At 49.4% G+C, this 101,284-nt stretch overlaps 3 protein-coding genes across 4 annotated transcripts; 2 read left to right on the top strand and 1 right to left on the bottom strand.

Moving 5' to 3' along the window:
* Positions 1–7,759: 7,759 nt before the first annotated feature.
* On the top strand, positions 7,760–72,905 carry ERN1 (endoplasmic reticulum to nucleus signaling 1; the record flags this gene model as incomplete). Its single annotated transcript, XM_081108951.1, has 22 exons — positions 7,760–7,822; positions 31,774–31,894; positions 43,464–43,497; positions 44,539–44,611; positions 48,348–48,420; positions 50,692–50,814; positions 53,782–53,883; positions 54,694–54,955; positions 55,796–55,874; positions 56,849–57,014; positions 61,038–61,156; positions 61,802–61,993; positions 63,035–63,302; positions 63,992–64,082; positions 64,364–64,553; positions 65,310–65,409; positions 65,671–65,870; positions 68,907–69,054; positions 70,052–70,179; positions 71,370–71,493; positions 71,878–71,945; positions 72,654–72,905. 22 exons carry the CDS (start codon positions 7,760–7,762, stop codon positions 72,903–72,905), a joined length of 2,976 nt encoding a protein of 991 aa, XP_080965077.1.
* Positions 72,906–83,190: 10,285 nt separating this feature from the next.
* ICAM2 (intercellular adhesion molecule 2) lies at positions 83,191–93,748 on the top strand. Of its 2 annotated transcripts, none has more exons than XM_081110254.1 (5): positions 83,191–83,579; positions 88,133–88,229; positions 89,934–90,200; positions 91,228–91,548; positions 92,553–93,748. In XM_081110254.1, the coding sequence occupies exons 2-5, from the start codon at positions 88,157–88,159 to the stop codon at positions 92,729–92,731; spliced, it is 840 nt and encodes a 279-aa protein (XP_080966380.1). In that variant the 5' UTR covers positions 83,191–83,579; positions 88,133–88,156; the 3' UTR covers positions 92,732–93,748. The 2 variants fall into 2 exon arrangements, with proteins under 2 accessions (XP_080966380.1, XP_080966379.1); XM_081110253.1 differs by lacking the exon at positions 83,191–83,579 and adding an exon at positions 85,892–87,356.
* Positions 93,749–93,867: 119 nt separating this feature from the next.
* On the bottom strand, positions 93,868–96,121 carry PRR29 (proline rich 29; the record flags this gene model as incomplete). The annotated part of the gene is made up of 5 exons (XM_081110255.1): positions 96,050–96,121; positions 95,668–95,743; positions 95,335–95,441; positions 94,148–94,371; positions 93,868–94,015 (listed from the first exon to the last, which is right to left on the bottom strand). Exons 1-5 carry the CDS (start codon positions 96,107–96,109, stop codon positions 93,868–93,870), a joined length of 615 nt encoding a protein of 204 aa, XP_080966381.1. The 5' UTR covers positions 96,110–96,121.
* Positions 96,122–101,284: the final 5,163 nt, after the last annotated feature.

The raw sequence follows: 101,284 nt of genomic DNA, 5'->3' as shown, positions 1-101,284 counted from the left end.
TGAATTTTGAGTTTGTCTTGTTTTGCTTTTCTTTTTAGTTTTTCTTCATATTTTGTATATTATTTAGTCTTGCTTGATTTTGAGCTTTATAGAACATATATAGAATATACGGTATAAATTCTTCTGTGGCTTGCTCTTTTTATTGCTTAATATTGGTGATGTTCATGTTAATGCATGTAAAGCAACCAGTAATTGTAGTAATACAACCAAGGTAGCATTTCAGTACACAGCTATTCTGCATTTTACACATCTATTCTCTTTATATTAGATGTTTAAAATAGCTTCCAGTTTTTACTATTATAAGCTATTACAAAGCTACTTCGAATATTCTTGTGTGTGCATAAGTTCCTCTAGGGTGTGTACATAGAAGCACAATTGCTGTCTGGTAGGGTAGGCACATTTCCAACTTTCTAGATAATAACAAGTTATTTTCCAAAAATAATGCACTCCCACATTGGCTACACCCTCACAATTCTCGATACTGTCAGACTTTATATAGTTTGCCATATGGTCAGTGTAAAATGGTATTATAATCAGCCATAGGCCAGGTGTAGTCATATACATCGTTGATTTGGTGCTCTTAGGAATGCTGAGCCAGCATTTCAATCAGGGTTCATTGATTTAAGTTGCCCAACTCAAGCTAGCTGGGGTAAAAAGGGGGAGGTTTTGTTAAATGGGAGGAGAGCTGGGCAGCCTGATCTCGAGCCAACTAGAATCAAACTCAAGCTTGTCCAGGGCTCCCTGACTGCATCCATGCTTCTCCCTATCTGCCATCTTGCTTTTGAATTGGCTTTCTTTGCAGGATGGAGGAGGCTCCTGGGCCTCACACCTGCTGGCTTTGCCACTAGAAAGGAAACAAGGCTCTTTTCATGGTTCTAACCAGAGTCAGATTGGGTACAAGCCTACTCATGGGTCATGTAAAGGTGGCCAGATGAGTAGCTGTTTTGGTTATCTATTACAGCACAATTAACCACTCTGTAACTCGGTGATTTAAAACAACAGCCATTTTATTGTCGCTCACAGAATGACCTGAGTTAACTGGACTCAGCTGGGAGATTCTTGTGCTCCATGTATCAGCTGAGGTCACCTAGGGGCTTGCCTGGGCTGGAACATTCAAGATAGCTCAACCAGGTGTCTGGCAGCTGGACCTAGCTGGAGCTGTTGATTAGAGCAACCTTTCTCCACGTGGCCTGAGTCTGGATAGCTTGGGTTTCTAAGCTAGCTTCCAAGAGGGAGCATCCAAGAGTTAGTATTCTAAGAGGAAGGAAATGAAGCTGCCAGGCCTCTTAAACCTGTGATGAGAGGTCCCTGAATATCACTTGTGCCCACAACGAGTCACAGGCCCAGTCCAGAGTGAAAGCCAGGGAGCCCTAGCTGGTTTGGCTCAGTAGATAGAGCATTGGCCTGCAGACTAAAGGGTCTTGGGTCAAGGGCACATGCTTGGTTTGTGGGCTCGATTCCCAGTGGGGGGCGTGCAGGAGGCAGCCCATCAATGATTCTCATCATTGATGTTTCTATCTCTCCCTCTGCCTTCTCTGAAATCAATAAAAATATATTTTTTTTAAAAGGGGGATGGGGGCCCTGGGCACGTACGATTCCGGTCAAGGGCATGTACCTTTGTTGCAGGCTCCTCCCTGGCCCGGACCCTGGTCAGGTGTGCAAGAGGCTACCAATCGATGTGTTTCTCACACATCAATGTTTCTATCTGTCTCTCCCTCTCTCTTCTACTCTCTTAAAAAAAAAAAAAAATCAGCCGAAACCGGTTTGGCTCAGTGGATAGAGCGTTGGCCAGCGGACTGAAGGGTCCCAGGTTCGATTCTGGTCAAGGGCATGTACCTGGGTTGCGGGCATATCCCCAGTGGAAGATGTGCAGGAGGCAGCTGATCGATGTTTCTCTCTCATCAATGTTTCTAACTCTCTATCTCTCTCTCCCTTCCTCTCTGTAAAAAATCAATAAAATATATTTTTAAAAAAATCAATGGGAAAATATCCTCAGGTGAGGATTAACCACAAAAAAAAAAATAAGTGAAAGAGAGGAAAATAAGCTCTCCCTGTTGATGGGCAGAGCAGCATGTGCATAGAGGCAGAGAAGGATTATTTGGGGCCATCATTGAGTGGCTTCCACATAGAGTAATATGATTGGGCCAGCCTGCGTAGATGCCCGCTAGGGGGCAGACAATAAGTCTGTCCACACCACTTGGCATATCTGCTCTTGCAGAGCTGGCCCCAATTCCTGTTTACTTGCGCCCTCTGCGGTCCCAGCAATGAGAACAGCCCCTTGAATGAGGTAAAGGTCAGAGGAACTATTGTTGAATTCCTTCTCCTCAGTCTTCTTGTCTGTGTAACTGCACCAGTCAGATGCTTGCCATTCTGCCTTGGCAAGCGTTGTACCTGTCCTCTCCCCTCTTCCTCTAGAGAGGAACAGCCTCCTAACGGTCTCTCAAACGCCTGCCTCTTCCCCTAACCCTCCCCTTGAAATACAACTTCAGTCCTCTCTCACTCTGCGGCCTATTAGAGAAAGCCCAGCCTGACTGTAGGGGCCCCACCTACTGACCCATCCTGCCGCCTTCCCAGCCCCATCTCCCACTGCGCCTTTGTGCAGATGCCAAGCACAGGCCCAGTGATGAGTCAGCTGGGGCTCCCATGAAGCCACACAGTGCTTTCCTTTCCCCAGCCCCCAGTTCAGGTCCTCCACGCCCCCCGGGACAGCGGTCGGCAAGCTCATCAGTCAACAGAGCCAAATATCAACAGTACTTCTTCAAAATAGACTCGCCCAGGCCGAAAACCGACTTCTGCGCATGAGCCACAAAGTTTCAATCGCGCTGTACGTGTGCGCCCGCACGTGGTATTTGTGGAAGGGCCACACTCAAGGGGCCAAAGAACCGCATGTGGCTCGCGAGCCGCAGTTTGCCAACCACGGCCTAGGATATCCGTTTCTCTGTCAAATCTGACTGAAGGCCCAGCACAGGCACCACTTCTTCCATGAAGCCCTCTCTGCTTTACCCTTCTCACCCCCTTCCTTCCACCAGACTCTGTCTTGAACACCATAGTTCTATTTCTGAGTTTATTCCTGCCTTCACACACTTTTCACAGCCAGCCTATATATTGGTTATTTCTGTGCATGTCCTATCACCTTTACCAACTTGCAGACTCTTGTGATGTTCCCTCGTGGGACCAATCCATGTACTCAGAAGCCCTTAGTGATGTTCATTCAAAGAATGAATGAATGGCCTGATCAGTGTGGCTCAGTAGTTGAATGTCGACCTATGAACCAGGGGGTCAAGGTTCAATTCCCAGTTAGGGCACATGCCCAGGTTGCGGGCTCGATCCCCAGTGGAGGGCATGCAGGAGGCAGCTGATCAGTGATTCTCATTATCGATGTTTCTATCTCTCTCTCCCTCTCCCTTCCTCTCTGAAATCAACAAAAATATTTTTTAAAAAATGAATGAATGGTAATCCATGTAGTCATCTCCAAAATGAAGCTGATGAAATTATAGCTAAAGTTCCTTTCTGCTCTAAAATTTGATTACATCTATGAATGAGCTCTCCTAAGGAAAAGGGGATAGGCTGAGTAAGGTATACATATTAAGCCCTGAGAAACACAGTCTGGACGGCGGAAAAAGAGACAGAAAATGGTAATATTCAAAGTGGAAAAGCTCAAGGAAAGGGAACTATTAACATACCCGAACTGAAGAGAGGCCTACGGAAATAAGATCAAGCATGGCCACCGGGATTGTATAAGAGGAAGGACGTTTATGAGCTGCTTAAGAGATGTTTCCAGAAAGTTCTGAGGAAATATGCCAGACTCCAGGGGGTTAGGAGGGACTGGCCAGTGAGGAAGTGGCACTCTGAGGACACTGTTTCTGTATTGGTGCTGCATTGGGCCTTTGAGAATAGTAATATATTGGTAACACTATGGACACCATGGTGACAAATACACTTGGCACAGATGGGTGTGAAACAGAACAGCTCTGAGGCAAGTGAACAAATACTCAGGATTGGACTGAACTACCCACAGGGCAGAAACTCCGGATGTCTGCTGTATTTCTTACATTCTTTTGCACAACCCTCAGGTAAGATCAGGAGACTTACATGTCATTTGAGGCAATGCTCTTTGTCCCCACACATATGTATAAACTTGTGGTTGTCGTTCCAGGGACACGCACCAATCTGGGCTACTGCCTAGCTACATTTACAGGTCACACAGTGTTACCCTGTCATAATGCTGTGCGGGGGGTGAGAGTAATAACCAGCTAGTGGTGGAACACGTTCTAGCATCTGGGCCGCCTAGACAAGCTCTGAAGTCGTATGGGTAGCTGGATTCTAATCCGGGTTGTGCCTCTCCCTGGCTGTGTGCTACCCTCTCAGTTAGTAACCTTTTCAAATTTCAACGTGGCATCTGGAAAAATGGGGCCAGTAACACCCACCTCAGAACTGCTGTCCAGATAACGTGGGATGATCCCGTAAAGCATGTGTTTCTGCACATTTCCAAACAATCGAGAACACCCCATAAATATTAACTGCGATAATAAGAAACACTCCCTTTTGTGATACAAGAAAGGATGTAGTAGGTTCGGTTCTACGGCAAAGAGGAGTGGTTCGGAATGAGTGCCACAGCTTTTCAGACCCAATCATCCGAGAACAGGAAGAGTTCTATTTGCTTAAGAACCAGGCTGCTCACAGTGGCAGTGGCTTTTCTTCAATTTCCCTTAAACATGAGGACACGAAGGAGATAGAAAGTTAGCCTGCTACCAGGCACTCTCGTTCCATCGTTCCATTTCTCCCACAACTGCCCCACGTGTGCTCTAAGTTCAAGTCTGGGAGCCGCGGCAACAGCACTGGGATCACTAAAAATAAGCCAGAGTCCGTTCATTCTCACAAAGATTGTTCCTTTGAGACGTTACTGAACTTTCAACCATGACCTCCCTTTTGGATTTTACCAGCTTTTTCTTTCAAAGGGAGCTACCCTCTCACTAAATAGCTATCTGCAAACCAACATCATAATCATTTTTAATGAAATTTTGCAGGGTTTTAAACAGAAAAGAGGCATAAACTCTTTTAAAGCTAGGTCATAATCTGTTCCACCAGAGGGCGACATTTGCTAAAATAAATTAAAGAGACTCCTCATAGGGATGAACACGGGACATGGAGAGTAAACTGGATCTCAGGGTCTTGGCACCCTTAGTCACCTGCGGAAACTGGAAAACACACAGACTTTGGGCTCCACCCTGGAGATTCTGAATCAGTAGGGGAAGAGGGCATGAGAAGGTGTTGGAAATCTGTTTTTGTAAAGCTCTCCAAATTTGGGAACAGTTGTTTCAGAGAGAAATGAAAATAAGATTTTAACTACATTTTTCCCACCATTCACCATCCAGATATACTATTCAGGTCCTGCTGGGGTGTGTGTGTGTGTGTGTGTGTGTGTGTGTGTATGTATGTATAATTTTTTTTGGTGCAAGAAGAAGATTTATCTTTACAATAAGACCATGACCTTTGCCTGGTTTAGAGGTTGCTATTTAATGAAACTTCCAGAAAGGTATTCTATATGGGCAGATCTACTCCAAAGGCACCCTACAAAATATTTCCACTTCTGATGGTATTTATCAGTAATGCCAGTTTTTGCTTTATCAGAAGTAAAAAGCTGTCTAAACCGATGCCTGGCTGTGGAGCAAGATTATGGACAATGCTGCCATAAGTAAAACCAAAGCTTATCAGTATGAGTTGCCAGTCAAGTGAACTGCATAAAACATATCCAGTGATTAAATGTTAGAACAACCTAATTGGTCCATAAGAAATTCTGAGAGCATATGACAGTGCAGTTAAGACCTGGGGGTGTTAGGTCCAGCTGAGTTCAAGATATATATATATATATATATCCACCTGACCGGGCTCCTTGAAATGAATTTTTTCCCTTCTTTATTGGATCTTTACAAGTGATTTATGAGTCAAATTGAGGTTAAGCATTCCCCTTTGTGTTTCGTCCACTGGTGCTTACAAGGTCACAGTGACATTTTGAATTGTCAAAGGCTGCCAGAGTTTCAGTACAGAAAGTTCCCCCATCTAGACTTCCTCTGTTTGAGAAAAGGCACCAGAGGAGAAGGCATGGGAAAGGGGTGTTTTTTCAGTCAAACTTCTTTCCTAACTCAAGCATGTGGTCTTACAGATCCTGTTGTCAGCTTGCAAGCCGGGCAGGTAAGCATTAAAGGGCTCCTCCCTGGGCACCTGGCCACACGGCTCGGGAGTGAAGCAGCCTCTGTTTTAACCCAGCTCCCCGCCAATCCCAAACCTCTCTGTTTGCATTTAGACGTGCAGATAACACTTTTCAAAACGTGTCTACCACTTTCACAGTGGCCAAGACTCAAACAGCTCTGGACTCTCGGCATTGGTTGATTAGTCCCTTGACTGGCCTCGGAGTAGGGGTTGGGAATGGGTAACTGTTTACAGGATGCTGCTTACTTCAGACATGCCTGTGTTACGGTCAGGGCGGGTCGGTCCACAGTGCACACGGACCAGGTCCCGGGCCAGTCCCCCACTGCTTTGCTGTTTTCTCTTTCATTGCTTCCTCCTTTCCCCAAACCCTGAAAAATCTTAGGTTTTATTATGAGCTGGTTGGGAAAAATTAGAGAAGTGACTTACCCCTTTTCTCCTGAGATCTATTCGTGTCTTGCTCCGACTCTTGGTTGACTCATGACAAACAACATCTCCTCTGTCTCCTCTTCCAAGTGGAGGGCAGCATGGGACCCAGTGACCACACAGCTGCTGGGCCCTTTAATTTAGGCTAATAGCCCACAACCCGAAAACAGAACTCGTTTGGGACCTCAACACACCCACTCGCTCCGATGAGTTGTGACACGTGTCATCCCAAGCTTCAGGAGGTCACAGATGCAAATGCCACGTGAACACCATGCCACCCGCAGCCGAAGTGAGTTCCTTTTTTGGAACTGATAATTTTTGGCAAGTGATTTGGCCACGGTTTATTCCGAAAGGAACTGATGCCTGTTGGACATGATTGGAGGGGGGAATTCCCGAGGGGGAAAAAAGAAAAAGGAAGAAAGGCCTTCCGACTAGCTGAGTGGCAGCTGGAGGACCCCAGGGCTGTGGAGTCGGCGACACGGGCGCAGGCAGAAGCGCTGGATTTGCTGGCCCCCCGTCAGCTGCTGCCCTCGCTTCGGAGGGCGCCGGCGGGAAGACCAAGCGGGGGCTCTGGGCAGCCGGCACCGCCTGTCTCCTGGCCTTTCCCCTGATCAAGTCTGACTCAAGGGGTCTCTCGGAGGGACGAGCGGTACCTCCTACCTCCTGGGGGAAGGGGTGCGCCCGCGTGGCGAGGCTGCCGGCCTTCCCCCCGCACCCGGATATGCTCCCAGCCTCGACAGCCCGGCGCCCCTAGATGCGGACGCCTGGGCTGGTGCTGTCCAGCCACGCCAGCCGCGGGACCTGGGCCGGCCAGCAGCCTGTGCTGACCTCGGCCCCGCCCACCGCGCCAGCCCCGCCCACACTCGAGCCTGGCCCTGCCCCCGCGGTGGCCCCGCCCAGTCTCGGGCCCGCCCCCAGCCCGGACCCGCCCCGACCGGAAGAAGCGCCGGCCCGGCGCTTAAAGGGTCGGGAATGGGGGTGCCGCCGCCGCCTAGTCAGCTCTTCCTTCGCTGAAGACCAGCCGCCGCCGCGCTGTCCTCGCGGCGCCCCCGCCCCGTCCTCCGCCCTCCCGCACCGCCCCCCAGAGCCGGCTGGCTGGGCCGGCAGCCGGGACGGAGCTCTCGCCATGCCCGCCCGGCGGCGGCTGCTGCTGCTGCTGCTGTTGGCGCTGCTGCTGCCCGGCTCCAGGGTGAGTGACCGGGAATCGTGGGATGGGGGGACATCTCGGGGCCCCGCCGGGCTCTGAGCTGGGAGCGCAGCGGCGGCGGCTCGAGGCCCCGTGCGCCCCGGCGGAGGCTCCAGACGCGCGTAGGAGGCAGCGCCGGGCGGGGAGCGAACGCCTCCTGGCTGGTCCGAGTGGCGGCCGCGGCCAGCCACGCCGAGGCGCACGCCACCCGGAGGGCCTCGCGGCCAGCGCGGTGTCCCGGGCAGCGCTTCTCGGTGCGGCCTTGCGCGCAACTTTGTGTCGCCCGGGTGGCACCCCTGGTCTCCAGAAGGCCACCTGCCGGACCCTCCCCACAAGTGGGCGCGGGCTCCGCCTGCGGGGGCCGCTGGGGACGGACCGAAAGGGCCCTGTAGCCGAGGGGAAAGGAATGCCTTGCGTTTATAATCCTGGTTGGAACTTTCAATACGCGAGAACTCCGGGAGACGAGTGCAGTTGCGAGAGAGTGAGCTTTTCCACCCAAGAGCTCGATCGCTGGACCCTGCTCACCTGTCTTGCAGGTTCCTTGGTCTGGTGAGGCAGGAGGCTGCCTTTTGTGCACCAAGACTTCGTGAAGCAAGTTCAGCTGTGGGAATTGGGCTCGTTTTTAAGACCCCATATGGGACAGCGGCGAAACCGCTTCCGAACTTTGAGTCAAAGACTGTCTCCTTCTGTGAGAACACTGGGGGGCTGTCCGAGACGTCTTCTCATCTTTTTGGGGGGAGAAGCGCCTGGTTTACATTTATTTAACTATTTAAGACCTTTTACTCTGGCTGTGGATTTGGGCACCACGGCTGGGAGGACATTTTGTGGACACACTTGTTTTTTTCCCTCTTCTGGTTGGAAGAACCTAGCGAGTGGTTTTTAAAAAAACATACTGTTCAGGATGTGGGTATGGTACATCGGTGCAGGATCTGTTTAATGATCTCCACTGTGTACTCTTTAATGTGGATATCATGTGCCAGGTGTCCAGGTGGAAAACTGACATGTGTGTACCTGAGTGCCACAGCGGGAACTCGTTGGAGATTATGCATTTTAGGTAAATAATGCTCCATGCTCTTGGAGTAACAAGGATTTGGAAACAGCTGTAATAATATGTAAGGTTACCTTTTTCACACTCGGGTTTTGTTTTTTAAAGGAAAGTTTGTGCACACTTCACGTTAGAACCCGTGTATTTAAGTTTTTCTTCTAATTTCAGAAAAAAAATCCACTTTCACAACTAGGTTCAGGTTTTGAACTTCAACGCTATATGGTGGATTGGCTATATGCTGCTTGGCATATGTTCACAGATAAGAGAATGACCATATGTATGGCAGGGAAACTGGTCATTTCGAATAATGAAGGCCAAAGTGTATTGGTTTTCTTTGCCACACATTTCCATGCTGTTCTTTCATTGGAGTCTAGTGTTTTAGTTATTGAATAACATAGGCTTAAACAGCCCCAAATAACTATTTAGCTTTAGTTGGGAATATAGTTTCATTTCATGTAAATATTTGCAAATTGTATTTAGAAATCCAAACGTCTCAGAGTTCCTGGTAAAATATTCCAGACCCATACTGAAAGGTTATGTTTTAGTGTCACTACATTTTTAGGTAAAAGGTCAGAATTTCACTCCCAGAATTATCTAACAGTAAAAATTTCTATCCCCAAATGTAGTGAGAATTTTTACATAAAAACTCTAAACGAAACCCATTGCAAAGTGTGCAGTAAAAAACAGGCAGCAGTGATGTTGTGTAGAATGCATTGACTGTAAAATTAGACAAACCTGAGTTCTAGTTGTGTCCTCAGGCAAGTTATTTTACTTCTTAGAGACTCTGTTTTCTGTAAGTACAATGGGGACAGCTAAAATGCTTACATGCCTGAAGGCACCTTGCACTTCATAGATGATAAATGTACTCTCCTTACCCCTCGAATCCCCCAACACAGGTGCTTTTTACTCTCTCTCATTTTTTTTTTTTATATCATACGTCTGCAAGGAGCATATTTGGATGCTGTTTCTTTTTGATTGATGATATAACTAGAGCAGCCATGGGCAAACTACGGCCCACGGGCCTGAAATGAATAAAACTAAAAAAAAAAAAAAAAAAGACCGTACCCTTTTATGTAATGATGTTTACTTTGAATTTATATTAGTTCCCACAAACACTCCATCCATGCTTTTGTTCCGGCCCTCCGGTCCAGTTTAAGAACCCATTGTGGCCCTCGAGTCAAAAAGTTTGCCCACCCCTGAACTAGAGCATTGGAGGCAATACTGTGATTTTTCTTTCAGTTTGTGATTGATTGAGCCAGACCTTGACTCATCATGGGCTGCAACTCCAGGCTTTCAGATCAAAATGCAATAACACCAGTGTTAGTAAGGATTTGAGACTGTTAATCCAGGGAGTTTTCCCCTCCATCCTAGACCTGGATCTTGTACCTCACGTTGGTTTGTGTTACATCACTGCTGTCACATCATCGCTGTCATGTAGTCCTCATTTTCCCGTGTTGAGGTGCCCCTTCTCTCGAGTACCAAAGAGGTCTGTAGCATGTGTGGCAAAATACTTTCTTCCGTTATAATATACTATAGGCCCAGTGCACGAAATTCGTGTACTGGTAGGGTCCCTAGCGGCTGTGGACTGCCAGCCGGGGCCTCCCTCCCTTCCCTGGCCTGCCCGGCCCCCTGGTCAAACTCCCAGACAACCTCCTGGTAGAGGGGACAATTTGCATACTATGCTTTTATTATGTAGGATATCATTTTTTAATTCAGTGTTTTGGTTTTATTTTTAAATAAAATTCTTTTCCAATTACAGTGATGTACAATATTATATTAGTTTCAGGTGTACAACATAATGATTAAAACCAGTGTTTTGGTTATAGAGCAGAATAAAAAACGTCCCCACGAACTGAGGACCATGTAAATACAGAAACACACTGAGAACATCATCTGAGACACGAGTGTTAACTCGGAATGTCCTCGCTTACCATGTATCCTGATAGTTATCACCTGCATGAATTATCCTAATAGGAGATAGCAAGTATTTATTCTGGGGCCAGGAGGAGAATGTTTCATTAAGCTCATGTTATCAGGGCTGCTAATCATGAGATGAGACTGTAGTTGTGCACATGTGTTTGTGTGTCATTTCATTAACTTGCCTGACCACCGGGCTTTCCACAGTAGCATAGCTTCTCAGAGCAAGGAGAAAAAGTGTATGGGAAGTCTTCTTGAGAGAGTTCAACGGCAGACCATATCCCAGCGTATAGGACAGTGGGCTACGTAAAGGTTTCTTCATGTCTGGACGGAGTAGCACCACCTGCGTCGGCCTGGGGGATAGTTATTTGCCTGTCTCAGATTCTGACTCCATTTTTCAGGTCGAAGAATCATTGGAAACCTCTTTGGTTTGGGGATCCAAAGTAATCTTTTGGTTCAGTATTGTGTGTGTTTTATAATGATCAAATGTTCTCCCTAAAGAGATGATATAGGGGAGAAAAACCTAATGTATCAAATGGATTCCATTTTTATTATGCACAAATAACTTGGGACCTGTAACCTAGCAATATGATTAGAGTGTGATGCTGGCTTAAACAGTGGTGAATCACAGTCCATGAATAAGAAACATGCGGGTTGAATATATTTCCCAGGGGCTGGCAATTTTTTTTCCCCTTGTCTTTATCTTTGCTATATTCCATGTTTGGTAACCTGCCACAGAGCAACACATTCTCAGAGATATTTACAGGAGACTAGATATGGATTGGGAAAGTAGAACTTTAAAAGGTAATCATAAGCTCCTAGCTTGCATTCCTTTTTAAAAATTTAAGTTACATCTAGACATGTGCAAACACCCAGCAAATACAACAGTGTAAAAATATGTGTTTATATTTTTGTTTCGTTTCCCTCCCTCGCTCCCACAGAATGTTTCCCATAACCTGTTAGGAAATGTTCTGAGTGCATTTGTCACTTTTAGTAGCACTTTAGTAAACCATCACTCATGACAAAACATTTGAGCTTTCTGTGCTCAGCCCTGGCTTGGGGACCAGGGTTGACATGGTACTAAGCCTTGCTTTGCCTAGTGGTCACCCTGCTGAGGTCATATGGATTGTTTGCAGTTTCCACTATTATAAGGAAAGGTCTATTTCCCTTTTTTCGAATCTTTTATGTGTTTAGTGCTTCCTGAATGATAACATGGGAAAATTTCTATATGATATGCGAAGATTTTTTTAATCCCTTAAAATAGTCATATTCATTGTAGAAAAGTTAGAAAGCATACATAAGTCTAAATGAAAAAAAAACTTTCTATAATCCTACTATCCAAATATTACCTCTATTAATACTTTAACAGCTTTATTGAGATATAATTCACATATCATATAACTCACCCGTTTAAAGTGTACAGTTCAATGGTGTACAGTTCACAGAATTGTGCAACCATCGCCACAATCAATTTTATAATGTTCTCATCATCCCCAAAGAAACTTCATACACATTAGCTGTCACTCCCCATCTCTCACAGCCTCTGAGACAGGCAAATAAATAATTTTGTAAATGGAATCATTCCATGTGGTCTTTTGTGACTGGCTTCTTTCATTTAGCATAATGTTTTCAAGGTTCATCCAGGTTGTAGTATGTATCAGTGCTTCGTTTGTTTTTATTGCTGTTAACACTGCATTATATGGTCACACCGCATTTTGTTAATCCATTCTTTAGTTGATGGAACATTTGGGTTGTTTCTCTTTTTTGACTATTATAAATAATGCTACTATGAACACTTGAATACACATTTTTGAATGGCCATATATTTTCATTTTGGGGGGGTATATACCTAGGAGTGGGATTTCTGGGTCATATATATAGTAACTGTATGTTTAACTTTTTGAGAAACTGTTTTCTAAAGCAGCTGCACTATTTTAATTCCCACCTGCAATGTAGGAGGGTTCCAATATCTCCACATTCTCACCAACACTTGCTATTATCTGCCTTTTTGATTATAGTCATCTTAGTGGGTATGAAGTGGTAACTCATTATGGTTTTGATTTGCATTTCCCTGGTGGCTAATTTACTAACACCTTGATATATATACTTCCAGATGCTTTTTTCTGCGCACATATTTGCATAGGTAATATTTTTCTTCCCCAAACTGGAACATATCACAGATCTTTCTTTCATTGTTAATAAATTTAATTCTGCAACGTCATTCTCGTAACACTTCTCTGCGTAATACTTCTCTGAATGGATATACCATAATTTGACTATTCAACCAGGTAGAATATTGAGGCTGTTTTTAATGTTCATTATTATAAACAATGCAATAAACCATTTTTTCTTTTTTAAAAATATGTTTTTAGTGAGAGAGGAAGGGAGAGGGAGAGAGAGATAGAAACATCAGTAAGAGAGAAACATCAACATCCTTAGGCTGCCTCCTGCCCTGACCAGCAATCAGATGAGCTACCTATCTCTTGGTGCATGGGATGACACTCAACCAATTGAGCCACCTGGCCAGGGCTTGAACGCATCTTAACTGCTTAATTATTCCTTGGGATAAATTCCTAGAATTGGAATTTGCTGATCAAATGTAATCTTTTACAGCTCCTTCCCCCAGCCCCCAAACTATTTTGAATGTTTTAAAAAGCACAAAACTTGCCTTAAATTGGGTTTATAATAGCCATTTTAAAGTAAGCTGTTTTAGCAGCATGGATTTTAAGTCAAATGAAAAATATTTAGATTGTATTTTGCTTATATTTTGGTCTATTGATGACTCTTTATGTACCAAGAGCTACTGAGAAAATGTTTTGTTCTGATTTGTTCAGTAAATTGTTTGTAGGGCCCTTGGGTCTGCAGCAGTTTCAGATCAGCTTTGTAGCAGCTGTGGCTCCCGTGAGCACCCTCAGATACCTTGGGGTCATCTGCAGGTTTGGTTTTGGGTAGCCTGCCTCCTGGAGACAAGATTCTTTCTATAGTTGGTTGTGAGGCCATTTACAGTTTTGCTTCAAGACTATTGGTAAGTCGATAATTGATGCATTGGTTGTGCCTTTTGGAGGCTGCTATTCTTAAAACATACAGCTTGTCCATACAGCTATATTTCCTGGGCAGATTAAAGTGCCACTTGACAATACCATCGTGCCTTTGGTGTTTTTTTGTTTTGTTTTGTTTTCCCACAAACATACCTAAACTTACTCATCCAAAGGAATGTTGTCTCTTTCAAAATACGTAATCACCCCTTCAGAGTCAGTGTTGACGTCCTATAAGTTAGTCTTTTTAAAATTGTTTTACTTTTCAGTACTTCATTTAATGATGTAGTCAATCAGTTTAATAATTCAACCTAAAACACAAAGGGAGCCCTAAAAGAGCAAATATTTACTCTTGAGCCAATTATCCTTACACAACTTAAAACATTTCCCAATTCCTTCCGATCTGTGCTTGAATATAACTTTCATGTGCTTCACACTGAAGTTTTGGTGAAAACTATTAGTCAGCTTGATTGCACAAGTTACTGAGGACACTTGGATAGGATTTTTGGTTGTTTTTAAAAACCAACTAAAGACTTTCCACCATGTAGGGGACTCACAGGTATATTCTTTGAAGGGAATTTCCAGAAAACTCCAGAAATATTTGTGAGCAACAGGAGCACAGCTGCATAAAGGTATAAATGCTTCCCAAGATAACTAGAATCAGAGTATATTAGACAGTTGGCAGGGATCTCACTGGTCTAATGCAGTGAGCTTCAGTGTTTCCCCCCACTCCATCCCCACATAAGGAACAGGATGCATGTCAGTAACAGTGGGAGCACATCAGAACCTTCGGGGGTGGTGTTTGCGGCATATACCGCCCTCTCTCAGGCATCATCTTCCCTCCCTAAGTTGAAAGATCACTGCCCAGAGCAGACAGATGAGAAAGCTGAGGCCAGAGAGGGTCATGCGACCTTGAGGTCATGTGTCATTGACAGAACTGAGCCTTGAACCTAATCCTCCTGCTTCCCTTTGAAGAGCACTCCCTGCAGTGCTTATGTTCTGGTGTGTTTGTTAGAACAAATCAGTCCAGCTACACCAGTCACACCCTGAGGAGGTGACCCAGCCATGTTGCAGTGACAGACAGGATCTAGAGAAGGACCAAGGACCAGCAAGAGAAGACCGATTTGTAAGCTTCAGGAAAATGCTCAGATAAGGGCTCTTGTTCCTCCCACAAGAGTTGTAGCCTCCTGCCCTTTGTTTCAGTAGGAAAGATGCAACTAGAGTCGGAAACACTGCCTTCACCTGAGACTCTCCAGCAAAACTTCTGAAGTCTGGAGCCAAATCTAGCGGCCATCATGGAGAGATTAAACCCGATTCACAGTTTAAGCTCATTTCTTTGCGTGAAGTCTAATAATATCTACGCAGGTGCACGTTGATCAGTAAGATCTCACCCAGAAATGTTTCTGAAACAGCAAAACTGAAAGTTCATGTCTGAGAAGCCTTGAACCAAAGTCAGTCCTCCATAGTGCAGTCACCTTCCTCAGGGAATCCTGAAGAGACAGAACTCTCATCATCAAGCTGGGCCTGGGTGTTTGCCTTTGCAGAGGCCCCTACCTCCCAGGCAGTTCTGGCACCAGGGAGTAGGTCTGCGATGATGGGAGAGGGAGTGACACAGCGGACCTTGGACCACAATGGAGGGACTCAGGTTAGCTTAGGTGGGTCGCAGGAGAGGGTAATGAGGGAAGAGAGGAAGGACCAAGAAGGTGCCCTGGGATAGGGGCTGTCACACTTCTCTTGCTGGTCTGTCCTAGAAGGCAGGGACCCTGCCTTGTTATCTTCGCATCTAGCATTTGGCATGGTGAGTCGGCCATACTCACTGTAGTGGGCACTCAGCAAGTACTGATGGAATGCCTCTTGGAGTCTTGTGAAGACCAATAAAACAAGGAGCTGTTTATCATCGGGCAAGTGGGTTGTGGGTTATTTGGGGGGGGGAGGAAGATGTTGCTTTAGCTGTAATCTATCTTCTTTAATGGGATTTCATCGGTAGTGTTCCTTTCTACAGAATGACAGGGGCTTCCAGGATGTTTGCTTGGATGGACACGACCCGTAGTGTGTGGTGCCCTCTCGCTGGGCTCCTCATATCAGTAATAAGATTAATTTTAACATTGCCAAGCCCCAGGAGATAAATGGGTGGTGATTATTCCAAGTCACTTTCATTTTTCACTCAGCATGATGTTTCACTATTAAAGAATGAACCCTGATCCAGGGTTGTCGTCTTAGGTATTAAACATGATTTCCGTAGTTAGTAGACTAATTTATAATTATAATTCAAAACCAACCCTTTCTCCGGTGGATTATTGCCCCTCCCCCCTCTGTTTCCAGTGGGGAAATAATTGTTTGTCTAGGCTGCAGGAGCGTTTGTCATGGAAACTGAATTTTTTCATACATTTTCTGAACAAACAGTGCCATCAGATCTTTAGAGAACCTGATGTTGCCATTGATCTACAGTTATCAGAGGAGTTTGTTGCCCAAACTAAATCAGACATCTTTTCTCTTAAAGCCAATGGCCCATGACTCCTGAGGGGCCTCTAGGAACGAGAGAAACACCTGCAAGAAGGGGCCCAGCTGCAGCCAGGAATGTGTGACTCGAGGCAGTGCCTCTCAGCCCTGGCTGAGTCCGTCACCTGGGGAGCTTTGTAAAAACCCTGTGCGGAGGCCCCACCCCAGGTGACTGAAATCAACATCTTTAGGCATGGAGGCTGGCATCCTTTCTTTAAAAAACATTTTTGTAAGCCCGAGGTGACTAATGTGCAGCCAGATTGAGGCCGTTAAGTAATTCCTGTACCTTAATCCTAGACAGAGCAGATGTGTCTACCTGTGCCCTGTAATATCACAGAGCCCTGGCCTGGCCTAGAGGCAGCTTTGGGCTTATCTTTTAGAGAATTGGGATCGCTACATCCTGCTGGTTAGCAGCAGAACTAGGAATAGAGAATCTAGCATTGTATTTGTTTCTAATATAGTCCAATATTGCCCAACTCTTAAAAGAGCAAGTCATTCCAGACTGGTGAGTATTCCAGTTGCTTAAAAAAAAAAAATCAGCTTTGCCCTTGCCGGGTGGCTCAGTTGCTTGGAGTGTCATCCCGTAAACCAAAACGTTGGGGCTTCAATTTCCAGTCAGGGCGCATATGGGAGGCAACCGATCAATGTTTCTTTCTCACATTGATGTTGCTCTCTCTCTCTCTGCCCCTTCCTCTCTCTTAAAAAACAAAACAAAAAAACACATCAATAAGAACATATCCAAGGGGGAGGATTTAAAAAAAAAAACAACTTTAACTAATAATTGGCCTTACATTCAAATACATTTATTGAATTACACAATGTTTAGAATTATTTAAAGTGACACTTAGCTTACTTATTGCTGCCTTCTCCATATATCAAAATGCCTAAGGAATAAAAACAGTATTACTTTCCAGGTCCCATTGCAGCACCCTTGCAGGTGAAATTAATCTCTGAGTTTTAAGAGAGCCTTCTGTAGCCAGAGTGAAGTAGCCAGGGTGGTGTGGGTGTGGAAGAAATGTGTGGGAGGAGTAAGTCCGATAGTTAAGGTACAAGAATGAAGCATATAAACAAAAAAGAACTTTCTTATCAGGGTGAGAATGTGTGTGTTGGAAGCAGATTGTAGGAGGGGACAGTTTGTGAGACTCACCTTCCCCTTTTCTGTGAGAACTGGATAGCTGTTTCTCAGCCTCGCAGCCCGAAGGCCTTTGCAGCAGGTGCGGGCTGAAAGGCCTGGCGGTACAGCAAGGTGCGGGACATGGCCAGCCAGTTATCTCAGCGACCTCAGTTGTTACTCAAAGAACATTAAGTAGTTTCTTCCATGGGGGAAGGATTTATAAGATCTCCGGGCACATTCAAATACTGCATGAAAGATGTAAAGCCAGTTTCGGGGAATCGCTGACCTCTGAACAATCTAGTGGCCTTATCCTCTAGTTCTGTTAGGGTTCATTTTCCGCTTGCAGTGGTCTTGTTTTACCAAGAAGAAAACGGTTTCCTTTACACATAAGAGATTAAGAACAAGATTATCTGTAGTTTTGCTCTTCAACTGACTGGGAGCCAAACCACAGTTGCTTCTAAAACCAACCCTAAGACATCTTGATCTGAAGGTTCAGTATTTGGAAATCTCTGGGGCTTTTGGAACTGGAGTAAAGTTCAATCACTTATCTGATTTGTGGTTTGGAGAAGAATAGAGATCTCCCTTTCAGTTTAGGAGATGGTTGGTTTTATAGCCCACAGCATGTGTCCTTGGGAGTAACCTACCTCCTCCCACATATTATTGGTTGATTTCTATGGTATTTCTTTTCCCCACCCTGAACCTTAAAGTGAATCAGATTATTACTAATTGCCAATGTTGCAATAATTTGAGATACATAGAGACGCCAAGATGTTGAAAGACCAGGATTGGGGCTGACTGTGTTCAGAGGCATCAGGACTTCTAAACTCTCTCAAATTCTCAGGTGGGTTTTGGCATGTTTTGATCAGTTAGGGGGAGAAGAATCTACAGCAAAGCCTGAGGAGAGATGAGGGCCTGGTAAATCATAGCTCATCACACTTCTGAGCTTCCAACTCGGTGTTCCTCCTTCATAGAATCATATACTGATGGCAGGAGAAATTTGATGACTTGCCCAGAGCCTGAGCCAGAACATATATCCCTGTTCCCAGTCTCATCTTGCAGCTTTATTCACCCAAAATCACCTGTCGAGCATGTGCCAGGCTTGTGGGGATACCTGAGGAACTTTGGTTTTTTAACTTGGAATTATGTGAACACAGGATAGGCCAAGGATTGACAAGCAGGCCTGAGCAGGGGAGTATGGGCTCACAATCGTAGGGAATCGCCCTGGACAGGGCCTGGGCACACTGCCAGGCCAGCCTTCAGGAGGCGGGTTATGGAACCTGCCATATTTCCCCTTGTGTTGTACAGTTTCTCTGCTAGATGGTTAACTCCTTGAAGGCAGGAGTGTTATAAGCCTTGGGGTTCCAGGACCTTATACGTAACAGGGCCCTTCTTTCTGTGCATCTGTAGGTTAAAAGAGAGTCCAGTCCTGGGAGTGGGGTTGAAGTAAGTGATTTAGCAAGTAAGTTGGACATAGACGAGTCAGCCAACAGGAAGAAGTGTGAAACAGGGAGTGCCTAGAGGAGATTGATAACTTGTCAGCCTGCATGAGTAATGCGAGACCGTGATCCAACAACTCAGCCTTACTGTATGGTTACTCTTACTGTGGCAACAGGAGCCTGGAATTGACTGCAGGTACTGGGGAGATGGAGCACCCGGTGGAAAAAGAACAGGAGGAGGCATGTTCCACTCTTTGGGCCTCCAAATCTGTGCCTGGAGGCTGGTCAGAGAAGTCCCTCAGAGGAGGGTCTCATAAAAGGTTTTGTGTTGGAGTTTGCTTTATAGGCCATACTTCATACAGCAGTCTAACTACTCAACTTGCCCATGAAGTTTTGGTGTGTGATACTCAGCTGTAAACCAGCGTCAGTCCAGCATTGGTATAAAATAAAACACCAGGGAAGACTCACCTAGGTGTGAACACAGATTGTGTCTTGTGTTCTTCACCTTAGGGCAGAGATGGCGAACCTATGACACGCGTGTCAGAGGTGACACGCGAACTCATTTTTTTGGTTGATTTTTCTTTGTTAAATGGCATTTAAATATATAAAATAAATATCAAAAATATAAGTCTTTGTTTTACTATGGTTGCAAATATCAAAAAATTTCTATATGTGATACGGCACCAGAGTTAAGTTAGGGTTTTTCAAAATGCTGACACGCCGAGCTCAAAAGGTTCACCATCACTGCCTTAGGGGAACATTTGTTTCTTCCATATTTGCTTTGCACGGATGTGTACAGCACCTCTTCCTTCTCTTTCTGTGAGCTGCATAGGTAACAAGACACGCAGGGAAGATTCTGATTTTTGTGGCCTCGCTGGATGAGCACACACTTGGCTTTGGCCAGCTTTCCCAGCCCCACCTTGTCCCATTGCCCTTTCTGCTTTGTCTTCCCAGTAGCACTGGCCCACTAGGTCCTCAAACACAGTAAATTATCTTCAATCTCAGGGCCTTTGCACAGGCTGTTCCCTCTGCCCAGGAAATTCTTCCCTTCCTCCCCCTCTTCCTTTAGATCAGTGATTCTCAACCTTGGCTGCACATTAGAATCACCTGGGAATCTTTTTAAAATCCTGATTTCTGGGCCACATCCTCTGGAAATTCTGGTTGTTACTAATGTTGTGGCCCCACCCCATAACAAAGAAACAGAATTTCCGGAGGGTGAGGCCCAGAAATCAGGATTTTTAAAAAGATTCCCAGGTGATTCTAATGTGCAGCCAAGGTTGAGAACCACTGCTTTAGATCTTAAATCAGAGGTCACTCCTTGAGGAAAACCTTTGACACTGATCTCACAACCCCAACTTGGCTTCTCCTGTTATGCTCTCATGGGTCCCTGTATATCTCTTTCATAGCACTTACTGCAATTTGTCATTTTGTTTGTCTGGCTCTTTGACTCCTATGGTCCCTTATTAGATCATAAACTCCACAAAGGCAGGAATCAGATCTCTTGTTGTGATTGGATCCTAGTGTCTTGCACAGTTCTTGATTAATCATCATAATAATTGACACTTATATGGCACTCACTGTGTACTAGGTATTGTTCTTAGAGCTTTATGTATATTAACTCATTTAACTCTCCCAACAATCCTGTCAAGAAGTATTATTATTGCCGAAGCTGGTTTGGCTCAGTGGATAGAGCGTCGGCCTGCAGACTGGAGGATCCCGGGTTCGATTCCGGTCAAGGGCATGTACCTGGGTTGCAGGCGCGTCCCCGGTGGGGGATGTGCAGGAGGCAGATGATCGATGTTTCTCTCTCATCGATGTTTCTAGCTCTCTATCTCTCTCCCTTCCTCTCTGTAAAAAATCAATAAAATATATTTTTTTTAAAAAAGAAGTATTATTATTCCCTTTTTACAGGTGAGAAAATCAAGGTGACTCCCCAGGGTGGTCTGGCCCCAGAGTCTGCCCTTCTAACAATCACATTATACTTCATTGAAGCTTAACAAACGTTAGAGTGTTTTCAGATAATCACATACAATCCAGAATGTAAAATGTAGTACCGTTTGGTAAAAATCTTTTCAGCAGTTATTTTTTTTTCCTTCTTTTTTAAAAAAATCCTTCCTTTTTAAACATCATAAACCATTTTAATCTTTTCTTAATTGTTCCATATACCATCGCTGTCTGCCCCTGAGGGGAGGAGATGAGTAGCAACTGAGGTTTGAGTCAGAGTGGATAGTCAGGTTTTTGACTTTGTTTACTTTCCGATGGTATCTTTGGCTCCCCCACCAATTTCTTCAATAAGATGTCTTCCCTGGTACTTACATAATTCTTGTCTTTGGAAATCTCAATATTTATTTTACTGTCTTAGCAGTTAAAGAGATGTTGTTCAAAAGGAGAAACAGATTGGGAAGCTTAGCCAGCCTCCCCCACAATTCAGATGCCCATGTAAGCTGCTTTTCTAACCTGGAGAAATTGGCAGTAAGATTGGATGACCTCCAGACGAGGCAGAAGCCTGACCAGGATGGTAACTTTAGGAAGAGCGATCTCTGGGAAAATGGAGCCTGTTGGCTACAGAGTGTGTGTCCTGTAAAAGCGCGTCCCTCCCCCATCCCTGTCCTGGACAGCCATTTCTCCTTTCTCAGGAGGGAGTTCCTCTCTCCTTGGTCCCTGGAAGGGCTTCTTCCTTGAACCCAGAGGCTTGCTATCTCCTTCTTGGGCATTCTTTTCTGCTTCTGTTTCCTGCCTGCGTCTTGATAAGCTGGAGGAAGCGGCGTAGCTTGGTCCCAGCCAGTCCTCTTGCCCTGCTCTTGTTCTCAGCCGTCACTTGTCCCTCTCCAGATTGAGTTGTGCCAACACAGTCTTCCAAGCATTTTCTTATCATTTCCTATCTCTGCCCAAATGTGTGAGAATTGCATAGAGATGTTTACATGGGCTTCTCAGAGGATCCTAGAAAATAGAAACCTATGCTAAAATTATGGAAACCTGGTGGCATAAGATTTTTTCTCACATGAAAAAATTAATATTCAGACCCCTGTTTCCTTTTTTTGTGAGCATATATCCTGCTAAATGAAGCAGTCCTGACTTAGTGCTTGAGGCTCATCAGCATATGTTTGGTCATTAAAATGGTCTTTGCTGTTCGAAGGACTTGTCCTGTGCTAATCAGTAATGTGTGTTTCCTTGGCATTGGTCTTGGAAGAATGACTTTCTTCATCAAAGGAATTGGCAGAGGCTACTATATCATCATCATCATCATCAAAGAGCATTTTTAAGAAAACCATTAGTACTGGGCTGGATAAATGTATCACAAGGATTTCTTTTATGGTGGCTAAGGCCTTTGACTTTCTGTGGTGGTATTCCCACCCACTTAGATCTACAGTGGGATCTCAGGAATTTTTACCCAGAACACTTTTTTAAAAACCCCACCCTGTATAATTTGCAGTGCCTTTTGGTATATTGGGTGTCTGTGTAGAATCCACAGTTTACCTTTTGGCCTCTTCCAAAAGATCCTATCCCCCCCTTCCCTCAGGGCAGCGTGCTGTTCTTCATCCTCTCCGGCAGGATTCAGAGGGGAGCTCCAGGCCCGAAATAATTTAAGCTTACGGTTCTCAGAGAACCATGATTTAAAGTATTGGAATTATAGTGTGGTGCAGTGGGCAAGGGACCAGACAGAAAGGCGGAGACCTTGGTTCCAGTCCTCTGTCTACAGTTAACTGTCTGTGGTACCTTGGGCAAGTCACTTCACCTCTCTGGGCCTTGACTTCTGTGAAATGAGAGGGTTGGGTAAGGTGATCTCTTCAGCCCTTTTCATCTCTAAAATTATATATTCCAGAAGTTGTAAACAGTTCTACAGTTTGATCTGTGTTGTATGGAGCCATATGGACTTAATGACCATCTAGCTCATTTGCAACAGGAAGGCAGTATGGTGGACTGGGCCAATAGGGAAGTAGGTAATCCTCAAATGGACTTCAAACAGTGGGGATTTTGACAAGGGAAGTCCAAGTATCTTCTCTTATGAAGCTTGGCAACATCTGGCAAGCATGGATGGCAATTATGTCATAAATGCAGTTGTTTGTAGATAACTTTTATTTGACTAGAGCCGTAGTCGGCAAACTGTGGCTCGCGAGCCACATGCGGCTCTTTGGCCCCTTGAGTGTGGCTCTTCCTAAGCCTTAGGAGTACCCTAATTAAATTAATAACAATGTACCTACCTATATAGTTTAAGTTTAAAAAATTTGGCTCTCAAAAGAAATTTCAATCGCTGTACTGTTGATATTTGGCTCTGTTGACTAATGAGTTTGCCGACCACTGGACTAGAGCATTTACCCACTTTCTACTTGACCCCTTCCACTCTCCTTCCCCCAAAAGAAATCCCCAGCTAAGGGTAAAGAACAAAATTGACAGATTCTGATTAGTTGCTATTATCAGGACTAAAAAATTTGGTATCTAATCGAGCCTTTTCCCCCATAGGGTTTTTGTTTGAGGACTTCCTAACAGTAGGTTTAACTGCAGGATCAAATTTGTCTTCTTGTAGGAATTACTAGTCTAAGTCTGACCTTTATTAGTTTAGTTTGTTTATGATGCTGCTGTCCCATTAAGGTAAATGAGCCTACTAGATTTCTCAGTTTTTACAAGATCTGAACTGCTACTGTTGCCTTTTAGTGAAGACAACAGCATAGTAGTGGCAATACTCGCATTCTAAATCTCAACCACCAAATGATCGAGAAAGCTTGAGTTTTAGTTTTCATAAATAATAAAATGCTTAGGAACCTTAGGGATTTGATACCACATTAAGCACAGGGCTTGTTTCCTTGACCACAGAGCACCTTTCATGCCCAAATGTATTTCCTCCTCCCATGGTGTCAGTATAAGTTGATGACAGAGGGACCATGAAGACAAACAGAACAGCTGGCTATTTGGACTTAGACACAGCCTGGGGCTCCCAAACCAGTGGGTGAAATATATTTACCTGTTGTGAAACTAGTATACCTTTGTGCTCAGGAATAAAGTGAATTTATGAGGAACCTTTTATCAGACCCGTTAAAGGAATAGCCTAAACCAAAGAATTGTAACTGTCTTGGATGGTGGTTAATTACACCACACAAGAATGGCCACCAATACTAGTTTTACTCCCTCAGTTGCTTAGTTTGGAAACCACACAGAGCTGTTCAGTTAGGCCTTGCCCTTTACTGCATCCCAAGCAGACACTTGACTCCCATCCAAAGCAAATGTCATGGTTACCTTTATTGACCTAATGTCCGGAAACTTAACAGCTGATAGGCTGGTTAGAAGGAACTAGTATTTGGTTGATGGATTATTGCTGACTTACACTCAAGTAAATGAAGTATAACAGAACTTGGACTAGTTCTTAGTAATAGACTGAAATCATTAAAACATAGGCAAAATTAAACAAGAAAAGTCTGTTAGTATCATCAATGTTTTAATTCTTTTTTTCTCTAGCTTCTTTTTACCAGGCTTTCTAAATTTTTTAAATCATTTTTATTTTTCAATTACAGTTGACTTGACATACAATATTATATTAGTTTCAGTGATTAGACATTATATAACTTAATAAGTGATCATCCCAATAAATCTTGTACCCATCTGACACCATACGTACGTAGTTATTATGTTATTGACTATATTCCCTATGCTGTACTTTACATCCCCATGACTATTCTCTAACAACCAATTTGTGCTTCTTAATCCCTTCACCTTTTTCACCCATTCCCCCAACTATGAGTCTGTTTCTGTTCTGCTTGTTCACTTGTTTTTTAGATTCAATTGTTCATAGATATGTAATTATTTCCATTTTATTGCTCATAGTTTTTGTCTTTTTTTTCCTTCTTCTTAAAGAAGACTCTAACATTTCATGTAATACTGGTTTGGTGGTGATGAACTCCTTTAGCTTTTTCTTGTCTGGGAAGCTCTTTATATGTCCTCTAATCTCTATCCCAATTCAGTAGACAGGAAACTAGACAATGAGTTTTCTGTGTCACTGTGTCAGATGGCTATATAGACATCTCCATAATTGGAAGGGAGGATTTTACTGTTGGGTCAGGTGTGTAAATGAGTTCGGGGTTGGAGAGCAGGGTGTGATTAGAATAAAAATCTTCGATATGTCTGTCTAACAGGCCTTTACATAAGAAACCTTCAAAAGTAGTCTTTGTTTAGCCCACTCTCCTGATCAGTCTGAGGCTTATACTTATGTGGGCTCTATTTTCCAACAAGAGATCTTTATGTAATGGGCGTGTACTGGCATTTACTGGCACTGATTTTAGTCGTAGCTGCTTTGGTGAATTCTAGACAGCTTTTTGGCCATCATTGGGCACAGTCTTCTATGTGATCAGATGGCATTAGAATGACAGTACTCTGCTGGGTATTTGTTGTAAAGCCACCAGAATCACAAATAGCCAGGCTTTGTTGAAGTTTATAATCTGAAGTAGTTACTATTGCTACAAATAGAAGAATTGTAGACACATATGTCCTTTTTTGAATATCATTTACTGCCTGCCAAGGACTATATTACAGAATAATATTTTTGGGTACTTCCTGCTGAATTAACATATTACTGCACAAATTGTGTCTCTGTCTCTGTCTCTCTCTCTCTCTCTCTCTCTCTCTCTCTCTCCTTGGTAGCCAAAAAGTGTTTTACTGATATCTCTTAAAATCAGCTCATCCATCCTGTGGCTTTCACTAATTAAAGTCAGGAGAACAATGCCCTTCTCACCTCCGAGCATTATTGCTGTTAATAATTATAAGCTCTTGATTCCTTAGCACATTCTAATCCATTTTAAATCTATTATTCCACATTGGGTGACATGCAGCTTTAAATCTTCTCAAGAATGCTTGTGTTCTAAGTATAAAACAAAATTTCTTGGAAATCTTTCTTACGCAATCCTTCCCTCACTTGCATACCTGTTTTAAGTACAGTATTACCTGTAATACCATAATGTGTAGTATTCATTTACCAAAATGAACTTGAGGTCACTTTAACTTTGCTTTACCTCTGAGGCCAGCTGTCCAGTGAATTTGAGCCTTGGCCAGGAGCCCCTGCACTGTAGAAGGCACACTGGGTGTTGATGGCAGATTGTAGGTTCCAGGAATTTAGGTACACATTACATTGTGTATTGACATTCTATGGAAACATGCCAATATCCTTGTTAGATTTCTAGTTTGGTTTGGAAAAATGGTTTTCTTAGCCTTAAATAAATAAAACTAAAGTTAGATTATGCACTATAACAGTAATCCAATGAAAGTAGAGGAAAAATTATTTGGGGGGAAAAACAACACACACAAAAAAATCCCTGAACAAATCCCGGTCAGTGCAGTTCTCCCAAAAGGGGGGAAAACCATTTTCTCAGCCAGATGATTGATTCTGATGTTGTTTTAGAAACTGTGGTCTGTTGGAGTGGAGGTAGGAAGGGGAGAAGATTCACAGAAGAGATTTTTATTTTAACTATTTTTACTTATTCTACTAAACTAGCACTACAGTGTTGTCATGTAAATTTAACTTTCTTGGGTTTGATTCAGTCAATCTGTATGCCATCTGAGAAGTGCATGGCTCTCCTGTTCCCAGTGGAGAGGCCTCTGTAGGTGTATGTACCCCCATTGCCTGGGGTAGGATGCACCAGGTTTGTAAATAGATTCATCAGGTCTCGATCCCTCTGGAAAGCTGGGTATGCGACACGTGTGCATGGCACCACTTCTTCCCACTGACTGCTAGATGAGAGTTCTGTGCTATTTTTATTAACCTTATTTCTGTCCTTTGTTATTAGGTGGTCAGTTAGCTTATGGACCGATTCTTTCTTGAAATGTGAGTCTGAACATTAAGACTTGCATTTCTTTGGAAAATGCAGCATTTCTGAAAATCCTGAGTTGCACTGGCCTTTCCTGTGCCCTGGATCTTAGAGCGGCTGGCAGTGGGCTCCCTGCCATTCTTCCTTGAGGGGCGGAGGGTGGATGGAGATGAGCAGTCACTTCAGTGACAGGCAGGGCAGCAAACCAAGCCCTGGGGCTCTGGTGGTGGTTTCCTCCTGCCATGGGTAAGTCGCCGCCTGGCCTGACCAGCCCCAAGTACTCGTTAGAAATGGGTGGGTTTTTGCTAGAGGCTGTTTCATTTGTTTTTGTGCTGCTTAAACACATCACGCCCCTTGTGTCCATAATTCTCTTTATCAAAGACTTTTTCCTAAACAAAGTTATTTCAGAACTCGTTTTAGAAAAGGTTTCTTTGGGTTTTTTTTAACCTGAAATATAAGGAGTTAATACAAGAGCAGCTAACAATTCGCTAAGTTTAGAATATTAGAGAATGAAACTGTCGGCAACCCACCTTTTAATCATCTATGTGAGTTACTTGGGAGCTGCTTCCAGGTCTTTGCAGTGAAGGTAAAGTGGATGGTGCATCTTAAGAACTGGTGTAGCTGCTTTATAATCAGAACATAGAACGTGAGGCTGCAGCCCGGCAGCGGCATTGGTTTTCACGGGAGGGAGACTCGTTAAGTCCTGATGGAGCAGGCCGTCCTGATGGAGCAGGCCGGCAGTGAGGACTGCTTTACCACTCACCCAGCCCAAGTGAAATAAGCCGTCTGACCAGCAGCCATTTCCCCAGCATCTTCTGCCCTGAATTGCCAACCCTCTAGTCATCAGTCTGGGTGTTTCCTAGAATTATCTTGGGGTCGCCTTGTGTGAGATAATGTGTGTCAGACTTCCATGAGGACCGACCAGCTAATGGGCGTGTAGTTTTAGGTTAGACCAGATTACCCACCACTGTCGTTCTTACCTTCTGCAGTGTTACTGTGCCTACTTCTTAGAAGTCACCATGGAAACCAGGAATATATATTTCACTAGTTTGAAAAATGAGTCAGATTCCAGGTAGTCAGCCTGCCGCAGGTCTGCAGCATCAGCATTGTCTTTCCATTGTCAGGCTCCGGAAACTAGTGTGACCGCAGGGTCCATTGCCATTTCGTCCGTCGTAGGGAAACGGGAGCACTGGCGACTGACATGCCTGGGTGCAGGGAATGCAAGTTCATTACTGGGAAGCATGTGTGTAGATGTTCAGATACACGTAGCTCGCAGCTCTGCGTAGTATTGCAAAGGCATATAGAAGCTTAATTCATGTTAGTTTTAGCAACTGTATTGAAAGCAGGTGTACGCATGCTTCAAAAAAATGCCAGGGGTGAAGAGCCAGACATTTTGTCATATTCATTTGCCTTCTGAGAGAATGACACTGGTCACAGGGGCTCCCGGACATTCTAATTTGAAACAGCCGAGAGCCTTCAAAGAAGAGAAAAACCTGCCGGTTGTGAGGGGTTTGTGATGTCACTGTGGACGTTGTGATTAACAGTCAGCAGTCTCAGTTGCCAAATCCAACGTCTAGCCCACGCTGGTATTTTTGAGATGTTTAAAAGACGGTGTTAGTTAGGTGATTAGTGTTTTATTTCAGTTCACCAACCAACCATAGACAATTGCTCTTCCTGTGGTTTCCAGGCAGCTCAGACAGGCAGCTGGCTATTGTTTCCACGCTAGCCGCGAAGCAGCACTATTAATATTTTATTTAATATTAGCCCTTTCAATATGTGATAAATGTACTTGGGGGCATTTAGTTCATTGTAATTGTACTGTAGGCTTTGAAACAACAACAAACTCTTCTATTCTGGAAGCACACTGTCTTGCCAGGAGAGCTCTGTGCTTCTTAGCTTTGGTTCCTTGTTTGGTGGATATTAATGATCCAAGGTGGTCGAGTTGCCTCATGTCCTGAGATGGAAAGCGCTTCACCTGGGATTTAGGAGCTTGCCGAGGCTCCTTTAAATTCTAGCCTCTCTTCCACCTGCTAACTTGTCCATCTCCTGTCTTATGAAAAATTCATTGCTGATTATGTGATCCTATTATAGAAAATTTAGAAAATAGAGGAGAAAAGGCTATGGCAAAAATCTTGCAATATTTTCTTCATCTTTTTTTCTCTGTATATTTTCATTTGCTCTGTGTATATGCGTGTGTGTGTGTGTGTGTGTGTGTGTGTGTGTTAGGACTGTATGGGCTGTGAGTGACAGAAACCTAGTTCCAACAAGCTTGAGCAAAGGGGAATTAGTTGTAAGGATTGGGTGTCTCTGAGCCCAAAGACAGGGACTTGGCGAGGCCTGAGGATTGGTGGACGTGGGCCGCACCCTCCCAGGCTTTCCGCTTTCTTCTTCTCCGGCTTCTTTCTCTGTTTCTGCCTTTGTCTTTCTCTCATCCAGTTGTTTTTCACGTGGAGGAAAACATATTCAATGAAATCTCCCAAGTTTAATTTCTCACCATTTCATCTATCCAGAGAGTTCAACCCAATTCTTGTGTGATCACAAGACCTAGCATGCAAAAGGGCAGTTCCTGGGGTAACTGTTTGATAGGTGGAGGGGGCTCAGCAGGGATTTCTATCTCTTGGCCCCCAGGCATGCTTGGGTCTTTTCATTTATTCAGTTCCCCAACTGCCCCTACCAACATAATCCTGCCATCCCACATCAAGCTGCAAACCCATCCCCTTTCCAATGGGAGGCAGCCCTCCGTCTTGTTCAGCTGCAGCCTCGGTGGTCTTTGTAGGGCCACTGTTCTCCAGGCCAGATGCTCCGGGCAACGTGCACGCTTCTGCTTCAGGTGTGAGCAGGTCTAGGTGAAGCTTGTCCTCATCTATCCCCTGTGGCCTAAAATAATTTTAACTACACCAAACAGCTGGTGTGCGTAGCCTCTTGATTCCAGCTGGGGCAGGCATCACCCCTGAGGCTTGTTTTGCTAGCCCAGTGGTCGGTAAACTGCGGCTCGCAAGCCACGTGCGGCTCTTTGGCCCCTTGAGTGTGGCCACGAAGTTGCAATCGCACTGTACGTGCGCGCCCGCACGTGGTATTTTGTGGAAGAGCCACACTCAAGGGGCCGCAGTTTGCCGACCACTGTTCTAGCCAACCTAACTAAAACTGATTTCCGAGTTCCAAAGGTGGAATTAGAAGCAGACCCTTCCTCCTCGGGTTTAAGGCTTTACCCGGAGAATAGGCTCAGCAGGAGCGATAAGGCTGGCTGTGGTTTCTCCCATCCAGGTGAGTGGGCCTTGGCTCTGGACAAAATAAAGGGGGAACTTCTCCCCCTCCAGGCCAGGCACAAAGGAGGTGAGATGAGTTCTAGGTCCTGGCAGCTGTGTCGCCCCCTCGAAAAGGAATGCAGGGGCTGGAGTGTTTGTCCTGCCACCTCAGACTGTCCCGGAGAGAGCCACTGGGCTTTCCCTTTTAAGGGATTAACTGGGCATCATCCTGGCTCTTACCAAGAATGACCAGGTATTTGAGGGTCAGACTCCTATGCACAGGGGAGTAATCCCCCGAGCTTTTAGAGTTCATGCTAAAAGCCAGCCATATTTTTTAAAATAACATTTGTGCCAAAATTCAAACTGTTTCAGTATGAACAAGTTGGCCTGTTTTTAATTCAACAGCTACAGGAACCAGTTAATGTGCAGGACAATATAGAGACAAAAGAAGAGACAAGCTCATTACAAGATGGCATTGCTGAATGGGCCCATATCGCAAAAGCATGTTCCTAGGAAACCTTCCAGCTATCACCTGCACATCACACACACACACACACACACACACACACAAACACACACACACGGCTGCTCCCATGGAATCTGTGTGGATGAGGGTACGTATAATTTCTAGCAAAGCTAGAGGACAGGCAGACAAAAAGAATCTGTCCAGTATAATTATAACCACAGTTACATTAACTTTTGGATTCAGCCCAGCCAGTGTGGCTCAGTGGTTGAGCATCAACCCATTTCCGGTCAGGGCTTGCAGGTTTGATACCCGGTAGGTATTCTCATTATTGATGATTTTCTCTCTTCCTCTCCCTTTATCTGAAATCAATAAAAATGTATTTTTAAAACATTTTTAGATTCTTTATTTTTCATGTGACAATGAATATAAGCGTTTTTCTGTATTGTTGTAGCTTTTCCACATGCTGTTTTAATGATTACATAATGCTTCATTGTGGGTCATAATTTATTTCAGCCATTTAGATATTATTGGAAATTCAGACCTTTCTAGGTTGGGTTTTTTGTTGTTGTTTTTTTTGTATTTATAAAATGGGATATAATGAGTATCATTGTGCACAGAGCTTTTTCCGTATCTGGAATTATTTCTTAAGGATATAGACATGGAATTACAGGACCAAAAATATGAGCACGTTTATACTTTCCAGGAAGACTGCACTAACCATTTTTAACACCACCACCAAGTGAATTTCACTACCTTTGGCTAGTTTCTTTAAAAAAATTTTTTTTTTAATTCATTGAGCATAAAATGTGCATTTTAATTTAAATTGTATTTTGAGTGTAAGTGAGGAGTAATTTGGGTTATGTTTTTTATGCATTTTTGATAACATGTCTCTTGAAATCTTGGTGCTTTATTACTACACAAACTCATTATAGAATGGGAGCTGTTTTCCTTATTTTGCTTTAAACATTTCCCCCTAATTCTTTGCCCTTTAAAATTTCATAAGTGTGTATGGGTGTGTGTGGGTGTGTTGGCATTCTTCTTTATCAGTCTTGCAAGATGGCCAAGTTTTAGAAAGTGAAATATAACTAAGAGAAGGAAGTCAGTTAAAAAGGTGAGCGTACTTTCTACCTCAGGGATTATTTCAAAATCCCTGTCCTTGTCATGTTGGGTCCTAAGCCAGTCCCTCTGCAGGAAGGACTGTCACTGAGAATAGGTGGCCTGGGTCCTAGTCCTGACGCAGCTGTTGTCCAGACAGGCGCCCTTGATGGGAGCCTCGGCCTCCATCCTCAGTTTCCTCATCTCTAAGCTGGTGGGTTTGAGAAACTTGCAGGGCGGAGGTCTCTGGTGGTACAGGCCCCAGGTGAAGAATCATGTTGACCAGGAAGGTTCTTCTCCATCTCTTGGCAGATTTTTGGAAGTTCCAGCACAGTGACGCTTCCTGAAACCTTGCTGTTTGTGTCAACCCTGGATGGAAGTTTGCACGCTGTCAGCAAGAGGACAGGCTCGATCAAATGGACTTTGAAAGAAGGTAATTTGGATTTGGTCTTTGGGTGACATGTTCAATGTGCTCTGCTGCTTCCAGGAAACATATTCCAGAAAAAGAGAAAAACAGTTATATGTTATTTACTAAAATAAAAAGGGATAATGGAGTCAAGGAGAGGATAGGGCTCAAAGGTATGTTTACAGCTTAGGTTGTGATTGTCTGCTGAGTACATCAGTTGAAGAGGCACTGGTGGGCTGTGTGTTTTTTGTTTTGTTTGCTTCTGTCCAGATTTCATGTTTAAAGAGCTCTAGGCTTTTCTATTAATAGTTCTGGCTTGGTCTTTACAAAACACATGCCGCGTTAAATTTTTTAAGTTCTAATAATTAAAATCTTGTAATCATAATTACAAGAAGATATCTTCTCTAACCGCAAATGACTCATTTGCTTTTATAGAGGCTGGGATAATTGAGGGCTGTAAGATTTGACATTCATCCAAGTTGGCCACTTGATTGGTTCTCTACATGGAGGGAAGTAAAAGACCGGACCTGTTTCTCCTTTCGTAATCTCCCACAGTTTATGGTCTTGTCTTCCTGGTGATAGTGGAGTCCTACAGCTGGGAAACTGTATTCGATTTCCCATGCAGTCTTCCCAGGTAAAGCCATGCAAATCCCGGGATTTGGGGCTTTCCGTGTCATCTCTGTTATTCTGTCCAGTAATGATCCTCACTTGGCCCGAGATGAGGGCCTGACCAGCGTGTTCTCTTCCGTCACTAATCCGTGACTCATTATTGTCATGAGCACAGCAAGTGTTTTTCCTTCCTTAATAAAATGTCCCCAAATAGTATTTTAGATGGGAAAACAGGGGCCTGTGTCAGAGGCCACACGTCATCTTGTCAGTGCCGCAGCAAACCTAATTACCATCCATAGAGGATGGCAGCTGAGGCACTACAGACTGCCCTGCCGCACCTGGCGGGGTCCTGCTTGGATCAGCAGGGGCTTTAAGCAACAGAAAGGACCAGCTCTCGGAAGTCGGTGGCCACAAGAAGATGGTAGAACTGGGTTTGGGCATTGCATTACAGGATGTTATCTGTACCGTCTCTCATTCCTGTGTAAGTCTTTTACTGCTTAAAAAAAAAATCAGAGTTGTTGAAATTTCACAATTTCAGATTTTGTCCAAAGATGGAAATCAACAAGGTGCAGAAGGATTTCGATAAGATTTTTACTCTTGTGTTAAGGCTGATCCCTTAGTGGCAGTATTCCTAGGCAGGACATTTTTGCCTCAAGAACACTTCATTCTTCTGCTTTGCTTTTTCCTGTATTATTTTAAATTGATCTTCTCCAAGTCTTACTTTCTAGAAGTAGCCTCCGCTGTATTGGGCACAACGGTGTCCTGCCTTGTTTGTTACTTAGCCAAACATAAGAATTAGTCTGTTCTCTCCTGTAGTTTAGAGCTTAAAGACTTTGCCCTTTTTTACTTAATTTAACATGTGTTTACAGAACCTGGTCTGTGAAAGATACTCAATGGGCCCAAAGAAGAAAAAGATAGCACTGGCCCTCAGGGAGCCCACAGCCTGGCAGGGAGAACTTCCGCAACGAGCATGTTGTGACCGCTTCACAGAGGTCCTAGGAACTGCCGGAGGGAGGGGGCCAGGAAAGGCGTCATGAAGCTGGGATGTTGGAGCTGAACCTTGGTGGGTAGATTAGATTCAGTCCGGAGAAGCGAGGCCTGGGGAGAAGGAAAGGAGGTAGCACGTCTAGGCAGAGTAGGGAGGAGGTAAAAGGCACTTAAAGGAAGAAGTAGAGAAATCTGATTAAGGTCTAATAATCTCAATATTAGACCCTCAATATTTGGTCCCTGCAAGTTAAACAGGGACAGCCCCACTGAGTAAGAGCTCAAGGAAGGAAGGACCAAAGGTCCTCGAGCTCAAGGAACCCAACCATGCCAACACCGGGTCTTCGACTTCTAGCCTGAAGAACTGTGAGAAATAAACACCAGGCTACAGTATTTTGTTGCGGCGGCCCCAGCTGACTCAAACACCCAGCCTCCGCTGTACGGGATCAGCAGGTGCTGTGTTGAGACTGAACTGACGGGGCCAAGAGGAAGCAGGAGACCAGGTGGAGGCCACTGCCCCAGTCCAGGCAAGGAAGGCCGTGGGCTTGGGCCTGCACAGTCGTGGGTAAAGTCAAATGGAAAAACCTTGCTGATGCAAACAGACACCTTTAACTCATCCAACTGGGGTTCTGCAGAATATCTACCTGTTACTCCATTTCATGGTTTCCTAACTGTTTACTTGTTTCAGGGGCCAACAAGCTGGGAGTGTTGTTGTTTTTTCTTTCCACAGAGTGGTTTTGGCAGGTGCTTTTGTTCCTCACCCAAACACGTGTTGCTGTTCCCAGAAGTGGAGATTTCTTACACCACCGTGGCAGACTGCACCTAGTGCAGAAAAAGAGTTTTATTTGTTTTCCAACACTGAGTTGAGTTCTGACTCTGTACATTAGCTGTGATCTGTCTAAGCTGTGATTTTTGTAGTGGTAGTACCTGCTGCTGTCTGTTTCTGAAATATCACCAGTGCAGATGGTTGAGGATGTTTTATTTCTGCACTTTCTGCCCAAATGCAAACAGAGAATATTGTCCTCATGCTTTCTGTTGGATTAGTTTTACAAAGCTCGCTTCGGCCTGCTGGGGTCCAAAGGACTTTCTCTGGTATTGCCAGCTCTGGTTTACGGCTTCTTGCACTCAATTTGAAATACTAGTTAACCGATTTTTGACACTCAGATCTTCATCAAATTGCACTTAACTCTTTAGCAACCCTACTCCCATGCCCTCCATAGCACGGAGGACTGGATCTAATTTAGAACCACCCTTTACTAATTATAAAAATATGCTAACTGTGCAACATGGCTGCTTTCCCAACCAGATGGGCCCGGACTCCTGAGATGTCCCTTGAATGGTTAATATTGGGGATTCTTATGAGGGAGGGATCAGAACTAAATTGGTTATTTGAAATTTGAAGAAAACCTTCCCACAGGAGTTTCCCTTTCTTACCGTGTGCCTCTTGCTATGGTTTCTCCCGGTGCTGACAGCACGGCCCACCCAGTCTGGGAAATAGAGTGATGCTCTGCTACTCGGTCACCGAGTCCTGTCACGCAGGCTGAAGAAGTGTCTCCCAAATCTGACTCCCCCTCCCCATCCCCCTTGCTGGTGCCTTAGCCAGGCTCTCTATTCATTTCCCAGATGAATGCGGCAGCTTCCTGACTGTGGTCCCTGCACCTGTCTTATCTTCCCATTCACCCATCACACTGCTGTCAGACGTGCCCCCTGAAAAGACTAATTGACCACACCACACCCCTGCTGAAATACTGCTAGCAGTGCTGCTCCAGGTGTGGTCTGCCCTCCTGCGTTACCTGTCCATGAGGAAAGAAGTACAGCGGGCGATAAGCATCACCCATGGTGTGATCCTTCACTGATTAGTTTGTGGAGCACTGGCCCACAGACAGTCAAGACCGAGCTCTTCACTATGCATGCAAGGCCCTTCCGAATCTGCTCTTGCCCACCTCTCCAGCCTCAACTCCCTTTTTCCCCCCAGGGGTGCGCCTTGTTGCAGCCACAGCTCCTCTCCAGGCCTCGGAGACATTGGGCCTTGGCTTCTGCTCCCTCCCCTCCAGCAGCCTGCACTGCTGGGCAGGCTCCTGTTCATCCCAGGTTACTTGCTTGTTTCCTCAAGCAGGGTGAGCCCTTTCCTCCATTGGGTGTTGGAGGCACTTCCTGCTGGTGGTGCGAATTTTTGTTTACATTTGTCTTCCTGCTGAATTTCTAACTCCTTGAAGGTGGGGTCTCTAAACAGCCAGGGATGCTCAGGAAATGTCAGAGGCACCTGAGGCCCACTGGATTTCCAGAACCCTTCTGACTAGACGTCCTTCAGGAGCCCTGAAAAGCAGATGAGACTTGACTTGGCCTCCTCAGGATACTCGCCTGCCACTCGTGCCATCGTCGCATTAGTTTCCAGTTCCAGTTTTTGATCTGAGTTTCACACAGCTTTTGTGGCTTCTGCAGGAGGCTTTCTGTCCTCCTTTAGGCTGTGTGCCTCTGGAAGTGTCCGACTTCTGCCTGCAGAGGCGTGATGGAAACGTGAGAAGGGAAGTTGTGGGAAGGGTTAATAGCCCTAATCTCTTTTCTCCTAAGAACCTTTCTAGGCTTCAGATACGCATCACCACCTTTCTACTTTATCGGCTAAGCACAAGAAAAGTGTTTCTTTGTTCTCCATTGTCTTGGAGGACTGAAAATTAAGTTTCACAAGAAGGGCCATGAGAGGGCCTGTTTCTGCTTTTGAGCATCTTGGAAACGTGTTTCCTGTATTTTACTCTGTCATGGAAGATTCTAAACATAAACAGACATAGAGATGATTATATAATGAACGCTCGTGTATCTGTCACTCAGCTTCAGCCGTCACCAGCTGGTGTCCAGTCTCATCTGTACCCGCTCACAGCCTCCCTCACGCTCGGGACTGGCTTCGGAGCAGCACATCTCCCGTTGTAGAGATACCTCTCAGCCCGCAGCCACCACACGTAGCATAGATTTCAACTCCAGGGGGTAGTCTTTGCTGCATTACTTGGTATGTATCAGAGCACAGTTGTAATGTTGAAGTGCATGAGTAAAATTCCCTTTTTTATTGGCTGTGACTACTTACTTATCCTTTTGTTCATCTTGGGATGCCGTGCGAGGTTTGCTGGCACTCCCATCACTCAAGAATGAATTCTGTGAATTAGGACATGCTGAGAGGCATTTGGTCGTAAGTCATAGTATTGAATTGCCTTATCCTCCCCCTTAAATTTCCTTCACAAGTGATTGTACCATTCAGTGTGCGTTTTTAGGTCTGACTGACTCCTGCCAAGGTGAAGGTGAATGAGAGCCTAGTAGAAGTCAGCTGCCTTCACGATGGGCGGGTTTTTAGGTTACTTTGGTATCTCCCCACGATCACCTTCATCACACATGACATTGCATGACTTGCAGAGGTTACCTGTAAGAAAACCTGTTACATCCTTTCTCAGTTCTGATGAGATTTGGATTTTGAGACGCTTTTGATTAGGTGTCTATTTTAAAATGTTCTCATGCGAGCTGAATTTTGAGAAATGTTTTAAGACTTTCTTCCCCACAGTTTGGATCTAACAACTGAATACGAGTGAAGAGTGTAGAGTCCGGAAGTACTTTCCTCTGGAGGGAGCAATGAGCTGCCACTGGGGAGAAGTAGTCCCTAATCGCCTCACCTGAGCACGAGAAACATATTTGGGAGACTTGAGTTTTGAGTTAAGGGAGGGTGAATGACCTTGTTTCTACCAATAATTTTTATAAGGAAACAGTGTTAGAACCTCAAGCATTTTTCATCAGGAAATGGCATTTGTCTACTGCAGTCAGACTAGCCGATCTAGTTTGATCTCGTTTCACCGTTGGCTAGGATCAAAATCGTGTGCCCTCTAACTCATTCCTTTCTTTCACTTCACTTTTCTGATCAGGACTAAGTTTTGTTGGCCTTTCCCCCCTCCTTTTTGGTTCCTGACCATCCCTCCTTTTCCCCCACCCGGGCCCACCCTGGCCATCTTACTGGGGTTATTAAGTCGCCTTCCTCAGTACCCTTTCTGATTCCTTCTTTTTCTCACTTGCTTAGTGCCCTGGCTGACCTTTTTTCAGAGGGCTGCATCACATCTCTCTTCTTCTCAGACGCCTACAATCAGTTCCTAGCCAGTGCCCGCCACGCCACATCACGGAGTTCTCTCGGCTTCCTCCTCCACGGTCTCACTGCCTGCTGTCCGACCTGATTCTCATTCAGAAGGAACACTTCACACTTGCCAAGCCTGTGTCCTCATTCCCACAAAGCGGTGATAGTTCTTCACTCTTGTAGTCTTGTCCTCCCCACCCGCCAGGGCAGCCTACTTTATGGCACCATTCTCCCTGAGTGCACCAGCCCTCCCCGAGTTCTCACCTGGGTGATCTGTGATACCTATGGCGTATACCACGTGTTTCAGCCCTTTATTTTATACTTGGTTTCGTGCGTACAAGCTTTCCAAGCTCCTTTTCCTGCATGGCATGAACCAGGGAACCAAGCTGATGGTAGATGTCTGATGTGTTTATGAGATGTGTGTGCTAAGTCTCAGCAGTAATTACTAATAGCTGGGATGGGAGGGAAAGACGAGGCTCTTGAATATTTGGCCTGGGGAAGGTTTATAGGGAGCACAAAGCAGATAGGAACTTCATTTGTGGCCTTCGGTGCTTCATAAGGGCTCAGAACATCTCAAATCCCCGCTAGAAGTGCACTTAGAAGGGGCTGGTTTGGACACTTTCTAACTGGTCCTGACATCTTAGTTGTACCTGGAGAAGCCTTGCAGTCAGAGAAGCTGGCTTTAAGCAGCGGGTGTGTAGGGGTCAGTAGGTGGTTGTGCTTTAGAGAGAAGACTGAAGCGGACCGGTGCTCATCTAGATTCCGCCAGAGAAGAGGGTGTTCCGGAAATAACAGCTCATCTGGGGAAGAGGAGGTAATGATCTTGGAAGGTTCCTTAAGCTCCAGTCAAATGGGCAGCCTGTTCTTGTGGCTTCTATAATCAAAGGATATTATTCCTTCCTACCTGGGAGAAAGTCTGCCTGGAGCTACCTCCAGAGAGAGGCCGGCAGTCCCTATTGCTCCGGTTTGAAACAATTATTTAAATTTTGGTTGACTTCATCAGAGACATTTTTCTGTTTTGCCGACTTACCACCCCCATGTTTCCCCATCATTGATGTTTCTCTTCCTTCCTCTCTCTCTCTTTCTCTCTCTCTCTCTCTCTCTCTCTCTCTCTCTCTCTCTCTCCCCCCCCCCCCTCCCCCCCTCCCTCTCTCCCTCCCTCCCTCCCTCTCCCTTCCTCTCTGGAATCAATAAAAACATATTTAAAAAACACACACATGAGAAATACCCAAATGTCTACCAGCAGGTAAAGCAAATTGTGAGTACTCCTTCCACTATAAAAAAAAGAACAAAGTATGAGGCACGCACCAATAAGAATGAATTGCAAAAATGTGATGCAGCCGAAACCGGTTTGGCTCAGTGGATAGAGCATCAGCCTGCGGACTGAAGGGTCCCAGGTTCGATTCCGGTCAAGGGCATGTACCTGGGTTGCGGGCACATCCCCAGTGGGGGATGTGCAGGAGTCGGCTGATCGATGTTTCTCTCTCATCGGTGTTTCTGGCTCTCTATCTCTCTCCCTTCCTCTCTGTGAAAAATCAGTGAAATATATTTTAAAAAAAATGTGATGCAGACACAAAAAAAGACCCTACTACATGAATTCCATTTGTGAACTTTTAGAACAAACACGCGAATCTCTCAGTGGTTAGATGGGGTGGGAGTCAGGGATGGATATTGCATCTAAAAGGATGTGAGAAATGTTTGGGGGGATGGAAATGATCTATATCTTGATTGTGAGGGTGGTTACATGCATGTGTGTGTTTTTCAAGACTCATCGAACTGTACATGTAAAGTGGATGCATTAGGAGAGAAAGGAGAGCACATGCAAAAGAGAGAATAAGCCCAGTTTGTGTGTCTGTAGTCAGGGGAGGCGGTAGCCAGTCAGGAGGACTGGACGATCCTTGGCGATAGGATGCTGCTTGAAGGCCTAGATAGATGAGTGTGAAATGTCTGTGAATGTGAAGGTGAAACCTTTGTCCTTCAATGAGATGCGAAGGGAAGGGTGGTAGAGTTGGACACACTTGAAGGGTGAAGGGTAGGGAGTTTCAGAGAGCCACAGGAGGCCCAGGTGTGTGGAGAGAAGGGGGCCTTGAGTCCAGGAGTAAAGGTTTGAGGCACCAGCTGTGAGGAACAGGCAGCAGAGGCCAACCTGGAAGTAGATAGACTTATCTCCTTTGACATGGGGCCCTGCTGGCCACAGATGTATAATGGTATCTCCAAGAGTGCGGAGGTTTCTTCAGCAGTGCTCAGAGCCTGGTGTGTGTGTGTGTGGGGGGGGGGGGGGGTGACGGGGGAGGGGGAGGGGGCTGCTTGGTAGCTTCTGGGTTGAAGGCTGAGAGAACATAGCTGCTGCATCATTAGAAGTGATCAACAGTGGATTTCCAGGCTGGGCAGGAATAGCAATTGGAAGGAAACTAATAAATATATTGAGCCCCTCCTGTGTGCAGGCACTATGGTAGATTTTTGGGATATAGCAGATAATAAAAGATGAATCCTAGCCCTCACAAAGTTTATAGTAGTTAGACATTAAATAAAATATACAGCTATACTTCAGAGGTGGTGTCATGGAGAAGAACTAAACAGGGAAGAGGGCGGGGCATCCTGGGGGGTAGGAGATAGTCATGGAAGACCTCTCTGAGATGGTGACATTTGATCAAAGACCTAGGCAGAGGAAGCAGCAAATGCAAAGGCCCTGAGGGAAGTGCACGCTTGGTGGTATTCGAGGAATACAGGGAGGCCAGCACTTCTTTTGGAAATAAAAATATTTAAATATTTACCTTTCCGAACTTGGACAAAGGGAAGATGTGAACATCTACTTTGAGTCATTTCTGTCTCAAGTTAAAAAGGAGGATTAGACTAGCACAAACAGGAGCAATGAGTGTTCCGTAATCTCACCCAGGTTTCTCTAAGTATAAAGGTTGTGCCTTTTCCGGCCTGACCCACCAGGGGGATCAAGTCGAGTCCAGTGGCTGCCCCCAAGGCAGCACCGAGCAGGTTCGTTTTTCTGTTTCTTCCTGTGTTAATCCAAGAGACAAATCACCACTTTCAGGTTTTTAGCCATTGTTTTTCCTCTTCTGATATTTTTACCTTTATCTGATACCCTTACCTTCCCCTGGAATAATACCCACTTTTACACTTGTGAGCTAACCTGCCCCCCCCCCTTTTTTTCCTTCTGAAAGTAAAACAGCTTTTATCCTTATCAGTCTCCATATAGATAGAGTGGCTTATTTGGTAGCAGTATTTGTTTATACTTGGATAGTTAGGCCAGGTTTCTTTTCTCATGGCTCTTTTTAAAAAAACAAAACAAAAAACAAGAATCTTGCCTGATACCAGTTCTCATTATTAAATAAAAACAACCACCTTTTCGTGTTGGGCTTTCGTTGCATGTTTTCACATGGTGCTTTTTGCTTTTATTTTGCTGGCTTTCCTACTATTTTTATCTACCTTTTACATTATGGAAAATTTCAAGCATATGTAGAGAGAAGGGCAACATGACTGCCCTGTGTTGTCATTTTCATCTTTAAACAGTTATTGACAAGCTGCCATTTTTTTATCTGTCCCCCATACAATTTTTTTCTGTAGTATTTTAAAACAGATCTCAAATTCAAATTTTTTTTAAGAAAAAGAAAGCAGCCGTGTGCTTGCTTCTGTGAGAGCTTGTTAATAGTTGTGCCAATCTGTGGCCCTAAGCTCTGCAGGTGTTTATTCTGGGAACCTATTTTTCTGTGTGGATGGGAAAGCTGAGGTGGCCAGAAGCTTCCCCTACTGGAGTGCGTGCATCTCCTCCTAAGCCTAGAAAAACAGCATGGTTCTCAAACAATGGCATCGTTGTCCCACCGATCCTTTCCTGGTTCCTGCCAGTGACGGCCTGTGTCGCTACTGGTGCCTTTGTGGTGCAGGACATGGGACCTGAGGCCTCAGTGTCAGGTGGCCAGTGGATACGCTCTGGGAAGCCAGGGAAATCTTCCCCTGAAGATGAGTCCCTGTGAGCAGATGCTGGACAACAAAGATAGGCTCATGAATCAGAATCACAAACCCCTTGGCCTCCAAAGTCTTGTTTCTGGTGACTTGTTAGAATTCGGCATTGTCTTCCTGTGAAATGAACCAACGAGATGCCCTCTGGCCCCGCCGCGGTGTGGCTCAGTGTTTCCCTTTGGCTGCAGCATTCCGGCTTTCCCCCCCTGGCCTGGCTGCAGGGCTGTTGCAGTAACCGGGCTGTCCACTGCACCGTGAGTGGTTCAGTGCAAGAGTGCTGTGGGTCCTGATTTCCTGCCTCTTGCATCAGTCTGTTTGTGAGCCTGTACTGAGAGGTGATTAGTAGGAACAGCAGACATGTGCTTACTGACTGGAAGTTTCTCCAGTTTCCTATAATGTGTTTGGTTTAATGAATTGTTTGCTGCCCACAGACCACATGTGGTCTGTGTGCCTCTGTTGTTGTGAACACCGTATGCCTTCATGTGGGAGCTGGGCTCGTAAGGCAAAGTCAACATTTGATAAGGCTTGACAGAGCTTTCTTTGACCATCCCAACCGACTGGGAGAAACAGACAGCTGCCTGTCACCATAGGCAGAGCCAGGGGAGCCTGGAACTCTGTGTCCACAGTCACATCACAGTATTAGCCGTCCTCGCCCCCAGCTTTGAAGTTGTGGATGGCATGGCTGTACCGCCCGTGGGGTTTTTTATGCTGGAGATACCTCATCACTGTGCCATCTCATGCCTGTGGATTTTAGCTCTGTTGCAACACCACTGTGTCAGCGTCCTCTCACCCCACCACCATCCCGCCCAGGAATCCGGAGAGTCCTCTGGATTTGTGCCAGGAGAATCTAGGGAAGGAGAAATTCCACCGTTTGGACAACTACAGATATAACACTGACGTGGAGAGAAAACTTTTTTCCCAATTCAAAAAGTAATGCCTACCTTTGTACAAATTTGAGGAAATAAAGAAAAGGTGGGGAAGTCACTTTATATTTTCAACAGAGATAACTCACAATTAGCATTCTTTGCCTCTGTATCTAGTTTTATCGATGTGCATGGGAGATGTTGTGAGCTGTGTTAATACTCTATATACAGTGTCATCTGCTCTCCTAAACAGAGGAGTGTAACAATTTGTACACATTTTAAATTTTTATAAGCCCTTTTTGGAGCCCTAATTTTCTTAGAGGTGGGCATTTCATAAATTAACCATGTTCTTGAATAGTTGAGTAACTTGTAATGCTACCGTGAGCATCTTTGTACAGAAAGCATTTTCTATATTCTGTGTTATTTTTATCCTACACTTTATAGAAGTGGGATTAACACGTTAAGCGCCCAGTCACCGGTGACTGACACTATACTTTTCATCCGGAAGACAAAACAGGCTGGGCGCTTACTGTGTTTCTGGGCCAAAGAGAATCACGAGAATGAACACTTGCAGGCCCTCAGATTGCCATACTGCTGCTCCAAAAGGGGGGACCCATTTCCCATCCAGTCAGATTCTCATCAACAGCAGAACTGATGCTTAAGCCACAGTTTTGCTTTTCTCAATGGGAATATCTGTTACTGCTCCAAGCATTTGGCAAGGTGATGATTTTGGTTTTAAAAGTCCTTGATGTGTCAGACAGTGACACTGACCCACTGTCCACTGAGGGCTGTGACGGTTCTCCCTTCGCTGTCCGTCCCCCAAGTTATCTGCACGTTTCTTGAGAGCAGTTACATTCTGCTGTCAGCTCTCTCCAATCTCAGTGGCAATCATAAGAGTTTACATTTTGTCTCTGTGTGTGTGTTTTCTAAAGTGCCTTTTTGCACGTTATCTCGTGTAAATAGACCTAAGGTGTCGGTACAGCTTGTGAATTGGCCCTGGGAACTCTCCGGGAGTCTTGACATCTCGGAGTCTGTCTGATGGTGCCTTTGTTCTTCTTTCACACAGATCCAGTTCTGCAGGTTCCAACGCACGTTGAGGAGTAAGTTTTCCGATTTGCTTCAGTTCTTTCCTTTAATGCATTTTCTGTATTATTCAATATTTATGAAGCCAATTGCTGGGAGTACATATGCACAAGTTTAAGGTATAAGAAAATGTTAGAGACATAGAAAGTCTTACAGGTGCCACGTCAGAAGCCTTTGTTGGGGAGAGGGTAGTCAATTCCTTTGGGAGTGAGTGGCATTTGGGGGGAGGAGGGCAATGTTGTTTAAAAAGGCTTATTTGAGATGGAACTTAAGTTGAGGTTTGAACTTGAGCTTCCAAAGTCCTCAGGAAGCCTCAGGGTTTAGATCTCTCCTCTCACTGTGTTAACCACGGAGGGAAACATGAGGGTGACCTGCTGCTAGAGGTGTGTGTTAGAATAAAGGCGGGATGGCGCCTGTAAGAGCCTCAGGTGACCCTCCGGGGTTTCTGTGTGAGCAGGATAGTCCTTCAGCAGGTTCACTTGACCAAAGACCACCTCGCAGCTGCTTCATGGGAAGCTGCCGGCCGAGAGACCTTTATCCATGTCCTTGGCAGGTTCTTTCTGATGTCAAGCTTTCAAAGTCTGCTTTTATTGCCTCTGGTTTAAAAATAAATGTTTGTTGAACACTAAAGGCAGATTTGTTCTACCTGTTTATCTGCCATGCTGCACTATTAAGTACTAGCTGTCGAAGTTATTGACTTGAAAGCTGAAAAGCAGGCTCACTGGGTCCTTTTCACTTATTTTGCCTTCATCCAGAGGCTTTGACCCAATGATGATTTACTCTCCTGTGATGATTTATAATTTTCCCTTTGCAAGCGGCTTTTTTTCCTACTCAAGCACAGCACACACCACCATAGTGATATTTTGTTTGTGGCTAAAGCGGACAAGCTGCGGGTAGAATTAGCTTTCACACACGCACGCACGCGCGTGCGCGCGCGCACACACACACACACACACACACCACTTTCCCCCTCCCCCAGTCATGGCTTTCATGGCTTTGGTAGTTTGTTTTGCGCCCTGAGCTGTAATCTGTCATTGATACTATTGCTTCATTTCTAGGCCTGCCTTCCTCCCGGATCCCAACGACGGCAGTCTGTATACACTGGGGGGCAAGCACAGTGAAGGCCTAACGGTGAGTGTATTGAGCTTCTTAGCACTCCAGAGGTTCTGGACCAGCGATCTTCCACTCTTGCGCATTGAGATCACCTGAGAGCTTAAAGACATTTGGAGCATTCTGATTCAGGTGGTCTGGAGCGGGGCCTGGGCTTCGATATGTTTTTACAGCTTTTAAATGGCAGCCAGAGTTCAGAAACATTAATCTAGACAAGCAGGTTCTGATGGCCCAGCCAACACCCTGGAAAGGTATAATACTCCCTTCAGTAATAGGGTTCACTCTAGCTAGTGATTCTCAAATTGGTGTGGAGAGCAGGGTAGTTTGAAACACTGCCCATCCCCCTGCAGACGTCTGCATGGGGGGGGGGGGGGGGGGGTGCGCACATGGTATCCCCATCTCCATTTGAGAATCTAGATGGCGTGCTCTACCTTAGCTACACGTTGTAAAAACCTAGAGAACCCTAAAGAAGTGCTGAACCTAGATCCCAGTTTCAAGTATCCATTTAATCAGTGTAGGCATCAGGATAACAGAACTTAGAAACAGGCCCACACATATGAGCACCTGATTTATGACAAAGACAACACTACAGTGCAGTGGGGAAGGTTCATCTTTTCAATAAATGCTTTGGGTCAATTGGGATATCCACGTGGAAAAAACAAATCTCAACTCCCACCTCACACCAGACACACAAAACTCTGTTCCAGATAGATTGCATGTGTAAATGGGAAATGTGAAGTGAACTTTAAGACAAAAAGTAGCAGAACATCTTCATGGCCTTAGAGTAGGTGAAAGTTTCATAAATAGGATACAAACAAAACAAAACAAAAACATCTCACACTAACAAAAGGGAAAAAAATCAATATATTGAATTATCGAAATAAATTCAGAATTTTCTTCTTTAAGAGACACTGTTAAGAGAGGCAGGCTGCAATGTAGTCACAATACCCATATCCAACCAAGTCCTTGTATTCAAAATATATACGGTGGGGCAAACGTAGGTTTACAGTTGTTTGTATGGAAAACAATACAGTAATTAAAGAAGAAACTGTTTTGCATACTCACAACTGTAAATGTACTTTTGCCCCACCGTGTATAAAGAACTATGTAAATAAAAATCACAGCCGGTATGGCTCAGTGGTTGAGAGTCAGCCTATGAACCAGGAGGTCACAGTTCGATTCCTGGTCAGGGCACATGCCCAGGTTGTGGGCTGCATCCCCAGGGTTGGGGCGTGCAGGAGGCAGCCGATCAATGATTCGCTCTCATCATTGATGTTTCTATCTCTTTCTCCCTCCCTTTCTCTCTGAAATCAATAAAAATGTATATTTTTTTCTTTTAAAAATCACAGTGTCATACTACCACCCATTCATTAGAATGGCTAAAACGAGAGAAAAATGGGAAAAAAATGGGAAGGGGGGAATCAAAGCAACTGAACTCCCGTATGCTGCTGGTGGAAGTACAGGCCAGAACTGTGCAGCAGTATCTGTGACCAGTAATCCCCTCCTGGGTTAGATGTCAACAGAAATGCATGTATGTGTAATCCAAAGACAGGCGCCCGGATATACTGTGGCACTATGTATAGTAACCAAGAGGTGAAAACTACCCAAATAGCACCAACAGTCGACGGGATAAATAAATTATGGCATTGTATACAGTTTCATAGTCTACACCAGGGGTCCTCAAACTTTTTAAACAGGGGGCCAGTTCACTGTCCCTCAGACCGTTGGAGGGCCGGACTATAGTTTAAAAAAAAACTATGAACAAATTCCTATGCACACTGCACATATCTTATTTTGAAGTAAAAAAACAAAACGGGAAACAAATACAATATTTGTATTTGCATGTGGCCCACGGGCTGTAGTTTGAGAACCCCTGGTCTACACCAATGAGAATAGTCTGTGACATAGACGAATCTCGCCAGCATAAGGTGGGACAGAAGATGGCAAACAAGAAAGTCTCCACAGTGAATGATGCATTTCTCTGAAGCTCAAAGACGGGAAAAACGAGTCTGTGGTGTTCTGAAGTTAGGATAGTGATTGCCTAGGGAGTCATGGTTAGAAAAGGGCCAGAAGGGGTTCTCAGAGTGCTGTGAAGGTTCTGTGCCCTCCTGCGTGCTGGTTACATGGGCATGTTCACGTTGCAAATGTAACTGAGCCGTACGTGTCCCCGAGCTTTCTGAGCTTTCTGATTGTAAGTTCTGCTTCAGTGGAAAGTTTAAAAAGCCTCTAATGTGCAGCCAAGATTGAGAACCACTGGTCTAGACTGTAGGTGGCTTGTGAGCCTTAATTTGGGAAGTTTAAAATTATTTGATGACTTCTGAAACAGGTGGGAGAAGGGCAGGCCTTGTGTAGATAGAGGTCTGTGTGTTTCACCTTCAACGTTTCTCTCCACATCACTAGAAGCCTCCATTACTGAAGCGCTTTGCTGGCCAGAAACTGGGTCCAGTGACTTGTACACGTTGTCTCATCTGAACCTCTAAGCAACCCTCTGGGATGACAGTGTTGTCCCCATATGAGAGGAGTGGAAACTATGCCTGGAGGCAAGGGGGGGTGAAGGAACACGCCAAGTCCAAAGCTTCACGTTGGACTTGAGATTGAAGAGCTCTCTAACTTCCAGAGGATGCTCTGACCTCCGCCCCACATGATGCCTTCCTGTGTTGTGGGTTAGCAGCTCCAGGAGCAACATGTTGCCAGTTCAGGCCCTGAATCGGGAGGCTTGGCAGAGAACACAGGACTCAGAAGCCTTGCAGTGACTTTCTGTTTCTCAGAAACATCTGGCAGAAGCCCAGTCATTACAGCTGCTCTGTGGCATTTTTCCTTTTCTAAGGCATAGCTTAAACCTTGGGATGATGGGAAAGTCCAAATGATTACTTATTTAAAGTTCTGTTTATTGAAGCAAGAGAGAAATCTTTCGTGGAGAAAAAGGTGGCAGCGTAGTAGAGGCAGTTATCTATAGAACGGTTTCAGAAACACAGAATGTTCCAAAAATAAAGCACACTGAAACAAGCCTTCACCAAAAGGACTCATCAGATGTCAGCTGGAGGCTCAGAAGAATCGGTTTTATGATGAAATGCAGCTGAAACAATGTGGATTCCTCTGAGTTTCTTTTCCTGGCACTTACCGTGACTTCCTTTAACACCAAAAGGTCCGATTTGTCTTCTGTTTTTCAGTAGAGAATTATTTACTGAAGAAAACATCAACACTTCTCTTCCACTTCAGGCTCCTATGTTGCCCACATAATGATGACTTCTTTTTCTCGGAGCTCCCGCTGGGCACGGAGATTGCTGCTCCTCAGAATGAATCTCATGGCTCTCTCTCTCACTCTGAGAAGCATTGACATTCTCTTCAGTCTTAGCTGGTTCCGGGCCAATTTTCCAAGACGGGCAAATTCTTCCTGCCCCCTTAGAATTTCAAAGATTGTGTAACTCTCCATAATTGTGTAAGTCTTTTCAGAAAAAGGTCTGTGTTGCCCCCAGGAGTGCTCCGGAAAAGAGACTTTGGGGGGCCCATGGAGTAAAGGAGTTAGTGTTTATAGTGCCAGGGACCTGGGAGCCGAGGGCTTGTCCAAAATGGATCTGGAAGCCCAGGGCACCCCTCTCCTGGGCCTCCAATTAGGAAAACGCCCATCTGCCATCAATAGTGCTTCTCTCTTTTTAGCAGAATTGGGTAACAGAAGCAGAGTATACTCTGAAAATTGTAATAATTGTGTAAGACTTGGTTAACTTATTTTTCCCTTTGCCTTTTTTTTTCTTTTAAGAAACTTCCCTTTACCATCCCAGAGCTGGTACAGGCATCGCCATGCCGAAGTTCAGATGGGATTCTCTACATGGGTAAGAGTTCCTGTGTTCCGCGCTGAAACTTTGAGCTCTTTGGAAATGAGCCCAGGAGCTGGGCAAGTGGTGTCTCTGAGAGAGAGGTGTGCGGTCCCCTCGCCAGCCCTTCTGGGAAAGGTCTTTCTTGCCTGAAGGTCTTTCTTGCCTGGGTTAGGCTTGTTCCAGCCTGGATCAGCTGAACAATTAAGAAAGGGCTCCCCCCACTTGGGAACAGACTCGACACCATTAATATGGTTACTCATTTAACAAGCTTTTAGCTGCAGTGTTGACCTACCCCTGCGATTTAAAGATTGCAACATACCCAGAAGCATTGGACGAAATTTTAAGTGAATACAATGGTGTGAGCCAAGAAAGGGAAGCCAGGCTCCTGCCTATCTATTATAGGGCTGTCTTAGTATTTCCTGCATCAGAGTATTGGGTGAAAACTGCACTTAACACCCACAGGGGCCACATCTTCCAAAGCATTGGATCACCTGCTTTCCCTTTACCACGTCGCTGCCAGAATGTCAATAAAAATGCATTTGTCACACAAAGGAGAGCTGTATTTATCTTGAAATCGTAGTCGTAATAATATCCTGTATTTATACACCAGTTTCTGGAGGAACTGAAAGTGCTCAGTGCCTATTCATGCCTGGGGGTAGGGGAGCCTGTATGTGTATTTCTGAGCCTCTAGTGCAGGCTGAATAGTAAGTTTTTGCTAGGCACTCGGGCTCTGGATTCCTCCCACACCTTCAGAGTGAGGACCTCCCCCACCCCCAGCCGAGGGAATTGGAGGAAGTGAACAGCCCAGGCTTTCTCTCCTCTGCACCACGCCCCAGGCCCCTCTGCGCGCCTTCTGACCATCGGTATCGCTGGTTTCTATTTGGCCTTCCAGCGATTCGTCACTTAGGCTGCATTTAGGATATTGTGGTTCCATCACCTTTGTGTGGTGCCTCTTAAGTGAGTTCATTACACACATTTAAAAGGGTGGCAGTTGTCCAGTCCATCCATGTAAGTGGTGCTGGGTTATGGAGACTGCAGTGGTCCTCGAAGGAACCAGAGAGGCGCCGTGCCAGATGGGAAGGGACCGCGGTCACAGCTGTTTGGTGATGTTTTCACTCTGTCTTCAGATCTTTTTCATGTTAAGATTTGTTGCTGAGAACAAAGTTAGGACCCGTGGACACGTGTCACACATGTGGACTTGGTGTGTATGCCACATCTGTTAGAGCTAAGCGCAGCCTTAGCAAATTCGAATACCCGGGGCTCTCCCTGGCATCTCAGCACTGCTTCTGAAAGTCCCTTGAAATAGGAAACTTGGCCAGTAAGTTAGGAAGGGGCCACACCTTACAAAACAGAGATGCACACACATCATAGTGAATGTGTTGACCTTCAGATGGGAGGCCCATGCTACAGACTCACCACTCCCATGATGCTCTGGTGTGTGTACTGTAGATGCACATCTCTGAGTTTCCCTAAGTGTTGTTTGGCTATGCCGTCCACCTGATCACACCTTTTAATCAGCTGACTGAGGTGAGAGGTGTAGCCCGTGGCTGGGAATAACTTCCTGGGTAGAACAGGGGCTGAGATAACTTTGATCTCATTAGCACCAGGTTGCAACCAGCCCCACTGCCCAGTGACAGGTACCAGCTCATTAGAGTCAGAAATAGTCACTCTAGATCAGGGGTCCTCAAACTACGGCCCGTGGGCCACATGCCAATACAAATATTGTATTTGTTCCCGTTTTGTTTTTTTACTTCAAAATAAGATATGTACAGTGTGTATAGGAATTTGTCCATAGTTTTTTTTTAAAACTATAGTCCGGCCCTCCAACGATCTGAGGGACAGTGAACTGGCCCCCTGTTTAAAAAGTTTGAGGACCCCTGCTGTAGATCCTCTTCCACGTGAGCTCATCAGTAGGGAGGTTGTGATATAGGGGTGATGGTTAGCAGCGCGCTGAACCCCTGGGTGCACTTGTGAATTTATATAGATCCTAGTGTGGAAAGGGTTGCCCTTTCCAGGCCAGACTTGTAGTATTTAAGGGCACTAATAAAAGCAGGACAATACGAGTTACTAGGTTTGGAGAAATTTTTGCACATGATTAGGTTTTTCAGTTATTATGAGACCCTGTGGCCCAAGTGTTTTATTATCTCCACATTACCATTACCAACTTGGAGCAGGGTGACAAGACAATGGCCTGTCTCTCGGACAGAGGATGTGGGCTGCTGGTTCGGCAGTGGTATTTGTCCACATAGGACGAGTGTAAACCAGTGTGTCCTTGTGACGTTTCAGGTAAAAAGCAGGACATTTGGTATGTCATTGACCTTCTCACCGGGGAGAAACAGCAGACTTTGTCATCGGCCTTTGCAGATAGCCTCTGCCCTTCGACCTCTCTTCTGTACCTTGGGCGCACAGGTAAGAAAAGGAGCCTTTTGTCGTGTGCAAACCTGCCTGTTTCTAGAGAGGACCTGAAGTAGCCTCCCCACGGGTGTCTGCCTCCGGGCTTCCTTATCGAGAAGGCGGCCGGAGCCGTCTTCTCCAGCACAGATTTTACCGCATGGTTCCCCTTTCTAGACTCACTGTGGCTCCTCAGTGCCTGAGGGTTACAGTCCGATCCGTACGCAGCCCACAAAGCCTGCAGCTGCTGCCTCTTTCCCCTTCTCCATTTTCCAGTGAAGATGAACTACCCACAGCTCCCAGAATAAGCAGTGCTATTTTAAAACACTTGGAATTGTGGGTCCCTCTCTAACAGGTATGCACGTTTTGGCCTGTCTGGCCAACATCCTGTCTCTTTTCACATTGCTGCTCAAAAGGTACCCTCTCTGTGAGGCCTCATCCTCACCTCAGCTCCCCGTCCCTGCCCAGGACAGCAGCTCTTCCATCCTCGGGGCGCTATGTGGGCCCGTGGGCCCTGTTAAAACCACCAACTCACTGCCGATCGCTGGCCCTTTAACCCTTTTCGGTCCAACCTCGAGGCTGACTCGACAGACCAGACGCTAGGAGCAGGTCCAATGTCGAGCAATAAGAGCATTAAAAAGTTCAACATTCAATCCCGTCAATTAATTTGGACCAGACTGTTCGAATTCCAAAAATAACATTGGACCGCAAAGGGTTAAGGCATCAGCAGCACCCTCCTCACCTCTTTTTTCAGCCTTGTCTTCTTTTTAATACTTGTCACTACATGTTTCTAAATCATATTTGCCTACTTTTCTGCCTCCTGCACTACACCATCAGCTTCCCAAGGACAGGACTTGGCTTCGCTCACCTGCCGTATCTCCACACTGGGCACCTGTCCGACATGTAGCAGGTGCTCAGACGTTGGAGCGAGTCAGTGGGTGGGTGCTGAGCCCTTTCACTGCAGGGATCTGCCTTATTCATCGTGTGTGTGCGGCACCCGACATCTTCCAACACTCCATACACTTAGAAGGAAAAATTTGTACCCAAAACTTAGAAATCATTACAGCTCTGGCGGGGTGGCTCAGTTGGAGCGTCATCCATACACCAAAAGGTTATGGGTTCGATCCCCAATCAGGGCGCAAATGGGAGGCAACCAATCGATGTTTTTCTCTCACATTGATGTTGCGCGCGCTCTCACTCTCTCTCTCTCTCTCTCTCTTTTCCTCTCCCCACCCCCTTTCCCTCTCTTTGTCTCTGCCCCTCTCTCCCCTCTTCTCTCTATAAAATCAATGAACATATCCTCAGGTGAGGATTTAAAAAAAAAGAAATTACGGTTGAGCGCTAAGTTTGTCTAAACATTCAGGTAGCCAAGGCTTTAAAAAAGAGATGGAACCTTCCTCCAGGTGCTATGCAAACAGTGCTTTTCTAAGAGTGAGTGAGGCCAGTCCGGGGCTCTGTACGTGAGCAGGAAGGTCTCTATTGTTTGTTTATTGCTGCTTAACAAACCACCCTAACTTAGTGGCTTTAAACACCAACACTTAATTGCTCAGGATTCCGTGCGTCAGAAATTCAGGGAGGGCTCAATAGGGATCAGTGGTCTCCACATGCTGTTGGCTGGGTTCACTCAGGTGCCTGGGGACTTGGCTCAGCTCCACACAGAGAGCCTGGACTTCCTTCCATGATGGCTGGATCCTCTGCTTGAGTAAAAGTGGGCGTTACAATGCCTCTAAGGTCTGGGCTCAGAAGTCCCGGAACCTCCCTTCCACCGCAGTGTGCTGGTCAAAGCAAGTCAGGAAGCCAGCCCAGAACCGGGGGCTGGGGAAATAGATTTAGCATGTGTCAAATTACAGTCCATTCTATAAGATTAAGCCACACCCACACATCTCTCTACTTTGTGCTATGGACCACACTCTCACGGCTCTTAGGACCCTCTGATCTAGCAGAAGGTCTGTGAAATTATACCTTAATAGCAGGAGGTCTGTGAAATACTACCTTAAATCTCTCTGAGGTCTCAAAGAAGGGTCTTAATGCCTCACTTTATTTTTTTTATTGATTTTTAGAGAGAGAAACACCGATTTGTTGTTCCACATATTCATGCATTCATTGGTTGCTTCTTGTACTAGCATGTGCCCTGACCGGGGATTGAACCTGGAACCTATTGAGACAACATTTTAACCAACTGAGCTACTTGACAAGGGCTATCTGATTTGATCTGGACCCCGAGGCCATTTTTTGCTGGTAGCACCCTGGACTTCGTCTTTGCCCTAAAGCCTTTTATTTTACATCGAGAATCTTTCAGCTGGAATGTCAGTCCTGAACCCTCTATATTTCCTCTCTATTCAGTTCAAAAACCAAATTGTTTCTTCTTTAGTTTATCTGTCTTGCAATGTATCACATGCAGTTGAGAGAAGCCATTCGGCACTTTCTGCATTCTGCGTGGAAATCTCTTTAGCCAGATCCACAAGTTCATTGGGTAATTGTGTCACCACCCCATAACCTGGGTTACCCCTTTTCGGCTTCCAGTCGCAGTTTTCTTCCTGCTCTTTCAGTCTCCACATCGACCTTTCGGCCTCCATTTGGGACCTGGTCCCAGTCAATGACACATGTTTTAGGTTTGGGTTATAGCACCTTCCCAGTTTATTAGGTACCAATTTCTAACATCATCTGTCTATTGCTATATAATAAACCACCCCAGAACTTCAGTGGCTTAGAACAACACTGTGATCTAAGTGTTGGTCATGATCCTGCGAGTCCTGCGTTCAAGGGCACCACGGGGGTGGCTCGTCTCTGCTCCACGTGCTGTTGACTGGGTTCACTCATGGGTCTGAGACTTCAGTTCTCCACACGGCCTTTTCTCTTTCCACATGGATGGCCTGGCCTTTTCTGCGGGCAGTTTAGGGAGGACTTGTCTGTTGTCATTTAGATAAGGTCAGCACGTCGGTGGGTGCGTGGCCCCTCTGGTAACGGGCTGGTGTGTGTCCTCAGAATACACCATCACCATGTACGACACCAAAACCCGAGAGCTGCGGTGGAACGCCACCTACTTCGACTACGCAGCCTCGTTGCCCGAGGACGACGTGGACTACAGTAAGTCCTCGGGGGGGGGGGGGGGGGCGCTGTGCCAGGCGGGTGGTCCTTGTGATCCAGGAGAAAAGCTCGATCTTTGCGACAGTCTTGGTCAGCAGGTTCTGGACTCCCCATGGAATTAGAGTAAATACTTCAACAGGCAGCGCTGAAGGCAGGTCCTGGTGAGAAGTGAGGAGGGGAAGCCAAGTAAAACGGTGCAAGGTAGCCTGAGAAGAGGGAAGGTGCACTCTGCCCAGTCCCTCTTGTCTCAGAAGGAACTTGCTAGAAGCCCAGTGGGAAGCAGGAAAAAGCATCACCTGTGACAGTAACAACTCGCTGCCTACATGTGGCTCACCCTCCAGTTATTTCTCTAGTAAACATTCCCCCAACTCAAATGAAAACTAAAAACCACTTCTGCCAACTTAATACCGGGGTCAGTAAGTCTGATAGAAACCAGCTCTGTGGTCAGATGTGTTCAGCCCTGACTTTGAGCCTGATCAGTAGGTTTGAAACGATTGCTATCAAATGCATCCCCGTTGGCTCCTATTTGCTCTCACTAAGCGAATGGAACGCTGACGAACGTCACTAAGTAACTCACCTTCCAGAGGGTGATCCTGTCTTAGGCTTACAAACCAGGCAGCTCCTAGTGTGTTGCTGTGGTAGAGCCTGAGCGAGCTCATTGGGAACGAGTGAAACTGTTCGGGGGAGATCGGAGAATACTCCAGAAACCTTGTTTCCTCTAGCTGAGTGGCCACAACCTGCCGGGACCTGAGGATGTGGTTGCAAAACAGGGCGAGACTCGATGTGGCTTTGTTTGTCTGATCTGTGCAGAGATGTCCCATTTTGTGTCCAATGGCGATGGGCTGGTGGTGACTGTGGACAGTGAGTCTGGCGACGTCCTGTGGATCCAGAACTATGCCTCCCCTGTGGTGGCCTTTTACGTCTGGCAGCGGGAGGGGCTGCGGAAGGTGATGCACATCAACGTCGCTGTGGAGACCCTGCGCTACCTGACCTTCATGTCCGGGGAGGTGGGGCGCATCACCAAGTGGAAGTACCCCTTCCCCAAGGAGACGGAGGCCAAGAGCAAGCTGATGTGAGTCGGGGGGCTCAGGCAGAAAGGGCCTCTGTGACCCTGACACTCTGGGCCGGCCGCAGCGTGCCACACCACACACGGGGCCAGGGCTCGGGCAGCTGACTCTGAAGCCATGAGGAAAACAGAGAGCCAAAACTGGCTCATTCAGAAACCCCAGAATATAAGAACCCGGGGGCGTCCCCTGGCGCTTCAGAATTCTTAAGTATTAAATGAATTAAAATGATGGGTGGGGATAGGAAAGAGACAGTTAGTATTCATAGTACAATTTGGATATATCTCAGGTAGTGGGACTATAAGAGATGTACTCATTTTCCCATTTCATGTATTTTTTAAGTTTTTACTGTAAGTTATATCCACTTAAAAATCAGGCCTACACTGTTAGGGTGCATGTGTCTAAGATTCAGCAGGCGTGTGCTCTCCGTCCCCACCTCGGCCTCAGTTTCCCACTTGAGAGAGCTTTTGGAGAAGAGCAAATGAGATAATATGCAGGAATGTTTTCTCTAAACTATACACCACCGTCTCAGGGGCTTTGCCGTGGCCGCAAGCATCAGTCTCTCGCGGGTGATCCCTGCACGCAGTCCTTTCTGCAGGCGCTGTGGGGATGGTTGAGCATAGCCCTGCCCGTGGCAGATGAGGACACCAGGCAGTGAGTGGCAGCCGGGGCCTGCAGTCCAGTTCTCCTGCTGCCAGGGCAGGAGTCTCGCCTCCACACCCCAGAGTGCTTAAGAGTTCATCTGGCTATTCTTCTGGGTGGTATTTGGGGCTGGGGCTGTGATTCTTCTCTCCAAAAAGCCCAGAATTTAAAGGACTATGGAATGCATATGTCTGTTTTTCTCCTAGGCCCACCCTGTACGTTGGGAAATACTCTACTAGCCTCTACGCCTCCCCCTCAATGGTCCACGAGGGGGTTGCTGTTGTGGTAAGTTCCCTTGCGAGAGGATGAGGGGGGAGGCTCACAGATACAGCCTCCTAACTGCTCCTGTTCCATTTTTGCAAAAAGTGACTTTGAATCATATATACACATCTGTTGGTTAAGATCTTAGATCCTCAAAAACATTTCCTGCACATGCCACCTTCTCCTTTCGAGGAGAGCTGCATGACAAAACAGCTTGCTAGGCCCAGGAAGCCCTGGTCATCCCCTTGGTCTGGGTGTTGAAGTCTAAACCCCCGGCCGAAGGTCACAGCTCTCCTCAGCCCAGGCCCACAGTGCCCGTCCTCCCCACTGCTGGGGTCCAACCCGTGCGCTGATCTCAGAAGTTCCTTGTCCATCTCTCTCAGCCTGAGTTCAGGCTGCACCTCACACTCCGGCTCTCCCCTTCCTCCTCTTCGCTACTCACATCCTTTTCATCCTTTCCTGACCTGGTCAGTGCACCGTCTCTGGGCGTCTGAAACCCCATGGTCCTGGCGGCTCACTTGGTGTCTGAGGTGTTTGGTTGGCATCCCTTGTCTTCCCAGTGAGGCGGGTTGGCAGCGGCTCCCGTGAGCAGGGCAGCCTCACTTGAGGTCCAGCAGTGCCCGAGCCGGCAGCCGGCTCGTTGGGGAAGCTGACTCCACCCTGGTCTGGTGCCTCGACCGTGGATTGCTCAGTGCCCTGGCATTCTCCTTCACTTCCACTGCTGCTCACAGGAGCCGCTGGGAACTCCACACACACCCTTCCCGTCCCCAGTTCCTAGACTAAAGAATTTGAAAGGTGTCCTTGTTAAAGACCTCAGCACAGCCTTTCACGCCCTGAGGGGGGAGCCTCCCCTGCCGCCCTACGGCCTTTGTGTCTGGCTCTGACTGTCCTGGACCAGCCCCAACCGGAGGTAGGACCGTGCCTTAGGACAGTCACAGGGAGGGAAGGCCTGCTCACCTGCAAGGGCTGCCCAGGCCTCACTTCAGCTCTGTCCACAGCCCCGAGGCAGCACCCTTCCTTTGCTGGAAGGCCCCCAGACTGACGGCGTCACCATTGGGGACAAAGGGGAGTGTGTGATCACACCCAGCACGGACCTGAAGCTTAACCCTGGGCTCAAAGGGAAGAACAAGCTCAACTACTTGAGGAACTACTGGCTTCTGATCGGTGAGTGTTCCCTGCCACGTGCTGCCTCCTGGTGGGCAGAGCCGACCTTGCTAGTTACAGTCAACTGCTCTGTGCTGAGTCGGGGTCCTGGTCTTCCAGACCTGGAACTGTTCCCCCCAAGGGAAATGAACAGGGCAGCTGTGTTGCCAAGTCAGTTCCCAAAAATTGTTTAACGACTATTCCAAAACTCAAGTACTAAGTACAGTCATGTCGGGGATACGGTCTGAAAGATGCGTCGTTGGGCGATTTTGTAATTTTGCAAACATCCCAGAGTGTTGTTACACAAACCTAGAAGGTGCAGCCTGCTACACACCTGGGCCATACGGCACAGCATACTGCTCCTCGGCGACAAGCCTCCACAGCATGTTCCTGCACACAGCAGCACGAGATTAAATCAAGCCCACGAGAAATGATGCCATCCAGAGACACAGCAAGCACAAGATGTGTGGGGCTGCTACTGGCATAACGTGGAACACTGTTTGACAGCAAACTTTATAAGTAGAAAGAGGACACTTCAAAATAACAAAAAGGATAGTATAGTAAATACATAAACCAGTAACATAGATGTTTATTGTCAATATTTGTACTGTACATAATTGTCTGTGTTACACTTTTATATGACTTGGCAGTGCAGGAGGTTTCTTTACTCCAGCATCACCGCAGACTCGTGAGTAATGGGTTGTGCTGTGACATCATGATGGCGACGTTGCTAGGCAATAGAAAATTTTCAGCTCTATTATAATTTTTGGGGGCCGTTTTCATATATGCAATCGGGCAATGACCAAAATGTCATTAGGCAGCACATGACTGTAATGTAAACTTTGCGCAGCCATCTCATGCACTGAATGTCTGCAATGTGCCAGGCATTGGCACTAAGCACTTTAGAATACATTTCCTATTTTTCACAGGTAGGCAGCCTTGTTACTTCCATTGATAGTTAAGGAAACTGGAGTGATTTCTATGGAAGAACCCACTTGGAGTTGGCGTGGGTGTGGGGGCGGCGGGGGGAGGAGAGGGTTGAAGACCAGCAGGGACTGAGGGAGGTGAAGAGTTAGAGGCTGGATCCGGGTCAAGGAGCCACGGCAAAAATCCTGGGTGTGTGTGGGGAGTCCCTTCTCCTTCTCTTCCGCTGTTGCTGCCATCACTCTTCTGCTGTCCGCCAGCCAGATAAGAATCGAGATGACACCCAGAGGCAGTGAGTGTGACAGATGAAGGCAGAGGTGAGAGAGCTGTGTCTCTGGCAAGTGTCCCAGGTTGTTACAGCAGGACCGAGTCTTCTTGAATCTGATTTGCCCATTCTGTGTCCCAGTTCTGCTGCCTCCTAGCCCCAGAGGTGGTGAGAGGCGGGGATGCAGCCGCAGGGGGTGGGGTGGGCAGGAGGGAACTGGGGGTGCCCTCGTAAGGGCACAGGGGCTCGTGAGGTTTCTCCTCACCATTTTCCCTCTTGATCTCTGCTGACTGGTGCCTGGGCAGAGAGAGGGCAGAGCCGGGGTACTGGGTAGGGAATGTGGAGGGGCTTGGGGAGTGCGGGGCCTAGGAGGCTGGCCTGGGAGCAGTGTGACTGGTGGTGCAGAGAGGAACCTGGGTGTGTTCAAGCCCTGACCATTCCCTTTGTAGCTGCTCAGGTCTTGTTCTTCTCATTCATCCTGACTCCTTGCAGCCATTTTTCTTTTAGTCATTATCTTTACCAAAAAATGGGCAAAGGAGATGGCAAAATAATTCTGTATTTTTTTTTTAAACAGAAGTAGTTTGGAAAACTTGTGTGAAGGGGCTCACAGTAAGGGAAAAAATAGCTAATGAGCAGCGGCCACTAAAGTGATAAGGCAACTCTGTTTTATGTACCAGTTAAGGGGACACAGACTGCCTACTAATGGTTAAGAAGTGAGAAAAGTATTGGAAATTAAGGAAAGGTGTATGTAAGACTATTACAAAAACACAGAAAAAATCTTCATGGCTTTATCACTGCAAAATGATATCCCTTTAAAAAGGAGAATTTGCTCAAGTAAGAAAACTGAAAAACCCACGAAATATGAAGAAGTAGTTAGGGAAGCATCCTCAGTTCTGAAGGCCCTTCTGAGGAACTCCCACGCGTCCCCATTCTAAATAGTCTTTGTGTAAACTGGGGCCAAGGCCAAAGGACACGCTCTTCATGTTGAACTATTTTGTTCTTCTATTTGGTTTTTGTGGAAGAAACTAGGGACATCCCCACATCACATTCATCTTGAAAATAAAGTGAGTCCTCTTAGCTTGAGGGACTTGGTCTGGGGTTGCCCAGAGCAGCGGTGCTAACCTGGGGTGCTCTCAGCTTCCCCTGGGGGCTTTGTCACTTAGGCACTCAAGCCCCCGAGACCCTGAATCGGCAGACCCAGGGCAGGGCCTCTGCTTTTGCTCTGGAGTCCGGACATAACTGCTGATGGTAGATAATCACTAAACGCAGGTACCGTTTACGTGAAAGTGTTTCCGGGTCTCGTGAGTACGTTTGGAGCATACTTGGTTCAGCATGTGAAGCGTGCTATTACCGAGCTGGGGGAGAAGCCTGTGCGTAGGAACTACAGGAGGAAGACGAATGAATTGGGGCTCATCACCTCCATGGCAGTGGGTTGCGAGGTGCCCTACAGGAGGGGCAGGACTTGGAGCACTAAGAGCGGGCGTCAGGGGTGGGGCGGGCAGGGCACTGCTGCCCATGGTGGCTCGTGGAAGGCACAGCTTGATTTCTTAGAGTGAAGGTCTTCTGTTAGCCTTAGAGGGACCGGGAGATACGTTCAGGTCCCTGGGCCCACCAGCAAATCTGAGTCCGAGGTCTGCAGACCTCGCGTGAGGAAGTACGACTCCCCAGCAAAGCCTGTCTCCGAGGTCTTCGGCCAACAAGGAGCAACTAGGGGCGGATCAGACCAAAGTGAGGCTTCCCGTGAAGAGCAGTGTTGTGTTGTTGGTAGAGAACTGACCTAAAGGGAGGGATTTAGGGTTTTTCTAGGTCAAAAGATGTTTGTAGCTTGGACTAGCTGCTGTTTGTATCTTAGCAATACATCGTAAAACCTTGGATAGAATAGCAGAAAGATCACAGTGGGACCCGATCTCAATGAGAGAACAAACAGGAAAGTGTCCGGGGCCAGGGTGCCAGCAGCCCAGGGAGAGGTGAACTGGCACACCTGGCGGTGTGGGGGGTCATTTGCGCACAATAGATGCTCAATAAATGTGTGATGAATACTAGGTAGTCACGAAGTAGTCGTGTGGAGAGCAACGAGTGAACGCTGAGAGCACCTGACCCTGTCCTCCTAGCAGATATGTCCTGTTGCTCTCGCGAATAGCTCACCACTCCCCAGATGGAAGCTCACGTTGCGGTAAAAGAAATAGAGCTCCCCCGGGGCAACTGAAAACCAAGGTGGGAAGTTGACACTCTTAGCGGAGTGATGTTACAAGGGGAAGCATTGAAGGGCGAACTCCATGGACGTCGAACAAAGCCTCCTAACGCTTCAGCCGCAGACAGCCTGTTAGGAACAGGCACACAAGTCTTGCTCTGAAACGTATCCCCAGCACCCTAATTCCTCTCCTGACAAGGAGACTTCTCGCCCCTCATTATGAGATTGAGAAGACTGGATACATGCCATGAAGTAACAACATGTCTGTCTTTAAAAAAAAAATAAAGTTTTTACTGATTTTAGACAGAGAGAAGAAGGGAAGGGAGAGAGAGAGAAACATTGATAAGAGAGAAACATCACTTGGCTGCATGCCCCCTAATGGGGATTGAGCCCACAACGCTGCATGTGCCCTGGCCCGGAATCGAACTGGTGACCTCCTGATTTATGAGTGGATGCTCAACCACTGAGCCACACCCGCTGGGCAAAACTTCTGTCTTGATGAGACATTCCTGGCAGCTGCCTCTCGTGTTCGTTCTCTCCCTTTACAAACGTGAGTGTTTGCACTGCGGACCTCTCTGTGGATAGCGACTGCTGCCTCAGCTGGGCCGCGAGGGCTGCCCCCACCTGGACGCTATTCTCATGAAAGTGTCCTTTCCTCTCCCAGGACACCATGAAACGCCGCTGTCTGCGTCTACCAAGATGCTGGAGAGATTCCCCAACAATCTGCCCAAACACCGGGAAAATGTGATTCCTGCCGACTCTGAGAAAAAGAGCTTTGAGGACGTGAGTGGGGCAGGGAGCAGTGACGGCTCTTCGGGTCGGGTGGTGGGAATAAGGCATTCCTCTTGCCTTTAGAGCTTGCAGTCGACTCCGCTGGGGACTCCACGGCAAATGACAGCTGGTAGGGACGGAGGGGAGGAAGGAGATGGCCATTAGCAAAAGCTGCAGGAAAGGCAGTGGGACCGAAGGCTGGGACAGCAGCAGAGGCCGCTGGAGGGAGGAGAGCAGCAGAGCTTAGGCCTGGAGGTGAGGCTGACCTGTGTGTCCAGCTGTGGGGCTGAGGAGACAGGCCTGACCGAATCTGAGGCTACCAGGTGGGGACCGGTGGGAAAGGGGATCACTCGGCTACAGAAGAACTGTGTTACCAAACCTGGACAACCCTGGCAGCAGAGGGAAAGACGGAGAGAGGAAGTGGGGAGACCGGAGTCCAGTGGCTGCTCAGACTGAGTAACGATAACATCACAGCAGTAATTTTTAAGGCAGTCGCTTTGGGACAGGCAGCGGTTGCAGGCCCTGTGCTCTCTGAGAGGGCTTAAAAAAATCCAGCACATCTCACATATTCCTTGTGAACAGTCAGTGCTTCTCTTGATTGGCTCGTTCGTCTTGCTGGAAATGTTGCAGAGATGTAACCACCCTCTCCCACACAAGGTTATCCACCTGGTTGACCGGACTTCAGAGAATGCGCCCAGCACCGTTTCTCAGGGTGTGGAGGAGAAGTTTGCTCACGCCCCCGCCAAGCCCGAGGCCCCCGTGGACTCCGTGCTCAAGGACATTGCCACCATCGTCCTGAGCACCTTCCTACTCATCGGCTGGGTGGCCTTCATCATCACCTACCCCCTGGTGAGGCCCGGCCCCTCCCCCTGGTCCACCCGCATGTGTCCAAGCTTCTGTGCCTGTCACCTGATGACAGTGAGGCCCGGCCCCTCCCCCTGGCCCACCCGCATGTGTCCAAGCTTCTGTGCCTGTCACCTGATGACAGTGAGGCCCGGCCCCTCCCCCTGGCCCACCCGCATGTGTCCAAGCTTCTGTGCCTGTCACCTGATGACAGTGAGGCCCGGCCCCTCCCCCTGGCCCACCCACATGTTTCCAAGCTTCTGTGCCTGTCACCTGATGACAGTGAGGCCTGGGCAAACACAGCAAACAAGCATATACGTTTCTTTTCACATGTAAAAGTCAATATTTGCTAATCTTTAAAAGCATTGTAATTAGAGAGACACTGGCTTCTCAAAAAAATGAGAAGATCTTATGGTTTGACTGTACAAACTGATTTGTAAACCTTGCTTACAGTTCCTTTTGAATAGTTAAATACATTTTCCTTTTTAAAGAATAGCCATAATAGGTGAAAATCCCTTTAACTTTCTTCCCTTAAAAACTGGCTATTAGAGATATCAGCGAGAGTGAGAAAGGTGGCCTGGTCATCCCTCCCACTTTCTAGTTGGAAATAAGTGAGCTAAAGTCACAGTCTTGTAGGCTGTTCGTTGGATACCATGTACCAGAGGAATATTCCTTCATCAGGTTGCTCCGAGCCCTGAAATGTTATCACCTTAGCTCACAGTGCCCGGGAAGCGCATGCCCATATAGGAATGGGCATATAAACCCTTTACTTTGGGGGTGCTTTCCACTTGTTTAAGCGGGTCCACCTCTGCTGCCCCTGCCTGGTGGCCGTCAGCCTCCAGTGGGAAGAATGGGCTGTCCTGGGAAGTCTAACTGCCAGGGAGACAACCAGCCGGTGAACAGACCCGGCCTCCTGTGCTTCCCACCGTCTCCTCCACCCTGTGGGGTCACATAAGGTGCACCTGCTTCTCTGGCACAGGCAGCCCTGCCTCTCCCGGGGCCCAGGGGACACGCCGCACTTGTCTGGACGTGTGTTTCTCTTCCCAGAGCATGCATCAGCAGCAGCAGCTCCAGCACCGGCAGTTCCAGAAGGAACTGGAGAAAATCCAGCTCCTGCAGCAGCAGCAGCTGCCCTTCCACGCACCTGGGGACGTGGCTCAGGACGCCGAGCTCCTGGACTCGTCCGGCCTGTACTCGGAGAGCTCGGGCACCAGCAGCCCCAGCACGTCCCCCCGAGCCTCCAACCACTCGCTGCACTCCAGCAGCTCTGCCTCCAGGGCCGGCACCAGCCCCTGCCTGGAGCAGGACGACGAGGGTAAAGCCATTTGCCACTTGGTGTCATTTTCTCTTTCGTTTGAGTGTCACCTGAGAGACACAGCACGTGGCCCTCCTGGGAGTGTCCATGGGGTTACGAAGTTCCCAAGCGTTCAATGTGTTCTCACCTGACTCCCTCCCGCTCTCAGGCCGGGGCTCTGCCCACCTGTGGCCTCTCCTCTCAGAGGGCCTTCTGGGAGCCCCCGGGGTCCCCTTTCATCTTGCCCCACAAGGGCTGGCAGTCACTGCTGACCAGAGGTGCACTGGCCCCTGGCTTGAGAGCATTCCCGAGGCCAGCCAGGGGCCAGGGAAGAAAGTGCAGCTGTTGGTCCACTTTCCCTTGGAGGGTGGCTCAGGCTGGTGTCAGGACAGGAGGCCTCAGAGTCCTCAGTCTCACGCTGGAGACTGCAGCTCGTCTCCCCATGTCACATGGGTGTTTCAGGAGCAAATCCTTGAGGTGGGTCTGTAGCGAGCCCGTCTTCGGGAAGGTGTAAGACGTTCATTCTCACAGCAGTGCAGAGGCAGGACCGGGGCAGGGGACAGGCAGAGAGCGTCTCTCACCAGGGGACAGGCATAGAGAGTCTGGGATGCATGTCTCAGTCTGAGCTCAGGAAGCTGTAGCCACTCTCACCTCCAGGTTTAGGTTGGGTTTGTTTAACACAGTCCCTCCTTTTTCCTGTTTTGTCCCAGATGAGGAAACCAGCATGGTGATGGTTGGGAAAATTTCCTTCTGTCCCAAGGACGTCCTGGGCCACGGAGCGGAGGGCACAATTGTGTACCGGTGAGTGGGTTGGAGAGCCCTGTGCCTTCACCACGACAGACAGGAGTGCCTGTCGCTTGCCAGGCTCCAGAGTACAGCAGGGTCAAAGCCGTGACTCAGACGGAAGAGTGCCGCCTCCAGGGAGAGAAGGGGTGACCATGGGTGGTTGGTTGGAACCTCCAGGGCTCTGAGGCAGATGAGTGGCCGCTGTGTCAAAGGAGAAGGAACACTGGGTCCACGGGCCTCCTGTCCTCTCCACAGCCCCCTGCACCTCCCAACCCAACCCACTCCTCGTCCTGCAGGGGCATGTTCGACAGCCGCGACGTGGCGGTCAAGAGGATCCTCCCCGAGTGCTTCAGCTTCGCCGACCGCGAGGTCCAGCTGCTGCGAGAGTCTGACGAGCACCCGAACGTGATCCGTTACTTCTGCACCGAGAAGGACCGGCAGTTCCAGTACATCGCCATCGAGCTGTGCGCGGCCACGCTGCAGGAGGTGGGTGCCCGCGCCCACGCAGCCTCCCTCCTCCCGGCACCTGGGGCACGGTTTCAGGATGGCCGGAGTTGCCTTTTTATTTCCTTTTATTAACTTTATTGAAGTTATATAATATGTACTCGTTTAAGACAGACAGTTTTATGCATTTGCAAAGTTGTATACCCATTTAAACAAAGTCAAAATGTGGAGCAGTTTTATCACCCCACCTTAAACTGGGGTGTCCCTCAGCCTGCCTCGGGCAACCTGTGGTTAGCGTTCATCTCCCTCTTGGCCTCTGGAACACCTGGCCGGTCCCGATCCCAGGGCTGGTGTGGGCTGGGAGGACGCTTCCTGATGGCCCGAGGCGTTAGGATCATAATTCCTTCTGCTCAGTTTCCAGCTCGCCGTGACACTGGCTCACTCATTCACTCGTAGGTTTACCTGTATGAGGCAGTGAACTTGAGTGTTTTACCCTCTTATCTTTCCCGCTGTGAACTAGTAAGTTGGAGCTTAGTTGTTTGTTTAAATTAGCCTATTCGTTGAGGAGAAAGTCTTTGGAAAAATAAGGATTTGGACAGAATATTGTCAGTAAAACTTCCATTTCTTAAAATATGATAAAAGAAAATGAGCTGACTCAATACCAAATGTTAAAGCAGAAAGCTGGAGGCAGGACTTTTCTAAATAAAACTGAATCACTTTAAAAAGAGACAGAGGAGCATGCACTGAGGGGCCGAGTTCTGGGGCTGAGCTGCGACCGGGCCTTCGTGTCTCTTGCAGTACGTGGAGCAGAAGGACTTTGCCCACCTCGGCCTGGAGCCCATCACCTTGCTGCAGCAGACCACCTCCGGCCTGGCCCACCTGCACTCCCTCAACATCGGTGAGAGGCTTCCCCCACGGGGCGCGGCCCGGGCGGGGTGACCGGGTGACGGGCCTGCCCAGGTGGGCCTGGCCTCTGCCGAAGCTCTTTGCTGCGTCGCTGGTGTGCACGCTGTGTAAGCGTCTGAGGAGGATTCTTACGCAGTTGAAGCCTGTAGAGGCGCAGGGCGCTGGGCAGTCTGAGGGGGGTGCACTCCCATCGCAGGAGGAGGCCCGATGCTGCTCGTGGTTCACACGGGGCTCATCCGGAGTTTTGTGTTAGTTCACAGAGACCTGAAGCCCCACAACATCCTCCTCTCCATGCCCAATGCGCATGGCAGGATCAAGGCCATGATCTCCGACTTCGGCCTCTGCAAGAAGCTGGCAGTGGGCAGGCACAGCTTCAGCCGCCGCTCGGGGGTGCCCGGCACCGAAGGCTGGATCGCCCCGGAGATGCTGAGTGAGGACTGCAAGGAGAACCCCGTGAGTAACGAACGGGCACAGGCCTTGGAAAACTGCAGCCTCTCGCACTGTCAGGACTAGGAGCCTCCTGTCGGGACTGGAGGGCAGTGACACGTGTTTAACAGCACCCCGCTGGCCCTTCGTATCGTCTCACAACCAGATGGACGAGAGGGCCCACGGGAGCAAGCGTCTGGGTTCCCCTCCTTCCCCAGGCACTCCCCCCGTGTTTGGGAACTCAGAGCTTCCGTAAGGTGAACGCACTTCCAGTTTGTATTCTTTTTCTTTTTGTTTTTTTCTCTCAACTTGTCATTTTGAGGATTTTTAAGATGTGCAGAAAATACCTTTGTACCTCCGTCCAGATTCAACACTTGTTATTTTTCACTTTCTGTCTGTTGCTGAAGCAGTTGAATATAAAAGGGAAGCACCCCAGTCCTTCACCCATAAATACCCCAGCAGGTGTCTTCCGAGAACAAGCACAGTCCTAAGCTTTACACCATATCACACCTCAACAGCTAACGTTGACCTCTGACACTCAGTCCACATTCACATTGCCCCAGATCCCGCTTACAGAGCTGGTGTTTGCAAACCAGGGCCCAGTCACGTGCCTTGCATGGCATGTGACGCTCTCCCCTGTAATCTGCTTCGGTCCCCGACCTTCTCTGCTCCCTGGGAGTGACGTTTGAAGAGTGAGGCGCTCGTCTGGAGAAAGCCCCATTGGGGCTTGCTCACTCGTGTCTTCGTGATGGTGTTAACTCGCCTGTGTAGTCCTTGTGTCCCTGTGAACTAAAAGTAGGTCCCAAGGACCGAGTGGATTGAAGGTACGTGTTCTTGCAGCAGCCGTCACAGGCCACGGCGTCGGGCGGCACGGCACGGCAGTTGTACCGTTGTTACTGACCCCGCTAGTGATGCCAGCTCGGCTCACCCGGCGCAGGTGGCGCCTGCTTTTCCCTCCGCCACGTTTTCCGCTTTGTTGTTAGTTCCCTGTGGGGCGATGGCTGGCACAGCGTGGATGGTGTCCTCTTTCCCAACAGTCATTCACCCGATGGCACAGCGTCCGCTGACAGTCCCTCCCGGAATTCCTTAACTCGGTGGGAATTCTTCTGCATGTGTTAGCTGACATTTTTCCATAAAGAGGAGTTTTATTTCTGATCCCCTTTCTCTCTCTCTTTTTGAGTCACTATGAATTCATGGATTTTTTTAAATAGTGTTATAATCCATTATAGTCCTTTTTCTCCTATTCTGTTTCTCCTTTTGACACTCAAATTGGGTCAACGGGAGCCCTCCCGCTGGCTTCTTCATCCTTTTGCTGAGAGCCCATCGTGTCTCCGCACCTTTATCCCCCGATCCAGACCCGGATGGGGTCAGCCAGTCTGACATAGATGAGATTCCGTCGAGCCCTCTTACCCCATTCACAGGGGACCAGCAGCTGGTCAGTGAGCCAAAGAAGTCAGTTATGATGAAGGTCATGAGAAAATTCATCACACTTTAAACACTAGCTTAAAGCAAGTACTGTGATTCGTTAAGTAATAGGAATCTTTGACGTAGGTTTTTTTCTTCGCGTTCGGGTCCAACTGAATGGAGTTGCTCATTTCCTCTCCTGTATAAAGCACCTCACATGCCACTTCTGTGCCTTCTAGTTTGAGACCTAGACTTTTCACACCCGTCCTAAGAGCAGAATCCTAGTTCACTATTTATGTCCCAGTCCCTTACAGTGGAGTCTCCCACATCCAGTTCATAGGAGTTTGTAGCCTCTCCCCTTTGTTGAATCTTTGCAGAACTCAGCTCACCTCAGAGTTGGTGGCAGCCGTGTTTTAACAGCTTATGGGATATTTAAATTAAAGAACAAGTGGCAGTAACAAGGGTGGGAAAGAACCTAACTGAGCGTAGAGATGAGCTGGTGGGAGCAGGGGACCCAGGCGTGTAGGACAAGAGCGCCCCGGCATCGGTGCTGAGTACTGGGGGCGTCAGGCAGCGCAGGCTGTGGCAAACGGGGAGCTTGAATGATACCGAGCAGGTGAAGGGGCAGGTGAGAGCTTCAGCTGTGGTGGACTTGCTCCTCTGTCCCGAATCTGTCACCCGCGTGAGGACAGTCTGATGAGATAAAGGTGGTCGGGCCTGGGAATTGGAAGACCTGAGTCTCGTCCTTGACTAGGACAACCTTGCCCTGGTCGTCGTTGGACCTCTCTGCCCAGGTCTTTATGCCACTCGCTGTGCTCACCCCGCGGGGCTGTGCTGAGGGTGGACGGCAGGTCGTCATTGTTACAGGAGTGTTTTCCCCAGAGTGGAAGGTGCCGGGCTCCTGGTCCCTCCCGGGTCCTCAGGTGTCTGCTGGAGAATCAGTGGTGCAGCCTGGCGGCAGGCCATGCTCGGGAGCCACCTAGTGTTACATCCCAGTAGTGCAGGCTGGAAACCACCCTGCACATTTCCCGAAAGTCCCCGCAGACACAGAACGGGTTTGTGGGATCAGTGAGAGGTGCACGCGAACATCAGAATGGCCTCCCTGGAAACTTGTCACATAGTTTCTTTCTGGGGCTATTTTTGAAGCAGCAAGTGTTTTATTCCTTTATTAACTAAGTTTTAAGCCTCACATAAGCAGGCCCTGGGGTACACCAGGCAGCAAAGGCACAGAAATCCCCACCTCCAAGGAGCCACCTGCCGGCTGGGTGAAGAGTAGTTGATGGCTAGGAGGGAGCTTCCTCTGGCCACACACCAGTTTAGGTGAATTTTCACGTATTAATGCACGTAATCTTCACAACCCCCAGGAGCATAGCATGTTCTCTCCTTTTTCCGTTGGAGGACACAGACACAGAGCAGTCACAGGGCTTCTGGCTGGCCGGTGGCAGAGCTGGGTCCCGGCAGTCGGCCCCAGAACCCCTGTCTTGAAGGTGAACATGCCACCCAAGCAGCCCCTGCAGGGCCCAGCACCGCTCCGAGCAATTCCCAAACGTTAGCCCGTCCTCCACGACATGCTCAATGTGGAGGAAGTGGCAGCTGCACTCCCCTGCTGCTGGGAGAGGGGCTCCCAGAAGGCCTCTCACACCCCGCACTTCTTTTCAGACCTACACGGTGGACATCTTCTCTGCGGGCTGCGTGTTCTACTACGTGGTTTCTGAGGGCAGCCACCCTTTCGGCAAGTCCCTGCAGCGACAGGCCAACATCCTCCTGGGCGCCTACAGCCTCGACTGCTTACAGCCCGAGAAGCACGGTGAGCGGGCAGCAGGGCGTGCGGGGGAAGGAGCTGCTCCTCAGCTGCCCGGAGGCCCCTGCGCTGGGATGGTGCCAGCTCTGTGTTCCCAGGGATGCTCTCTCCAGGAGCCCCCCTGTGGCTGGAGGGACTATTCCTGCAGCACCTCCTTCTAGAGCCAAGAAGCTGAGTTTTCGTCAGGTCACCCATTACCTGCATGACCTGGGCAGCCCCTGTGGGGACCTGTGTTCTCCAGCTCGTGACTCGTTAGGGTTATATAATCTGAGGTCTTTCCTGCACCAACGTTCGGAAGGACACGCAGCCCATGCGTCATACGCTGGACTGGCTCTGGCCTGCGCCAGGGGTCAGCGGGTGCAGGCGGGGCTGGAGACAGGCTAGCTTGGTCCTCACTCTCCAGGCCTGGGTGCAGCAAGTCTTTCTTCCTGACCTCAGGCTTTTCTGTGTTATAATTTACCCACGACACCCAGTTCTTATAAACATCTTTAACTTTTTAAAATTAAAAACTTACGTTTTTGCTGATGGATTAATTTCCCGTATTCCCAGTAGAGAAATGTTTAAGGCCCATAATTCCATTATACAGTGATGAATGGGTGCTGATGACACCTTTGTATATATTACTCTGGTCACCTATCTAGGCATATGTGCATAGGTACATACTATTTTGCAACGTGCTCGGTTCTTAGCTTCACCTTGACTCTCTCTCCGTGTTGACCCGTGTTCAGCCGGGGCGTCATTCTCGTGGCCCCCAGTTCAGGGTAGGGGGCATGGCTGTCACCGAGCCTCTGAGTGGGTATTTCCAGCCCTTTTCACACCCTGTGATGAGGACTCTCCTTATCCGCTGAAGAATCCTGGGCAAGCTCGTCATTAAGTTACAGACGAATTCTTGTCCGTGGAGTCTTAAGTCCAAGGGCATGCGGACGGGTCAGGTGTGGGTGGTCTGCCGTGGCACTGGGCTGGTGATGATGCGTTCGTCGCTGCTTGTTGTCTTCCTCCGCAGAAGACGTCATCGCCCGGGAGCTGATAGAGAAAATGATCTCCATGGACCCTCAGAAGCGCCCGTCAGCGAAGCATGTGCTGAAGCACCCGTTCTTCTGGAGCCTCGAGAAGCAGCTCCAGTTCTTCCAGGTGGGCCTGGCTCCATGCAGACTGAGGCAGCGCTCGCCAGGCGCTGAGAGGCAGCAGGACAAGGACTAAGACACATGACCCCGATCCCATACCTAGAGGCAGTCGGCCTGGCAGCTTAATATATATATATATTTTTTTTTTATTAAAAATATATTTTATTGATTTTTTACAGAGAGGAAGGGGGAGGGATAGAGAGCTAGAAACATCGATGAGAGAGAAACATCGATCAGCTGCCTCCTGCGCATCGCCTACTGGGAATGTGCCCGCAACCCAGGTACATGCCCTTGACCGGAATCGAACCTGGGACCTTTCAGTCCACAGGCCGATGCTCTATCCACTGAGCCAAACCGGTTTCAGCAATATATTTTCTTCATAAAATAAAAGTGAGATCAGGATCAAGCTATATGTACAGTTTTGTATCTTGCCTTTTTTTTTTTTACTGTATATACTACTTTAAGTATTTTTCCATGTTAAAGCTCTAAAATTCTAATGACTCTTGCATTCTATCATATGTGTGTGCCATCATTTAAAACCTGTGTTATGGGAGCTTTCAGATGCACACAGAAGTAGAGGGAATATGATAATGAACTCCCGGTTAGCCATCAGCCGGGCCCAGCAATTGTTAACTCAGCCTTGGCCCTCTCTCCACCCCTCCCTGCCCCAGAATATTTTGAAGCAAACCTCAGGCGTCATACAATTTCATTCAAGTTTCACAGATTTAAACATTTCCTTATATTGAGTTTTTGTTTGTTTGTTTGCCTAGCTCTTAAGATAGATTCTGAGGTTAAATTACAGGATCAGTGGACATGAACTCCTGTAAAGTTGTGGCTATTTTAAGGCCTCCTAGTGTTGCCAGGTGGCTTTGGGGAAGGTGATGTGTTTCTCAGAGTCCTCCCTGGTGTGACATGCAGGTGAGGGGCTCAGGGTCCGTGGACAGGTATGATCTGTGTCATCTCTGTCATGGAGACGGACCATGTGGGCCTCTCTGCAGTGAGTAGCAGACATGCCCACTCCCAGGGGAAAGTTAACTCACTGGAGTGGGGGAGGCAGAAGTCCAGCTGCCCCGCCCTGAGGCCGGCTTCAGCCCAGCTGAGGACTCAGGAGGCAGTGACCGCTCTGCCTGGGTGTCGATCCTCCAGCTCAGCTTCTCTCCACGCTGACCACCACCTGTGGCCCTCGTCTCCCTGCAGGACGTGAGTGACCGGATAGAAAAGGAGTCCCTGGACGGCCCGATCGTGAAGCAGCTGGAGAGAGGCGGGCGAGCCGTGGTGAAGATGGACTGGAGGGAGAACATCACCGTCCCCCTCCAGACAGGTGACCACCGATGTCCCCAAAGCTGCAGCCGGTTCTGAGACGCAAACGTGGAAATGGCAGGCTGTTGGAGCTCCAAGCACCACATGCAGGGTGGAGGCTCTCTGTGGGTGTCGACTGGTTTAGATGCACGGCAGACCGTTTCATTGTTGTTTCATTGTTTCATTGTTGTCTGAGTGACGGATCAGTGGTGGGTGGGGCTTGTCTCTGGTCAGGGTGTGATCAGCAGGTGGGATGCAGACGAGCCCCACCCGGGTTCAGTCTGGGCGCTCCGTCCTCGATGAGAGTGCAGTGATGTTTCAGTCCCATCGCTTAGTCCCCAGGAGCCTCAGGAATTGTTTTCTTGTGGAAAGTGTTTGTTCCATTGCATTCCTTGTTTTTTTCTAGATCTGCGTAAATTCAGAACCTACAAAGGCGGCTCCGTCAGAGACCTCCTCCGAGCCATGAGAAATAAGGTGAGGGCTGTGAACCCAGCCGCTAGCACCCTCTCCTGTCCATTCTCTATGCACCCTCTCACCCAGCCTGGAATGCTGACCTCGCAGAGGCTGGGCGGCCTTAGCCAGACGGGGCAAACTAGAGACTTTCCTCCCGTAGACGGGCGTCGTTCTCTGGGACCTGAGGCGAGCAGCTCACCTGGGAGGTGGGCTCTGTGCTGCCAGCGTCCTCTGTGGTCTCCACTGACTGTGGTGCCTCTGCCGGCCCGACCCAGCACCATGTCCACCCCTAGAGGGCCCTCTGGGCACTTCCCACACGGGCCTGTCTCCAGGGCCCTGGGCAGGGGCCCCACTTGTCTCTGGAGGGCCCTGGGGGTGTTGGCCTGAGCTGTCGCTGAGCAGCCTTCAGACAGGGCCCAGGCCCAGACGAGGCCTCCAAGCCCATTGGGGCAGACACTTCAGTTCCAGGCGACTTTATTCCGCTTGAGGCTGCCAGGGGCCTCGCTAGGTCCCCACCCACTCGCCACGCTGGGCCTTGCTCAGCTCCGAGGTCTCCGAGTGAGAGGAAGCAGCCCTGGTGAGCAGGATGGATTGTGGGCTGCTTAGCCCTTCCCCCTCTCCTTTACAGAGAACTAACTAACGTTTTCTTCCTTGAGTAATAAAAGGGTCTCTGACCAGCGCTTCCTGGGCTCCCTAACTGACGGCCTGTGTCTGTCGCCCTGTTTGCAGAAGCACCACTACCGGGAGCTCCCCGCGGAGGTGCGGGAGACACTGGGCTCCCTCCCCGACGACTTCGTGCGCTACTTCACGTCCCGCTTCCCCCACCTCCTCGCTCACACCTACCGGGCCATGGAGCTGTGCAGCCACGAGAGGCTCTTCCAGCCCTACTACTTCCACCCGCCCCCCGAGCCGCAGGCCCCCCTGACTGCAGACGGCCTGGAGCCAGGCCGGACTCCGTCGTGTGGCCCCAGCTGTGACTGAGCGCCCCCTGTCTGCAATCCAGGGCCAGAGGCCACACTTAGCAAGAAGACCAGGCTCCCAAACCAGTGCCTTGAGCTGCCTGCTCTGCAGCTGGCAGAGGAGGGTCTGACCCCTAGATGGGGAGAGGTGACCCCTCCTGACCTGCAGGAAGCTGGGAAGACGGGGGTGAAAGCTTCACCACCAGGGAACAGCTGCGGGAAGGGCCGTCCCCAGGCAGCAGCAGGGCACCTCCACCTCCTCCTGGATAGACTGGCTTCAGACACGTTTCTTTTTAAACTTCCTGTTTGATGTCAGCCTGCAGGCCTTGAAGGAAGCGGGAGGAAGAAAGCCTAAGCTCTGCCTGTGTGCGGGGCCCGGAGCCGCTCTCCCCGACCAGCAGGCTGAGGGGCACCGACGGAGGGACGGAGGCCACTGGTCCCCGAGCACCGTGCGCCCAAGTGTCCCGGGTCACTGGACCCAGTGCTGCCTCGGGGCAGTGGCGTGTGGTGTTGGGGCGGGTCAGCGCACGCGGAAGGGAGGCCACGCCGCAGGTGTGGGAAACGGAGGAGACGCTCGGTCCCGAGGCAGCTGCGGCCCCACGTGCTGGTGGCCTCCATGGTGGCTTTTGGTGGCTTTGTGGCCTGGACCGTTTAGGGATGCTTAGGAGCATTTGGGGGCAAGAAGTGATACTTCCCTGGCCGTCAAGGACACAGGCAGGGACAGGCCTTCGGAACCGGAGGGTCAAGGGCCTACCTGGCCACTGTGGCCCTCCCGGGAGAGCTGGGCCAGAGGGCAGGCGATGAGGCCTCTATCCCTGCAGCCAGCAGGGTGGCCAGGGGCTTGGTGGCCAAGGCCAGGCTCCCCGCGTGCCTCGTGGGCAGGATTTTTTGTTTCTCTTGGCAGATTTTAATAACTTTATAGTTTGATCACACTGTAGAATGCCACATGAGCACAAGTGAGCTAAGCGTCACGTGAAGCTTGCTCATGAAGAAGAAATGCAATACATCTATTCTGTGTGGTACCCCCCCCCCCCCCGGCCAGGAAGAGTGTTCGTATCCAGAACATTCTCCAGCTGGTGAAGAGCAAGCATTACAGCGTCACTGTACACGTCATCCTCAGAGTCATGTTCCCTAAATCGCCGTGTCCTTTCTCCCCCTAAATTTAATGTAATTTTTAATTTTCGTTTTAATCAATTCCTGTCTTTTCTCTACCGAGAGCCTTAGTGGTTACATGCAGTGAGGGTCCCACGTGAGGAAGCGTCTCCTGTACGTGCTCCAGCCAGGGGAGCGGCTCACGCGGGTCCGCCCGGTGAACTCGGAGACTCGCCGTGGAGTTCACTGCCTGACGGGAAGTCACTGTTTCTTACTGTGCGATGTCTTCGTGGTGTTCGTGTGTGGAGGCCACGCAGCACAGGCTCTGGTTCTGCCTTTGTAGACGCCCGTCCCTTCCATGATGCCTGAGATCACTCGTTCTCTTAAACAGCACCCACCTCTGGAAGCTCACCAGTTACCTCATTCAGACCCGCACAGCCAGGCGGGTTCTTCTCCCCGCTCTCATTGCCTGTGCCAGCTCCGTTCCGCAGGTCACTGTGCCGCCAGCCCGAGGGACCGGCGGGAAGGTGCCACGAGGACGTCCCGGGCTGCCGGCTCTCTGCTGCCGGGTGCGGCTGTACCGCACTGCTGAGCGTTCCCTTTGCAGAGTAGCCAGGTCGTTTCTAGCCGCCCGATACTTGTCATCTCTCTGTTTTGGCTCAACTTGCCTGCAGGACAACTTCTTTTTAAAATGCCTTTTCTGCTGATCATATTTCTAACCACCCACTGAGACTCACTGATTCACCGCATGCTGGGACACTGGCGCTGGGGACAGAGAGAGGGACAAGATAGAACCTGTGCGCTCATAGGAGCCTGTGGTGAGAGACAAGTTAACATCAGTGCATGAGGAGCCCAGGGTTGGGGAAGGGCGTGATTTGGGGTTTGCACCTTTTCAGTCTTAAAGCGCCCATGTCCTGGGACCCCTCGGAACTGGTCAGACTGCTCTTTGTCCATCTTATCCTCATCGCCTTCGGGATCCAGGCCTTCAGAGGCCTGCAGAGGTCTTGGCGTGGACACTTGCCATGGAAACACCCTGTGGTAGATCCCGTCTCAGCCTCTAGCATTCAGGTTTCCTGCTGTGCTGCTGAGCTCTGGGCTGTGGAGTACGAGTCCTAGAAGGCTGTTGGACTTTTTAGAAGTATTCGGTTTTATTTTTACGACACTTTTCTCTGATTGCTTCTCGAGCTTTCTAACTCATTTTATAAAAGACTCCGCATGTCACGAGGCATCCGAGCATTTGCACTTTCAGGACTCACTGGTGTTACCTGATAAGCCACTGAGCCATCTGGGTGCCGAAGTACAAAACCCTGTCTCAGTGCAATAGTCATCGGAGGCTCTGAGCGGCGAGATGTCACTGCGACCCGCTGCGTGTGTTGTACTGGGAAGGCTCCAGGCCAGTGGGTCCAGCAAAGTATTTTCTTCCCATCAAGAACGGTCCTTATCAGCGTTTACCCTGGTCCTCCCGCCAAAGCTTTGTGTGGACGTGACTCGGGTATCTGTGTGGTTCCCTCTCATTGCTGCTCTGACCTCTCGCTGACGTGGGGCCTTTGGACAGCCGTGCTTTCTCCTCTTGGCTGCTCTCGTTTCAGAAGTTGGACTCTGGCCAGCTTCCCGATACTTTGGGTTTCCCAAGACCGTTCCCCTTTCCCATGTGCTCCTCAGCTGGTTCCTGCGGAAGATGGGCTGGCTCCGCGTCCAAGCCCTCTATGCAGGGAGAGCGAGCCCAGCACCCGTAGAGCCCCCTTACATTCTCGTTAGCTTTCCTTCGGTTTCTGAAATCCCTTTCCTTCGTGCCTCCCGGCGTTGCTTTGCCCTGGCCGTCCTGGAGTTGTTTAGATGTGCCTGGCCTGGCAGCAGCCTTTCCAAGGAAGTCACTGCGTGTCCCGTCCAGATAAGCCAGATTTCCTCCTTCCAGGGTTGGACCGTTATCTTTCAAGCCAAAGCGTCTATCCTCTTCTGTACTTCCTTTTGAAACAGTGATTTCCCATGCGTGACTCCGGTTCTGACTGTAGCAGCACGTAAATCTCTCCTGTGCTCAGTGGAGAACCACAGAACCATCCGCAGTGAGCCTCCCACCGGGGCAGCCTTAACCCACAACCACGGCCAAGGTCCCCACACCCGCCTCCCGAGCTCTGCGCTTGGTGGGTGCAGTATTCCTTTCCAGTATCCCAAAAGCTGTGACGGGGGTGTCCCCAGTACCCGGAAAGCATTACCAGTCAACTCTGCCACGTTCTCAGATGCAAACCTTACGTAGTGTTCTTTTTGCAATGGCCTATTTATTTAACCTATTTATATTTATTTAATTTTTACTCTGAAGTATACCCTAGTTACAATTGCACTTGCTTAAAGCACAGACGATTTGTTTTGGACAACACCCCTGACCAAGTTAAAACTGGAAAAGGAAAAGTTATACTGTATCCTTCCACGGGATGGATGCCTTACAGTAGGCTTTGTTAGTAAAGGGTGAATAATTTGGTCGTGGTAAAAATGTTAATTTTTAAGTGATTTAAAAATAATTCTGTGCCATCGTGTCTTCTCTGTGGATGGTTAGTTGTTAAATGTGTGTTAATTATGTGAAACAATCCTCTTTGTGGAGCCTAAAATCCTCCTTTTTAGCTTTATATTTTATAAACTGCCAGATTGTACAATTTTTATGTGTATTTTTAAAGCTTGACAATGTGAGGGTAATTATATAAGTTAAATGGCCTATTTTTGTACCTCCTGTACAGTTTTATAATTCTGCTGATTGATGATGGCGTCTTATGTTGAGCCAACCACAAATAAAGGTAGTTTTAGATTTGGAAGCCAGTTTCATCTTCTTAAAGATGCGACCACCACTCAGACCAAGGGCTTGATCCCAGCTGCCTTCCGGGGCGAGGGGGTGGCTGGTGAGGGTGAGCAGCTGGCTCAGCGGTGGGAAGGCGGGTGGAGGTGCAGTTGCCCGCTGGTGTCTGCGGCAGGGAGTGGGGCTGGGACATCCTTCTTGGTGGCTCTTTGTGGGAAAAGACCCTTTGAAACTGCAGGAAGTCCCCCGAAGTATCAGTTTGAGCTGACTTCCAGCAAGGTGGCCAAGTTGGGACAGACTTGCCTCATGGTGAGACTTGGGCTCCAGCAGAATTTGGGGCACATGTACGGTGAATAGGATGCTGGACCAAGAAGTCTAGGATGAGAGAAACCCACTGGGGTGACTCGGCCAGCACAGAGCTGGGAAAGCACGGGGTGTGTCCTCCCGCACACCAAGGAACGCATTCTCCTCCCATCCATCCCTCTAGAATCAGAGGGCTTTGCTTTCTCCTGCACCACCTGAAGGGAGACGCTGAAGGGCCCACCAGCCCCCGGACAGCGTAGCCAGGGCTCAGCTTCAAGACTGGCTCCTTCCACGTGGCCCCTTCTCCCCCTGCCTCAGAGGGCACCGGAGCGTCCCTGAGAACCATAGACACACCCACCTGCCATCTGCAGCTCTGGACACAGCAAAGCTCTGGACACAGGCTTGCTTCCTGTCACTTGATGCAACAGCAGAGACAGCTCCTGCGTCCCCCACACAGCTATTACGCCAGGACTGCGTCTGCCTCTTGAATTGACCCAGGCCAGGGAGGAAGGCAGCTGGCAGCACCCTTAGCTGCCTCTGAGAGCAGAGAGAGGAGGCCAGCAGGTGGTCGGGCCGCTGGCACGGCGGGGCCGGGGCTCCAGGCACTGAGATGGGGTTTGCTGCTTTTATGCTGAGTCAGCTTTGAGCTGCAAAGACAATGTGTTTTCTTAGTGTCTGGTGCACTTTATTAAACACTAGAGGCCCGGTGCATGAAATTCGTGCACAAGTAGGGTCCCTAGGTCTGGCCAGTGATCAGGGCCGATCAGGGCCTTCTGGCTGCCGGCTGGGGCCTTCCTTCCCTGGCTTCTGGCTGCCGGCCAGGGCCTTCATTCTGCACCGTCCCCTGGTTGCCAGCACACATCATAGCGAGCAATCAAACTCCCGGTCGAACTCCTGAGGGGACACTTTGCATATTAGCCTTTTATCTATATAGATATGCACACACATACACAACTGTATTCCATCAGCGAATGCACTTATTAGACTCTCTACGTTTGTCTCACTGGGGTCATGTGTTAGCTTCAAGAGATCGTGACAACAGCTAATGCCGGGCCAGGCACTGTGCTGGAGCATTGGTGCCCTCATCGGTCCTTGGCCTTGACATCTTCCACTTTAGTGAGAGACTTCGGCAGGGCCAATATCGTGCCTGGGCCCATCCGCTGTGGGCAGAGGGGCAGGGCTGGTAAGAGCTCAGCAGCCCCCGGAAAACCATAGTGAAGATGGTGGAGGTTGGTGGGGGCCCTGTTCCAGAAACAGGAGGGGCAGTAACTGAGTCACTCGACCCCCAGAGCGGGTGGGCAAGTGAGCCCAGTGAGTGCTCTTCCTTGCTGTCTCCTCTTCCTGCCTCTCCGAATCCCTTCCCAGGCCTGCTCCATGACCTGGAGGAAGCCACGGGAGTGCCTGTGGAGTGTGCCTGGAGGTGACACAAAACTGGAAAGAGTGACTAACACCCGCGCGGCCCAATCAAGATTCTGGAAGATGCCGAGCAACTGGACTGCGGAGTCTCAACCCAAGAAAGTGACAGGAAGTCCTGCCTTGATTGTAATGATGGGGCTGAGGGTGAAGAGTAGGGCTGTGAGGGGCCTAGAAACTCACAGACATTTGAAGAAACCGCTGTTGGGCCCTCAGACACCTGTCACGGGAGGAACTGGCTTTGCTGTCTCGGTCCAGGTTTGAGCGGGAGTCGGGGGAACAGGGTCCAGGAGGGCAGACCCAGCTCCAGGAGGGGGCTGCCCATTGGCCTGAGCTGCCCAGGGGCCAAAGGAGGCTCTGTGAGTGAGTGAGTGAGTGAGTGAGTGAGTGAGTGAATGAGGAGTCTCTGTTTTGTTTTGTTTTTGTTTGTTTGTTTGTTTTGGGGGGGGGGGTATTCCAATAGAGGAGAAGGGCCTCATCCTGAACAGACTAGGAAGAAACTGTTTTTTGGGTCAGAGGTTGGTCTCGGACTCCTTCCAGATAAGCACAGATGACTGAGGCGTGCCCTTCCCTATGGTGAGTTCCTGGAAGAGGCTGCCTGAGCGGGTGTGAGTCACAGGAAGTGGGGAGGGGAGGGGAGAGGAGGGGAGGGGCCAGGAGAGCTGAGCATTGGGTCGGGTGGGGTGTCTCATGTCCCAGACGCACATGCCCTATGGCAATGATGGCGAACCTTTTGAGCTCGGCATGTCAGCATTTTGAAAAACCCTAACTTAACTCTGGTGCCATGTCACATATAGAAATTTTTTGATATTTGCAACCATAGTAAAACAAAGACATATTTTTGATATTTATTTTATATATTTAAATGCCATTTAACAAAGAAAAATCAACCAAAAAAATGAGTTCACGTGTCACCTCTGACACACCTGTCATAGGTTCGCCATCACTGCCCTACAACGTGGCTAGGACCAGGTGAGAGAAACAAGGCCCAGGGTTGACTCATTTAGGACATCTGCGTTTGCACCTCAGCGTACCAAAGGAGAGTACACTTAGGTTAAAGGGCTCAATGGCCAAATGAATTCGGGAAACGCTGAGATAGCTGCAGATTTTGATGGCATTACTGTTCAGAGGCCCTTCATAAGCTGACAGCTTGTTCTCCAAATCGGGATATACACTTACCTCCAATTATTGCCTTTCATTTATTTTTTAAAAAGGAAGGGCCCTAGCTGGCTTGGCTCAGTGGATAGAGCATCAGTCTGTGGACTGAAGGGTCCCGGGTTCGATTCCAGTCAAGGGTACACACCCGGGTTGTGAGCTCGATCCCCAGTAGGGGGCATGCAGGAGGCGGGCGATCAATGATTTTCTCTCATCATTGATGTATCTGTCTCTCTCTCCCTCTCCCTTCCGCTCTGAAAGCAATTTAAAAAAAGGGAGGAAGGACGTTTGGAGGGGCAGAAGTAATGTTATGTTGTCATCAAATCTTACTTTATTTTTCTCTTTCCAGGAAGACATTCCCAGCCTCTCCTGTCATGAAGACCCAGCACCAAAGTCGGGCCTGGAGCCCGGCCAGTGCAGGCCACGTGCAGCTCACTCTGCAGCCTCCCTGCTGACTGACGAGTCCCCTGGGGATGCGTGGTCTCTGGCTCTGGACCGAAACCCGCTGAAACTGGCTCATGCAAAAAGGCCAAAAGAATTGGCTGGTGGACGCCGACCTGCAGGAAAGGCCTCAGGAATGGCTGGAACCAAGGACTGGAACCATCAGAGCACTATCACCTCTTCTTTGAGCATTTGACCTTCTCGCCTATTACAGACCCAAGAAGGGAGGCTTGGCTTCCTCTGACCTCTGTAACCTGGCAGGAAAAGACCCTCTTTCCCCAACTCGTTAAAAAACAAACAAACTCAGGTAAATACCTGAAATACCATGATGCCACTTTGGAGCAATCGTTTGGCCAGGGAGGTGGGGTGGAGTAGGAGGACAGCAGCTCCCCAGAAAACCTGTTTGTGGTCGAGAAAGGAGGGATTCTTCTCCAAAAGAGGCAAGTCCAGCCATCACTCCTGGGGGATATATGAATCAGACATGTGCCCTAATTTTTTTAAACAAGTTTTTATATATCTATCCTATATAATAAAAGGCTAATTGACCAAACAGCGGAACGACCAGTCAGGCACTGACCACCAGGGGGCAGGTGCTCAATGCAGGAGCTGCCCCCTGGTGGTCAGTGTGCTCCCACAGGGGGGATGCCACTCAGCCAGAAGCCGGGCTCAAGGCTGGCAAACGCAGTGGTGGTCATGGGAGCCTCTCCTGCCTCTGCAGCAGCACTAACGATGTCTGACTGCCAGGTTGGCCAGAAGTTGGACATCCCCCGAGGGCTCCTGGACTGCGAAAGGGCGCATGCCTGGCTGAGGGGACCCCCCCCCCCCCGCAAGTACATGAATTTTGTGCACTGGGCCTCTAGTATATATATAAAAGGCTAATATGCAAAGTGTCCCCTCGGGAGATCGACTGGGAGAGTGGGAGTTTGATTGCTTGCTATGACTTGCGCTGACCACCAGGGGGTGACACAGAACGAAGGAAGGCCTTGGCCGGCAGCCAACAGCCAGGGAAGGGAGGCCCTGGCCAGCAGCCAGAAGGAAGGACCCAGCTGGCAGCTGGAAGGCCCTGATCGGCCCTGGTCGCTGGCCAGGCCTAGGGACCCTACCTGTGCACGAATTTTGTGCATTGGGCCTCTAGTATATATATATTTTTATTGATTTCAGAGAGGAAGAGAGAAGGAGAGAGAGAGATAGAAACATCAGTGATGAGAGAGAATCATCTATAGGCTGCTTCCTGCACACACACCCCCGCTGGGGACCAAGCCTGCAACCCAGGCATGTGCCCCGATGGGGAATTGAACCCCGACCTCCTGGTTCATAGGCTGATGCTCAACCACTCAGTCACACTGGCTGGGCCCTAATGTGTCTCTACCACAGGTACCATCAGAGCTCTAACGTCACACGGGCTCCACAAAGCCTTCGGCCCTGATGCCCCCACCTCGACGTTCTCCCTTGGTTGTGTTTTGGCAGCAGTGAGACAGGAACTTTCCAAAACGAACTTCTGTGAAGAGCCCGAAACACAAAAGCACCAGGAGAGATGGCTTCGGGCCTAGAAGACCCTGTGTGGGCATGGCCTTGACTGTCCTGTTGGTCCCTGACATCGTCTACTTTGTGACTTGGCTAAGCCAGGAGTTTAAAATGGGGCTGGCCTCTGGGGGCGAGATCCCTGCTTCTGGGCGAGCCTCGCTGGCCACCCAGCACCCACCTCTGCACCCAGCTTTGATTCTTTCTGCCAATTGGGACAGTCACTCTGCTAGGGTAGTTTTTTGTTTGTTTGTTTTTGTGTGTTTTTTATTGCTAGGCGAGGTGGCAGGTGTGACGTGATCTGAGAAAGCGATGGTTCTTGGTCACAGACAGGTTTTCGTGGTGGGGCATGTCGCACACAGGAAGACCCAGCTCTGTGATGTTGACTAGCTTCCTGCAGGGGTTCACCCTGGAACTCTATCATTCATCAAAGGCCCTAAGTAGTGCAGACACTGCACCTCAAAGGAGAGAAGAAAATGATATGGTCGTTCCTCAAAAAAATTAAACAGAACTACCATGTGACCCAGCAATCTCTCTTCTGGGTATGAACCCCAAAGAGTCAAAGGCAGGGAGTTGAAGAGAGACTTGTTCACCCACATTCATTGCAGAATTATTCACCACAGCCAGAACGTGGGAGCAGCCCAAGTGTCCGTCGACGGATGAGTAGAGACACAAATGTGGTCTCTCCACAGAGCAGAATATTATGCAGCTTTAAAAAGGAAGGTAATTGCTGAAACCGGTTTGGGTCAGTGGATAGAGCGTCGGCCTGCGGACTGAGGGGTACCAGGTTCGATTCCTGTCAAGGGCATGTACCTGGGTTGCGGGCACATCCCCAGTGGGAGATGTGCAGGAGGCGGCTGATCAATGTTTCTCTCCCATCGATGTTTCTGACTCTCTATCTCTCTCCCTCCCTCTCTGTGAAAAATCAATAAAATATATTAAAAAAAAAAGAAAAGAAAAAAAATAAATAAAAAGGAAGGTAATTCTGCCCTGGCCGGGCAGCTCAGTGGGTTAGAGCATCATCCCTATATGCCACGGTTGTGGGTTCAATTCCCAGTCAGGGCACATACATGAATGCGTGGATGAGTGGAACAACCAATCGATGTTTCTCTCTCTAATAAAAAGTTTTTTATTTTATTTTATTTTATTTATTTATTTTTTTAATATATTTTATTGATGTTTTACAGAGAGGAAGGGAGAGAGATAAAGAGTTAGAAACATCGATGAGAGAGAAGCATCAATCAGCTGCCTCCTGCACACCTCCTACTGGGGATGTGCCCACAACCAAGGTACATGCCCTTGACCGGAATCAAACCTGGGACCTTTCAGTCCGCAGGCCGACGCTCTATCCACTGAGCCAAACCGGTTTCAGCAAAAGTTTTTTATTTAATTTAATTGAAAAAATTTTAAAAGGAAGGTAATTCTGACATGTGCCACAGCATGGATGAACCTTGGGGACATTGCGCTCAGTGCAACAAACAGTCAGAAAAGGACAAAGATCCCCCTGATAGGAGGTCCCTAGAGTCGTCAAATTCATAGAAACAGAAAGTAAAACAGTGGTTGCCAGGGACTGGGGGGAGGGGTGGCTGGGGAATGTAGTGCTTCACGGGGAAGCGTTCCAGTCTGGGAAGATGGGAAAGTCCTGGAGATGGGTGGTGGTGACGGTGGCACAGCGTGTGACAGTACTGAATGCCTCAGAACCGTACACCAGAAAAGGTTAATGTGCTGACATCGTTGGCTGTGTGTGTTTTAACCACCGTTTTGTTTTTTTTTTCAGGGGGGGAGCGGACGGAAAGCGATGAGAACCAGGCACAGGAAGCACGTGACTTCTGGGTAGAAGGAAGGAAGAAACCTGAATTAATCCGTCAGACCCCAAGACACCAGGGCACCCAGCGGCAGCATCTCATGCAGCTTCCACCTCTCGGGGTGTACTGGACCCCTGGCCACCGCTCCTTCCCATCACTCACTCCATCCAGCAGATGACAGGTAAGGCCACACTTCTCACCTCCCTGGGCAGAGTGGAAAGGATTTGGGATGGAGCATCGAAGCCTGAGTTTCAATCCCTCCCCCTCCCTGGACCTTCATCCTCCTCCCCCCCACCTACCCCACTCACACACACACACTCTAAGCGTGGGGTTGGGGGAGGAGGCTGGAGATCGCAGAGGTCCCCAGCTCCACGGAGCTCCTGTCTGCTCTCTGAGTTCATGAACCGCGCTTTGTGGTAGTTTCCTGTTTTTGTTCTCTTGCTTCCTCTCCTGCTCTGTCCTGGTGACAGATTTAGAGCTGCGGGGCTGCCTTCTGGTCCAGGGGCCCCGATGGATATGCCCTGGGCCCTCTGAGCTGAGCCGGAGCCTGGGAAGGGACAGTCCCCAACCTCTGGGGCTTGCATCTGGGGTTCATGATGAATCCCAGTGAAATCCTCCCTCCTCCGTGAGCACTTACCTCCCATTCCCATAGAGCAGTGGTTCTCAACCTCCCTAATGCTGCGACCCTTTAATACAGTTCCTCATGTTGTGGTGACCCCCAACCATAAAATTATTTTCCTTGCTACTTCATAACTGTAATGTTGCTACTGTTATGAATCGTCATGTAAATATCTGATATGCAGGATGTAGTTTCATTGTTACAAATTGAACATAATTAAAGCATAGTGATGAATCACAAAAACAATATGTAATTATCTATGTGTTTTCCGATGGTCTTAGCGACCCCTGTGAAAGGGTCATTCCACCCCCAAAGGGGTCGCGACCCACAGGTTGAGAACCACTGCCATAGAGCCTCCTCTTCTGTCTAACTCGTGGGAATTTCTCTTTTCTCCTGGCATCCTGTTAGTAACATTTAATGTGTGGCACGTAACGTAACATATGTAGCATGCATGTACATTCTATACAGCAGGGTAGTATGGACAGGCCTGAAGCCAACACTCAACACAGGCACGAAATGTTCCTGAGTCCTGCATCTACCTGTGCGTTCCTCGCTCCCACCCAGATGTAGCCACCCTCCGATGCTCTTAGTGCTTTATCACATATGCATGCCTATTCTATTTTGTTTCACACTTCTTGGCACAAATTATTTGTAGACATTTTTAATTGTGGTCAAATTCACATAACACAAAATGTACCATCTTAACCATTTTTCCATTTTTAGTGTGCTTCTTTATCCATAGTTGAGACACGCGTATTAAAATATCTCGCTATGCTGGTGGTTTGATCTCTTTGTAGTTTTTTCAAGATAGATGCTTATCCATGTAGAACTATGAATTGATCCTTTAATTTAGGCACCCATTTTATCCCTTATCAATATCTTTGTACTAAAAGTCCTCTTTGCCTGATAGCAATAGTTGGCTGTGGTAAGTACATGCGTGGTTTCTTGTAACCAACCTCGAGTTTTCTCATACAAAACGGAAACTCTACCCATCAAACAACTCACCAGGCCCTGGCAACCACTGTTCTGCTTTCTTTTTCTGTGAATTTGTAACGTCTTCTTTTTTGAACTATATTTTTATTGATTTGAGAGAGGAAGGGAGAGGGAGAGAAAGATAGAAACATCAAGGATGAGAGAGAATCATCGATTGGCTGCCTTCTGCACAACCCACGCCCCACACCCCACACTGGGGGTCGAGCCCCCAACCCGGGTATGTACCCTGACCAGGAATTGAACCATGATCTCCTGATTTATAGGTTGATGCTCAACTGAGAGCCATGCCGCTGGGCTGGAACGTCTTCTTTTAAATCTTATAATGTTCCTGTTTTCGTTCCTAATAATGGTTACTTGTGCCTTCTTTTGTTTTTAAATAGATATGCCCATTCTATTCGTTTTCTCAAGAACTGATTTTTGGCTTATCCATCCTGTCTACTTTGTTTTCTAGTTTATTGATTTCTGCTCATTATTCTCTTTGAGTTTACTTTTGGGTTTACTTTGTTTTTTCCTCTTCTAACTTCTTGACTACTTACTTACATTGGATGTTTATTTCAGACTATTTTCGGTACAAGCATCGAGGCTATAACTTTCCCTCGAAGTACCATGTTTGATGCATCCCGTAAATTTTAATATATGTTTTTTCACTACTATTCAATTCTAAATCTTTTTAAATGTGTTATTACTCTTGTTTTCCTTTGACCCATGGGTTATTTTAGGGCATGTTTTTACATTACCAAATATATGGAATTTTAAAACTAACCTTTTAAAAAATTTGTATTCTCTGATTTATAGGTACCTATCAAGCTTTTAAACTATGTTTCAGCTCTTCTATTCATTTACTGGGTGTTTTTTTTTTGTTTTTTGTTTTTTTTGGTCTGCTTCATTATTCGTAGTTGAAAGAAGTGTATTAAAACCTCTTGCTTTGATGGTGGTTTTATCTCTTTGTAGTTCTTTGAAGCTAGATGCTTACAAGTTTAGAACTATCCTAACTTCCTGGTGAATTGACCTTTTCATTTAGGCACTTACCCTGTTCCTAGTAAGTATTTTGATCGTAAAAGTCCCCTATGTCCGATATCAGCGCAGCTTTCCTGGCTTTCTCCTGGTTACTGTTTGCCGGGGCTGTCTTTTTCCACCCTCTGACTTTCAGCCATTCCATACTCCTGTGTCAAGATCCGGGTCACGCCCATTTGCTAGTCACATGGAAAACTGTGGTTTCCAAGGGAACCAGCCTGAATCACATTAAAAATCTGAGGATTTGTAAAGATCATGGGACCCTGGTTGTCCCTGTTTATAGCCCAGCTGTAGCCTGGTGGGCAGCAAAGACATCGCCAGAAGGAGAAAGATATGCTAAGTGGGCCCACCAGAAAGGTCGTTTGGGTTGTTTATCAAGACTGTCTCTCATTCATTTGCTAATCCACCCATCCATCCATCTACTGACTGAACAGTTATTAAGACCTACTGTGTGCTAGGCAGTGTCACTTTCTGGTGGCTGTAGCTTCTGCCTTCATGGATGGAAAGGCCAGTGGGGAGGGAGGGGAGACTGACATGTAAGATCTCAGAATGCAGTACACATATGTCTAACAAAGCCATGGGCATAGCCCTGGTTTGCCCCAACGGTGACTCGGTTTCCCCATCTGTAAGATGGGGACAGTAACAGTACCTACCTCGTAGAGTTGGGGGATTAATTAGTTAATGTTTGTGCAGTGCTTGTGACCTGCAGTCAGTAAATGTTCACTTGATTGTGTTACTGTTGTGATTATTTTTGTAGTTATTGTTATTATTATTATTCGGACCCAGGGGAGACCACAGAGCCCCCACCTCAGCAGGGCCCATTGTCTGGTTCCCTGGGGCTCCCCCTCAGCCTCTAGCTTGGATTGGGGGAGTGTTTCCTGCAGCCGCACCGTGGGCTGGAGTTCAGTTCCACTCGCTTCTCCATCTTCTCTCTGTATCATTCCGAGGCCCAGCGAGCGGCCTGTCTTGGGCTTCCCCGGGTCCCTGCTGACAGGGCTGCCCTCGACAGCCACATACTATAGTAACAGCAGCCAAAGAGAAGGGCATGGCCTCTCCCTGCCCTCCCAACCCAGGAACGAGGTTTGGCCGGAGCCCTGAAAATGCTGGGGCATCCCTTTGGCAAGGCCCCATCTTTGGGGGAGGGGGGCGGGCTGAGAAAGCAAGGAAGCCTGCTGCTGTCCTGTCTCTCCCAGGCCAGCTGGCCCCTGGGCCTCCTGGCCACAGCTGGAGCAAGAAGGCTGGATGTGTCAGGACCAAAAGCCTCCTGGCAAGACCCTCCCCACCATCGGACTCCCCCTCACCTGCTCACTGCATCTGAGGATCCTGCAACAGGTGACAAAGCCTCCAGGAAACACACTGCAGCTTGTCAGACTCTAAACCCAACCTCTGTTCCCCACCTGGATGGGGAGGGGAGACCCCACAAGCCAAGTCTGGAAATGGAGGCTGAGGATTTGGGCTACAGTCGGACTGATCCCATAACCTCTGTCTGTGCCTGGGCTGCTGGGGGCTGGGAAATTTCCTGAGGCTCTGGGCCTCAGACTGTCCCTGTATCAGCTGGGTCGGGACAGGCCCAGGTTGAAAGCTATGTGGGTATGAAAGTCTAAGTAGATTTGTGCTGGGCTGTTAGCTGGAAGCCTCCAAGTCCCACCCACGTTTCCCTAGGAAAGCCCAGCTCTTTATCTGCGTTGCTAGGGTGACCCTGTTCTGGACAGGTCCTGACTTAGGGTATTTTCTTCCCAGAGGGGACCCCAACAGTGTGTCCTGTGAGACTTGGGGCTTGTGGTCATCACTGTCTTCTGTGCCCACACAGCGCGCCAGAATCCTGTGTGCACGCACATCACGCACACACGTGTACCTGCTTGCCCACGTGTGGGCACTCGTCACCTCTAAACTGGGCATGCCCAGGGGTCAAGGTTTGGCCCCGCTTAGCAGCAGCTTCCGCCTTCTGCCTGGACTCTTGCGGCCCCGGCGGAGGAAGCCGCCCTCCACGTGGCTTCCCAAGAGCCGCTCAGATAATGAGAGGAAATGCAGTCACAAGCTGACAAAGGCTGGCGGCTCCGTCGCGACTCCCGGCCACCACTCCCTGACCCCACTCTCTATCTCTGCAGGCCCCCTCAGCTGCCAGCCCGTGGATGCCATTTGAGATGTCCCCTTTCTGTTGCTGGGGCCTGCCCGCAGCTCTTCTTGCTGTGCTCTTCTGCCCAGGTGAGCCAGTGCCTGGGGTTCCTGACTGGGCCTGTGCCAGCCCAGAGGGTGGGCTGCCCGCTCCCCCGGCTTTAGGGGCGGGGTGCTAACCCTGAAGTCTCGGAGGCTTTGACATAGTGGCCCCGGCCATGGGCACAGGATGCTTTGGACACCTGGGAGCAGGTGAGGGTCCTGGCCTTTGGGACACCAGGTTGCATAGCCCCACAGCTTCATGGTGTGGATGTGGCAGGTCATGGAGACTAAATGGTGGGCTGAGTAGGGGCCTCAGGAGGTGAAGTGCTGGGGTTCAAGAGAAGGTGAAGGCACACCCGGCTTAGCTCGTCTTCAGATGCGGCCGAGGGGACAGAAGAGGGCAGCAGAGGGCCTCACCTTCTGGCTCACCTCAGAGCGAAAGTGAAAGCCCTGCCAGTGGGTCAAGGGGACGGTGAGGGGAAATACCACCAGGTGCCACGCACCCCGTTTTGCACAACCTGCCAGATGCTTTTAAAGTGCCATCTCATTGAACCTTCACAACAGCTTTGGGACAGGAATTACTAGCCCATTTCACAGATGAAGAAACGGAGGCTCAGAGCTGGCACACGGTGAACTCAGGATTCAAATCCAGCTCCATGTACCTGCAAAGCCCGTCTCTTGCCACTTCATTATGTTCTACCATCTGGGGGCTGCATGGGGCATGTGGGCATGGTGCTAGCACAGGACCCAGGCTGGGCCAAGCTGGTTGGGATCGAGGACCTTCCTGGTCGTTGCTGAGAGAGAGGTGAGTGCTGAGGGCTCAGTCTCCATGCATCAAATGCTTCCTGAGTCTGTCACACACAGGACAGTGGGGGACAGGGTCCTGCCTTCTAGAAGCTCTAAAATGGCGAAGGGAGAGTGCGTAGGAGTGTGAATCACTGGGACACTCCCGGGCCATGGGCACGGTGGTCCCATTTCCTTTCTGACCTCGCTTCCCCTGCATTTTTCCTCGCTGAGCTAGAGCATCCTGACACCTCGCTCTTCCGCAGGCAGACACAGCATACCCTCTCCCGACCCAGGGCGTCTCCTAGAAATACTCCCCCAGATATCGGCAGGGCTCACCCCCACCTCCCTCATGTCTTAGTTCGGTGAGGCCTGTGCTAAAGTGCCCCTCCCTCCCCACATACACATACACACACACACCCGTTTCCTTTCCCAGGCGCTTACCACCATCCAATGGGCTGGATGTTTGTTTATTGTTGTCTGTTTTCTTCACTAGAATGTGAGCTCTGTAAAGGCAGGATTTGGTCTGCTCTGTTCACTCCCGCAGAGCCTAGAACAGTACCGGGCACAACGCGGGCGTTCGAAAAGTATTTGAGGAAGAAAGGAGAGGAGGGAGGGATGGGTTGAACCCTGGGCCATAGGAGCTCCGAAGACACAGTCCACCTCCATCTCAGAGAGGCCTTGGTGGAGGAGGGAGGGCACATTGGGGCCTTGAAGGTGGAATGGGGTCCCCCTCCGTGGAGAGAGAAGTGCGTGAGGAAGACGAATCTGCCTGGAGGTGACAGGCTGGAGGAGGGGCACCCAGAGGCAGGGGGACAGCCCACGAGGCCTGAACAAGGGTTAAGGGTCTAGGAGCAGAGGGACCATCCCTGGCCTTTCTTCTTTGGCCCCGCCCCCTCGATCAGCGTGGGCAGCTCCACCGGGCAGGACAGCGGGGACATCTGCTGCCCAGAGTTTCTGGTCTTCCAGGGTCTGGCGAGGAGGCGTTCGAGGTCTACGTGTCGCCAGAGCAGCTGGTGGTGAAGCACGGAGGGTCCTCTGAGATCAACTGCAGCACCAGCTGTCTGCAGCCCACCGTCAGCGGTTTGGAGACCACCCTAAGCAAGACTCTGCTGGACAAGCAGCCTCAGTGGGAGCTCTACGAGGTCTTCAACGTCTCCGCGGACACGGTCGTATATTGCCACTTCACCTGCTCCGGGAGGCAGGTGCAGAGGAATGCCAGCATCACCATGTTCTGTGAGTGCCTCTCGCTCGGCCCTCCTCCCCCAGCGCAGCGCCTGCTCCTGGGTGCCCCGCTCCTCCCTGGGCTGCTGGGGTGACAAGGAGCAGGACCGAGGCCCTGGGCTCAGGGTCTGCTCCCGCCCTTCGCTGGCCTCCGTGGGCCTGTGGCAACCCGCCTTTGAGGCTTGCTCCGAAGAGGGCGATCGCAGTGCTCACAGCCTCCTCCCAGCTCAGCAGCAGCCCCGTGCGGGGAACACCCCGAATCCCACGACAAGCGGTGGGGGCACCATCAGGAGGGCGGCACGCTCTCCAGGGGAGGTTGAGGAGTCCCCAGGTGCTTTTCTCTTCCCTTGAGGGCCCTCGGCAAATGTGAGACCATCACACACACACCTGCCCATAGCCACGGAGGCCCGGAGAGGCCGGGATTCTCCCAACATCTCGGCACTAAGGGTGCTGCTGGGATCCTCCCCGTTAACGGATCAAATAAATGACGCCCTTGATCCAACATCCTATCCTGGTGTGATTGGGGTGAGATGGCTGGCTCAGAGGGAAATGCAGGCCGCACCCAGGGCTCCGCTGGATAAGGGATTGAGGGGGCCGTGAACCTGACCCTGAGGATGAAGGCAGGTCTGACTTTGCCCCCCCTGTTAAGGGAGAACTCACAGCTCATGCCCAGTTCCAGTGAGCGCTCCCTTCTGCGTCTCTCTGAACGTAAGTGCCCAACTGTTTAGTTTTTAAAATTCTGGAGAGGAAGGAGACCGATGCAAACACGTACATCTTTCTAGTTGGCCGCACAGTCTCTGACCCTCTGGAGACACCTAATCACCTCCACTCTTGTCCGCGGCAGAACCCATCACGTTCACCCGGCACGCCCTTCACCCTAAAGGGCTCCTCCTTCCTCTCTTACGCTCTGGAGCAGGCCGGGCCCCAGCCTCCGCAAGTCCAGCCGGGGACCTGAGCACACGGTGCTGATAGGGGGTGCTCTTGGCTGGGTGGGCCCGCTGGGACCGTGCCCCCAACCTCCCCACTTTCTCCCCTGCAGACCCCCCAGAGCAAGTGCTGCTGAAGCTGCAGCCCACGTGGGTGACTGTGGGCAAAGTCTTCACCATGGAGTGCAGGGTGCCGGCGGTGGCACCCCTTGAGAACCTCACCCTCACCTTGTTCCGTGGCCAGGAGCCCCTGCACATGCAGAGATTTGAGGGGGAAACAGCTGCCCCCCAAGAAGCCATGATCACACACAACAGCACGGCTCACAAGGAAGACGGTCGCCACAACTTCTCCTGCCGGGCTGAGCTGGACCTGCAACCTCGTGGTGGGGGTTTGATCCAGAGAACCTCAGAGCCCCAGGTGCTTGAGATCCATGGTGAGGCGGCCCCGGCCTGCCCCGGAGAGGGGGGAGGACAGGGCCTTCACGTTAGGCCCTGAGGGAAGCCAGGACCTCGGCCCACTCTCTGCCAGCTCGGGGGATAGGCAACAGGGGCCCCACACTGGGTCCTGAGAGGGGTCCCTCTTACGTTCCCTCCTCCCTGAAGCTCTCTCCAAGCCCCAGCGTGGACCTGGACTAGTTGCTTGGCCGTTAGTGAGCTGTGTGACCTTGACCAAGTCAACCTGCTCTCTCTGGCTCCTCTCTACAATGAAAAGTTTGACCTAACCTACCCCTCAGGTCTTCTAGAACTCCACTGTTCTTTGATTCTTTTTGTTATTGTTGATCCTCACCTGAGGATATTTTCCAATGATTTTAGAAAGAGTGGGAGAGAGGGAGGGAAGGGGACAGAGAGAGAGAAACATTGATGTGAGAGAGACACATTTATTGGTTGCCTTCCGCGCGCACACCACAACCCGACCGGGAATCAAACCCACGACCCTTCCCTGCCCACCGACACCAGCCAGGGCGGTTCTGTGACTCTTGATGGCAGGTGTTCCCTGTCTTTAGCGAGTTTGGTAGAAACTCACTCGGCTCTGCCCAGGGAGGGGCTGGCGTGCACTGTCCAGACCATGGTGCCCAGAGCCCACAGGCTGCCCTCCCAGTCTCCCGAGGCCTGGCTGGTAGCCCAGACCCCAGCTCACCTTTCCCCTAGTTAGTACACCATCTGTCACTCGTCTCCGTGACCCGGGTGACTGCAGGATGGATGAGGGTGGACCTCACTCTCCCTTGGGCCCTGGTACCTAGGACCAGAGCACTTCTTCTTTTTTAATCTTTATTGTTGAAAGTGTTACATGTGTCTCCTTTTTCCCCCATCGACCCTCTTCAGCCCCCTCTCTCCACGCCCTCCCCCAGCCCTCACCACCCCACTGTCTGCGTCCACGGGTTATGCATATGTGCGCACAGGCCCGGAGTCCTTCTCAGACCACTGCCCTCTCCCCTAGAGCCCACGCCGGACAACCAGATGGTCATCATCATCGCCGTCGTGTCGGTGCTGCTGCTGCTGTTCGTGGCGTCCGTCCTGCTGTGCTTTGTCTTTGGCCAGCAGTGGCACCAGAGGCGGAGAGGCAATTACGGGGTACAAGCCGCGTGGAGGAGGCTGAGACGCTCCTACCGGGCATAGCCTGCGTGGGGTCGTGGCCCCGGCCCCGGCAGCCAGTGGGACTCAGTGTGGCTCTCAGCGATGTGGCCTGGCCACGGCAGGAGGACAGTGACAAGCCGCAGAGGACCTGGGGGGCGTTTCCTTTTCTAGTCTGAATACAAACGCCTGGACCTAACCCTGTGCCTCGCGTCTCCTCCTGGGAGAGTACTCAGCGGCCAGGAAGGTGACGCATCGGGCCGACACTTCTCTCCCTAGAAGCCTCCTCAGTGTCCCTCCACCCTCTGCTTCACAGAGGCCTCGGGCCAGCCCAGCCCTGGGGCGCCCCCATGCTGACCAGCCTCGGCACCGGGCACCCACCCTCATCGGCCGAGTGACAAGGGCCTCCTCGGTGGGGTTGGGGCGGTGTGCCCTGGCCTGGCCGGGCAGAGACACTCTGTTCCCACACGGCCCTCGGGAACTGGGGCCACTCCCTGTCGGAGCAGGACACGGCCACAGAGCCAGCTTCCTGTTGGTGGAGTGGAGGGTGGGGGCCCAGGGATCTGGCGCAGCTCCAGGACCCTCCCAGTCAGGATTCGTCTGCATCTTGGCCTTTACAGAACTGTGGACAACAAAACCAGTCTTCTCTGGCCTCCTGCTCCATTATTAGGCCAAGCGGAGACCCCGCAGCCCTGGCCTTCCCAGAGAGAGGCGTGAGGGACTGAGGTCTGGGGGGGCTCTGGTTCGCAGCCTCCCCCTCGCCCGGGAAGCAAACAGTGGGGCAGAGGTGGGTGTTCACGTGGGTCGAGGGCCTTGGACAGTGAAGAACCTGATGAGCTTACTCCAGAGAAGAGATGGGCTGGCTCAAGGTCTTAATGGGAAGGAGAGGAGACTGATTCACGCTGGAGGGGAGGGCCCGGTTGGGGTTAGGCAGAGAAGGGCTGTCAGGTGTGGCTGTGAGCACCAGAGGGGCCCTCGGGGGGCTGTATCCAGCCTCGCAGTGCAGCTGGGGTGGGTCCCTGGGCCAGCGTCTGTCTTCATAGTAAGCTCTCAGCGTCATAGTAATCTGGGTGGGGGGAGACAGCACCCTCATCTTGACTCCCTCCTGCCTCAGTGGACCCCAAGGAGGGAAAGGGAAGGGGACAGGCCAGTTGCCTGCAGCAGTGACAGTACCCCCGCCCTCAGGGGAAGACGACCCCCCTAGCCTCCTGACCCATCCCTAGGCCTGGAGCCTGCTGCCCACACCCCCTGCCCCTACCTGAAGCCGGGGGTACATCCGCACCCACAGTCCCTGTGGCACTGGGGGGTGGGGGTGGGGGCACGGCTCTCCTGAGATGGGGATGAGAAAAGAAATGCCCCATCAGAAGTGACCTCTGCGGTTTGACCCACAGCGATCTCCACCCGCCCCAGCCCCAAGGCAGCTCCTCCAGCCCAGCCAGAGCAGGGCCTCGCCTCACTTACACCCCCCTTTTCCTGGCAGGAGGGCGCTGCTGGATCCTGGGTGCATCCTGCCAGGGGGGCTGGTGTGGCGGCGGGGGAAGGAAAGGCGCTGGCCAGGGAGGCTGGAGGCCCAGAGCGGGCATCGGGCAGGGCAGGTAGTGGTGGTGGAACACCAGAGGCCCTTCCTCCTGGGCTTCCAGCTCCTCTTCCTCCTCACTCTCCTCCTTCGGACCCTCCATGTGGACCTGGGTTGCAAGAGAGTGCGGGGGGCCGGGGGGAGGGGGATTGGGGGGTGACACAGGGTCAGGCTCTCCCCACCCCCACTCCTCCGTGCCTCTAAATTATTTTTCCAGATCTGCATCATCAACTGGTTCTTGGTATTTGCTACATGTAAGCAGGCACTTTGGAGACATTTTGCAGGTGGGAACCTGAGGCTTGAAGAGCCTGAGCCGCTGGTCGAGGTCACCCAGCTAATGAGAGGCGAGCAGGGACTGGAAGAATCCAGGTTTGACTCCGCAGCTGGGTGGGAGCCAGGAAGCTGCCCCTGGCCTGCCCCAGGCCCTGGAGCCACTCATCCCAGGGCCGCTGGAGGGCTCTGCCAGCCTGGGTGGTGGACACGCCCTCACCTCCAACCATCAAGACCCCATGTGGCTGTCAAGGGCTGGATCCAAGCAGTGATGGCGAACCTATGACACGCGTGTCAGAGGTGACACACGAACTCATTTTTTTGGTTGATTTTTCTTTGTTAAATGGCATTTAAATATATAAAATAAATATAAAAAATATAAGTGTTTTACTATGGTTGCAAATATCAAAAAATTTCTGTATGTGACATGGCACCAGAGTTAAGTTAGGGTTTTTCAAAATGCTGACACGCCGAGCTTAACAGGTTCGCCATTACTGTTCTAAGGCCACCTGCCCCTCCACGGAGCCTTTCCTCATGCCCAGCCAGGGGGGCACGCAGGCAGGGCACCCCTCCTGTGCTGGCACAGCCAAAGTTGCCTGGTGTTCATAGTCATTCATTTATTCATTGGCTTCTCAGCAAACATCAGCTCCTAAGTACCAGGCACCTGCAGGTCCAGGTGCAATGGCGCCCGTCCTCCTGGGCCTGCAGCCCAGGGAGGGACACACTGCAGGGACGTCTGCTTCAAAACAAGGCCTGCGTGGTCTGGATTAGGGACCCCCAGCCCCACCCCCCAGCCTCCCACCTGCGGGCCAGAGAAGGCGGGCCAGGGGCTGAGCGCTGCTGCCACCAGGCGACCCAGGATCAGCTGGTGCATCTGTGCGTTCTGTAGCAGCATCAGCTCCATCAGGTCTAGGGAACGGAGGTTCAGCAGGTTCAGCAGGCAGGCCCCCAGCCCCCTGCCCCACCCCAGCCCCCTGCCCCCAGCCCCTTGCCCCCCCTCCCCAGCCGCCTGCCCCCACCAGGGCCTTTTCCCGGACACCCGGCCCTGGGGCGCAGAAGCGGGTGGTGCAGCCTCAGTGCCCAGACAGGTGCGGGTAGAGGGAGGCACAGGGCAGGAGGGAGCCCGGAGTCTCACCTTCCTTCACACATCCTGGCTTCGGGGGTGGCGGTGGGACGGCCCATGGGAAGGGCTGCAGAACCGTCACCCAGGGCTGGGGAAAGGGGTGACTCAGCCAGGCTAAGCGGAGAAGGGATTGGGGATCCAACCCTTCCCACCCCCACCCCGACCCCCCGCGCCCCAGTTGCCTCCCTAACCCCTCAGCACCCCTTTGGCCTCCCCGCTCCCTGCCAAGTCTCTTCCTCTCCAGCTGGGTCGCTCTCCTCAGCTCATCCCCCACCCCCCACCCCCCCGCCAGTTCTCACCCCTCCCCCGCCCGCCCCCCTGCTCCCCAACTCTGCCACCGCCCGCAGGCAGGCCTCGCGGGAAAGGCAGGCTCTGCTCCCTGGCGCAGCCTCACCACGGGGGCTGCCCTTTGCGGTGCGGGATGACCCCAGCTCCCTCCAGGCCCAGAGGCCATGGCCGGCTTCCTTCGGTCAGGGTTACCTTGGTGACGCGACGCCAAAGCCTCCTCCCTGGCAACCGCAGGTCCCGCCCCACCCGCTCGGGACTCCTGGGGCGTTTGCCCTAAGTCGCTGCCTTCAGCTCTCCTTTCTCCACCTCCAAGGACGTGGGGTCCCCAGGACGCCCCCCACCCCCCGAAGAGGCCTGGATGTCCACCCCCAAGCCCCCTGCGCCGGGGCTGGGTATCTCGCCGTATTCCCCCCTGTAACTCCAGACCCCCACACACCCCAGCCCCTGACCTGGGGGCTTGTGTTTGGTGAGTGAATGAGTGAGCGGCCGGAGAGGTCGCCCTAACTCAAGACACTTGGTTTTCAGGCCCCAGAGCTCCAATGGCCAGATGATGAGTTAAGCAGGAGTGGAGAGTTCTGTAGGATCCACCAGGGGCGAGGGGAGGGGGCGTGAGGTGGGCAGAGGATCTGCTGTCTGTCTGAGTCAGAGGGGCATCCTTGGGCCAAGGGTGGTTTCTGGAGCAGACCATGGAAGGAAACATCAACCAAGTCCATGGAAAAGGCTGGCCCCTGGCCCACCCCCACTCCCACCTCCTCACCCTCTTCCCCTTTAGCTGTCTGCCCCCTGCTCCTTGGCCAAGGCGGAGAAGCTGGGCGTTCAGCAGCAGCAGGCCCATTATTGTCCCTCCTCCTGGAAAAATTACCAAAGCAGGCATTCTTTGACAGGAAGTCACCAAGGCCTTCTTTGCTTAAGAACAGGTGAGAGGAAAGATCTATTTCGGTAGCTGTGAACTTCGTAAGATAGGCCCCGAGCAGCAGTCAAGGAAAATCAGGACAGGAAGCTGGGATTAGCACCCCGTGCATCGCCCTGCCCCCACCCCCCACGTCTCTTCAGCAGCCCTTCCCGGCAGTCCTGGCGTCTAAAATCAGAAAGACCGGTTCCACCTCCTCCTCTGAGCCTCAGTCCCTGTCTCCAGGGGAGTGGGTTGGGGTGGGGTCTGTGGACAGCACATTTGCTGCCCTGTGGGTCTAATGCAGCGGTTCTCACCCTGTGGGTCGCGACCCCTTTGGGGGTCGAACGACCCTTTCACAGGGGTCGCCTAAATACATCCTGCATATCAGATATTTACATTACGATTCATAACAGTAGCAACATTACAGTTATGAAGTAGCAATGAAAATAATTTGATGGTTGGGGGTCACCACAACATGAGGAACTGTATTAAAGGGTCGCGGCATTAGGAAGGTTGAGAACCACTGGTCTAATGACTTCAACAGCCACCAACAAACAGAGATGGGGCACTGAGGTCACAGGCCCGGGGAGTGGGAGGGCACCTTTCCCGCTCCACCCTCTTCCAGGGAGGAAGACACACCTGTCCTTGAGCTCACCATCAGCTGCCTCCACCGAGAAGATGCCTGTGTGTGCAAGGCGCCTCCCGAACACGGGACACCGTAGTGTAGCCTCCTGGTTCAGCGCTGTTGGGAGTGAAGACCCACCCATGAAAAGAGCGAAGATACAAGACTGCAAAGTCGCCGTGGATCTTGAAGAGAGAGGACTCCACCCTGAGGGATGAGTTCTGAGGGAGGGGAGGCCCTCTGTGGGTGGAGAGGGCACCCCAAGCTGGGGCACTGCCCGAGCAGAGGTGCAGGTGCAGGGTGTGGACAGGGCCTGCGATGATCCAGTGAGTCAAACTGTCTGGCGGAGCTGGAGCAGCTGGGCAGCGGGAGGCCCCAGCAGCCCAGGCAGACACAGGTCAGGCTCGAAGGCCTGGCTATGGAATTTGGGATTCACCCTGTGGGTAATGGAGAGCTCTTGGTGGGATGTGAGCACGAGAGAAATAAGGGGGCGACGTGCACACAGCCAGGTTTTAGGAGGATTCATCGGGTTCCTCACATCTTTGCTTCTGTCAACCAGGATTAGAGAGAACAAGTGTCCGATGGGGTATCTTCCCAGCGGAACCCAACGACAATGTTGGTAGAGAACAAGCACGTCAAACTCCTGGCCCAGCGGCCGCCTGCGGCCCACAACGAATATTTTTGTGGCCCAGCCAACATAACGGTATGTAAGAAACGTTTTAATGAAAATTCCGTAACTTAATTTTTACAACATCCTGTTATTCATAATTATTAATAACGAACTACAACGTTCGCTAATGACTGATTACCATCATCGTGTTCCATTCATTTCCCTTACGCACCTTACCCACAGGTGCACCATTTCTCTCCACTAATACTAGCCGTGAATATTTTAGCAGCCGATTGCCACGTCATCAGTCTTGGACTGACTTGTTTGGTGTGCGCAACAGGAAATACTTCGCTTTCAGAGAACAAGAAAAATAGGTTTATTTGCCTTACGCGTATTCATTTGTGCAGTTATTCAGTGTCTGGTAAGTTAATGTTAAATAAAAAATATTAATTTTTATTAAAATGTTCCATTATTTCATGTTAACAATGACTCATTTATTTCAGCCCTTTGTATCCAGCATGTCTCTATCAAAATAAACCTACATTTCTATGAAAATTGAAGCTTTTGGTTTTTTTGCGGCCACATACACTTAAACCTTGTTTATTTGGCCCATGTTAGCCTCTGAGTTTGACATGCTTGGTAAAGAATGTACCCATAGGGTGTCCCAAAGAAGTGTGTACACACTTTGAGTAATTATTAATTCCAATGGTTCGTTCTTTTGAGATTTAACCCATTGGAAATAACTATTTGAAGTGTGTATACATTTTTGGGAGACACCCTGTATTAATGTGGAATGATGTCCAAAAGAGCTGAGAAAACAATCAATAAGCATAGTAAGATCTTATTTCTATTTTTAAGATCACAGGTATATCTGTGTGTGTGTGTGCACGTATGTGTGCGTGTGTGTGTGTGTGTGTGTGTGTGTGTGCAGAGAGAGGGAGGCAAAGAGGAAGGAAGAGAGGAAGGAAAAAAGACAGAAAAGATACAGAGACAGGGAGGTAGGCAGGAAGAGAGAGAAGCAACTACAGGCCTGACCACACCTCCCAGCCTCCCCCAGGGGCTCCTGCAATTGATCCCTGCACTCGTCTACCGTCTCCACCTGGGGCATTTTCTGGCCCCAGGGAGGCAGTCCTGAGGCTGTCCCAGGAGCAACCCTGAAGCATGAAGGGACAGGAGTTGATGGTCAGCTCCCCAGCCGCCTGGCCTCCGTGGGGCAACTCTGAGGGGTCATCCCCACCGTTTGTCAGCGCTCCCCGTGGCCTTGCGCCCCAGTGGTCCCAGTGACAGCCCGCTCACAAACGCACAGCCTATTGGCTTTTCTCCTCTCCCCACTTCTCCACTCCCTCACTGTGCTTCCTGAGATTTCCTTCCAAAGAAACGGCATGCCCCCAAATCCAGGCCTTTGGGGGAATCCAAACTGAGACACCAGCCCCCCACTCTCTCCCTGTCTGCCCCCAGGCTGCTGAAAACTCCAGGCAAAAGCTATTCTAGTAGCTCTAGGACAAATGTGTGTTTGGTGAAGTGAAACACTGCAGTAAACATTAAAGAAAATTGGTCTAGGAATATAGTGGTCAGTGAATTAAGCTGAGGCAAACTGGAGGCAGGGAGGCCAGCAAGGAGGGAGGCCATCACCCTCCCCGCTCTAAAGGGAGCCCAGAGCAGGCTGGAGGTGACTGGTTCAATACCTTCGATAGAAGATTGCCCGTTAACCCTACGCGAATCGTGTGCTTTGGAAGACAGGGCTGAACTAAAACGATCCTGCTTCTATTCGATCGGAGTTCTTGGTCAGAGGACACGGAAGCATTTGCTATTTGAAGAAAGGAAACGCCGTGCGTCTCTCTGCCAGAGCCATTTTGCTTGTAGAAGATCTAGCATCAGTCCGGTGGGGAGCGGTGTGTGCAGCTACTTGCCCCGCCTACTATTCTTTCCTGTGAGCCTGGACCACTCCACCTACTTCCTTTTCACTTGTTTGTTTTTTTGTTTTGGCGGATTTTGTTTGTAGTCTCCCAAGATAATATGTACCCAAAGTCCTCCCTGTTGCCTTGGTAAAAATCTATTCCTGGGACTAAGCTAAACATGGAAAAAGATCGCTCATCAAATGTGTTCATCGCAGCATTATTCTTAAGAATTGAACATTGAATGTTATCCCGTATCTACTAATAGGGGAATATGTGTGTAAAATCAAGGGGATTTATGGGACTGGAAAAAAAGAGCTCCCGCCTTACTCCCCCAGAAAAGGAGAGAAAAGGGCCGCGCCTAAGCATTCCCGTGGAAACTTCCCTGCTTCTTTCGGTACCAGTGAGGACGCAGCCAGCAGAGAGATGACCCAGCTGGGGGCCCTTTTCTTGGGCTCAGTCCCTCAAGGAGCTAGACTGGAAGGAGCTAGAGCCAGGGGTGGGCAAACTTTTTGACTCGAGGGCCACAATGGGTTCTTAAACTGGACCGGAGGGCCGGAACAAAAGCATGGATGGAGTGTTTGTGTGAACTAATATAAATTCAAAGTAAACATCATTACATAAAAGGGTACGGTCTTTTATTTCAATAGTTTTATTCATTTCAAACGTGCCCACGGCTGGTATATGGGGTTTTGTCCAACAGGCCCTGGGGGCACTTCTGGGTCCAGAGAAGCACACAGATCGCATCAGTAGGATGCCTGTAATGAGGACCGGTCTCAAAGTCCGTCCGCTGCCTTGGAATTGGGGTGCCAGCGACCATGGGGAGCACCTCCTGAAGCTCCCAGAAAATCACCCTGACCAGATGACTCAGGGGAGAAACTGACTGGTCGGGCTGGGGTTTGGGGCTGGGACAGGGCACGACGAGGCCAGTTCCTGTGAGTCAGGGTGGGGTAGTTTAACTGGCTTGGTGTCTCCAGGCCCCTTCTCCCTCATCGCTCCCTCTCTGTAGTGGTCTCACTCCCTCCTCCTCAGGCACATGGGTGGCACACCCCAGGCACCTTCAGACTTTCTCCAGTGACTCTAGACACACTTAGAGGGTCCTGAGCAGATAGAGATTACTTTTAAAAAATATGTATTTTCTATTGATTTCAGAGAGGAAGGGAGAGGGAGAGAGAGAAAGAAACATCAGTGATGAGAGAGAACCATTGATCGGCTGCCTCCTGCACGCCCCACTCTGGGGATTGAGCCCGCAACCCAGGCATGTGCCCTGACTGGGAATCGAACCTTGATCTCCTGGTTCATAGGTGGACACTCAACCACTG

Source organism: Myotis nattereri (genome assembly GCF_964212035.1).
Source record: "Myotis nattereri genome assembly, chromosome: 16".
In the NCBI taxonomy this organism is placed as follows: Eukaryota; Metazoa; Chordata; class Mammalia; order Chiroptera; family Vespertilionidae; genus Myotis; species Myotis nattereri.
The sequence above is the reverse complement of the archived record's forward strand: the minus strand, read 5'-3'. Positions and strand labels throughout refer to the sequence as shown.

Bases quoted from the DNA above. Each gene is read 5' to 3' on its own strand.
- ICAM2 (XM_081110253.1), top strand. From the start codon at position 87,267: ATGTGTCAGGACCAAAAGCCTCCTGGCAAGACCCTCCCCACCATCGGA. The intron at 90,201-91,227 runs GTGAGTGCCTCT...TCTCCCCTGCAG, and splicing joins TGCCAGCATCACCATGTTCT to ACCCCCCAGAGCAAGTGCTG. The intron at 91,549-92,552 runs GTGAGGCGGCCC...CCTCTCCCCTAG, and splicing joins CCAGGTGCTTGAGATCCATG to AGCCCACGCCGGACAACCAG.